Source organism: Ceratotherium simum, chromosome 17, assembly GCF_057802395.1.
Source record: "Ceratotherium simum simum isolate JZ-2026a chromosome 17, ASM5780239v1, whole genome shotgun sequence".
Taxonomy (NCBI): domain Eukaryota; kingdom Metazoa; phylum Chordata; class Mammalia; order Perissodactyla; family Rhinocerotidae; genus Ceratotherium; species Ceratotherium simum.
Window position 1 is genome coordinate 45370192 of NC_141916.1, and position 144179 is coordinate 45514370.

The 144179-nt window shown below is 37.8% G+C and overlaps 1 protein-coding gene across 1 annotated transcript; it reads left to right on the top strand.

Annotated features, from left to right (window-relative positions):
* The first annotated feature begins 9304 nt into the window (after window positions 1-9304).
* RERG (RAS like estrogen regulated growth inhibitor) lies at window positions 9305-116315 on the top strand. The gene is made up of 5 exons (XM_004435408.3): window positions 9305-9536; window positions 13018-13192; window positions 105458-105514; window positions 114151-114224; window positions 115777-116315. Exons 2-5 carry the CDS (start codon window positions 13132-13134, stop codon window positions 116182-116184), a joined length of 600 nt encoding a protein of 199 aa, XP_004435465.1. The 5' UTR covers window positions 9305-9536; window positions 13018-13131; the 3' UTR covers window positions 116185-116315.
* Window positions 116316-144179: the final 27864 nt, after the last annotated feature.

Below are 144179 nucleotides of genomic sequence, written 5' to 3' on the forward strand. Positions count from 1 at the left end.
CAAATAAGTCTAACATTCCCTTTATCTACCAACACTAACCCTAGATACCTCTCCAGATATAACTACGTTCATTCTTTTGCTTTATATACTTCATATATCTACTATAAAATCATATGTATTTGTGTGTGTATCCACATAGAAATTATGTTGGTTGATTTTTTTGCATAAATGATATCATATTTTATATATTGCACCTTATTTTTGTGTTAAAAATATTTTTATGTCAGTATTATACATGGATTTATTGCAGTTTTAAAAGATGATGGATAATATTTCTTATTTTAAAATGTATTCTTTAGATGGTTAAATAAGTAAGTTGTATTTGGTACATAATTCCTTCATACCATGACACAGTTGGAATTAGTGAGGCACGTACACAGTCGTGACATGAAAAGATCTCTAAAACAGGGAGACAAAGATCAATTTGTAGATTATAATTAAATACGTAAAATTTTTTAAAAATGCATGTTTTTGGGTATCTGTGTTCATGTTTGAATATATTAGAAAAGGTGGAGAATGTATCCTAAACTGTGAAAGTGGTTGGCTTTATGTAATTGTTGTCTTTAGGGTTTGGTGTTGGTGCGAGCCTTCATCTTTATTAATGTCTTATATTAGGTATTTTAGTCGGAATTTTGGAGATACTTAGCCAGGGATGGGTAACCAGGTGAAATATTAAACCAGAAATTATGGCGGGCCCCGTGGCTTAGTGGTTAAGTGCGGCGCTCCGCTGCTGGCAGCGCGGGTTCAGGTCCTGGGCGCGCACTGACGCACCGCTTCTCTGGCCATGCTGAGGCGGCGTCCCACATACAGCAGCTAGAAGGATGTGCAGCTATGACATACAGCTATCTACTGAGGCTTTGGGGGGAAAAATAAATAAATAAAAAGTGTTTTAAACCACAAATTACAGTGTATTTGTTTTATGTTTAATTTTCCACAGATTATACATATACTTTCTTGCATTCTATTAATTTTGTTCAACAATAACGAAAGTAAATTGAGTTGCCTCTCATTGCCAGGAACTGTGATAAAGCTGTGAAAAAATGGTGAATAAAATTGTAATATTTTTCACCTTCTACAGTTTTCTCTGAGTTAGCTGCTTATCTGAATCAGTTGATGGCTGTTGTTAAACTAGAATTTTTAGTGGCTGGTGAAACATTCTTATGCCTTCAACCCCTTCTCACCCACTTTCCTACTTCACTATTTTCTCATTTTAGTCCACAGCCATAATATCAACTGGATTCATAAAATTACCATTTCATTTAAGAATGGTTTCTTCTTTCAATCCTATATAGGAGACAGAACAGCTAGGAAAATGACCCTGGTGCATATGGTTTCTTAACCTTTTTTTAACCACAGATTATATGTCTGATTATTTCATCCTAGTTTGTGAATTTAAAAAAAATTTTCCAGTTCAGAATTGTTTTCATGTATCATTAAGGCAAAGTTAGAAAGTGAAACACCATGTGGACCTCCCTGTATAAATAAATTTAGCTTTTCACATTGACTCTGTGGTAGGCTGATTTTTATTATTAATGTGTTATTTCAGGTCCCATAAGTTGTCAGAACTTTGCAAATGTGTTTTTACTTTCCTTTTAGTTTATTAGGTAAAGATCATCTGATATCATCTGAGCAGTATTAACTTCCAATAAAATCTTTTACTATTCCTTTTGAATTTATTAACTTCAAGTCAAGCTTATATAACTATAGAGGTTGTTATATTGCATTCACTATGAATGTCTCGCTCACACACTACTGCCCACTCAGAAATCAGTAAACGCAAAAGCAATAAGAATTCAATAAGAATTCCAATTCTACTAAGACAATTTAATCTCCAGTGATCTGGAAAAATAGTTTAACTAGAGATGGACTCTTGAAAGCTAAATTTAGTTCAGGGATTATGGTTTAAAAATCTGCTCAATCAGAAAGTTGCTTTTGTAGCCAGATATGGGCATTCACTATCATCTCCCTTTCCTAATAAAAGGGGATGTAATTACAACAATCCTGTCCACCATAGCAGGGAGGGGGATTCAGGGTGAGAATCCCATGCAAAAGAGATACAGAATATTAGCCACAGCTTACTTTTCTCTAAACATGCTCATTCCTAATATTCTTGCCATCATGCTCAGAATAAAAACTGCTGAAGAATTGAGAATGGGAGAGAAGAATGGAGGGAATCAACCTTGGAAATCTTACCAAGACAGATGAACTGAACTGTATTATAAAAGTAGTGGAGCATAATGATTAACAACATGGGTTTTGGGTTGACTTTCTTGTATGTAATGGTATGAAATGAAACCTCATTGCAAAATTGCCCATTCTCTTTTATTAGTGTTTGCATGGCATATCTTTTTCCATTTTCTTACTCTCAGTTTACCCTGTCTTTATATTTAAGATGTGTTTTTAAGAAAAAACACATAGTTGCATCACTTTTAATCCAATCTGACAAATTTTGTCTTTTAACTGGAGTGTATAATACGTTTACATTTAATGTAATTACTGAGGTAGTTGGATTTAAGTCTATTGAAATCTCATTTGCTGTCAATTTGTACCATCTATTTGTTCCTTTTTTCTTCCTTTCCTGCCTCCTTTTCTATTAATGAAGTATTTTTATTTCATTTTATCTTCTCTATACTATATTTTTTGGTTCTTTTAGTGTTTTCCTAGAAATTGCAAAATGCATTATTAAATTATTAGTCTATCTTAAATTAGTAATTTTGCAATATCCCAAACTATGGAAGAAATTTATAACAGCCTAAGTTTATTTATACTCTCCCATCTGCTTGCCATTATCATATATTTTACTTCTAGGTATTATTTTATCCCCACAAGACATCTCAATGTTTGTGGTTTTTATTGGTCAATATTCATTTATTTTTACCTATATATTTACCCTATCTGAAGTTGCTGTTTACTATTTGAATTTTTTTACTTCCATCTGGAATCATTTTCCTTTTTTTTTTTTTTAAATTTTTCTGCTGGCAATGAACTCTCTAAAGTTTTGTTTGTCTGAGAATGATTTATTTCAGTAAATATATAATTCTAGTTTGATACTTTAAAGATGTCATTCCACTGTCTTATGTCTTCGTTAGTTTATGTTGAAAGGTTTCTGCTCATTCTTGTTGTTTTTTCCTTAAAAATAACCTGTCTTTTTTGTTTTCCTGGCTGCAGTTAATATTCTCCATACTTAGGTTTTCAGTAAGTCGACTGTGATGTGCCTGGGTGTAGTTTTCTTTTTATTTATGCTTGGGATTCATGGAGCTTCTTGAATGGGAGGATTACTATCTCTCATCAGATTTGTAAGATTTTCAACCATTATTTCTTCAGCTATTGCTTGTATCTCATTTTTTCTTTCCTCTCTTTCTAGAACTCCAATTACATGTGTGTTAGAACTTTTGACCATGTGCTTGCTACATTTCTCATATTCTGTTTTGGTTTTTCCATTTTTTTTCCTTCTGTGATTCATTTTAGATATTTTCTAATGGCATATCTTTGAATCCTCATCCTGTCTTCTGGTCTTTTCATCTGCTGTTAAACACATCGAATGAGTTCTTAATTTAAGGTATTATGTTGTATAGTTCTAAAGTTTTTTTGGACCATTTTTGTAGGCTCTTTTTCTCTGTTAAAATACACAAATGGATAAAAATATGATAAATACTTTATATTTTCATCTATTTTTGTCCATAATTTCCTTTATTGGCTTTAGCACCATAATCCTAGAAATTTTGAAGTCCTTGTCAACTTACTCCAATGTCTAAGTCATCTATTGGTCTACTTCTATTGACTTTTAACTCTTTATTATTGGTAATTTTTCATGCTTCTTGCCTATCTAGTAATTTTTATTGCATACATTATGAACTGAATGTTTACGCCCCTCCAAAATTCATATATTGAAACCCTAACCCCAATGTGATTGTATTTGGAGATAGGGCCTTTACTGAAGTAAGTAAAGTTAAATGAGGTCATAAGGGTGGGGCCCTGATCTGGTAGGATTAGTGTCTTTGTAAGAAGAGATACTAGAGAGCTCTCTTTATCTCTAGCAAGTACAAAGAAGAGGTCATAGGAGCACACAGTGAAATGACAGCCACCTACAAGCCAAGAGAAGAGGCCTCAGAATAAAACCTACTTTGCCAGAACCTTGATCTTGGAATTCCCAGCTTCTAAAACTGTGAGAAATAAATTTCTGTTGTTTAAGTTACCCAGTCTGTGGTATTTTGTTATGGCAGCCCAAGCAGACTAATACAGTATGCTTGACATTATAGATGATAGTTACAGAGGCTCTGGATTATGTTGTCTTTCTCAACAGTGTTGTGTTTTGTTTTGGCAGGCAGTTAATTTATTGGCGGATTAGCTTGGCCCTGTCAAGGCCTCATTTTATTCTCTGTTCAGGGGAGGAGGTGTATTTCAGGTTCTCTATTACTCCTAGACTATTGCCCTTATTCCTAAAGCCTGGTCCTCACTCCTAGAATATGGTCCTTTGGAGGTCTCAGCTAAATGTCCAGGATGTTCACAAAGCTCTCTGAACTCCAGCTAGGCTCCATTCCAGTGTCTTTCCGAGGACTCAGATCTCTGAAATCTCTAGCTTGCAGACCCCAGGCAGCTGCTCTTTTACTACGTTTCCCAGAGACACACCAGGCAATGTGCAACCCAGCAAATTGCCAAGTTCCCGGGGATATCTCTATGCAAATATCAAGTTCTTTCTCTATGGCTATCCTCTGCAACACTTAAACGTTCTGAACCCAGCTGCATTGGTAGCTTTGAACTCTAATCGTTCACTGTTGTCTAGGCTCCACTTTCATGGACCAGAGCTTTAAAATGCCCCCAAGGAGAAAACTTGGGTGAATGTGGGGCTACACCCAAGTTCACTCCCTCTGTCAGGGATTGCTGCTCTGCCTTGGTTGTTTTCCAGTGCGTCCAAACAGCTGCTTTGTATATTTGGTATATTTTGGTTAGCTTTTAGAGTTATTCCCAGTCAGAGGGAGAGTCCAACCATGGCCAAAATCAGACTTGCCTCTGCCTAATATCTAATTAAATAAATAATAAGAACAATAAAATACCCCCCCAAGTCAAAAAGTAATCATTAGCAGCCACACAACAGTGAAAGAGATATGATTTCTTGCCATAAAACTTCGAAATGAATCTTCTAAGGAAATAAAAGATCATAGTATAGACTGCTCTGCCTTCCAGAAGTAGTATTGGTGAGTCATCAAATCCTGAGTATTCTTTCTCACCAAATAATGAATATCTCCAAATATGGAGTAATAAGAACTGAGCAACTACTCTTATCCTTTTTTGACAGAGGAGGGAACAGAGTGAGTAGTTATAATGGAAATGGCTTAGGGCTCCAAGAATGAATGAGGGAAGCCATCTCAAGCCTGAGGGAAACTTTTCTTTGGAACGGTTTCTGATCCTGACTACCTGCACTAAACCCTGGTACAAGGTTTTTAATAAAACCTCAGGAGAAAAGCAGAGTGTGTGACCTTTAACAGAGGCTGCACAGAAACTCAGATGATCTCTCCTCTGCTTTACCTTCTCATCTCAAGATGGTAGAAAGAAATGAAATGCTCATCCTTCAAACCACTGCTCCATAGAGAAAACACACAGGTCTCAGATAAGGTAGGAACAGAGCCAAGTAGAATCCATTTATTATGTATCACAGAAAATATGATATCTGATTTAAAAAATAATCAATATGATAAGTACAAAAGTATGCTACACAGGAGATAAAGGAGAAAGGGATGATAGTAAGCAAAGGTAGGTTAATGACATAATAAATTAAAAACAAGGAAAGGAATAGATGAGTATTTTCAATTATACAATATGGCACCTAGAAGACCTTCTTGAAAATATTACTTAATGAAGAAATGCAGAGATTAATCAAAATAAAGAATCACTAATAGAAAAACCATGGTAAAATAAACAATTAAATGAATTTTTCCCATTTAAATATAGAATTAATTTTAAACCAATTGAGAATTAGAATTACAGAACAATTGCAAATATTATAACTCTGGATGATGGAAAAATAATACAAAAATAAAAATATAGGAGGAAGGAAGGAGAAGTGAGAGGCAGAATAAGAGAGCTAATTTCCTCCTTTTTAAATAGTAAGAAGTCAAATGATATTGGCGAAAACAAATATATGGTTAAATATAAACCATATCAATATGTAAATAACCATATAAATATAAATAAATATATGGTTAAACATAGTGAATTCAAATCTGAGTTTATGTAATGAATTTAAGTTTAGAGAAATCTATTGGATAAAATATCTCATGACGTGAATAAACATCTAAATTTCAGCTATCCTTTTTTTTTTTTTGTGAGGAAATCAGCCCAGAGCTAACATCCAATACCAATCCTCCTCTTTTTTGCTGAGGAAGATTGGCCCTGGGCTAACATCCGTGCCCATCTTCCTCTGCTTTATATGGGATGCCACCACAGCATGGCATGACAAGTGGTGCGTTGGTGTGCTCCTGGGATACGAACCTGCGAACCCTGGGCCACCGAAGCGGAGAGCGTGCACTTAACCACCATGCCACTGGCCTGGCCCCTAAAGTTCAGCCATATTTTAAAGTTCACTTTAATTTCTTTATCTTTTGCTTAAGTGTATTTTTAAATTAAAAATAGCATTTATTTATTTATTAAAAATAATATGATAGGACCTAGCATAGCCATATGCCATTTAACATATCCACTGATTCATCTATGTTCTACAACATCTGGAATAATGGTTCTGCTATCATAACAATGGTTATTTCTGGATAGTGTGATTTTGGAGTGATTTTCTACTTCTATGTATTTTTTTCCGCTACTTGAATTATTTATAATGAACATGATTAGCAACTACACACACACGCACACACACACAAAATTCCCTTTTTTAATGTGTTTGGGTTATACTGACTCTTCATCTACTAGTTTTGTGTTACAAGTTTTAGCTTAAGCCTGAAGCCAGGCTAAGAGACTGGAGTATGACAAGGCCTCTTCCCAGGAAAATTCCTGCCCAGCAGGAAATATTGTGTGGCCATAAGTGCAAAGTGTCCTCTGTCCTTCTTACTGATCCATGAAGTAGGAGGCATAGGGGAGACTGGATCCTTTTTGCTGCTCTTAGGACGAAGAAAACAATCCCATTGAATATAGGATACTTATTGAAGATCTGGAACAATGGGTATCAGACTCCAATATAGCTACTTCATCTCTCTTGGTATATAGCACGTCAAGAACTACAGGTGTTGGGCCGGCCCCGTTGCTTGGTGGTTGAGTGCTCGCGCTCTGCTGCTGGTGGTCCGGGTTCGGATCCCGGGCGCGCACCGACGCACTGCTTCTCCGGCCATGCTGAGGCCGCGTCCCACATGCAGCAACTGGAAGGATGTGCAGCTATGACATACAACTAACTACTGTGGCTTTGGGGGAAAAAAATAAAATAAATAAAAATCTTTAAAGAACTACAGGTGTGCATGCAAATGCTTCCCTAGTTGAGAGGGGAGTGCTGGCCTATATGGGCTAAGTAGGAAAATGGACAGAAACATGTTCCATAGACTAGATCCCAAATAACTGCGACAAAATGGGACTGGCTTGGAAGTGCGAATTTCAGCTCAAATCTCTGTAAATAGGAGATACATACATACACACACACATACATATATATATACATATATGTATAAATTCATAGATGTTTTTATTCAAACCTTCCATGAACATGGGATTTGCTAGGGAAAGAAGGTAACATGTGAGACCTGAACATCTTAATGCCACAAAATTCCATGTAATTGGATTTCTATAAAATTCCATAGGATCAACCTGGGCAATTCTTTCCACTTCCCAGGCTTCAAAGATTTCTTGTATGCTGAGACACTGAAATCTCTTTCCCAGGCCTCTTTCCTAAACTTCAGACCCATATGTTCAACTTCTTACTGGCTATTCTATCCCAAATTCAGCATGTAAAAAAATCAAATGTAACCTGTCACAACTTGTTCTTTCTCTTCATTAATTCGACAACTGGTTTTTTTAATACCCACTATGTGTCTGGCGTGGTGGCAGAGGCTGGCAATACAGAGATACATATGATATATCCCCACATTCAGGAATTTCAAATGTAATGGAGAAGACTGAGAAATAAAAATGAGTACAATGCAAACACGATGATAGATCAGGGTGCTATCTAACATAGAATCGAGTCATCTAATCCAGGTGTGTGCTGGAGGAGGAGATAACTTAGTGATCAGGAAAGTCATAGAGGATAAAATATTCGAGCTTTCTCAAAGAATTAGCATGACCACTGCACAGCTAGGCAGTTCCTACCTCTGCCGCACATCTAGCTACTCCACTTAGCCCGGCCCACAGCTGGTGCCTGCAGTGGCTCTCCTGGTCAGCTCTGGTCCTGGAAACTCCGACCCGGGTTACATCTCTTCCATCAAGGACACACTGCAGGTTGTTCACTCGGCCCTAGGCCCCTGTCTGCTCTAGACTGCAGTGGTTTTCTGAAGGCCACCTGGTATCTTGGTAAGAAGGCCAAGATTTTGAAGGAAAAGAAAGACAGCCTAGGTATTTCCTGCTCCTTTGATCAGAAGTGTCATAGTCTTTGGGAAATTTAACCTCTCTGAAACTCACCTCCTCATCTGTGAAAGGCTAATAATTATAATACAAGGGCTTACCTCAAGGGAGGGTGTACAGATCAAACGAGATGGGAGATGCAAGCAGATCTTGCACAGCACGAATGTTAATCATCTTTGTTAGGTTTTGAGGATGATGGAGTATGACTTCGATTCAAATATTTAAATGCCGATCTTGCAAGGAGAATGTGAAGCTTTTGGAACTCTCTCAAAAATCTAACCATAAATTTCAATTGAACCTAATATTTATGTCTCTCCTAGCATCTCTCTGCTTCCAGTCCGACCTGGATTTCATTCCAACCATTTACTAGCTTTGGACAAGTTATTTATTCTCTCTTTCAGTTTTCTCTTGGGTATCATGGGGACAATTAAACAGACCTCAAAGGGATGTTGTGAGGATCATTAGAAGTAAGGAATAAAAAACACAACGTAGTGATGCTTTTACACGCAAGGTTTTAACCAAGGAAAGAGGTCCTGCTGTGAGAACCTAGAGGCCGGGAACTGAGCAAGGGAAAAGGGAAGCCTGTCGCGGGTGCAGCACCGAGAAGGCGGATATTGCACGTTCTGCGGGCGGGGAGGCAACTTCGCTGGAGGAGCTGGCCCCCGGCCCCAGTAGGGGGCGCCGCAGCGCCGCACTGCAGCATCCTGGCCGCGGAGCGCAGCCGCCACGGCCGGGCTGAGCTCGCGTCCTGCCGCAGTCCCTCGGCCGCTAGTCGGAGCGAGCGGGAGCGAGGACGCCCCCGCCAGTCCGCCCCCACTTGCTGCGGGCGCTGCCGCTCCCACCCGCGATCGCAACCCAGCAACTCGGAAACGCAACCTGCACACTGGGCTGCGCAGCGTGGGAGGGCTTAGCGATCCTGAGGGACCGATTCCGAACTTGCAGGGGACCGCGGCTCTCAGGGGCCTGGAGAGTGTGAACAGGTGAGTGTCACGCACGTGCCCAGGTGGCTCTTTCGGGATGACTTCCTGCAGAGCCTTGCGAGCCCCTGAACGCTCGGCCTCTGGGTCAGTCCTCCTGGTCCCTGGGTCCTCCCAGGGCGGCTTTGGGGTTCGCTGAGAGGGAAGTGTGAGCGCCAGCGCCCGGAGCTTGACAGCGCCCTCGGAGCTGATACCGAGAATGCCCTTTTGACTTAGGATGCATTTGCTCTCTAGGTTGAGAGCAAGCGACCTGCAGTCCACAATGGGCTTGTTTGTTTACCATTCCGGGATACCTGTTGCTTTCAGAGCAACGCACAGCGAGGGGTCTTGCACCATTACCCTCGTCGCTGGGGGTGCTGCGTTGGGATAAGATGAGGGAGAATTCCTGGTAATGAGACAAGGAAAACTTGATTTCAGAGCTAGAGAAGGGGCGGCCCAAAGAGAATCTCATTCCCACGACCAGACTAGATTCTTTGCTTCCTAAACAGCTGCACTTTATTTTGATGAGACCGTAAATACAGAAGTTAGAAAAAATATTACCTTATAAAGATGCTTGCTTTTTTTCTTTCCCAAGAGGAAGATTGAAAGCATGGACCTTGATAAGTATAGTAAGGTTGGGGATGATTTATTATGAACGAAACTTTTCTTTAAATAAATAAAAAAATCAGGTTATTAGTGATCTAAATGTCATAGAATTAATTGATTGTAAACCCCTCGAAGGTAGCTGCTTTTGTTTCTATATGCTTAGCATAAGTGTGGAATGAATCCATGAATGCATTGATACTATCACAGGATCTGGAGGCTGCCTCCTCCTTTTCTTCTTCTTTCTAAGCTTTCTTTTAGTTCTCTTGTGTTTAGGGAAAAAAATCACTACACCTTCAATCTCTTAAATATTTAGGTGTGATTTTAGCTTTAGGAGCGATAGGAACTTGGAAATTTTTGTCCTAATAAAGCACTGTTCATATAAAAGTGAATGGCAGCTTCTAGATTCAGCCAGACTTCTTCACAACAACATTAAAAGAAATGTTTCCTTAGATCCATTTTATGGAAGGTCTCAGATTATGAATTACTTTGAACATCAGAAACTTGGCAACAGGTCACTTAATAAGACAATTTCCACGTCTATTTTTGTTTTCTGTCTTTGTCAAAAGTAACTTTTCACATTTTCATGTGAGAAATAAAATATTGAAGGATATATGTCAGTTTCGTGTCTTCCTTCAAGGGATTTTTCTAAATATAACATAAGATTGACAATAAGATACCGGCTGTATCTTTATTAGGTTATAAATAAAAAAATTAACCCACACAATTTCTCTTTCTTGTGTGAAATTCCTATGCCTCTGAGGCCATTCGGGAGTTACTGAAATATTTGACTTAGATGTTTTTTAAAAATCACGTTTGATAGCTACTTTCATGAAGCATAAATCAGATAGTAAATTACTTGGATTTTATGTGCGTGAGAATGAATAGTTTTGCATGAAATAACAAACTGTTGTTTATATAAGCTCCAGACACTTGCATGTTCTATGTTTCAAAGAAATGCTTGCCATTCTTATTTAGAATTTATATAGTTAATATATCTTGATATATTATGCTTCTGTGATGAAGCACTGAACCTTGAACACAGAGGCCTTTTCTTAATGAATGCATATAAAATGACAAATAAGGAAATCCTTTTCTCTTTAGCCAAATTATGGGACTGAACAAATGGCAGATGTTAAAGCTTCTGGCTTTTGTACTATTAATGATTACTAAGAAGTTTTTTCATTATTGGGGATGAAGCAAACAATAGCTAATGTTAATGCTGACCTTTTCATCCTTCAGAGGAAGCTCAGGCACTTGGGAAATCAGCAAATACAAAATTGGTTAGGTACAGGTTGATGGCTTAGATGCATAATGAAAAAAACAATTCCATGTTAATGTCTTTGTAGAAATACTTTTTCAGAAAGATTTTTACTTTCTTCTTTCACTTGAGAAGCTCTTTTTGAAAATTTGTGGATGACAAAACGCTGGGAGGAACAGTTTACAGGTTTAGATCACAGATCTGAGCTTCAAAAATATCTTTACAGACAGGAAAAATGGATGAAATGAAGACTGATGTGATTTAGTTTAACAAGGATAAAAGTGAAGTCTTGTATTTAGGTTTAAAACATTGTGGAAGTTCAGAATGGGAGAGTGTGCAGTTCATGTGAAAGATAAGAGCCTTAATATGAGCGGCTGTCCTGCAATACAACCACAGTGTCCAGATAAAGACTAGGGAACATATCATTGAACTTTTCCTGGGTTGATTTGTCAGATCACATCTCAAGTGGTGAATGCAATGGCTGCCATGTTTTTAGAGTGATTCAGATGGCAGGTGCCGGAGGAGAGAGCTGCATATGGTGAAGAGGGAAGGTGAGGGTCAAAAATCATGAACAAGAACATGCATCCCATGAAGAACAAAGGAAGGTGCTGAGCCTAGTTTTCTTAGAAAGTAGAGCCTAGGATGGGGCAAAGGTTCCTAACAGCTGCTAGGTTACCTGAAGGGTTCTGAGTGAAAGAAAAGAAAAAGTTGACTTAATGCCCCCCTTCCCCTGCTGTACCTGGAGGTGGTAAATTAAACATAGGATGGTTGTTGGATGGTTGTCTGATCATAAGGAAGGATTCCTGAGATGGTTGGAGGATTCCTCTGGTTAACCCTCAGGCTCCTTCCAACTTTACATTTCCATGGTACTAAAAACTAGATGTCATTCCTAAAACACCTACCTATATAAAATGTGCTTACATTGTATGTAATGTAATTTCCTAAGTGTTAGGACAATACCATAAACTAATTTACTTGAGGTTGTCATAGAAAAGGAAGCAGAAGTCAGGACATGGCATTTATCTTTTGTGTACCAGAGCATTGTGCCAAGAAAAGTATAAAAATATATAATCTAGATGTTATATATCAATTCCTGGAACGTGCGTATTTGTCACATGACTTGATCATGTGATCTAGTGTCAACTAAGATAAAATTTAACCTTGAAATGCAAATTTAATCATATTATAATAGAGTTAACTAATATGAATGTGTATTATTCAGCCCCAAAGAAAATAAAGAGTACCAAATGTGACTCTTTCTATCATGTGTGTTTGTATTTTGGATGTTTACAGACACATCGTAAATATATATATTCACATACTTCAAGTATTTGTTGTCAGTTACTGACAAAAAACAATGCCTTCATCAAAAAATTCTTTGAGGAAGTACTTTAGAAAATCCTCTTGTGTGTGAAAATGCATTTATTTTAGAACCAAACAGATCTAAGTTCAAGTCCTGGATCTATCATTTATTAGTTGAAGAGTTTACAGTAAATTACTATAGCTTTCTTGCAGGATTGTGCTGAAGGTCAAAATGGGAAATGTCGATTAAGAAATGTTGGCTGGCATGTAAGAGATGCTTAATAAATATTAATTCTTTTCTCCAGTCATTTATGAATTCCCAAATCTCTTTTGTTTAAGGATTGCAGACTCTTCCAAGATTTACAATGATATGGTGAATCCAAAGACTGGGACCAGAAAGATCTTCTCAGCTCTTTAGTTTGAACATCAGTGAATTGTCTACCAACACTCGGCATGGCTAAAAGTGCAGAGGTCAAACTGGCAATATTTGGGAGAGCAGGTGTGGGCAAGTCAGGTAAGTTTTTTGTTGTGGTTGTTGTAGTGTGTGTGTCTGTGTGTGTGCCTGTACGTGTATGTGTGTCTTTGTTGCTGCCTCCTGGGATTGGGCAAGAGGGTAGTTAGCATTTCTCATATTCTCATGTGTAGCTCTTTTAGATGAAGTCTCTTTCTCTTTACCTAGAACTTTCATTTTGCATAACTAAGTTTTATGTATTCTTTTCCTTATTTATGATAAAGTGGCTCTGCTGATAATACACAAGGCAATAGGTATATCATAGGTCTTGGTATTCTGAGAAACGATATTAAACAAACCTCCAAAGAAATCAGATTGTGGAAATCAAAAATGTATTTGCTCTTTTTTTTCTATATGAGATCCTGAGGGGCCAATTTTATATCTCATTCATCTTGATATTCTCAGCAACCCGCCCATTGTCAAGCATGTGTTGGGTGCTTAATAGAGGATTTTTGAATGAACATGTCTTTACAAGAAACAGAACTGCATTATTGCCCAACACTTCTACAATTGGGGAGCGATGGTGAGAACTTAGTGTGCATGACCTCAAGCAAGAAGCTATTGCCAGTACTTCTCAGGAGAATTTAAATGATCAAATTGTGACTTGCATAGGTATTTCAGAGGCTTTTTTATTCTACACCTGAGAAAAGGGTTGCAGACCTTTAAGATTAAGGGTGAAATGGTCGAAGTGAAAATGTATCTGATCCAATTTGAAAAATGTATCTTAGATTTTATAATTAAAGAATGCTACAGTAGATGTTGCTAAAATGTCAGGGCAACATGGTTTTCCAGATAATGTTGCTTTGATCGCTTGGTGGAGGAGAGACCTATACTTGACTTTGCACACTGAGCTTTGGCTTCTCAGGAAAGGACTCAAATAGATATTTAGTAGGTGTGTGTCTGTATAGGGAAACCCATTTAGATCATCCAATACAACACATAATCCACATAATCTTAAACACACACGGGCAGCTTTTAATTCTGTGACCACCTGCTCTTTCCTAATTTGCTCTCTAGTTTAATTTCAGCAGTAAATCTTCCCTATTCTAAGTCTTTCTCTCTTTTTTTTCTTTTAATTTTCTCAAGAGTGCTCTTTTTTGCTGTCACCTTTTTCTTCTCCTTGCTGCTTGTTCTTGCCTCTGGCAGAAACCAACCCTAAAGGCAGTTGGCAAGGCTAAGAAACTGCCAGCCTTCACAAGATTGAAGATGGTTAAACTCCTCCCCATTAATCTCCTCAGTGTTTCCTGATGGCGTGAGAACCTAATTTCCGTAGCTGATGGAAGGATCTGGAGAATGAGGAAACTGTTCCAGTGAGTGGAGGATGAAGGCAAGGGAGTGTGTGGGAAGGGCCGTGCTGCCAACAATAGCTCTGCTAAGTCCTTCGTGAGTGAAGGGTCTAGGCCTGGGGCTGGCTGTTTAATATTCATTCATTCAAAACTTACCATTGGCAATGAAGAAAGGGGATTTTTTAACTTTATGTCATTTACCAAAATAAACTCCCCGTGGTTTGAAAAGTTAAAACATAAAAATAAAAATTCAGTTGAGAAAACCGCTTAGCTGTATGTACATCCACCCCTTTCCCGTCTGTACTATCTCGGAGCAGGCTCTGTACCACCTCCTATCAAGGCTGATCCATCAGCCTGAGCTTAGACCCCAGTTCCCTTTGTCTTCCCCCAAATTGTTTGATTATTGTTTCAATTATTCCTCTCATTCTCTGTTGACAGTTTTCCCTTAAGCATTTCTTTGTCCACTGCTCTTTTTCTTTTCTCCAAGCTTATGATTGTGGGCTCTGCCCTCCCTATCTTAACTTTTTTTTTTTTTTAACTTCCCATTCATTGCTTAAAACATGGCAATTTTCCATTGCAATCATACTGCTGAAACTACTTTTGCTATCAATAACCAAGAAATAGAATGATCATTTCCCAGTTCGGGTCTTCTTCGAACTCTTTTTACCATTCAACACAGCCATTTATTCTTTCCTAAAGTTCCTTCCTTCCCAGGCTCCCACGACATCACACTTCTTGGCTTCCCTGCTATCTCTCCATTGCTCATAACCAGCTGCCTTCATGGGCTGCTTTTCGTCAGCCCACCTCTCAAAACCCAGGGCTCCCAGGGTTCTACACACCATCCTCTGTCCTCTCACTCCAGACACTCCCCGAGGAGTGATTCCTCACACCCAGGGCTGAAGATAATACCTGGGCGTGGAGTCTAAATTCTGTTGACCTTGGTTTTATGTTGTGTAAAATGCAGACGTTGATGTTTGTTAAGGTCCTTTCTGACTCTAAAATCTTATGATTTTTGATTAATGAATCCTCTTTGGACTGGTTTCTGTGTCCACCTGATATGCATTCTACCATTTATGTTTATTTTCATTTAGGTGAAAATGACAATGACAGACTACATACCTTTAAACAATCGCCTTTTTGTCTGTTGTCTATACATAGACAGTGTTTTCCTATTTCAACATTAGACTGTTTTCCTGAGACCTTGTAACCACACCTCACATTTAAAAAGTAGTACCGGTTTGGTTTATGCCTGGGAGACAATTCTGAGACCTTTTCCATTTTCAGTGGGAAACTGTTTTCCGTGAAAACGACCACAGAGTACTTCATATACACCAACTTTGAAACCAGACTGTAGCAATGTTGAATTCATGGTTATTCTAATTCTTTATTAATATGGATGTATGATGTCTCTGCCTAGTCATAATACCACGTATTCAACTTCTTATTCTACAGACTGTATCAGTTTTGAAGTAACTTTTGTTTTTTTAAGTCTGCAAGGAATTATAGCTGCTGGAATGTAATTGCAGCTTCTCACTTACTCATACGCTTCCCTAAAATGGGCAGGATCATCCCATGGGCTCAAGCTATCTGTTTCTTTCCAAACACCCAGCAGGGGAAGCATTCCTAAAGAAGCCAGCTTGAGATCTTGGAGTGGTGGAAATGGAGCATCTCTGATTTGACTTGGGTCTGTGTGAATTGCTTCACATGGAAGCAATTCAAGTCTTACCTGTCCCATTGACTTTCCACACACTCAATACCAAATTGGAATTTGGGGTAAATAAGACCATATTGTCGGTTTGCTAATAGAGAACAGTAGAGCCTGGAGCAGAGAGCCTGAGCTCTGGATTTGCGCTGTTAAGTTTGACTCCCAGTTCTACACTTTATTAGCTGTCTGAACTTGGCAACTTTAGCAAGTTACTTATCTTCTCAATTTCCTCAACTATAGAAAGGATATAACTGTGCCTATCTCAAAAAGTTGCTGTTAAGATTGAATGAGTTATTACCTGCAAGTTTTTTAGAACAGCCCCTGGCACATAGTAAGTGTGCAAGTATTAACTTATACTGTTATAATTTTTCAAGGTATGCTCATTTTAATTTGTAAGTTCTCTAGTGAAAACATACAATCAAAGATATATTTACATTCAAGTGGGTATTTTGATTTTCAGTAAAACTCAGAAAGCCTATAAGATAAAAATTCTATATCACTACTCAGCACACCCTAAACACACACACACACACTTTCTCTGTCTCTCTCTTTCTCTTAAATCCAAAGTCTGGTTAACGTCAATTACAGCCTGACCACTGATGATCATAGCAATACTTCTCATGGCTTATATCTGGGAAACCTTGGAAAAACATCCAGAAATATGTTAGTGTCATCAATAAATTAACACCCTTAAATTTGAACGTGCTTCTGGTATGTGGTAGATGACTTCCTAAGCCCAGGTAATAGATAGGCCCTCTATGTTTAAAACAGAATTTAACATTAACCAGAACTTTTTAGTTGACAGGTTGGCCCTAGAAATGTCAGCACAGGCAAAATTTAATAATGTGCTAATTACTAAGGAGCACTGATAAAACATTCGAGGGGTGTGTGTGCGTGCATGTGTGTGTATATATATATACATGTACGTATACATATACATATATATATATGGCAGTATTTATGTGGTATTTTAAATTCAGAGGATTTTTCTTCCTTCTGTCTAATTTTACCTTGCAGTTCTGTCTTCAAGTGAGCTTGCTTGCTGGCTTAGGGAGCTTGCTGGCTCAGCATGGTGAGCACTGTGGTGATACTGCAAAGCGCAGGGCCAGGATTTCCATCATCTCCTGCCCCAGCAGGGTAAACACTTACTGTCACTGGCTAATGGTAGAACGCTAATAACATGGCATGTAGGACATAAATTTCCTTACTTGTGTGAGTCAGCCTAATTTGATAGGCTCCAAGTAATTAAAGCAATAAGACCTGCCATAAAACCTAGAATGCACACCATATTTATTTAAATGCTTCCTGGATTCATATTATTCAAACTTGTAGTAAGTGTGGGAGGGGCTGAGAGAAAAACAACTGAAATTTTAAATTTAGTTTCTCAGTTGACATTGTCATTTTAGAATTGAAATATTGTGTGCCGTAGTTAAATGTATTTCTTGAAAGGGCTAGTCTCGAAGTTAATTGAGTAATGCTATCCTCTAATTCAAAAGCCAATTGATGCATTCATCCGTGAAGGCTTAAGTTCATAGACTCAGATTGCTGGGCAATAAATTGGGTGCCAAATACAAACAAGCTTGTGATATTTTTTCGCTTGGCACAAAGAGAAGTGATTTATTTTTTCTCCTTTTTCTTGTTCTTGTTTGCTCCCCCCCCCATTATAAAACGTTTTGAAAAGCTTTTTTCATTTTATTTTCCAATGAGACAGGGAAAATTCTGATTTTAAATGTGACCTTTCCATTAAGTACAAATACAACTTTAACATAGACATATACTTGATGGTTGGAGTATGTTTATGAGATCTCATATATATTAAATAAAAACAGCAGTATCAATAGCATCTTGGGTAGGTCCATTTCCTTATGCTGTAGAACTAACCTTTGTGTTTTAGAATTTTTTCTCTACTTTAGTAACTATCCACCAGTTTTTTCCATTCATCCATACTTAATATCGCAGTATGATGCTTCTTGAACATTGTTTTCAAAGTACTTCTAAAAGAAGAGGAGAACGATCTAGGGGATTTGGGGCATGTAAGCATCTCATTGCAATCATGTAATTATTTTTGCATGCTGTATTAATAATATAAAGTGTATGCAAAATTTAATATAAATCCGTAATATATCTATGTTGGTTTGAATACAAAAATGGCTTCCCCCCAAAATCAGTAACTAAAATGGACTCTTCAGGAAGATAGAGCAAGCTGATCTGTGGCTTCAATAGGCTTCACCTAGGCTTCAGGTCCAGTCTCAGGACCACCAGTATAGGAAAGAGCCTCAGCTGTGCACATCATTTGACTGTGGGCACTGACAATAGTCCTGTACCCCACTTTTTACCTACTTATGGTCTCAATCAGCTCCTCAAGTTCTTGGTCATTCTTGTTCTAAGATTATATGATCTTAATGGTAAATTTTCTTTAAAAATGTATCTAAGTAAGTAGAGGGACATATTGTGTTCCAGGTGGGTGCAGAACTTCCACTGTTCCCAGAAACAAGCATGTGTGTGTGTGTGTGTGTGTGTGTGTGTGTGAAAAAGCCTTTCGTAGGTGGTTGTTGATATTGAAGAATTACCAGAAATGAGGCCCGTTGGTTCCTTGTGTAGTTGGTGGTTAGAGGAATAGTTGTTCCTTAAAGGATTAGGCCAAAGGGAGGAAGATGGCATTGAGACAAGTTTGGTTGAGGCTAGAAAAATAGCTGTTCTGTGGTCATAAAATATGGTGATATGGTTACCTGTGGCTTTCAAACATTTCTACCTTCCTTTACCTGCAAAGATGGAAAAGCAAAAAGAGGCAAACAGCCTAGATGAGTTGATTTTCATTTATTTCTTCTACCCCAAGAGGAATAAAAGGGTGTTTTCAAATTGCAGTTGTATACCTATGGATATGTATAAAAGTCAGACCTCTGTGCAGGGCATAAGTCATGCTGACCTTTCTTGCATGCCTAGGCAGTAAGGCCAAGATGCGGAATGGTGCTTATGAGGGTTTAGAAAAAGAAAAGAAAATGAAAGAAAGATAAGGACAGAAACAATTAAAATCATCAAAATCAGTTGCTTGCTGGTGAGTAGCTAAACATTTTGCAGATTGACAATGACTGATTCTTATGCTTTTCTCTTAAGAAAAATATAATTAGGGAGGAAACCATACTGGAAAATAAAACAAAACAAAATCAAGAACTGTTTTTCAAAGCCGAAACAACGTATCTCTGTTCCTCCTTTTTTCTATTGGAATATATTGCTAAAAATTCAGTTGTCCTTTAGTTTTAACTGATCTAATTTATTCAGTGAAATATTTTCCTGTAGTTAATTATCAGTCATCAGTCGGTTCCATTTTGATCTTGATTTGTTTTCTTGGCAACTGACAAGGACTAACTTTGAGGGAAGGGAGTGAAGAAATTGTAAATCATCCTTATAATTCCCCTTTTTATTCCTGGTATTTCTCCAACTTATGGGTTTGGGGAAATCAGCCAAATTTTCAAGGTGGTACTAGCCTTGAAGCCAAAATTCCAGTGCAAACGCATCTCTGTTGCCACAGCTGCCTTGGAAAATTGATGTGGTTTCAGAAAAACAGCCATAATTTCTTCCATCCCATTAGAAATGAAAGTAGTTACATTATAAAGAAAAGGCAGTCTGAAACAGGTAATTTCAGCATGGAATCAGCAAATATGTTAAGCTCATATACATATATATGAGAAACATATAAGAGAGATCCTTACCTAGATCACCAGGTTCTTGGTGCCACAGTCAAGTCTAGAATCCCTGTTGATGACTCTATGCAAGGCTCTTGCAACTTTGCTACTAAATATTTTCTTTTTGTGTTAGTCTGTTCTTTTCCACATCCCTTCAAACATCTTATATGAGGAAATGAGATGATCGTTAGAATGTTTTAATATGAACCTTGTAAAACTAATTGAGTTTTGTATTTATAAAAAATTTCCAGTAAATAATAAATAACCAGTGCATGGCAAAGCTCTCTGGGAGTCCTGGGTGTGTTGTCAATCAATATAGCCAAGATTCTTAGCAACCTATATATATGGGAAAGTTCCCCGGTAATGCGCTATTCCATTTCTTACAGGTTTGGATCAAGTATAAAGCTTTGGATCATCTTCTGCTAAAGAATAAGTTTCTCATTGTTATCAAAAGAGATGTTGCACTATTCATGTCAATATGATCTAATAAAAAAAAGCACCCAATTGAACTAACTGAAAGATTGGGCTTTAAAATTCAGCTTCATCCCATCCATGTCTGTTTTTATTCATCTATCAAATGATACATTCATTAATTTTTTTTTTTTACAGTGATGCAGGTAGGATAGGCTTTGAAGGTACTTTGAAAAATTACAAGTGTGATACAAATATGGTCCTATGATGCTCTTATTATTGAAATCCATGCAGTTCTTCCCCTATGTTCTTTAACATTTGTGTTTGGAAAAGCAATATGGTGAGTTCTCTGGCTGTCAATCACTGGAGGCTGGAGGAACACACTCAGTCCAGCAGTTGGCTGTTAGTGGTCCTCCACTGAGTACACAATGGTACAGACTATCCAGAGGCTGTAGATTCTGTGCTGTAAGAATTTGCACTTTCAAATATATGAAATGAATAGACATTGAGTCAGAGTTTTTTTATGATCAGTGTGTAAGGGGGTCAAGAGCAGAGGAGAATTTAGGAAAATTATTTAGTCTTATACCTTATTGGAGAAGGAAGCATGGTATGTTATAGAATTCATTGATAATCAGATCTTATCCCTATTAAAAATTAATGCTTTAGGGCCAGCCCCATGGCTTAGTGGTTGAGTGCGTGCGCTCCGCTGCTGGCAGCCCGGGTTCGGTTCCCGGGTGCGCACCGACGCACCGCTTCTCCGGCCATGCTGAGGCCGCGTCCCGCGTACAGTAACTAGAAGGATGTGCATCTATGACATACAACTATCTACTGGGGCTTTGGGGGGAAGAAAATAAATAGATAAAATGAAAAAAAATTTAATGCTTTAAAATATTTAAATATTTTTGATAGAAAGATTTTTTAAATAATACCTAAGTATTTGTATCTATGTATTTCCCTATAACCTTAAAATATGTTTTTATTCATTCTTTCAGTTATTCCTTCAACAAGTAGCTGATGAGCACCGGCTCTGTTTTCTAGAATAGCTAGCCTGGTACCTTGCACATAGTGCAAGATTCATGTACATTCCAAAAGGCAGAACAGTAGCTATTTCTGCTCATCGTTATATCCCCAGAGCTTGACATAGTATTGACGCAGACTGGAACCTCAATAACATGAATAAATTTAGTTAGGCTATGTGGTCTATACATGCTTTATAGTTTTATTAAGGGCATATATTTTAAATGATCTCCTTCTTATAACCAAAGTAGTTTCCCTGCCTGCACTTGAATATCACTGGAGATGTTCTTCAGTGAGATATACCTGCGGTGATAGGAACTCAACATGACTGGAAGTAGACCGTTCCATCCTTGGACAACTGTATCAGTCACAGTCCTCCAGAGGAACAGAGCCAATAGGACACACACACACACACACACACACACACACACACACACATTTGTTTGTTCATTTTAAGGAATTGTCTTCCATGATTGTGGAGGCTGGCAAGGCTGAAATCTGTAGAGCAAGCTGGCAGGCTGGAAACTCAGGCAGGAGTTCATGTCGCAACCTTGACCAGAATTTCTTTCACTCCGGGAAACATCAGTTTTTGCACTAAAGGCTTTTCAGTAATTGGATGAGGTCCACCCACATTATTAAGGCTAATCTCCCTTACTTAAGGTCAACTGATTGTAGATGTTAACCCCATCTACAAAACACTTCCTCTGTAACCCCTACCTTAAGGTCTGGTTAAATAACTGGGTACTATAGCCCAGCCAAACTGACAGATACAACTCTCACAACAATGCTTCCTGTTCGTTACTTGACCTTCTTTGGAACCAAAGGCTGTTCATCAGCTTTGACTCATTGACTTTAAATTTAACCTCTTAGAGTTACAAAGAGCACTTAAATCCTCTTTCTTATGACAGCGCTTAACATATTTGAAGATAGCTAGCATGTCTTGACCCATGCCTGAGTTTTCTCTTCCATAGTCTAGTTACTCATAGTTCCTTCATTTACCCCACACGGATCATGGTCACAGTACCATCCTCACTGTTCCGCTCTGCCCACACACTACATAAGATGTGGGAGATTGATGCAGACATTGCAGACATGGGATGCGCAGGCCAGATCAGAGCACAACTGTGGGGTTGCTTCTAGGTACTTTGCTTCTGCTAAGGCTCCTAAGGTCACTGTTGTTCTCAGGTGACAGTGTTGGCTCCTGGGGAGTTTACTGCAAATGAAGTCTTTTTTTTTTTTTTAATATATATTGTTGCTGAGTCAAATCTTTCCAAACTATACCTGAGTGTGTGTGTGTTTAACCCAGGTGTAGAAGTTTATTTTCATCCTCTTAAATGCTGTTTTGCAAGATTTAATCTATTCCTCTGGCCTGTCAGGAGCCTTTTGGATCCAGCATATGTATCATTCCTCCCACTTTCTGTCATCTAGAAATATGTTGGTTTTGGAACATTGTAGGCCCTTGATGCTCTTATTGAATAACAGAATTTTCCACTTTGTTATTATTTAGCTTATTGAAATGACGAAGAATCCCAGTGAGTTTTTTGGGTAATTTACAGCTAGTAAAGAAGAACAAAGGTCTTTGGCTCTTGGTGTGGGGATGTTAACACCATATCACATTACTTCCATGTTCATTAAATAAGTTCTGTTTAGATTTGCCATAAAAAGGGTGATCTGGGAGGAAGCCTTACAGTTATAATCTATTGTTTACTATTTTATTTAACGTTTCTTGTTTCTGTCTCACATTCTTGTCTTAGGACATTGCTTGTCAAGGTACATTGCTATATAAAGTTACATAACAGTGATCAACTTTTATTTGTCCAAATATCCTGTACAAGAAGTCATTTTCCAGAGACTCATTCCAATATATGTTCACATACTTCTGTCCTATAATGGCTGAATTTTAGGAACTACTACTGCAAATCAGAGCTGAGTGAGGGAAATGGTTTCCTTTGTTGGGTTATAGTGACAATATCAAACATTAGCCTGCCTCAGAATCACATGGAGGGCTTGTTAAAATATGTTTCAGGACCCCCTCCCCAGATGTTCTGATTCAGTAGGCCTGTAGTAGGGTCAAAGAATTTGTATTTCTAACAGGTTCCCAGTTGATGCTGAGGCTGCTAGTCTGGGGACTGCATTTTGGGAACCACTGTGTTAAGTGTGCTGAGTATTCAATTTCCATTTGAAATAGGTATTTTCAGCTTTGAAAAAGCACATAACATTTTGTGAGCTGCATGTAATAAACAATGAGTTGCCAGGCACTATTATGAGGACTGGTGATACAGTGGTCAATAAGACAGACAAGCTGTCTGCCTTCATGAAGCTAACATTCCAGTGAGAGTAGTCTAATGAACCAAAAAGTACTCTATGGGGCAGAGCAAATGTGAGGCTTTTCTGTGGTGCCTTAAGACTAGAATTTTTCATTCACATCATAGTAGGGTAAATTTTGTTTAAAAAAAAAAAGTAGTGGGGGCCGGCCCCATGGTGTAGTGGTTAAGTTCACACACTTTGCTTTGGTGGCCCTGGTTTGAGGGTTCAGATCCCAGGTGGGGACCTGCACCACCCATCAGCCATGCTGTGGAGGCAACCCACATATAAAGTGGAGGAAGACTGGCACAGATGTTAGCTCAGGGCTGATCTTCCTCAAAAAAAAAAAAACAAAACAGTGTAAGCTTCAGCAACTGTGACATGCTGAGGTGACTTTTTGGTGATACTTTTTAAAATTTTTTTTGTTGTGAGGAAGATCAGCCCTGAGCTAACATCCATGCTAATCCTCCTCTTTTTGCTGAGAAAGACTAGCTCTGAGCTAACATCTATTGCCAATCCTCCTGCTTTTTTTTTCCCCCAAAGCCCCAGTAGATAGTTGTGTGTCATAGTTGCACATCCTTCTAGTTGCTGTATGTGGGACGCAGCCTCAGCATGGCCGGAGAAGCAGTGTGTCGGAGTGCGCCCGGGATCCGAACCCGGGCCTCCAGTAGCAGAGCGTGCGTACTTAACCACTAAGCCACGGGGCCGGCCCTGATGATACTTTTGAGATCATCAAAAGGTGATACTTTGAGCTGTTTGGCAATAGTGGGGGTGGGTTAAGGTAAATTGCTGTGTTAAGTGTCTGAGGGTTAAACACATACAGTCTATAACCATGGCACCAAATTTTCTAGTTAGAGAAGCTAAGCAGACCACAGAGGAATTAAACTCATAAGCTTGAGCTTATTAACACCATGGTCCATCAAGTTAAGGCTAATGTAGAACTAAATTAAGGTAAGATAGCTGTTCTTTCCCCCCATTTGGAAAAAATGATTTTAAATTGTTCTTTGACAGTGGCATTTATAAAACTTATGCAATGATTGTGTAGACAGAATAGTATTGAGAAAAGTTCATAAGTTTCCACTGTTTTGGGTAGAAAGATAGCATCTTTTTCTCAATGATGCATTTCCTGTTTTTTTTAAAAAAATATTTTAAAAAGTTCTCTTTTGTTTTATGCCATTGGGCAGTAATTTAAGAGGTGAAGCCAAAAATAAAAAAGTAAAGATAAAAAATTGTGAATATTTATCGTCTGAAAAGTATTTGACTTCTTTTTGCATTGAGAACCCCATAAATTACAACTGAACCTAGCAACTGAGCCAGCTTCCCAGTCATTTGGCAACACACGTTGAGTTAGAAGTTTTAAAGGAAGACTCAACCGCGCATAGTAGGATGAGTAATGGTTATCTGTTCCAATGCCTGGGACTATTTTTCCATTCAAATATTTTGTATCTTGAATCTATTTTTCCAGCAGTGTTCCTAAAGAGGTGAAATCAGGAGCACAGTAACTATACATTTAAATCCTTGAGTCACAAAGTTTAACCCATGATTTCTTATGTCTCCCATTTATCAATTTACAAATATTTATGAAATTCCTTCTGTGTCCCCAACTCTTCCACCCTCTCCATCCTCCCACCCATATGCCCAATAAAATGTCAATATTTGTGGGGGAAGGCCAGAGAACTATATGATTGTCCTTGTCTTCAGGGACCTCAGTGTTTTGTTGAGTATGTGTGACTTACAATTAGAAATCAGCTAGTGATAGTGTGTGTTCCAGAAGGATGATTGCTTTTTACAAATTCTTATCTTGAAATATTTTTAAAAAGTTGTCTGAGCTGCAAAAACAGTACAGAGAGTTCTGGTGTAGCCTTCGCCTAGCTTTCCCCAGTGCTAACGTCTTACATAACCACAACATATTATCAAAACCAGGAATTTGACATGGACACAGTGTCAATTGTATGTCACGGATACAGCTAAGCTATAGATCTTACAATGATTTTTGACTCAATTCAAACTCAAGGACCATTTGAAAAGACAGTTGGGGTAGGAAACAGAAGGAGAACCTTCAAGAAAGGATAGAGCTCATCATAAGTTTTCAAAAGGTGAAATCCGATAAGCTACTTATTATCAGAAATTTATATATGGAGGTATGTGTGCAATTTAGCATTTTAGCTCATATATAAGACAGTGTTCTGGCGGTTAAGTTAAGGCCATAAATGCCACAGGAATCAAAGAGAGGAAGAGAAATCAGTGGGAAATACTTGGGGAGGCCTTGAGGGATGCAGCGAGACTAAAATACTGTAAGTTCAGTGGGATTTTTATCTGAGGAGTGGAACAACTCTCTCTCTTATTTCTTATCTTTCAACATTATGATGCTTTCTTCATACCAATTCACATATGTCGTTAATGTTGGAATTAGAGGGGGAAAAAGGACAACCAAATGATAAAAGAACGAGATAGGAACTAAATGGTGGCTAGGAAGGGAGAAGAGCTTTGGGGATCTTGCTGATTCAGTCATAGGAAAGGCCTTTTAAAGCTTCCCAGGGCTAGCTCATCAGTCTGCATTTCTCTTCAGTGGGCTGAGCATGGGTTTGGATGGTCCAGCAGACCATTTATTAACTGTGTGCGTGGTCAGCTTACGTAACTTTGGTGCACCCCAGTTTCCTCTTTGATAAAATGCAGATGATAAGAACCATCTTATATTAGGGCTGTTGTGTATGAAAACCAAATGAGATATAATAATAATTAGCAATCATAATAATTAGCTAATGCTCAGAGCATTTACTATAAGCCAACCACTGTTATAGGACTTGACACATATGAACTCATATAATCATCACAACTACTCTATGAATTTGGCCCTATTATTATCCCTTCTTTATAGATGAGGAGCTTGAGGCCCAGAGGAGTAAGGAAGTAACTTGCCCAGGGTCTTACAGGTAGTGACTGGATGCTGGCAGAGGTAGGATTCAAACCCAGGCAGTTTGCCTCTGGTGTCTGCACTTTTATCTACAATACTCTGAACATTTCTAACGAAATGCCGTGCACAATTGTAGGTGCTCAACAGATGTTTTCTTCCCCTCTCTCTCTTGTCTTCTCTTCCTTGTTACTTAGGAACATTCATTTAGATTAGTCAATGTCTATGAAAAGTAGTCTACTTCACTTGAACTGTCACTAGAGAAAAATGAGGAACAGAACCGATGAAACTGTGATTAAACTCCTAAGAGATCTCATAGCCTTTGATTACATTTTTATTCAACACAGTTTTAAAATAATATTTCTATTACAAATTCTTCCTATGATTTCATGCTAAAACCTCTTATTTGGCTTTTGAGGCCTAGCAGTATGTGAAGATGTTAAGGGAGGAGGATGAAAATTGTAAAGAAAGAACTTAACATTTAATATGTGAAAAATGCGAAGTGTGTTAAATATCCTCAGTGGAAAGGGAGGATACATTCATAATTTGACCTGGAAGAGCCCCAAAAGCAAAACTCAGAAGCTTTTTAAAAACATGAAAGTCCTAACATGTCAACATTAAGGAAAATATATAGTCAAGTCAAAACTTTTAAATGATGGTATGTGTTAAAAGATATTGGCTTGCAGAGAGTTTCTTCATTATTTATCACAATACAAGGGTGTTTTTTCCTTCACTGAAATACAAGATGTTCTTGTGACCCAAATAGCTGCACGAATCAGGCTCCTACACAGGGCAAAATGCCAGAAGGCTTCAAACATTTTATGAGGGCAGATTGGAGCCCATCAGATAACTAGAGATCTTTTATCTGCTGTGAATAATTCATGATTAATTATTGCTGGAGACTTCTAGGTCAATAAATATTGTTAAAGACTATGATACTTCTTATAAATGCAAGGGACCACTATTATTGTTGATGATTGTTTTTGATTCCATAATTCATTATTCAAAATTACATTATGATGGTGCTATTTTGGATGAATAATTGACATAAACAGTCTTGATGGCAAAATGGAAGCTTTATGTATAGTTTTCTCAGGTCATTTTTTCAGATTCAGTAAAAAGGAGGTTTTGTTTAGCACAAATTAAGAAACCCCTCAAACTAACCATCATGAAAAACATGAACATTTGTAAATGTGTTTTATTTAAGGTGTCGTAAAACAAGACTAGTTATTATCTTTTATTTATGCAATGTAGCATTGCCATAGTTAGTAAGTAAACACTTTTATCTTACTTGGTCACCTACGGTGTATTCATTATAGTCTACCAAATACCTTTGTCTGTCTGCTCAGCCAAGTTTATTGTAAGTCCTGTGCACCTTGTGCCGAGTTCCAATATCATTCACGCTATGGATAGGTTTTATTTCTAACATGTTCTGGTTTGAATGACCCAAAATATACTATAGAGTAATTTTATTGCAGTGAAAGGGTTTCATTTTATTGAGGAAAAAATATGGAAACAAAAAGGAAGAAATTGCCAAGGAATATCAAGTTCGTTTTAATCTTGGAATGCTTTTTCTATAAAGGTGCATCATTAAAGGTAGAAACAAAACTGAATTCCTCAAACTCCATATTTTAAAGATACTGGACTAGCCATTAGGTTAAATTAGATAATTTTCAAATTTCCACTGTTATTTGATGAATGTATATATGTGAGTGTGTGTGTGTGTGTGTGTGTGTGTGTGTGTGTTGACTGAGTGCTACTCCAGAAAATCGGAACCAAAATCAACTATAAATAGTAGTGTTTTCTACATTTTAAACATATGGAAAATCTTGAGATACTAATGGGCTTAATGTTTAGTCTCATGTTTACCTTTTTTTCCCATATGTGACAAACACTAGTCTAGAATATAGCAATATAAGAGAAACATCTGACTAGCTCTACCCCAGGAGTAGAGAGTTGCAGTCAGAATGGGAAGATTGAAATGGCACAGAGTAGACATATGGGACATGCAGAAAAAAACAAAACACTCATGGTCATTTCAATAAAAAATGCCTCAGAATGCCATCACCAAAAGGAAACATTTGATAAAATATGTAAACTATAGAAACAACAACAATTGAATTATTTCAAAACTTTTGCATTGGAAAAAAGTTACCTTATGTTGCCACCAAGAGCCTCACTCATACGTGATTTATATGAGGTAGGTAATGAGATTTGGGACTTTTGAGCTGATGAGATTTAGATGAGATCTTGGACTTTGAGTAGATACTGTAATGGGTTGAGAATATTGAGGACTTTAGGATGCCATGAATATATTTGCAAGTGGAATTCCCTTTGAGGGTCAGAGAGAGGAATGTGATGGACAGAATAATGACCCCAAAGATGTCCATGTCCTAGTCTCCAGAACCTGTTTATATGTTTTCTTACATGGCAAAAGAGACTTTGCAGATGTGATTGAAGTTACAAAACTTGAAATGAGAGATTATTCTAGATTATCCAGATGAGCCCATCCTAATCACATGATTCCCTAATGTTGAAGAACCTTTCCAGGCTAAGGTCAGAGGCTGAGGTGAGGAGAGATGTGTCTAAGCAGGAATGGCTGTAGAGGTATAATGTTGCTGGCTTTGAGGATAGAGGAAGGGGACCATTAGCCAAGAATTGTGGATGGACTCTGGAAGGTGGAGGAGGCGGGGAAATGGATTCTCCCCTGGAGCCTCCAGAGACGCCCTGATGACCTGTGTTAGACTTCTAACCTGCAGAAGTGTAATATGGTAAATTTGTGTTGTTTTAGGACACTAAATTTGTGATAATTTTAATTCTTATGCATGAAAATTGAGTGTGGTTCTCAGAAACTTTGATTTCATACAGTAAGAGACTACTCTTCAGAGAATAAAGTCTCTGCATCTGTGCATACATTTGCCCCCTTACCCTGAAGTTCAAAACCGCCTATGAAAACTCAGGAGTGGAGTCCAAGTCAGAATTAGGGGAGATGAACTGGATGGGAATTACCAGTATCTTGAAGAATCATAGCTAGTGAAAGTTTAGGGGATCACACTGAGTGATCACTTGAGAGAGGTATAGCTTGAGTGGACTGGAGTCCTGTACCCCTCTTGGTAAAGAAGGCGGGGGGGTGCCTTTGAGAACTGTCCACATAGGAGAGAAGGCTACTAACAGTGGGTCAAACCATATGAATTTATCAATGGAAGCATCCTCACTAAGAGAGAAGGTGAGAAAATGGGGATCAAAGAAAATAGAACCAGAGGTTATGAACTAGAGAGCTGAGGCACCCGATGTGGAGTGGCCAGGCCAAGTGACCTCCTTGTGGACAAACATTTTGTGATCTTTAGGCATTTTTGGTTACTATGGGCCCTGGATGACCTGGCCGTTCTGAGGGCAGAGACCTAAAGGAAGCAAAGCTAGTGACACAGGATAAAAGATTCAGGCTCCTTGATAAAGGGAGTTCAGTATCTGAGTGAGGCTAAATTTAACAGCCTACCCTTCTCTCTCTCTGCCCTGCCTACCCCCATGCACACACATACTGAAGACAGGTGGGCTACAGACCTCTGTTCTGCCTCAATCTCTATAGTCAGGAATTTATAAGGTGCAGGGCTCACATTCCTAAAATGACTTAAATTAGCTTCTAGGTTTAAGAGTCCATAAACAGCAAATAATAAAAATAGTTTACTTCGTGTAACACCAGACACTTTACAAGTATTTTATTTATAATATTTCATTTAATAGCTTACCACAACACAGTGAATTAGATCTTGATATAATTTCTATCTTACAGATGAGGAAATTGAGCCTCAGAGGGGTTTAACAACTTGCCCAAAGCATAAACATAGTGGCAGAGCCAGAACTTGAACCCAGGGGTGCTGACTCTAAATGCTAGCTCTTTTCAGTTTCAGGCCCTGCTCAAACTGTTCCAATTGAGAATAGCCCAGTCTCAGCAATTCAGTAATATCAGTCGTGAGCCAGCCCTGATGGCCTAATGGTTAAAGTTTGGCGCTATCACCACTTTGGCAGCCCGGATTTGTTTCCTGGTCATGGAACCACACCACCTGTCTGTCAGTTGCCATGCTGTGGCAATAGCTCACATAGAAGAACTAGAAGGACTTACAACTAAGATATATAACCATGCACTGGGGCTTTGGGGAGGGAGGAAAAAAAAGTAATATCAGTCACAGAGTGCAAATCTCTCTCAATTGTTTCACATTTAACTATTTGTGATTTATGAGATTCTCATTGGTCTCCCAAAGAGGGTGCATTTTATGATCTCTGCTGATGATAATAATTTTACAGCCCAGTAGCCAGGCTTCTTGGATTCGAATCCTATCTCCACTGCTTCCTGGCTACTCTAAAATGTACGTTACAGAATGCAGGCATTTTTGTGTATTTTGATCAGTGCCATAGCCCCAGCACTGGAGACTAGGGTTTGACACATTGGAGTGCACCATAAATATTTGAGGAATAAAAGCCTGCCTCAGTTGTTATTGTAAGTGTTAAGTGGAATAATCCATGAACATACTTAGAACAGTGCCTGTCTGACAATTAGTAAATACTCAGGCAATGTTAGCAATTGTTATGATACATGAGATTGAATGCTTTGATCTGTGATTGAATAGGCCTGTGGTCCCTTGAGATGCCAGCGATGAGGAGGTTTGGTTCTTTGATGACTAGAACCTTCCTCCCTCATTCCTGGCCTTTCTCATTTCTCTTCTCTTTCTCACCTAAGACTGTTTTGTTTCAGTGGCAGCAATGAAGAAGGATTACACAGTATTTATAAAATATAAACTGTGCTCTGAATGCTTAAGAATAGCCTTTCCTCTCCAGTATAATTATGTATAAAATACCTGTCTCTGAATGAATTACTGACAGTAATTGGGGAATCTCCACTTCTAAAGGTCTTTAAAAACAATTTCTCATCCCAGAGAGGTGGTACGTGTTTTGTTTTTAGTGTAAACTAAATGCTCACCAATCATCAAAAGCTTTCCCTTCACTCGCGTTTACTTGAGTTGACTCTTAGTGTATTGTTGGTGCAAGGTGCACAGTCTTGGAAGCAGAGGGGACCTGATTGACCTTTACACCAGGGCTTTAAACTTGCACACAGTTGCTAAGATGAAGCTCAAGCTTGGGGTTGCATCTATTTGAGAAACACTTCCTCGGGGGAAAAGAATGATGAAGACAAGGTGTCATTTTCTAGCATGTTTCTGCCAGCCTTGTAACAAGCTGATAATGTTAATTATCTCTATCCAGGAAGCCAAGGTCATCTCTTTAGTCTGAAAAGCTATGCCTGGGTAGAACAAAATGTTCTTCTTTTTTCCACAAATAAATAAAATCTCTGCATCTACATCATTTTGCTGGGATGGGCGGCATGCTCATTCCCACATATCTCTATGCCTGGGCTGCTTTATCATTTGACTTAAGATGACACCTGTTCAACAAATCATTGACTAGAGATCACTCATGTGATCATGACTAAACTTATGGAGTTTGGTAAAGAAGGGGGTTGCCTTTGAGAACTGTCCACATAGGAGGGAAGGCTACTAACAGTAGGTCAAACCATATGGATTTATCAATGGAAGCATCCTCGCTAAGAAAGAAGATGGGAAAATGGGGATCAAAGAAAATAGAACCAGAGGTTGTGAGCTAAAGAGGACTGAGGCATCAGATGTGGAGTGGCCAGGCCAAGTGACCTTCTCGTGGGCAAAGCAGTTTGTGATCTTGAAGCATCTTTGTTTACTACAGGCCCTGGATGACCTGGGCCATCCAGGTCACTCATGTAAACTTGTGGAAGAATAGCCATCCCTTTTTCAGATTTTAAGTGTCCTGAAATAAGGAGGGAAATAGATAGTCAAAGGTCACACACTCTGCTTTGGGAGTGTTGCACGCATGTAGCCCATGGAGCATTATGGGTAGGTGGCTATGTCCTTTCCACTTGCTTGTCCATTCAGCGTGTAAGTATCTCAAGATACACAAAAAACCATCCAGCTGAGTGGCTCTTCACCTTAAGTTGTTCATACCTCCAATTGAAACCATGACTTGGGGACAGTAGCATAGGATGGAAACTGAAGTTATGAGCCTTTTGGGGAGAGGATGACATATCAATAGTGTGTTTATCATGAGTGATGCAGCTTCTAGGTATCTGCTAGCCTCAGTTTGGTGCCGTATGGCAGTAGACATTGATTTCCTCCCACCCTTCTGAGCTGATTTTCTTTTGACCTTGGTTCAATTTGAGACAAATAAATGCTGATGGATTTGGGTAATTAACTAAACCAACAGGTAAAAAACAAACAGACCTACAGCCAAGCTTACTGAGCATTAACAAGGTCAGTGAAGATTTTTCTTGGCATTCAGGGCAGTGCCACTTGTGTGTGAGGTGGGAAGGAGAGGTGAGCTGGTCCTATAGAGTTTGCACCTCATTCCGTTTCTGCCACCTTAGGCTCATTCTCAGTCATATTGGACCTTACCCAAAGCAACACTCCTGAACGCAGTGTGGGAATCTCCTCAATTCTGCCACCATCTCTAGGTGGCTAATTAGAATCTGTCCATGTCAGCTATTACTTTTTTATTAGCCATGACTATAATGATGTTCAGAAGGGCTTTACTCAAGTCACTTTGCAAGCATTAATTTGATAAGCTCTCTAGATTTCTGGGTAGTACATTAAACTTTTCCACAAAGTGTATGCTGGAAGATAACGTATGTAGATGTTTTAAAAGCAGAACAAAATCTCTCTCAATTTCTGATGGTTGTAAAGGAGTGAATCCTTGACATAAGTTACCACATGCCATCTGGCTACCTGGAAATTGGTCTTACAGAGAAAGTGGATGGTTGTGGAAATCATACCTGGAGAAGCATACACCACCATCAAGATTTTCTGTGGATTTCATCAAATTCTCAGCAGTCAGACCATCAACCCAGTATACTGCAGCAGCCAGAGGGTGAAAACTGGACATAGAAAGAGGTCCTGCTGTTGTTAACAGAATAGCTTTTAACCAATAAAGCAAAATAGAATTCCTTTCTTGGCAACTGCTAACTGCACATCATGTTAAGCATTCCTGGAAGAGATGGTCTCCAGGCTTTTAAACAACACCGAGACTATGTATACAGTGCATGAATTTGAGATAATGGAATGCTAGTAAAAAAGTAGAGCATTCCTAGTAGAGATTTCACTGAACACCAGCCCTTTTCAGAAAGTCAGGCTTCTTCTTTTTTTTCTTAATTAAAAACAGTCAGTCTAATAAAACCTATTTCAAAAGCCTAGGTTCTGAGGGGAGAACACATGTATTTTGGGAACTGGAGAGCAGCAGATAATATGTGAGAGAGTAGGAAGAGTGTTTCGAGAGATCAGTTTCTAGTGACTTCTGAATGATCATTTATTATCATACTTAAATGTCTTTTGCTTTCTCCCTTAACAGCAGGCCTGGAATGTGCTGCTGAAGAAAGTCAGTGTTTGGTATTTAGAGTTCAGCCTGGATCCTGTGAATGTGTGTCGTGCAAGCGTAGATGTCCTCCAGCTGCACACTCTCTCCTTTTCACCCTTCAGCGTATGATTTAGCATAATCCCCTGAATGTTCTCAAAACAGGGAAATAATCTTAAACCCTTGCACAGCGTTTGTGAGTCATTGTTTTGATCGTTCTTGTAAAGGTACTTACTTTTTATCCTGCTGGCAAAGTGAAATCTCAGATTCAAATCCTTTTTTGGGGGAGGCGTGGGAAAGTAGAGAATAAAAAGGAAGCAAGCCTCCTTATAGTATAATAATGACCTGAATCATTTGCCTACCACTGAAATTTGGGAACATGAGAATGCATGCAGGATACATAATAGCCAAGTGTTCTTAGGCAGATTTCTCTCATTTGCAATGATATTTATAATTTCTCTTACTTACAACATCTTTTCTATCCAAACCAGACACAGAGTCAAAATGCCAGGTGATCAGGATTGTCCCCCAGCTTAAGTTCAGCACTCTCTCTGCTATATTGTATTGTCATGTGTCCAGTATTATGTCATGGATGGACCCATATAGTTTTCTAAATCTGTCATTTTAAGTGTGTCTTTCTTTGAGGGAAACAGAAGAGAGGACTCCAGTGTGGGGAGTGTGGGAATGGGTGTAGAGTTAAGACTATCACAGTGTTCAGAGAGGCAGGTATAATTCTCCAATAAAAGGAACCAGAATTCCTTGGAGAAGTGGTTGAGTCCAGGGCTGGGGCAGGCAAGTGGGAGGTGAGCATGGAACACCTTGTGGCGCCAGAAAGTAGGGAAGTGCTGAAGAATAAGAGGATGGAAGCATGTCTACCAATCTGAAAGGGCTCCCTATGGCCAGAGTTGGAAGAATGTGAGCAAAATAAATAATGTAAATCAATAATTGTATTGATTATAACCCAAGGGATAAAATGGATATCCTTGAGTCCATACTGATGTAAATAAATAACTGAATAAATAAATAAAAGAGGAAGAAATGACAAGTATTTCTTATAGAACAATTCCAGTTAATAAATATAATGAATGAGGGAAACAGAACATCAGAACTTCGTAGTAATAAATGCTGCAGGCAACCATTGATGGAGTTAATGGGTAAAATGCGGGATATTTGAATAATCTCCAAGTATCTCTCCTAAAATAAACATTTATTAATTACAAAAGGAAAAATAGTAACTTTACAGCGAAGAAATCTGGCAGATGCCACCTTACCCAAGTACTAAAGTTTAGCATCCCTAGGAATAAAGCATATTGACGTGGTGATATAATGCACTGAGAAGGGCACATGACCTCTGAGGCATTCTTTCCATGATGCATAACCTCAGTCTAATCATGAATTAACGTCAGACAATCCCAAATTGAAGGACATTCTACAAAATAGCTGGCTAATACTCTTTAAAAGTGTTAAGGTTGAAAAAGATAAGGAAAGACTTAGGATCTGTCACAGATTGGAAGAGGCTAAGGAGACATGACAACCAAATACATCATGGGATTCAGGATTGTATCCTGGAAGAGGAAAAAAAAAGGACATGACTGGAAAAACAGGTGAAATCCAAATAAAATCTATAGTTTAGTTAATAGTATTGTACCATTTTTAATTTCTTAGTTTTGATCACTGCACTATGGTTATGTAAGATGTTAACGTTAGGTGAACGTGGATGAAGGGTATACGGAACTTTCTGCACTATTTCTACAACTCTTTGGTAAGTCTGAAATTATCTCAAAATAAAAAGTTACTGCCTAGGTAATAATTAGTTATCTCTGTATACTTTTCAGCACTGGAAAATGAATGAGTGTAAGGCATCTAGGACAGTGGCAAGATAGTTGCTTACAATAAAACTTGGCATTTGTTCGTTCAACAGCTACTCAGCAGCCACTAGGTTGAATCACTATGTTAGTCTCAGGGATTTAGCAGCTAACAAGCCAGACAAATCCTGACAAAGAAATAAGTACCAGGGAAAAGGAAGTACATGGTTCTATGGGAAAACACAGAAGCAACACTTAACTTAGGCTTAGGGAATCAGAGATCACAGAGCTGAAGATGAGTACGCATTAGCTAAGTCAGGCCTGGTTGGGCGGGGGAGGGTGGTTTGGGGGTGGAGGCGGGTATGTAGGGATCTATTTCAGGCATAAGAAACAGCATAGCAAGAGTGCAGAGAAGGGAAAACATGGAACTTTTGAAAAACAAAGAAATAGTTAAGTTGGCTGCATCATGGAGTTCAAGGGGAGCTAGAAAGGTAACATAAACCAGATCATGTTAAGAAGTTTGTAACTTAACCTACCTATGAGGGGCAGCTAGTAAAGATCTATAATCAGGGAGTGACATTATCCAATTTATATTTGAGAAAAATTACTCTGGCTTCCCTGAGAAGAATAGATTATACAGGCGGCTGGAGCAGAGGCAGAGGGGTAGGGAGACCAATTAGGAGGCTAATTGCAGTAGTCTCCAGCAAGGGATGGCGATGGCCTTGACACCACGGCGAGTGCTTTAAAGAGAAAGTGGACAGGTTTAAGAGGTTTCAGGAAGGTATACTCAACAAATGTAAATGCCTGGTTGTATGAAGGTGGTGAGGGAGAGAGAGGATTTACTGTGTCGAATGTTCAATTCCACATCTAAAATCTGTAAGTCATTTCTTAGTCTACATATAGATCCATGCTGTCATGTATGGCTGTGGTCTGTGACTCAAATACGATTGTCTGGGGATCTATGATGATGCTTATGTGGATGTGACAGATACACCCTAAGAGGACCCCTTCAATGAGTCATGTCCCTTCCCCTTGACTTCAGGCAGAAAATACAACTTGCTTCTAACCAATAGAAAATGGCCAGGGTGATGGAATGTCACTTCTGTGACTGTTACATTATATAAGACTCTGTCTTAGCAGACTGGAGCAAGGCCCTTGCTGGCCGTGAAGAAGTAATGTACCACGTGCGGAGAAGGCTACATGGCAAGGAATTATGGGTAACATATAGGAGCCGAGAGTGGCCTCTGGCTGACAACCAGCAAAAAAATGAACCTTAGTCCTACAACCACGAGGAATTAAATTCTACCAACAACCTGAAGAGGCATGGAAGTTGACCTTTCCCAAGTCAAGCCTCTGATGAGACCCCAGTTCCAACTGAGACCTTGATTGCAGCATAGTGAGACCCTGAGCAGCGTGGTGAGACTCCTGACCCGAGAAACTATAAGATAGTAAAGGGTGTTTTGAGCCATTTGGTTTGTGGCAATTTGTTATGCAGCCACAGTAAATGAATATGCTTGCTCCAGGTGTCTTTATTCCCCTTTTTGTATTTCCTCTCTTTAGCGCTGTCCATTATCAGCGTCTTAAACAAGGGATCTTTCTTCTTGCTTTTATCTAACCTTATGTTTTCAGCTATTTAACCTGGATGTTCAAAATATCAAAAACTCTCTTTGGCTCTAGTACCAGAACTGGGTTAACTTACAAATTAAGGAACATCTTATCACCTGTGAACAACCTTAGAACTATGATGTGTCCAATACCTGTTACCAATGACATTTGCTTTGAGGTATTGGAGCACCCCAAAGGTATTCCCACTGTTTAAACCCTGAGGACCCACTGTAGACCCAAGCTGGCCTCCTATGTCTTCCTATGTCCATTACCAGAGGCCCTGTGGACTTAAGGTGCTTTCAGGTTTTACTTAAGCTACCATCATGTGCTTTAATTCTTATAGTTCTTTGAACTCTTCTAATCTCATCTCTAAGCTGGACTCCATATAGTATACCCTCAACTCCTCCCTGTCTTACTACTACTGAGAAGGTAACGTTTTAAATTACTGCTAGGGAATGGATAGATGATTATAAAAATAGCATATTTGGGGATGTACAAAGTCTAAGGAATCATGCAGATTTCTTAATGTAAAGTTCCCTGGTTTGTATCTTTGCTGAAATAGGTGGTGAAATTTTTGCTGAAATTTCTGCCTTTTCCATGAATTTTTGAGGATGGGATTCACCACACTTTCTACTTCTTAGCCCCTACTTTTAGTGAAGGTCATGAAAATACTTCTCCTAGAAGCCCCTTCTTCCTAATGCTCTAGCTATAGAACCATTTTTTCAATCAATGTTTATTTACCACTTATTATATGCCAGCCATTGTCCATGGCTCTGGGAATATAGCAGTGAACAAAATAGTTAAAAACAATGGAATCTGCATTTTAAGGGGAAGAGATATAATAAGAACACAAATATTTACAATGCATATTATGTCAGATGATGCTAGCTGTAATGGAAAAAAAATAAAGATGGGAGTAGAAACAGAGTGTTGAGGGTTGCAATTTTAAACAGAGTGGTCAGAGAAGATTTCAATGAGAACACTGCATTTAAGCAAAGATCTGAAGTGAGGGAATGAGTCTTGTGGTCATCTGAATAAAGAGCATTCCAGGCAAAGGGAACAGCAAGTGCAAAGGTCCTCTATCTGCAAGGACACCGAAGAGGAAGGCCAGTCTAGTTGGAGAGGAGTGGAGTGCAGTGGAGTGGAGGAAAGGAAAGAGGTCAGAGAGATTCTTGCGGGTGGTGGAACCATATAAGTTCTTGGAGGTCACTGTAAAGACTTTGAGTCTTACTGGGATGAGATGAAAAGCAATTGGAAGATTTTAAGCAGAGGAGTGACATGATATGGCTTACATTTTAATAGTATTACTTTAATTTTTATGCTAGAAATACAATATGTTGTGCATTTGGGGAGTAGAGATTGAAAAAAGGGTAGGAACATAGACCAGTTGGGAAGCTATTTCAATAATTCAGGTAGGACAGTGCAAATATAGAACATTTCCATCATCACAGAAAGTTCTATTTGACTTATTGGGAAGAGGGACAATGTGGGATACCTTAGCTTCCTTTGGTGAATGATGTCAAGAGATCAAGGGATCTCTCTCCTTACTCTGAGAGAACATGGGGGTCTGGAGTGTTCTCTTAACTCCTACCAGTGGAGAATGGAAAGCTATGGAAGTGAGACTAGATTCCTCCTTCTCTCAAGTAGAACATTATTTCTCTCTAAAAATTATAATTTTGGCTAGTAAAGCCCTTTTAAGGAAGAGCAAATAAAATCTTATTATTGAGCACAAATTTTAATATGGTATTGGTATAAGCACATATTATGTACATCCATTATGTGCCAAATACAATTTAAATGTCATCTCATTTTTATTTTCACACTAAGTATGTAAAATATATTGTATCTCCATTTTTTTTGGTAAAGCCAAAGTTTAGAGAAGATAAATGATGTGCTCAGAGTAGGAGTTAGTGTTGGAGCAAGGACGGATCCCAAAGACCATTCCTTTTTTGTTCATACACTTTATACTGCTTCCTTTCTGGGCGTTTCTTCATGCATGGTGATCAAAGAAGAATGTTAATAGATTAGAAATCTTTGTATATGTGTTTGTGTAACTTCCTTAATATATCTGTAGAGACACTGTGACCTTCTCCAAGTAACAGTGGGTACCCAAGCTTGGATCTTTGAGCAGAGTGTGCTTTCTTATCCTTTGTCAAAAGCCTTTTCTATTAAAGCATGAAAGATAAACATCTCTTCACCAAGAAGGCATTAAAGCTGACCATGTAAGAGAAAGAAAACACTGGTGGGAATACATTAACATTGGATTGGGTGAGCGTGAGGGCCAGAAGTTATGGTCTTGACTTTGCCACTAATTAGCCTTGTGACCTTGGGCAAGTAAGTAATTCATCTCTCTGGGTATCTATTCCTCATCCTTAAAATAAGACTACTGCCTGTCTAAGAACCCATTCTATCTCTAGAACTCTATAACCCAGCCTGCTGTCCTCTCTTCTTATTTACTCTGGTGGGAGGAAATTTTCTAGGTCCTTGTATCTTCAGTATTTGTTTATTTCCTGATAACGCAGAGGAAAACAATATGTAGTCATATACAATTATAATACAGTCTTACTTCAATGTAATTCTCCTAATACAACTCAAAAAAAGGTCTCGGAGTGTTTAGTTTTGCTCTTAAAAATACCCAAATGATCAACAAGAAGCAGTAAATATGTAGGGCCTTAATTCACATTTGTGCCTAACATTGTCAAACTTAAGAGCTGTCAGTGTTATGGCTGGTCGCTGAAGTATGAGCAGATTAGTAATAGTGCTCAGACATAAAGAACTTCTGGCTGCCAATCAAATTATATTTAAATTTTGCATTTATATATTAATATTTGGCATTTGGTTGTGCTAAATACTGCATTTATTCCCAGGTACATTGTAAGCTTTGCTCTCCAAAAAGAGTAGTGTCTTTTACTTAAGATTCATCATTGTGCCTTAATCCTACTTGTTGACTTGATTGCTGGTTCTGCTACCTCCTTAAAGCTCAATCTTTATAAAGTCTATTCTTCCTCCCTTCCCACCTCCTCAAAAATTATGTTGGTCATAATTTCCAGTGTAGCCTGAGGTAGTGGAAAAGTGTTATCCATAGTTAAGAGACTTGAATAGTGAGAGATGAACTAGACAGTCTAATTATCTCTGTAGGAATCTTAATTGAAACCAAGCTATCCCCTGTGTTAATATTTTTTTTAATAGGAAGAAAAAGGAGAAAACAAACCAAGCACCCAAGTCCTCCTCCATTTCCTGCTTATTAACGAAGTTAACAGAGGCTTTTCCTGGGTATTATTCATTGACTGGGATCATTTTGTCTGTCCCCAGGGCCATCGACTTGTCCCAGCTGCTCCATTAATCTCTGGGAAATCCCCAGCGCTGAAACTGTCACTGTAGAATTAAATGCCTTGTTATTTTCTGCATGGTCCTGGACTTTGGCAGCTTATTTTCATTAATAGCAGAGCCTGTTCTTTATCACTTTTTCCATATGGCTGTGAAGAAGTAGCCTTCAAATCTTTCCTCCTTTTTATTTCTTCTTCTTCTGAATCAAGCAGTTTCCTCCTCCTCCTCCTTCGTGTCTCTTTCCTTCTCTTCTTCTTTTCTCCTCCTCCTTCCTCTCCCCGTCTTCTTTCTCATTTCTTTGACTCAAAGGCAGATTCTCTAAATAATGTATCAGATTGATACCAACTATTTTTTATTTTCCCTCTAACGTTTTCCTACTCAGAAGAAGGTTTAAAACTTTAAAATTAAATGTGCATTGCTTTTTAATTTTTTTCCCTACGAAGGTTAATTGTTGGCTTGAGCCCAGGGTCCAGCAAACATCCAGACAATATGGGTTATAAAAGCGGAACAGGAAAAAAATAAACAATTTCACTTTTTGATGTTGTCATCATGCTAGTAGTTTCTTAATTGTGGTCTCAAGGACCATACCCCAATAATACAGGAAGGTATTTTAAAATCATTATTTTTCCCCAGAAAGTCCAACCTCAAAATATTCCCTTAAGATACCCTAGTTTTGCTGAAAGTGATGCCATTGCTTGCACACAGTTTGGAGAAGTTTCTTCACACTAAATGAGGTGTCTTCCCCTAGGGGAAGGTAGTGGCACCCCAGGAGATCTAGGGGAGGCAGGGGTTCTAAGAGCAGATGGTCACTGAATTGAATTGCAATTGAAGTCCCTAAAGTGCTTCCCTACCCATTTTTGCATCCCTGTCCATTGATTCTCAGCCTTTGGGTGTGCATTAGAACGAGGTGGGGGAGCTTTAAAAATCTTGATGTCTAGGCGGTACCCAAGACCAAGGTGAGAGGGAATTTTTATGGCGAGAGAGCATTAATTTAGTAACTCCAAAGAAGAAATTGATGAGAAGTGGCTAAGAGTTCCCATTGGATGCCATGTTATCACAAGTATAAGTTTGGCAGCTGCCTAGCTATCTCATTTTCTCCTTTAAGGGAGGCAGTATAGTGGAGCAGGTAATGCTTGGGCTCTGGAGTCAGACCTAGATAAGAACTGGCACCAGTGCCTACAAACCTGGAGCAATGCTCTTGATCTCTCTGAGCCTCAGTTCTCTCATTTGTAAATGTAAATAATTATACCAAGTCTATACGTTTGCCATGAAGTTTAAATAAGAAAACACTTATAAAGCGTGCAATGTGTGGCACTTCCGAAGAACCCAATAAATTATTAAGGTGTTTTTCAGTATGATGACTCTGCTCCACACCTCACTTCTGTTCCATGCTCCCTCTTCTCCCGCAAACTAACAGTATATGGTCTATTATTCACAGTTCTCTTCATATCTCCATAATTTTGTACATGTTTTTCGTTCTAACCACAAGCTCTCCCCTTTGACGGTTTCTTTGGTAAAGTAATACTTATCCTTCAAGGCTTAGCTCGGTTTCTACCTGTGAAACTTAAGTTATAATCAGACTTAAGTAATCCTTTGGTGACTTTCCTCCTGCATTTTGTACCTACCTTGAAAAGGGCAAAAAGTATCATAATGGTTTGAAGTCCCATCTATCTTCCCACTAGATTCTAGTTATTAAGGGCAGGAACTAAATTCTTCTGTTTTGTGTCCCAGTGCCTCGCACAATACCTAGAACAGAGTAGGTGTTCCATAAATATCTTTCAAATGAATGAACAAATGGGTTCTTTTAATATCCTTTTCACAAAAAGAGTTACCCAGAACACTATCAGGAGTCAGAAAAGAGAGGCAGGCACTGAGAACTAGTCCTCCAAAGGTAGAGGTTACCTGCTGGTCAGAAAAAAGAAGCTTGGAAGATGAAAAGAGGGCGGTCAAGTGCCATTAGCCTCTCAAGAAGAAGTGTTTGGATTGTTTATTGAGGGTCCCAATTTAATTAATTAAACTGAATTGAATTGCAGAGTTCCTAAGGAGCTTTCATACCCACGTTGCTTCGTTGCTTCTCTTTTCCCCTGACTCTCAACCTGTGGGTGCATAGTGGAACTACCTGGGAGCTTTTAAAAAATCTTAGGCAACATCCTAGACCAAGCATCAGCATTTTTTAAAGCTTCCCTAGTGACTTCAGTGAGAAGCCAAGGTTGAGAGCCATTGCCCAGCACAGAACCTAGCTTAGTTCCGGCTCACGTTAGAGGCTCAAAGTCTGTTTTCTAATTGCATAACTGAACCTTTCACTCCTTACCCAACTCCCTCATCATAGCTGAGAATGAAGGCAAATAGCAGTGTTTTCCAAATACTGAATTAATCAGCCCTACAAGTCTTCAAAACAGACAGGAGCAACTAATTTGTAGCTTCGGGGAATGAGTCTTTGTTATTACTATTTTTTTGTAGGCTCATCTTTGCTGTCAAACTAATATATTATGTTCTTAGAGTGGTAAGACAACTCTAAAACTATTGTGGCAGAAAATGGTATTTCAGGGAGGAAAAGAGAGTGATGGGGCCTCTGTTTCTGCCAGTTGACCATTCAGGTATCTTGTCACTCTTACCAAAGCAAACATGATTCTCCCATGTAGACACTGGCTGTTCAGCATGTAAAGACAGCTAAGCATTCCCCAAAACTGTTGCTCTGAACTTAACTGCTGGTGTCAGTGTAGAATTGCACAGCATCATCTGGTAAATGAATGAATCCATGAGGATCAAGATAACCTTCCCTCCTAGAAGCAAGCGAGTATTTATTACACATTTGAAGATAGGAGGTGAAGCAAGTGAGGAGATGAGGAAGAGGACCATTTTTAACTAAGAGGACCATTTTTAACTCTGACTTGCCTCACCATTTTGGAAGTCAAGGAATACTTCCAACCAAATTTCAGAGCCTATGGGTTCATGTTGAAACATGCAATGCCAATATGCTGCTGATTGCTTCTGGAACACTTGCATGCCATAGAGAGAAACTTTTTTTTTTCTTTTTTGTGAGGAAGATCTGCCCCGAGCTAACATCTGCCAATCCTCCTCTTTTTGCTGAGGAAGACTGGCCCTGGGCTAACATCCATGCCCATCTCCCTCCACTTTATATGGGACGTCGCCACAGCATGGCTTGCCAAGTGGGGCGTCGGTGCGCGCCTGGGATCCGAACCGGCGAACCCCGGGCCGCCGCAGTGGAGCACGCGCACTTAACCGCTTGTGCCACCGGGCTGGCCCCCATAGAGAGAAATTTTTAAAAGCTCATCTTTCATCAGTATTTCTTGAGGGAGTGGAAAGGATGGTCCTTATAGATTGGCACAGATGAATATCATTAAATTGATTGACTTCTTATTGTTCAGAAGTGCATTACCATAGAAGAAGGAGTTTAACTCTTTAATCTTTACAGATGTTTAAGGTAGTACCTTGTATCTTGAGCGCCTAAGACCCACATATTATAAAGATGGATGATATTTGTATTAGTTTTCTGCTGCTGCATAACAAATTACCACACATTTAGTGACTTAACACAATACCTACTTATTATCTCACAATTTTCATGGGCCAGTGGCCTGGGATTGTCTTAGATGGGTCTCAGCTAGGGGTCTCAATCCAGGTGTCAGCTGGGGTGCATTGTCATCTAGAGACTAGGGAAAAATCTACTTCTAAGCTCATTTAGGATTTCGACAGAATTCATTTCTTTGCAGCTATATGCCTGAGGTCCCATTTTCTTGATGACTGTCAGCCAGGGACCTCTCTCAGCTCTAGAAGGTGCCCACAGGTCTTTGCCACATGGCCTTCTCACAACATGGCAGCTTACTTCTTCAAGGCCAGCAAGGGAATCCCTCTCATTCCAGCCTATGTCACATAACATAATCATGGGAGTGACATCTCATCACTTGGCCATATTCTATTAGTTAGAAGCCAGTTATAGGTTCCACACTTGAGAAGAGGTGTGAGGGAAGGGGTATACACAAGGTTGTGACAAATTGCTGTGATCCTAGGGTATGTGTTTGCCACAATATTCTAAATAGGCATTTTGCTAAAGTTGTTGATTTATTAGAACCAACTCAGTAAAGCTGGCATAAAAGAAAGAGCAATGGGATTAATATGCTCTGCAATTGTGTGGCTCCATGGCCTTAGACTAGTTACTTCAAATTTGAGACTCAGTTTATCTCCAGGAAAATAGGAACAACTAACGTCTACTATATAGAGTTGTAAATATAAAATTACACATGTATTTGAAAGTTCCTCTAAGTTGTTCAGTACATCTTAGTTTCCATTAACACTCTTGTTAATGGGAACTAATCTCTGTTCCAATAACAGAGATTATTCTAGTATGTCTGTGTCCTTTAAACCCAGGATCAAGTCGCCAAGATTAAATCCTTCTTCATTTAACTCAATGTCTAGAATTTTAGCAACTTATCTGGAAATGGTACTTTATAACTTATTTTCTATAGCAAATATGAACTCCTGTATGCAGGGTCAGCCTCCAGTTGAATCCTCTGGAGCCAGATTATATAGAGGGAAAAATAATCAAATAGAGGTACCTTAATTACTGTAGACTTTTTCCCTCCTTACGAAAAAGATGAAAGAGGCACATTTTTTAACATGAAGAGATAATGAAGTTCTTAGAATATCAAGCTGTATGTCACAGAACTTCATCCCAGTCCATACTGTTCCTTTGGGGAATGTCTTTGAGGTTTGGGTTGCCAAAGGACACTCTTTTAGGAATATCGACCATATCTCAGGAGCAAAGAAACTAAATGTTTTGTGTTCTATATTCTAGTTGTTGAAACATTGCAGAATTTGGGTTCAATTTATATGTATTCTGGCAATTGTGGCAGTCAACATAAGATCTAAGTGTTTTGTGGGAATGAAGATTATATAAACATAGCCATCAGAAAAAATCACCGTGGCATACATCCTTCCCTGAGACCTTGTCCACTTAGGAATGAAGTAAATATTGGGGGAATCACCTGGAGGCTATTTGTGCAGGGCTTAGTCTGTGTTTGACAAATTTCTAGAACTGCTTTTCTGTCACTTTCCATCACAGTGTTATATTAGGTTAAGGGAAAATAAAATTACATGTAAAACAGAGCGTCCTTCTTTATGCCTGTGCCCACTCTTTCTTGTGGTACTTCAAGTCATGCCATCTGAGAGAGACTTTGTAAGTACCTCAGTTCATATTCTGAAAGAACTCCTGAGGGTTGGCCCTCTTAAGAAGTAAGAAGTACAGGAAAATCCCTTAGTCGCCCCCAAACTGACTTGGTGGTGTGCATTTTTCACAATTCACCTCTGCTCTTATGACACCTCTTCTGTCATTATGATTTGCTGTCACTGGATGCTATTAAATTCATCAGTTCAAACACACTCTGTTCCCAGGTTTACAGCTTGTAATAATGATCTGGATCTCAGTGCATTCCTGATAAATTATGTCCGGATGATCACGTAGCATGCATGGGGAGGAGAGTTTATTGGATTAAAAAATTTCAGACGTCTGGTTTATTGTATCTATCTTCTGTAGAAAAAATTTTCGTAGATCATATTCCTTTTTTTTTTTTTCAAGAAGCAAGCCAGAGTTTAGAAAATCAAACATCCACTTGAGGATAAATAAGACCATGTTCTCTGGAAAAGTAGTCCTATATACAAAGGAGCATCTTTCCCTTTTGTTTGGACTTGGCCCATTTGAATTAACTACCTGCCACTACTGTACTAATATATTAATATTATTAAAAAATATAAAATGTAGAAATTTTTAAAAGATGAGATTAAAATTAATAGAAACAGAAGTTTGAATGTTTGCTTCCTGCATCCCTTTGGAGACTAGTGGTGTGGATGAGGAAATGGACTAAAAGGATTATGTTATCACTCATTTCTTCCCTTCCCCTTTGTGCTCACCATCATGTTCTGACTCAGGAGTGTCATTGGGTTTGACGTGTGTGTCTGTTGGTTGTAGGAGCTGGAGAGTGACAGCGGTGTAGAGTGGGTTTCCATAAATTCACTTCACACATTTTACTTTTAGAAAAGTTACTTGACTTCCTACAAAAATTTGATAGGAAACCAGAGGTATTAAGTGTTTGCTTACAGGCTCCTCGTTATACTCTTCATAGAAGATGAAGAGATACATAGCTCTGATAAAACTGGGCATTATTTCCAGCTGGGTTCATGGCAGGCTAACCCTAAAATGTGTGCGTTTAGGGTTAATCAGGATTGATTAGTGATGAGCCTGTGCTTTCCACACTAGTCATGGGTCTGTGTGAGAGCTGTGCTTTTTATGGATTTGGGATAAACTGGCATAAATAATTTCTCTAAAATAATATATGAAGGCCAGTTATTTCAAGAAAAGAAAATATCCTAGTAGCTTTCTAATTTTTTGACATCCCAGAATGAGAGATTGTAAAATAAACATGCTGTAGGGATAAAACTTTACATAACATCAGGGAAAATATTCTTCCTGTGTTAGAAATTGTACACCTGAGCTAGAAGTTTGGATCGAATACCATAATTTATGCCTTCATTGGTTTTCTTTCACTAAAAATTGAGATAGATGCCTACATTTTTTGGCTGCCAAAAAGAAAGACTTTTCTTTATCACTTTATATTTCAGAAAGATGATGTAAATCATTGAGTTACAAAAATAGTGTAGAATGAGTATAACATTACACGTTTAAATTTGTAAAGAAAATTATTTTTACTTAGCATTTACTTTTTAAAATTCTAAACTAAATTGACCAATCAATTTTAATACTCTAGCGCTTGATCCAGCTATTCCACTGTTGGGTATTTATCCAAAGAACTTGAAAACACCAATTTGCAAAGGTACATGCACCCCTGTGTTCATTGCAGCCTTATTCACGATAGCCAAGACTTGGAAGCAACCTAAGTGCCCATCAAGGGACGAATGGATAAAGAAGCTGTGGTATATATACACAATGGAATACTACTCAGCCATAAGAAACGACGAAATCCAGCCATTTGTGACAACATGGATGGACATTGAGGGTATAATGCAAAGTGAAATAAGTCAGAGGGAGAAGGTCAAATACCGTATGATTTCCTTCATTAAGTAGTAGATAATAACAACAATAAACAAACACATAGGGACAGAGATTGGATTGGTGGTTACCAGAGGGGAAGGGGGGAGGGAGGAGGGTGAAAGGGATAATTCGGTACATGTGTGTGGTGATGGGTTGTAATTAGTATTTTGGTGGTGAACATGATGTAGTCCATGCAGAAATAGAAGTACAATGATGTACACCTGAAATTTTTACAATGTTATAAACCAATGTTACTGCAATAAACAAAAAATTAAAAAAAAAAAAATAAAATAAAATAAAATTCTAAACTAAATTGACCAATCAATTTTAATACTCTAGCGCTTTTTTGATCACAGATTATGATATATTCTCCTGCCTGCCTCACCGGTTTATGTTAAAATTTAAATGATATCATGATTGAAAAGACATTTTCTAAGCCATTAAAGATGATATGATAGTAAATTATTATTATTGCATTCTGTATTATTACGTAATATTATATTATTATTACATTTCGAGTTATTGTTATTACATTCATTGCAATTTAGGTCTTCTATCCCACATGTCATCTTCCATTCTACTTTTTCATAATGTTTGGACAGGAATCTCCCATTAATACCTTCTTAATGAGATAATGTCTGCAAAATATTTTGAGGTCATCAGGAAGTGAAAGATCGTTATTGTTAAGTCAGAATGTAAAGATGAACAGTTTATATCACTTGATGTTGATATCATTCTAGAATCAACATGTATATGTAGCAAGCACATGTTTTCCAATTTAGCAATTGGCTCATCTTTCCTAGAATTACATGTATTTTTAATGGCTTTAGATGAAGAGAGAAGAAATAAGACATGTACTTTATGATGTGATCTTATATCTTTGAGTCAACATTGGATTATTTTTAACCTCTGAAACTCTTATTAGCCAACAGTTATCCTTTGGTCTCATTATTTTAAGACTTGGGAGGAATTACTTGGTGTGGGTGGATAATTCTTTTAGCAAGAAGCCAGGAGACCCTTTTTAAGCTTAATCTGCCAGTTGTTTTCTTCTTCTGAGATAAAATTATCTCATGAACTGTAATTCAATTTTTCAAAGCATAAAAGAGAAAATGGTTGAATTTCCAGATAGCTCCTGCCAGTGATCATAATGGCACTCTTCCAGAATTTACTCTATGAATAGCAAAGCCACTCGGCCATACCTTTGCAGTGACCTCACAGGGTATTTTCCTCCTGCCTGTCTGTGTGACATCACTTATCACCTTTTCTCCATTCTCTGCTCTCTCCTCACTGACGTCAGCTTAGCGGGCCATCTCAGCATGCTTTAGTCATTTCCTTTTTTCCTATATGGGATGGAGAGTAGGTTCACCCAGACATAATAATAAAATCCAACATTTATTGAGCTCTTCTGATCTTCCAGGAATTGTTCTAAACACTTTATGTATATTAATTAATTTCTTAACAACCCTATGAAATAGCTAACATTATCCCTGCTTACAGATGGAGAAATCAAGGAGAAGAGGTTAAGTAAGTGGCATGGCCAGGATTTGAAGCCTAGCAGCCCTGGCTGCCAACACCCTACACTGTGTCCTTACAATAACTCATTACTTACTCTTTAAGTCTTCAAAGCCAGGTTATTAGTAATCTTGATGAATGGGGTATCTGTGAACACAAACAAGGAAACAAACCTCAGGCCAGCTCTTGAATTGGATGTGGAATTTCATAAAAGTGTTCCAGCTTAATATTTCACATATTGTTTGCGTTATTAATATTTTTCAGGGTGAAGAAGACTAGCTTGCTGGCTGTTGGGTTCGCGGGTTAAATCCACATGACTCAGTCATTGTGGGACTTGCTTGGGGCCTCCACTGTCCTGGGAGGGTTGTGGGTTTTATTTGGACTGCGATGTATGCTGGTTCTAAATGAAACCAGAGTCTCAGATGCAGACGGTGAACCAAAAACAGATTTTCAAAGCTATTGATGTCTGTGTTCAGTTTCTTCCTGGCTAAAGGATGTTTCCCAAGGGGGAAAAAAAAAGTGGAAAAAATGAATGTCTGAATGCAATAGAATTGTCCCTATTAATCATTTGTACATGTTAGAAGAATTGAGACTGAGAACATGTGAAATATCTTTATAACTCCTGGCCTGCCTAACAACTAGAAGCAACCTGGCTGTGTGGTCTTATTCCTCAGTTTGGATAATAAAACTGGAAAATTCTGCTTTCCACTCACAAAGCTGGGAGCCCCTCCTTCTGCCCCTTGCCACATCAGAAGGAGAAGATACATCCCCAGGGAGTCAGGAGTGAGGCTTCTATCCTATGAGTGAGGCTGACAGATCCACCTCAGAGATTTCTTTATCAGTAGTGCAAGGGACGGATGAGGGTTCAGAATCCCTTAGTTCCTAGCAGACAGGAGGGCTCCACATCGTCCGTATTGACTTGAGCCAGCGTGAGTTCAGTCTTGAAGCCTGTACCTGCAGTTAGAGTGTGATGTGGATGATTTATTAGATTTGCCTCAAGGGCGTAGGTTTTGTATGTGAACATTCTTGGCCCCAGTCTTCAGAGCTACTGCTTGTAGGAAGCTTGGCTTTCGGGCCTGTGCAGAGACCAGGGCTCCTCCTAATGCCAGAGCCAGAGCCAGTAGCTCAGGCCTTTCCACTCAGGGCCCCAGCTCTCCTACCTCTTAACCCATGACAAGGAGGAGTAGTTTGAAGAAGGCTCCTGGGGGACTGAATGGCCCAGGGCAGGGGCCTCCAGGACCCACAGTGGATGTGTCTTGTGGATTCAATTCACATTGGAAATAGGGCTCCATCTTTATTTTTGGTTTTATAATTCAAACCTTTGTTCAATTCTTATGCCAGCCCTTTGCTGTAGACTTCCAAGGTCTCGATTGCTTGTGGAATAATATTCCTCTCTGTTTGAAAGGACAGTATTATATTATATTTCTTGACTTTCCAGTTTAGGAAAAGTTAAATTTCTAGCTAAGGAATACTGTTATCCTATCTTTTTTTCTTTCATTTTCTTCCACTGGAAACCTCCTAATATAGGTTCATATGCATGAATTTTATATCTCTTCTTCCTCTTTCTTCTCAAAACTACTAAACTCAACCTGCCTGCTTTTCATTACAACTTTGGCCTGGCCACTGACCCTGATGATCTGTGTCCAAGCTTGTGATGTGCTGTTCCATGTGCTTCATGTAAAGTCCAGACACAAACTTTTGAAGCTCCCGCTGTGCAGTGGATAAGCTGCAATAAAGCATGACTATAACTAGCGCTGCCCACACTATATCCCTCAGTGTCTCATTTTATTTTCTCTGTTGATTGGTAATTTTCTCCGTGAAAAGCAGTGAGTCACTCTGTTGTGGCTTTCAGGGATGGCAATTGGAATAAGAAAACCCGTAGGCATTTTCTCACACGTCTCTTAATGCCTTGATATTTTTGGATGTTATATGGCAGCAAGCAAATGTTTCCTAACAGTTTTTTGGCAAAAGATGCAACCTAATATGGAAGATAATGCATTCAGGAGAATGAGACAGATACCTCAAAATATTTTGGTGGAAATTCAGAAAATTTATACATTTAATTGCAGCACTGTGAGATAGAAGATTGCTTTCGAGCAGGTAGAGAACTCTCATCTGGACCTGAACAGTGATTGATGGCAGAGACCTTAATGCAGTTCTACAGTTCAATTTCGATAGATAAAAGCAGTGCCGAGTCCTCGCTTTCAGCCTTTCTCCAAACTGCGTTGGCTTTTGAGATCTTTTGTTCCAAATTGCCTTTGAGATTGCAAAGAGTTGTGGCCGATCACGTAAAGAGAAAATCACTGCTGTCTTTAGAAGTAATTGTATTAATTAAAGGACAATAGAGGGCTTTAACTTGGTCTCAGGATAGCTAAGAAGTGGCCACCCTCAGCATCCTCCCACATGCACACACATACATACATATTACTACCACCCACTCTTCTCCACCCCCTACATAAACACACATTCTCTTTTGCTCTCTCCCTTCCCTTCCCTTCTTTCTTTTACTTCTACATTTCTGATGTCCAAAGTCTTCATTTAACTGGGGCACGGGGAAGCAACTGTGTTTTAGGGAACACTTCAGCTAGAGAAAGTAATAAGTTATAATTTCAACACAAACTCTTAGTAATTAATTGAGAAAGTTTTACTAAACACACTCACCTTGTAACTGAGATAACAGAGTTGACCTGATGTTTAACAAAGCTATCACTCCAGAAAAGAAAACGGTTGTTTATTGATAGGGGGAACCTTTTCAGGAAAGCATATTTTTTTCACAGTCCTAGTGGGGTGCTCCCTTTATGGAATCTTCAAGTAAACTGGAGGAACTTGGAGATGCTGCTGTGCACATGTCCTGGAGGAATGTCATGGAGGTTTGTAGGAGTCAAACTTTCCTTTCAATGCAGTCATTTAATTTATGTTTCTGATTTGGTCCTCACAACAGGTTTCATTATCCATATTTTATAGATGAGGAAATTGAGGCTCAAATATAATAAGTAATTTGCATAAAGTCACACAGTTAGTTAGTAAGAGACGGACCTGGAACTCGAATCTAGGCCTCTTTGAATGCAAAGCACATTCTCTCCCCAAATAAAACAACAGTCTATAAAATTAGTCAAACAAACAGATAGGCTTTGTGTTGGGTTGCCTTTCTTGATACGGTGTTGATCATTTCTGATACTTTAATTTTGCAGAGTATAGATCAAGTCCATTCATTAGTGCCAAGGTCCCAGTCTTTATATTTTTACAGAGACCCAAAGAAATATGCAAAAGAAATATTGCAGAAAACCTAACGATGTCAGGTTAAGTGGAGTGGGAAATTAGCGTGTTTCAGTCAGAAGAATGGTTGAAATGAAGAAGAATATGGTTGGCCATTTCTAGAGAGCTTAGGGCTACTCTTGAATTTATTTCATTATAGAATCCGGTTCTTCTTAATACATTGTCAAAATGAGAGAATTGCAGGGTATTCCTCCTTTATACCATTTAGCTTTCCCCTTTCCTACTCCACTTCAGCAGTAAAAACATGAAATCTGTTCCTTCAGTCATCCAGGAAAGGATTTCAACCTATTTTGGAAAAAAGCTAAAAAGGGCAGATCTGAGGATTATAGCATTTAAATGTCTAAATGGATGCTTCAAACTCCCTTTGTTCTATCTGCTCTGTGCTTCTGGTTAATACCACAAACACTAAAGTGTAACATCCTGCTTATAAGTAGCAAAAATAATTTAATAAATGATACAAGTTGAAAAGAAAGAGATGGAATCAGAGAGATCACAAATTTAGTCTCTCATTTTGTCTCTTACTTCTTCATTCTTCATGTCCTTCATAGGCTCTATATTTCCAAATATTTTTTTGGTCTTTGCTCTAGAGTTTTATGTGTAGCCTAGGTGTTTATAAGATAGAAGGTTGATAACAAATGTTTCTTTAAGCTGACAGCTTAGATATCTTCAATTCTAAAATATACTGTGATCATTTTTGCTGCCTTTCATCTTCAAACATGGAGCCATTGAACTTATTAGAAAGAAATATTCTTTGAGGTATTCTGTTAAGCAGTGTTATGAATTTCAGAAAAAACTCATAAATAAGTTACTAAATTATAGAGGGAGAATTTTTCTATATAAGTTTTAAAGTTTTTAAGAAATTGGAAGTTACTATACCAAGATATATTCTTAAGTTTACTTGAAAGTAAACAAAGAATTATGCACACCTTAATATCATTTAGATATAGAAAAATTGAGTGAGAACATTTTCAATAAAATCGGAAGTTTTCATATATTAAGATAACATGTTAATAAGATGTCGGAAAGGTTTAGCGGCCAAATAAATTTGTTTACCCTTTCTGTATTCTTGGTATTTAAGGGGTGTGTTTGTGTGTGTGTATGTGTGTGTGGTTAGTTAACGGGAGTGAGTTCTTTTATTGAAAGATCAAATATTAGAAAGGTGCTCTAAGGAATGCATTTCCCAATGGAAGAAGAAATCTTACATTATTCTAGCTTTTTAAAAAATATTAATATATCTTTAAAGAATAACAAAATAAAATAGCACATAAAATTTTGTGTGCACTGGTATTTTAAATTAGATCCTTATAACCATGAAAAAGATAGATGGACTTTTTTTTCCTTTTCATTGTTTCTAAAGTATTTGCAGATGTCATAGCCAGAAGTTGGAAAGATGTTTTTCAGCAGACTAGCCTTCTGGCCATTTAAAAATTCCAATGTACCCAAGTACCTGACCTCCAATAGAGAAAAACTAATCTTTTCAGCATTTATTTTTACAGTTTTCATTATCCAGTGTCCTACTTCAAGCTGATATGAATCTGTGTAGGTTCACATACTCAATTAGGTGTGTACATTGATAAACAACAGCAATGTAAACATAATACCTATTAAAGGGGAGAAGGAAAAGCCCTCCTATGTTCTGCAAAGGTCTCATCACATAGGACTATTGTGTTCTATTCTGGGTACCAGTGGTAAGAAAGGCACAACCAAAATAGAGGGAAAGAAAGGAGGGTCACTTAGGAGATTGAATCTTTTTTATAATATGAGGAATTATGTGATATGAAGAAGAGGCTGAAAAAAAGTAGGAAAATTTAGACTTCTGCCACATATCATAAGTTCATGAATGTTCAACTAAAATATGCAATCATCTAAATAAATTAGATGAACATAAAGATGAAAGGTCATTTATAATAAATGAAAAGTTTCAATCACATTCCATTTCCCTTTAAGAATAAATAATGGTAGAAGACTTCTGGAATGGCAAAATGAGGACCTCTGTAAATTCACTCCTCCATAAAAGCAATGAAAATACTGGCAAAATCATCAAAATCAACTTTTTAGATTTCTGGAAATTAAAGTTTTGTAACAATCTGAAAAGAGTTTATTCAGGAAAAAACTGCTGAATCTCATTAAGAACTATAGGGTTTGTGGCATTTTCACTTGATCTACTATTATCACTCTTTTCCCAGCTCTGCAGTAGCCTTGAAAACCAGCAGCCTCACAACCATGGTAGCTGTGAAAAATGGCAGCCTTGCAATCACTGGAGGGGCGGGCAGATCAGGTGTGAAGCTCCACAAAAAGTTCTACCCGCAGAGCATTGTCACTATTTAACTTATCTCACAGCCTCTGGAAAAGCCCATGTAGGGTGTTGTTATTTGATCTGACTCAGAACACCTGCTGGAGGAAAGCCCTATCCACAGGGCATTTGTCAAAAAAAATTAGGGGTGATTGTTTAATATCACAGATAAACAATAACCTGACCAGAAACTTAAAAGGAAGATAAGGGAAATGTGATGTCCATAGAGAGTTTTGAAAAACTCTAACATATTCTCAGGAATCTATAAGGCTGTATTTATGTACAAGGCTGTATGCAAGCCCAGGAAAGACTTGAAAGGGCCCCAACCTCTCATCTTTGGCTGATCTTGAAGCTCTGTGCAAGCAGAAAATGAAGTCTAAGGCAGAGTTGTAGCCTGCCTGAGCATTGAAATCATGCCCCAACACACACACAAAGTCTGACAGCAAAGGTTGGAAGACTTTTTTTCAAGATATTTAAAGAAATCTCTGACCAATCATTAGCTGACTAATAAGTTAATGAACAGAGACTTCAGCAGTTACACACTACCGAGAATACAATCTTTACAGGATTGGTTGAGGAAAGTTACAAAGCAAACAGCAGCAGCAGTAACAGTAAGAAAATAATAACAACAACAAACTTGGTTGGGAAAGGGTGTTCTAATTCTAGAGTTTCCACATTATGTTATTTAAAATGTCCAGTTTTCAACAAAAAATTATGAGACGCATAAAGGAATAAGAAAGTATCATCCATACACAGGAAAAAAAGAAGTCAATAGAAACTGTCCTTGAGGGATCCCAGATCATGGATTTGCTAAACAAAGATGATTTTAAACCAGCTTTTAAAAACATGTTCAAAGAACTAAATGAAAATATTAGAATTAAAGGAAAAGAATTAAAGAAGTATGACAATGATATCTCACCAAATAGAGACTATCAATAAAGAGATAGACATTATAAATAAAGAACCAAATAGAAATTCTGGTTTTAAAGTTATAAGAACTAAAATGAAAAATTCACTAGCAGGTTCCAACAGCAGATTTTAGCTGGCAGAAGAAACAATCAGTGAACTTGAACAGAGAACAATTGAGATTATCCAGTGTAAGGAATGGAAAGGAAAAAGAAAGAAGAAAAATAAACAGAGCCTTAGAGACCTGTGGGACACCATTAAGAATACTAATATACATATAATGAGAATCTCAGAGTAGAAGAGATAAAGAAGCAGAAAGTTTATTTAAAGAAATAATAGCCCAAGTAGGATAAACTTAAGGAGATCCACACCTATACATATCATAGCCAAACTTTCAAAAGACAACGACAAGAGAGAATCTTGAAAGCAGCAAGAGAAAAATTATCCATCATATATAATGACTCCTCAATAAGAGTAACGACTGACTTTTCCTCAGAAACCAGGGAGGCCAGAAGGCAGTGGGAAGACCACCAAAGTGTTGAAAGAAAAAGACTGTCAACTGAGAATTCAAAATTCAGCAAAACTATGCTTCAAAAATGAAGGAGAAGTGAAGACACTCTCCAAAAAACAGCAGCTGAGAAAATTTGTCTCTAACATATCTGTCTTACCAAACATACTAAAGGAAATACTTCAGGCAGAGTTGAAAAGACACAAGGCAGTACTTGACTCTACATGTAGAAATAAAGAGCATCAGTAAAGGTAACTGAATAGATAAATATAAAAGGCAATATAAAAGTATTTTTTTTAATAAAAGGCATCCAGATTTGTAAGGAAGAAGTAAAACAATCTCTATTTCCATATGCATGATCATGTATATAGAAAATCCTAAGGAATTCACTAAAAAACTATTAGAAATAATAAATAAGTTCATCAAGGTATCAGAATACAAAATTAATTTACAAAAATCTATTATATTTCTATACACTAAGAATTAACAATTCAAAAATGAAATAAAACAATTGCATTTATAACAGCATAAAAAGAATAAAATGCTTAGTTATAAATTTCACAAAATAAGTGCCACACTGTACACTGAACACTGCAAAACATTGATGAAAGAAATTAAAGAATACTGAAGTAAGTGGAAATTCAACCCATATCCATATATTGGAAGAATTACTTTTGCTAAGATGGCAAGATGGCAGTTCTCCCCAAATTGTTCTACAGATTCAGTGAAATTTCTATTAAAGTTTAATCTGGCATTTTTGCTGAAATTCATAAGTTGATCCTAAAATTCATATGCAAATTCAGTGGATCCAGAATAGCTAAACAATCTTAATAAAGAAGAACAAGGTTGGAGACTCATATCCTCTGGTTTCAAAACTTACTACAAAGCTACAATAGTCAAGACAGTGGGCTACTAGCATAAGCATAGAAATATAGATCAATGGAATTAGAATTTACAGGCCAAACATAAACTCAGATTGATGACCAGTCAATTTTTGACAGAAGTACCAAGACAATTCAATGGAGAAAGAATAGTCTTTCCAACGAATGGTTCTGGGACAACTGAGTATCTACATGTAAAAGAATGTAGTTGGACCTCTACCACACACCATATAAAAATTTAACTCAAAGTGGATCATAAATCTAAATATAAGAGCTAAAACTTATAAACTCTTAGAAGAAAAAAGAAAAACTAGGAGTATTTGTGACTTTGCATTAAGCAATAGTGTGATAGATATGACAGGTAACACAAGCGACAGAAGAAAAAATAGATAAATTTGACTTCATCAAAATTAAAAACTATCTGAGTCAGCCCTGATGGCCTAGCGGTTCAAGTTCAGCGCTCTCACCACTTCAGTGGCCTGGGTTCATTTCCCAGTCGTGAAACCACACCACCTGTCTGTCAGTTGCCATGCTGTGGCAGTGGCTCACATAGAAGAACTAGAAGGACTTACAACTAGGATATACAACCATGCACTGGGTCTTTGGGGAGGGAAAAAAAAAGAAGAAGATTAGCGACAGCTGTAAAAAAAACAAATTAAAAGCTTTTTGTGCATCAAAAGACATTATCAAGAAAGTGAAGAACAACTCACAAAATGTCAGAAAGTACATTCAAATCAAATATCTGATAAGAGACTGGTATTCAGAATTCATAAAGAAAATTTACACTAAATAATAAAAATATGAATAACCCAGTTTTAAAAATGGACAAAGGATTTGAATGGACATTTCTCCACAGAAGATATACAATGAAGAATAAGCACATAAAGAGATGCTCAACATCATTAGAGAAATGCAAATCAAAACCCCAATGAGATATCACTTCATACCCGCTAGGATGGCTATAATGAAAAACACAGACAATGATAAATGTTGACAAAGAGGTAGAAAAATTGAGACTTAAACAATACTGAGGGGCCGGCCCCATGGCATAGTGGTTAAGTGCGCCCGCTCCACTGCGGCAGCCCAGGGTTCAGATCCCGGGTGCGCACCGACGCACTGCTTGTCAAGCCATGCTGTGGCAGCATCCCATATAAAGTGGAGGAAGATGGGCAGGATGTTAGCCCAGGGCCAATCTTCCTCAGCAAAAAGAGGAGGATTGGTATGGATGTTAGCTCAGGGCTGATCTTCCTCACACACACAAAAAAAACACAAAAAACCAATACTGATAGGAATGTAAAATGATGTAGCCATTTTGGGAAAAAATGGTGGTTCCTCAAAATGTTAAACATAGAATTAACTATATGACCAAGCAATTCTCTTTCTAGATATGTATAGAAAGAAAAGAATGTAATAGAAAGAGAAGTTATATCTTCACAGAATCTTGTACATGGATATTTATAGCAGCATTGTTCATAATAGCCCCTAACTGAAAACAACCCAAATGTCCATAAACTGGTAAATGTATAAACAAAATGGTATATCCACATAATGGAATATTTTCAGCAATAAAAAGGAATGAGTACTCATATATGCTATAACATGGATGAACCTTGAAAACATTATGTTAAGTGAAAGAAGCCAGTCAGAAAAGATCACATATTGCCTGATGAAATTTCCACAGTAGGCAAATCTATAGATACAGAAAGATTAATGGTTGCCTAGGGCTGAAGGTGGGTTTGGTGGGATGAAGAGTAACTGCTAATGGGTATGGGGTTTCTTTTTGGGTGATTAAAATATTCTAAAATTAGACCATGTTTATGCTTGTACAACTCTGTGAATGCACTAAAAAACATTGTATACTTTAGACGGGTGAATTTTGTGGTATGTTAATTATATCTCTTGAATAAAGCTGTTTTTAAAAAGCTATTATGTAGCTGAAAAAAGAATACACAAAAAATATATAAGGTCTTATACATGTTAAAATACTTCATGAAAAATGGGGAACTACACATCATAATTTTATTAATTATTAGAATAATTTTTATTATTAGTGTGTTTAACCAATAACCCCTATTATTTTATGTAGGTTGCACTCTTAGAATGTGTTACTGTTCTTTTCCGTGGAAGTACATCATTTACAAAATACTCATTTGTATGACCTCAAGGAAACTGAATAATTTGATTTTATTGAAACGTTAAGACCTTTTCAGGTTAATCTAAAACTCATTTCAAAATAATTCAATAATAGTACAAAATACAAGACAGAACAATTGCTTTGTAAGTATATATATTAGATATTTACTTAAACTCGTCATTTCTAAACACATTCTCACTAAAGTGTGCTTTCACTGTGTTCCTGCTCCACTGAGAACCGTTCAATGCTCCCTTCTCCCCTAGGCTTCTCTGCTGGCCATGCTGGATCTCCCCCAGTCTAACTCCAATCCACAGGCCAGCTGCTGTTCTTATGTAAACCCTGTAAATCATTCAGATTATTTGGTCTCTAAACTCACTTGACATTCATTCATCATTTATTCCATTAGTCTTTCAATTAAAATATTTGTTCAATGTCTACTATGTATCATAAGTACTATAAGCTCAAGGTCTTGGTATGTGGGGAGAAGTCAGAAGACCACAAGGTAGAGTAAAAATTAACGGTATTAATCAATTCATACATATGCAGCAAGAAGGCCAAACACCAGCTCCAATCACCAGCTCTCATGACAGCTTCCTAAACAGGTGGATGCACACATCCCAAAGCAAGACAGTGGCATCGCGTTGCAGTGATCCTCATAAGCCAGAGAGACCGGAAATTCATCATTCAGGTTACTGCAGTGATAAACCCAATAAATATATCAATTAAAGTCTCTGTGTTGGTAAATCAAAGAGACTAATAACCTATGAATATAGCTGAAATTTTCTGAAGCTTCCTTAAATTGTTTGCAGAGCTTTATGCTCCTAGTCAGTTAGGAAGAAAGAAAAAGTAATTTCTACTTCCCCTGGGTGTTAGGAAAGCGATTTAGATTTTTAAAAAGTGGTTGTTTAGAATCATTTTCTCTTTGGGGAGCTAAGTAGTTAGGAGCCAGAGTGTATGGGAAAGCTATGGGATCTTCAGTAAGAGCTGGAAATGTCATCTTGACCCAGAGTGCCTTAACACTGCAGAATTCTGCAGGCTTCCTTATAATGTGGCTGCCCATCGTATGTTCTACAAAGTGTGTTCATTCAGAACAAAGGTCTGTGACTAAAAGTTGAACTAGAGTCCTGCCTTCAGACCAATATATTGTACTCAACAATTGGAAGCCATGGGCCCCTGCATGTCTGTAAAATGCCCTTGATAGCAAAGATCCTGAAGACTGCAATTCCAGAAAACATGCCTTAAAAAAATTGTGAATATTTCTTTTTTAAAATAGACTTTATTTTTTAAGAGCAGTTTTAGTTTCACAGCTAAGTTGAGTGGATAGTACAGAGTTCCCATATAAACTCCTGCCCCCCCACAGCCTCCTCAGCTGTTAACAAATGAGTGGTATATTTGTTACAATCGATGAACCTACAGTGACACATCATTGTCACCTAAGACCGTAGTTTACATTAGAGTTCACTTTTTTAATATTTATTTTTAAATAATTTATAGCATTAATTTTATTTAACTAAAGTTATATTTTTATGTTAAAGTGGTCCTAAGCCTTATCATTAGAGTAATTGAATTCAGTTATGAATGCCATTTGTATATATCTATTGCTCACTTACTTTAAATTTGGTGAGATTTACAACAGTTAAAAATACAAAACACTGCAAGCTGGGCCTTAACATCTGGTCTCCCCAGAATTCCTGCATTGTAGATCCTGATGCACGCATGCGCACGCGCGCGCGCACACACACACACACACACACATTTAAGTGGATGATGCGTTGATGTGTCTTTGTTTCATTGCTTATGTGGTGTCTGGCTACTGTTGATGTTCCCCACCTCCTACTATCCATAAGAGGTGTGAGTTAATCATTAAAAGGGAAAGTTTAGTACGGGCCAGGAATTAGTGTCACATGAATGCCTGGCTAGAAACTCATAAAAATAAAATTCTATACACATTTGAGAAGGAGCCCTTTATAGCTAGAAGGAACACTGCAGATCTGTCTTGACAGGCTGGTTCTTACAGAACCTGTCTTGAGGTGAAACCATGTAAACCTCACCTCTTCAATCGTGTAGATTTAAGTTTGGGGTTATGGCTCATTTCACTGGCACACCAGAGGTAACTCCCATTCCCTTCTTTTATTTCCCTGCCTTGGGATCCCTATGATTTGCAAATCAAATCAAACCCTTTATTCCCCCAAGTCATTAAAATATATTATTCACATATGAAGAAGAAAGTTTTAGTGTATCAGCGCGGAACACACCCTTTGGTTGGTTGTCTGTCTGTCCATCTGAATGTCCTTCTGTCATCCATCTGTCTATGTATCTATCTATGTATCTATCTATCTATCTATGTATCTATCTATCCATCCATCCATCCATCCATCCATCCATCCATCCATCCATCCATCCATCCATCCATCCATCCATCTATCTATCTATCTATCTATCTATCTATCTATCTATCTATCTATCTATCTATCTATGTATCTAATCTATCTACCTACCTACCTGTCTGTCTGTCGGTCTATTTATTTAAATTTGGTTTCCAGGAAGAGAAGCTTCTTAGAGATGGAAAGACCATGGACTTTTTGAGAGGACTGGGTTCTGCCCCTTACTATGTACTTGAGAAGATCATAAGAATCTGCGTCTTTGTTTCCTCATCCATAAATTGGGGGAAATAATATTAACTGTACAGAGTGTTAAAGGTTGAGATCATGTATTTGTCAGTGACTTTATTACCTATACTACAGAGAGAAGTGTTAGTTAGCATTATCGTGGAGGTGAGTGGGTGTAGAGCCATCATCATCAGTCTCCAGGTGGCAGCCAGCAGTGCATATTTGAGAAATCGCTCACTGGGAGCGGGACCACAGCCTGTGAAGGCAGAGCAGGGTGAACTAACAATCCATCACTGAGAAGACACTGTGCCCGTAACATGACACCAAGAAGGAGACCTTGCTGTTGTCAAAGCTTAACAGTTTCCAAAGCTCTCTCACTCATGTTATCTCATTCCAATTTTGATCATCAAAACATCCCTCTGAGGTAGTCCAGGCACAGATTATTGGCCCCGTTTTACAATAGAAAAAGTATGGGTAGTCAAGGGCTTCCTGGAGGTTCTGGAACCAGTGAGCAGTAAAACTGGAGGGAGGCTGAGTCCATCCGTAGCGTTGGAACAGGACGCTCTCACTGCCGGGTTGCTTGGTTGCTAACAAGGCAAGTAGAGTGAGTGAGGGCAGAGGCTGGACCCTGCTTACACATCACTTCTGGTTTACAGTGGAAGACTGAAGCTATGGGGGACGCATTCACATCATTAATATTGAACATGAAAACAGCACATAAATCTCAGGAAAATGTAATCTTTTTAGGAAAGTATGGAATTGTCCACGTTTCTGTGATGATGGAATGTCCTATTAAAGTAGAGCCTTGGAGCTGAGTGTGACAACAGAAAGGCTAAGAACTTAATTGGTTAATTAGATGAGAAGCAATCATAAGTCAGACTTATAAAGAAGGGAAAAACTGAGGTCTGAAACTGACCTTACTTCTCTAAGGGCACAATTTCTAATTACTATTCAACTTGCAAAGGACAAATTGTAAATTTGTGCTGTCAATCTGAAAGCCCTTTGACTTGATTTGGGCAAAGAACCAATTAAAGCTTTATTCACTTTTATAGCCAGAGGGGGAAAAAAGATTAAACAAACAAACAAAAAGATACCAGATGATTTTGTGTCTTTATAAAAATGTTAAAAAGAAAAGTCTGTCAAAAAAGAATATTTGTTTGGATGTAATTTATATAACAAGATGATCTATTTTTATTTTTTTATTTTTTTATTATTTTTTTTTATTTTTTTTTTTCTAGTAGCATTAGAATTTTTTTTTTTTTATTGCAGTAACATTGGTTTATAACATTGCAAAAATTTCAGGTGTACATCATTGTACTTCCATTCCCGCATGGACTACATCATGTTCACCACCAAAATACCAACCACAACCCATCACCACACACATGTACCGAATTATCCCCTTCACCCTCCACCCTCCCCCCTTCCCCTCTGGTAACCACCAATCCAATCTCTGTCCCTATGTGTTTGTTTATTGTTGTTATTATCTACTACTTAATGAAGGAAATCATACGGTATTTGGCCTTCTCCCTCTGACTTATTTCACTTTGCATTATACCCTCAATGTCCATCCATGTTGTCACAAATGGCTGGATTTCGTCGTTTCTTATGGCTGAGTAGTATTCCATTGTGTATATATACCACAGCTTCTTTATCCATTCGTCCAAAGAAGATATACAGATGGCCAACAGACACATGAAAAGATGTTCAAAATCACTAACTATCAGGGAAATGCAAATCAAAACTACAATGAGATATCACCTCACGCCTGTCAGAATGGCTATAATTAACAAGACAGGAAACAACATGTGTTGGAGAGGATGTGGAGAGAAGGGAACTCTCATACACTGCTGGTGGGAGTGCAAACTGGTGCAGCCACTATGGAAAACAGTATGGAGATTCCTCAAAAAATCAAGGATAGAACTACCATATGATCCAGCTATTCCACTGTTGGGTATTTATCCAAAGAACTTGAAAACACCCATTTGCAAAGGTACATGCACCCCTGTGTTCATTGCAGCCTTATTCACAATAGCCAAGACTTGGAAGCAACCTAAGTGCTCATCAAGGGACGAATGGATATTTTTAAAGTTTGCATTCATTACCCGCCTTTTTAAAAGCGCCTTTTTCCTATTCCAGCTTCCATCAGAATGGACTCACAAGACTGTTTGTTTTTGAGGCTCATTTAAAGGGTTATTTTAGATGCCAGCATACTTACAATGACTCCTCCAGAACAGTGATTCTCAAGGTGTGGTCCTCAGAACACCAGCATCACATCATCTTGGAAATGCAAGTTCTCAGGCCCAACCCCAGACCTACCAAATCAAAAACTCTGGACTTGGGTCCAGGAATCTCTGTGTTATGAGCTCTCCTGGTAATTCTGATGATTTTGAACTTTGAAAACGACTGCTCTGGAAGAGTCAGGCATTGACACGGGGGTGGGGTGGGGTTCTTCCAATGCAGAACCTAAATCCTCTCTGATTTCACTATGGAACAAACAGGGCGGGCCAGTCTAGAGGCTAGACTCCCCCCAGGACAACCCAGCAGAGAGCTGCATTCAATCCAAGGTGGATCTAGTCTCTGAGGAATTCTGGTGTGCCTGGGCCTCCAGGTAGGCTCAGTTGGGAAAGCCACGTCAGGCTAACCCTCAGCAATCTCACCAGGTAAGAAAATGTATCCACTGCATTTGGCAAGGGGTATCCAAGTCTGGCATATGCATTGTCTCCTTAGTAAGACTTGCCTTACTTGCAAGACATTATATTTTCATTAGTGTTTTGACCTTAGATGGTGAGAGAGAGCATGAACACATAGGATAGTAGAATCTTAGGCTCAAGAGGGTTCTTAAAAGCCATCTAGTCCAGCCCTTTGTTAGGCAGTATAGTAGTTAATTACAACATTCTGAATCATAATAGTAATAATAACAATAATACTTGCAAGGTACTGTCCCTTTTATAATTTCATATATGTTAACATAACGTGATTTTCAAAAAACATATATTAGGGACTGTGAGTATCATCATCATCATGATAGGAAGACTGAAGCTCAAAGAGGCTGAGTGACTTTTCCAGAGTCCCAAAGTGAAATGGGAGAGTTAAGACTGAAATTCACATTTTCCCATCCTCTTTGCATTGCATCTCCATAAGATTAAGGGATTACATTAAAGTGGACAGGTTGTATGAATATGATGTTTTGTTTCTAAAAATTCTTGCAAGCCCATGAGAGTGGATATTCATTTTCAGTATTTTTCAGGCGATAAGAAACACTGGGATCACTAGCTTTGTCTCCACTCCTCTGCCCTTGGCAGCCACTTTCCCTCATTGCCTCCCCATACATCCTTGCCCAGGCAGACAGACAGAGGTTGACAACAATAGAAATGTCCTTGGAATTCTTGACCAAATTAGAAATGATGGGTTCTCATGGAACTAAGTCCTTCTTTACCCTCTGCATACAGAAATGAGTGTTTTGAATTATCTCCAGTAGTGATAATGATTCTACACCACCTACATATCCTCTCCCAGTTCTCCTGTAACTAGTGACCTACACCTAGGAGATGATCAGGGGAGCTCATTATAGTCATGGAGCAGACTGGGGTGCAGGCATCTCCTTGCCTTTGTCCATCTTCTATCTCTAAAAGATTGAGAGGGAGGGATAGAGAGGATAAAGTTCTAAGATTAGCAAACTGCAGAGTAATACTGGGTGGTTGCAGTGACTGGGTTAGGTCATCCTTGAGAGCAGAGTTAACTTCCAGGGAATCTAAAAACTTACTCTGCTGGGAGTGTTACAGTTATCATTATTATTTTTTAACCTTCTTGGATCTCCCTGGTACCAACCCCAGGGCACCACGACCCCAGTTTAAAAAAACATTCTGCTCAGGAGAGCCTGCCTAGCACATCGCATAGGTTGTTTTTTTTTAAGCCTCTTCAGTCCCTGCATGCTGCAAATGGAGGTAACGTGTGCATGGTAACTCTTACCACCACCCATGACAACAAAGTCCTTTGCCCAAGAGCAGACAGTGCATGAAATGAGAGAGCCCAGAATCCCACATCATCCATTCTGTGAGGTCCCTTAGGGAAGCACAGAGTGTATATTTTCTGAAAGTACAGTTTATTATGTTGTTTGAAAATGTTACTCTGAGCAACAGATGTTATTTTTGGAGCCCGAGCAACTTTATTTTAGTGAAAAAAGCATTGGCAGAAGTTAAAAGATTGTTGGCTAGAAAGTGGTTGGTAGATGGGGTTCCAATCTAATGTCTGTAGTTGGGCTGTGACAGTTTACATGAAGAGGCAGAGGTCCACAATTTGCAGTCTTCTAGTGGCCGCCTAATGTGACTAATGCCCCACTGCGACTAATGCCACCAGGACTCAGCAGGGAGGCAAGGAGCCTTCCCTTCACCTTCAGCTTTCAAGTGCCTTGGGGAGAAGGAAAATGGTCGAGCAGCTGATTGTGTCCTCAGAATCCTTTGGGGTTTTGGTACACTTCGTTCCTCCTCTTTATTTAGCTTGGAGTCTGCTCTAGAGGAGCAGTTTGAAGCATTGAAGAGAGAGAGCAATCCTCAGTGCCAAGAGGATTATTTACAATTTGCTCTTACATTTAAATTTTCAGAGTGGCATTCTGGCTTAATGAAGAGAGCACTTCAATGGAAAACTTCAATAACACGGTTTGGGATTCTCTCCAGGGGCAAAAGGTCAAGTTTCCAAAGGAAATTTAGTTTTGATTCTATCTTATTCTCATACACCTTTGACTATTTCATGCTAATTAACATCTCTCATGGGCGGCAAATTACTGAAGGAAAGATAGAGAAGGAAAACTCAATTAGAGTGCTTTACAGACCAGGGGCAATCGGTACTACTTTCCGACCACGGGAGGAAACTAAACAGTGGTTCTGTTGCTCCCAAGGCTGATAGCCTCTGGATGAAGTCATGGTGCCACACAGACAATTCTGCTGTTGACCATATCGAGGTGGTCCAATCTGGTGTGGGGACACAGAGCCTGGGGACATTCACTGGTAGTGTTGGAATACATCCCATGGGTGGCTGCATCAAGGTGCCAGATGATCAATCCGTTTTGGATCAGTATCCTGGTCCAAATTTGAGGCTTCAGGCTGTGCTCATGTCCCTTGGAAGTGAGAATTCTTAAGAGCTGCTTAGGCTGTCAGGGTCTCAGAAAAATACAGCAGGTTCAGAGTAGACTCTTTTGACCAGCTGGAGGTTAGCTTTATGACTGCCCAGACACTTTTGTTGTTTAAGGAAACTCTGAACTTTGGCAAGTAGGCAATGAGTTTGGAGCTTACTTCAGAAACACTAGAGAGGAGGAAGGGCAAATCCAGACCTCATGGTAATGGAGGCCCTAGTGGAAAACTTGCTTCAGTCAGGATTGCCTCAGAGATCGATGGAAGAGGGTCTGCTGGGGTCAGACTTCATTAGCTGTGCCGTGTGCTGGTCAACTACCTGAGTAATTTCAGATTAATTTCCCCCCTTTTCCCGCTCCTATCTGTTTCAAATGGAACTACATTTCTTAGGCTCCCTTGTCCTTTGCCTTCCTAGTATGTTTGGCCAATGTGAGGGAGTGGCAGATTAGAGGGTGGGAAGGAGGCAAAACCACAATATTTCTCTCTTTCTCTCTCTGCTTTTTGTTGTGTCTCCTGCAGTAACTACATTTACTCTAGAGTTCTAATTACCTCAAAAAAGCCCATCCCTCCATGGTCCCATCTCCCACAATGCAGTCTCCACTGACTCCAGATCCTTCTGGAAGGCTCCAGAGGCTAGGCCCTGGTTATCCACTTCCTCCTGTTGTCCCATCAGCTTTAATCCTGGTTATAGCTTTCTGCCATTGCCTCCCCATCTCTTAACTGGCTTCTCAGTTCTTCCATCATTTTGGATAACAATTTACCTCTATTAAATGCCCTCTGTTTGAAAGACCTAGAGCGGTTTCTGTTTTCCTGCTGTACCCTATAATAACACTCCTACTGAGCAGATCTGGAATTGCATCAGAGACCATCTGACTATTAAATTACTTCCTTTCCCCTATTCCAGATTTGTGTCCTATCCTCTGCTGGAAACATTTTCCCTTTCTAGCTTAATTCTTCACATCGATTTTGAGTTTTAGTTCTTTTGAGTCACCGTACATTTTGTCTCAAATCTGTATATTTGTCTTAAAATTAACTCATACAATTTGAAATATAATCTAGGAAAAATGGCTCTATGAGTCACAAAATGAAATTATAAATGTTAATTCTTATCCCTTCCACTTCCCTCCAGCCCAAGTCATCCCCCTTTCCTAGTATGTTATTCCTTTCTCATGTGTGTGTAATGCTTCCAGCATTTTGGCTTACAGCAAAAGGAAGGTGCTCATGATCTCCACCTATATCTCTCACATTTCAACAAAAGGCAAAAATGCCATGTCACCATGAAGCTAGGGATTGTCATTAACACAGCCAGAGGCTCAAGAGAAAACGGTACTGGTATTGCTTCAGCAAAGTTAGTCAAAATTCTTAGCAAAAATTTAGGCTTAACATGAATAGCTCTCTATAAAGCTACTACTAATGGTACAAATTTAAATTGTTCCCAATGCAAATGTATATGATAGGATTCCAAAGTCTGCACTACACTGTAAGGAGCTGGGTTCCATTCTTCACTGTGCCAGTACTTAGCTGTGGACCAGATGCAACACTTTTCTTTCTGGGTTCATTTTCACATTTGCAAAATAAAAGAGTTGGACTACATAATCTCTAAGGCCCAGAAATATAAAGTTATAACTGTACAGTAAATTTGCTTGTGTTTATTCTTAGTCTTAATGCTTTATTTTCCCTGCTTGAGAACAAAAAAGATCCTCACGAGCATAGAAGGAAAAGCCTTTCCCTGCTCTCTTTTCCCACTGCAATACTAACTGGATGCCTAATTATCCCTTTGCTCCGGAAGCAGTTGGCTCTAAGAATTGGAGAAATGACTCGTGGGGTTTTTGATTCTGGATTTTCATTTGTGTAGTTAATACTCATAAACCTAAGCTCTCTCTCCCAGCTCTCTTAGCTGGAGGATGAATTTGGTGTATCGGAAGACTTGCTTTCTTGATTTTTTTTCTTTGTTATGATTGGCCCACCCCATGCTTTTTCCCGGTGGCAGTGCTGCATTAGGGCTCTGTATGGCCCTTGGTCTACTTTGGGCATAATCAAAGTAGGCAGCCATTTCAACGAGATTTGGGTTCTTCTGCCCTCAAACATTCCTCTTCCCATTTCCCCACCCTTCTCATATGTAAGGATCCTGAAAGCTTCATGAGAGACTCGTTTTTAAGTGAGGATCTCATTTTTCAAGTCTCAGCTTAGACAACAAGTCCTCAGGAAAGCTTTTCATTTCTACCCCTAGTCTGGGTTAAAGTATGTTTCTACAATGCGCTCCACTTTCCTTACTGAAGAGTACAGATACTGGAGCCAGACTGGGTTTAAATTCTATCTCTGCTGTGTAGTAACTGTGAAAGTTACTTAAGCCTCACAAGACTTAATTTTTTAAATTGTGAAATGGGAATAAAAACAGTATATATGTCCATGTTTTGGGGGGTGGATTTTTCACATAAAACACTTCACACAATACCTGGCAATTAGTAAGTGCTGAACAATATGGTTTGTTATTATTATGATTGTTAATGATATTATTGATTGTTTAATTATTTGTCTCCACTACCAGACTGTAACTACATGAGAGCTGAGACTGTGTGTCTCTTGTGCGTGGTTAGAGTCCAAACTCCTAACATAGGGCCTGATACAGAATTGGTGCTTGGAAAATGTCTATTGAATGAATGAATGAATCTCTAAAATCTCTTCCTAAAATGCATGTCCTTCTAGGAGAATTAACTGAGTACACCAGCCATTCACACTGAGTGAAGGGAATCTGGCTAGTTCCTGAACAGGCAAAATATAAATGGGAAGAAGGTGGAAGGGAGGTCCAGAGCATATGGAGAGCAAATCTGTGCACTGTATAAGGGGCTTTCAGTAACTAGCTTACTCCTGAGATAGGAGAGTGCTTAAAGGGAAGATGAATGAGCTCCAAGGAAAACACTTTCATCAACTCTGAGGTTTTCCTTAGGCTAGTCCATACATGGAGGTTTTGCTGTGTGATGCAGTGGCATACTTTATTTATACCAGATTGACCTGAACATTCAGTGATGCCTCTGCTTGTAAGAAGCATTAGTCCCTAAGGCTTTAATGCTTGTGGAGCATCTTGAGGTGTATTTTTCCACCTCAGTTCTTAAATTTCCATCTCTACTATGCTGCCATCCATGTGATGGGGAAAAATAAATTCTTAATTTCCAGCACACAATGTAATGTCTTCAAATGTCTTTGCACAAAGTGTGATCATAATTAATAGAACTCTTTGTCAAGTGCAAAGTATTTTATTGTGTAGATTCTCTTTTGATTATTATAGTACACTGTAGTCTAGATAAGGTGCATATTATTATCATCCCTGTTTTAGAGATGATGTGATTGCAATTAAGAGGTTAAATAATGTGTCTAAGGTTATACTCTAAATTCTGCATACCTTCCACTGTATGATTCTTTTATGTTTCCATTATGGATGGAACTCTTACAAAAGTTTCCAGAATATGGGCTTTAAAAAGCCATGTTTTGGTGGCATCTGCACTTCTCTTGCATCTGCTTCGATCCCTGCGTCCTCCTTCTAGCTCTTGAGGTGGTCTGGGCCAGACGGGGTTACTGTGCTGCCCAACGAGGGTCGCAGTGCTTCATACTGAGGATTGGTGAAATCAACACAATCTAACACTACTTTTTTCAGGACAAGAATAGAATTTAAAACAAAAATGACATAAATGTGCTACTCTATATACAGAACTCTGCAAATAAAAACTGTTTAACTACAGAGAAAGTATATCAGCCATTATAATGAAACATATTTGCAGTTTTATACAAAGAAAAATTTGTCATAGATACTAAGCGGTTATGGTCATTTTTCTATTTTCCAAAATTTAAGATAATCTCTGATATTCTTTTCTTTCTTGTGTGAATTATGGAATATCACAATTTTCCCCCATTGTCTTAGATCACAATCCACTAAGGCTCGCCTTTTCCATTATAAGAAGGATAAACTTGGTTAGAATTTTTTCTTGTTTGTTTTAGGTCTGATTTATTCTTGTATAAATAAATATAAAGAAGTATCTGAAATTAATAACTGACATAAACAAAACTAAAAATCCTGAAAAGCCAAATACAAACTTAGAAATACATATAGTTAAATCAATCATTATTCTCCTTCCTGTAAAAGTAAAATGAATCATCTTTATGTGAGAAATAAAGATTTATTTCTGTACTAGCAAGGCAGCAAGTTATGCAAAAGTGGGAAGTAGTGTCATAGTTGTGCTCAACAAATAATGGGAACCTGTCAAATGGACACAGGAGTAAGTTGGAGATGGTTTTCACTGGCCAATTCTGAGACAAAATAAATAATGATAGTCATGGATTACAACCCATTGAATAAAATAAGAATATATGAGTACATGTTGATATAAACAATAACTTACAGTACAATACCATGAATAAGTGCAAAAAGAATGACGGATGTCGAAAACTACTATTTGGGAACCATCATAGTACTAATTGATTCAGGCAAGAGTCATCAGTGGATGCTGAAACTAATCGGTAAAAGTTTGATGAGGATCAGGATATTTACATAGTGTCAGAGTCCCTCCCACAAGTTATTTATTAATTACAAATGGAAAAATAACAACTTTGCAGTGGAGAAACCTGAAAAATGCCACCTTCATCAAGTGAATAAAGTTAACCTCACCAATGATGGGACATACCAACAACCTGTGCCTTCCGTTATGATTTATGGAGAAGGACACAGTATCACTTTCATGACATTTCTGCCCTAAAATGCATAAGCTGAATCTAATCATGAGGAAATATTGGACAAGCCCGACTGAGGGATGTTTTAGTCTGTCCCTCTCAAAAACTGTATACTCTTCAAGATGCCTTGTACTCTTCAAAAATGTCAAAGTCTTGAAATATTTTTTTAAAAAAGGACTGAGGAGGGCCGGCCCCGTGGCTTAGCAGTTAAGTGCGTGCGCTCCGCTGCCGGCGGCCCGGGTTCGGATCCCGGGCGCCCAGGGACACACAGCTTCTCTGGCCATGCTGAGGCCGCGTCCCACATACAGCAACTAGAAGGATGTGCAGCTATGACATACAACTATCTACTGGGGCTTTGGGGGAAAAAAAATAAATAAAATTATTAAAAAAAAAAAAGACTGAGGAAATATTCCAATTTAAAAGAGAATAAGGAGCTATAACAACTAAATGCAGTGTTTGCTCCTGGATTAGATCCTGGACCAGGAAAGGAAAGTAACTATAAAGGGCATTATGGGGACAATTGAAGCAATTTGATTATGGACTGTGCATTAGGTAATATTATTGTATCAATGTTAAATTTTCTGATATTGATAATTGTATGTTGTTATATTATAAAATATCTTTATTACTAAGTATACATATTGAAATATTTAGAGGTAAGGATGCACAATGTCTCCAACTTGCTGGCTAATGGAGAAAAATGTGAAGATAGATGATAGATAGACAGACAGATAGATAGATATTTTTATACATATATATATAGAGAGAGACAGAGAAGAGAGTGAATGATAAAACAAATGAAGCAAAATGTAAACAATGGGTGGATCAGGGTGAAAAGTATATGAGAGTTATTTATTCTATTTTCATAGCTTTTTTTCTAAGTTTGAAAATACATTCCAAAAAAGTGACAAGAAAATATGGAAAGCAAAATTTCCCCATCAGTGGATGCAATCATTGTATTTCACTGAGATGAGAAAGTAAACCCCATGTCCTGAAATAAGCAGCCAAAGCCCTCATTTCCTAGTCATCAGCTATCTTTACGTCTCCGTGTGTTTCGAGGTTAGAATTCTGTTTTATTTTGTTTGTTTTGTTTTTATTTTTTGCACCTTTAGGTATAAGGTGGGAACCAAAAAGAATAAAAATGAGACACTCCTGGTACGTTTAGCCCTACCACTTTAGGGACAGGAAGCAGTTTATCAGTATTAGCCCCATATTGGCATGAAACAGGAATATGGTTGTTTCCCAAGAATGGCCATAAATTACACCCTTCAAGTGAGTTCCAACTGGTGGGAATTCATATGAAAAATTACTTGTTAGTTCTCAAGTTTCTTGCGCGTCCCTCATGACATTTTGGCAAAGCAAAACTGGGGGTGGCTGGATTGTAAAATATTTCGCAAAATTACGAAATATTTTAGGGCTGATACCAGACCTACACTCTTATCTGCTGACTACAAATAGTTTTAAGCTATTCTGGTATGCCCTGAGCATCTGCCTTATATGCAGTCTAAGTGGCCTCTTCTATTTTCTCTTGCCTTCTTGAACTGAAGAGACTTAGAGTCCAGAAAGAAAAACAGAACCCATCCACGAAAGGGAAGAATCTAGAGCTGGTCCAAGAAAGGAAGCTGAAAGAGAAGACAGGCTGAGAGATATCTGACAGATGTGTAGCCGGTCTTCACCTTCTCATTTCACAGCAGACAAGGGATACTTTACAACAATCACTGGTTTAGCATTGTATCGTGCATTATCTCCTTTAGTCCCTTCATATTTCTGAGGTGGGCATTATTTTTATCTCCGTTTGGAAGCTCAGATAACTAAAGTGTAGAGGGGTAAAAGGACTTGCCAAATGTGAGTGGCAGAGTTGAAATTTGAGTGAAATGCTGCCTGACTTCAGAGTCTCATTAAGCTTTAACTCTCCTTTTTATTAACTGTATTAATCACCCCACTCTGTTTTTTTTTCCTGAGGATTCATGGTGCAGTGATAATGCCATCCACTCTTGCATAATTTGTTGCATATCCTGGTTTAGAAAGAAAATACCAACAACTATTGTAGGTTTTTCAAACCCAGCAATTTTATTAACAAGCATTCCTCTGATCTACAGGCCAATAGTATTGGATACAATGTTACCTCTTGGCAAATTGTAAGATTTTGAAGTGACCTCTGAATCACCAGAGAGATAGAGATTAACACTTTTTTGAAGTGGGTGATTATAATACTATTACTTAAAAACTGATGTGTATTTGTGGTAAACTTCTGTATTAGGATGGGGAAACTTCTATGGCAGACTTCTTAACCTGAAGTCCAGACCCACCAAGCAGTCCACGGTAGATTTCAGATGATCTGTGAACTTGGATGAGAATACCTTTCATCTTCATTTTCACTAACCTTTAAATTTCATTTAAGTGAAATTTAGCACTGCCTTCCATTATGAGTATAGATACAAATCACAGTGCTGCTAGCAATATTTGTGACTTTGTCACCAATAGAAATCACAGATAGTTTCAATCATATCAGTTGTTGCTGATATTTTAAAATGTCATTTATACTCATAATTAACTTGAAATTATGTAATTATGAGATAATTATTAAACTCGTGACTAAATCCTATTTAAAATGTTAACAAAGAAGCATGTAATTGCTATATCACAAATTTGATTTTTAAAATATTTTTCTAACTGTATGTCAATATTTTTAAAAATCTTAATAGTGGTATTTCAACTTAGTTGGTTTTATTTGTAATTATATGTTTTTTATATTGTATATTTTAAAATATTATTCTTAGAATTGGTTTACAGGCTATGCCAAAATGGTCCACAGCACAACAAGGGTTAAGAATTCTGCTCTGTAGCATATACTCCACCATAGCGTTAGTGGAGAATACCCTGGCTTAACAACTGGCTGTTTTAAGGGTCCACTGGAGTATTGTAGTGACTCCAAGAATGGGGAAAGGCTCTAAATGCTAGAACAAGATAATTGTTAGGTACCACCAAGCATGTCCTACCCGGTGCTTCCCAGTCAGAAGAGAGAAAGCAACCCTCCCCCACCTGCAGCCCCAACCCCTTCCAGGTCCCAGTTATTCTGCCCAACCCCACTGTTTGTTCTTTTTCCTACTCAATCTTAATGAAAGCAGCTCTTCTGGCAACAACTCCAGGGTGACCTCAGGGCTCTGGGGAGTTGGGCCTGTGTTAGCAGGCCACTGGGGTGGATTGGAGCCAAGACTTTTGTGATTCTCTCCACCCTCATTTTCTTGTGAAAACACAGCCCTGGAGGACTATGCTGGAGGGTTGATCAACTTAGCTATGTATATGCTTTTCTGGAAACTTAAGTTGTCCTTTTATGTATCATTTTCTCTAATTTCATTTTCTTTTAATCCTTTATTTTCCAACAGACAGATTCTGGTCACACCTACACAGGTAGCACCAGGTGTGTGCATATTTTTCTGATAGTTAAATGCATCATAGACACTTACTGGAAAATGAAAGATGAAAAACTTAGTGGTGTTAGATTACTTTATATATTCTTATTCTATGCCTACTTTTTTCCTTTATTTATTTATTTATTATTTTTTGTGTGTGTGAGGAAGATCAGCCCTGAGCTAACATCCATGCTAATCCTCCTCTTTTTGCTGAGGAAGACCAGCTCTGAGCTAACATCTATTGCCAATCCTCCTCCTTTTTTTTTCCCCCAAAGCCCCAGTAGATAGTTGTATGTCATAGTTGCACATCCTTCTAGTTGCTGTATGTGGGACGCGGCCTCAGCATGGCCGGAGAAGCAGTGTGTCGGTGCGCGCCGGGGATCCAAACCTGGGCCACCAGTAGCGGAGCGCGCGCACTTAACCTCTAAGCCACAGGGCTGGCCCTCCTTTATTTTTAATTGCTTGCTTTATATTCTTCACCTAGCTTTCCTTGTTTGATATTTTTTTCTATTTTTTTTTTTGCAGTCCGAATATCTCTTAGCTGAGTTTCTCATCATAACTGAGGATTTTATACATATGCTACTCAGTTTCTTTTCCAAGTCTCTTTGTGGAGCAAGGATCAAGACAGTGTGGTGTCAGTGTCTAAATGCCCAAGCACATGTAACTTACATTTCAAAAACTGGAAATGTGTGATACTATAATCTCGTTTAAATTAGCTTCTCTAAAGCTGCATCAAATATCAGGACAGGCTCATTCTGAAGTTTAATATATTTTAAAAATTGTAATTATAAAAATTCCGTTTGCGTGATAGTTTTTAAGTCTTCATCTTACCTAAATAATGCACAGAGGTAAGGTTTACAAACATGATTGCTGAGTGGGACTGAGGCAAGTTTAACTGACATCGACTGCCCTGTTGGTCAGGGGACCAATGAGCTGCCACGTAATGGAAGCACCAGGAGACTTGCTATGTTCTTTGGCCATCAATGGATGCACGTGGTCACTTCTTGTAATTCCAGTGTTTTTTACATTCTGCAAAATTCTCTTTAATCAGACTACTTCAGCTATTCGGCCAAATTTTCCTGGAAGAAAATGAAATACAATCAATGCTTGATTCTTGTCTGATTATTGGGGCCACTGTTTCCTTCATGAGGAGCAATAATCAGAATAGAATTTGTTTGGTCTCAGATGCAATATGTGAGTTTTTACAACAGATTTGACCTTGCTTTGGTCTGGCAAATTTTAAAAGAGACTTGCCTTATGTGGATGGCACTGTGAGATGGTGCAGAACCGGATCACGTGGTTGACTCTAAGAGCAATCTGGACACAACTTCGGTGCTCCGTTGATTGCCAGGGAGACTCAGTGAGCAAGTGGGTCTGTCAAATGGCACACCAAAAGACAGAGCTTAGGAATACATATCTGTATTTGTTTCCTGGGCCTGCCATAACCCAGTACCACAAACTGGGTGGCTCAAACAACACAAATTTATTATCTGACAGTTTTGGAGACGAGAAGTCTGAAATCAAGGTGTCAGCAGCACAGTTGGTTCCTTCTGAGGGCTGTGAGGGAGAATCTGTTCCAGACCTCTCTCCTAGCTTCTGGTAGTCTCAGGCATTCCTTAGCTTATAGATAGTGTTCTGCCTGTGTCTTCACATTATCTTCCCTCTGTAAATGTCTGTCTCTGTGTCCGAATTTCCCCTTTTTAAATGAATGCAGTCACATTGGATTAGGACCTACCCTAATGACCTCTGCCTGACTTGATCATCTGCAAAGACCCTATTTCCAAGAAAGGTCACATTCAAAGGCACGGGGGCTTAGGACTTCAACATCAATTCAATCCATAACAATATCTATCTTGAAAAATCACCAGAAAGGATAATTTGTAACTATTAGGAAAATTTATGTGAATCACATAATTTGCCTCCAGTGGATTTATTTATTCTAGATATCTTATTTAGATGATAGGATGCCAAAAGTAATGCACAGTGAATGTTCTTTTTCTATAAATTATAAATGCTATTCAATTATTCTTACATTTTCCAGGGACTGTGGTTCTCCATTATTTCCTCATAGACCTTGTTGGCATTTTTCTGAATTTCATTGCTTCCTCTTTGTTTATAAACACTAGACTCTCCCTTTTTTATGCTGGATAAGCAAATGCCTAAAGATTGGGGGGAAAGGATCCCTTTTATCAGCAAAGCACATGTCTGGGGCTCTATTATTTGGGAAATTTAATTTAGTTTCATTTGTTTCAAACATTCAAAGTTTATTCCACTGGTTCCTATTTATCAATATCTGGAACATTATCCTTTACAGTGTTAGCTGTGTTCTCTTAAAGTACCAGACAATTCTAATCAAATTTAAAATTAAGTACCCATGACAACTCCGCCCATTCTTCCTTTCAAGGAAACTTAAAGAAACCTTAGATGACACTAGGGCTCTGTGGAATGGCTGGAAAAGCACTGACCCAGAAAATAAATGTGTAACAAATCACATTTTTTCCATTACTTAAGGGAAATTGTGGTGTTAATTTGTTTCTTAATCTCTGTGCTAAGTGTAAATACGTGACTCACCCAAACTACCTCATTCTCAGACCATAAATATTAGGAGTGATGACTTATAAGGAGATCATGTTGATGTGTGGTGAGTCAACACTTGTCTGCACATATTAATTTAACAAGAAAATAGCATTTTCCTAAGTAGCATAAAATAAGAAACAGTAGAGAATATTCAATATATGTAAAAAGCAGTGTTATTTTTGAAGAAAAGTTATTATGACAAAATAATCTCTTTTTTTTTTCAAATAATAATGTAATTGTATTAGGCTTTAATACCTAAGAACATGTGTGCTAGATCCAGTTGCAATAAAAAATGTTGATTAAATTTCAAATACTCTGAAAATTAACTTATAAAAAATATGTTTGGTCATAGCAAATTTCTATTCCTAGGACATGGAAAACCACAGGGAGGTGTTTCAGCTGGATTGGTTTCCTCAATTCAAATTATCAGTGTTCAACTTGACTCCTAGGGCCTGCTACATGACTTGAATATTCAGTGGCACAAATGGATGATGCCATGTGTTCTCTGTTCTTAGAGCAAACTCCTCTTATGTCCAGAATCAGGCAGGACAAGGTGAGAACCTCAGTTTCCAAGAGGTGGCTTGCTTCAGAGTCTACTCTGTTAGGGAAAAAAAAGAAACACCCACTGTGGATAACAGCTTCAGAAAATGTGAAAATCTCTCCTGTTACAGTAGATGGGACAGAAATATCACTTGGTCTCTAAAGCAAGTGAATTGGTGCATTTAAAAGTTTCCCAGAAATATTAAATGAAAGGCATTAGTTTTCCTTAGTAGTGAAATTTCTACTTCTATGACTTTGCTGACGCTGATTTCTGCTTTCTTCCTGCCTCCTCTAGTCTCACATCCTTCCGTGCCTTCCTCAGATGGCTTTCCAAAATGACTGTGGCCAGTAGTCCTCATCACTGAACAATAGTATTTAGCAGTGCAAAACAAAACAACATAGACCTTCTGTATTTTATAGTTTCCGGATTATTCCATGTGCCTCGTAGTTTTTTGAGAAGCTGTTTGTCTCCAACCTGCAGGCAAGAAGGAGGTCTTGTAGTTAATTTATACCATCATGGTGACAGGCTCTGTACTTAACACATGGGAAACACTTAATATTTATTGTAAAATAACATTTTTACAATCACATGGTTACAGCGATTTAAGAGAGTCATAACAGTAAGGGTAACCATAGTCCATTGATCCCTTCACAAGGAGGAAAAACCTCACCTGATTTATCCAAGAAAAGCAAGCATAATAAAAATGGAATTCTGTTGACCTAATCACATTGGCTTTCTCTGCTTAGAATTGGGGGGTGAGAGGAGTGTTCCACTTTTCCTGAGAAAGTTTTGTATATACTGGTAGTGCCCTCTGGTGGATGGTGACAATTCTCTTGCACCACTCAATTCCTGGACATTCCACTTCACCTGAAGGATTTGTACCTTTTGCTACCATTTAGTACTTTTTTCCCCATCTCGGCATTAATAGGATTTTCTTTCAAAGTGACTTGGGATGCTACAGTCTACAACAAATGTCACTGGTGTGTGGTTTGTAAGAAATATCTAAGGTGAATTCAACTGAAGTGAATATCAGTTTTTACCACTGCCCTTTGAAGTCATTCAGTTGCCAATGAGGGTACAATTTAACTGTTGTGTGCAAATACTTGGCTTGGGTGTATTTATGTAAATGGTTCAAAGCTGTGGATTGTGTGTCTGGCAAGTGGCTTCCAAGAAACAAAGGAGAAATAAGCATGTTTTCCATTTAAAAGACATGTGGTTCTTATTGCCTTACTGAAATTGGTTTTTGTTTTCACTTCATTTTATTTTTAGTTTTCCACGGTGAAATAGTTTGTTCATTATAGAAAATGTTGAAAATACAGAGGAAAAAAATTCACCCATAGTTTCACCAAAGCCAAGACTGATTTTAGATATAGCCTACCAAGGTAGATTGTTTCTCTGGAGTTTATCATAAGGGAGCGGGCTCTAATGGACTAAGGGTGAACATGTCATTAACCTTCCACACAGCTGTTTTCCCTGTTTATAAAGTGCAACAATAATATTGCATTTATGTACTTTCATTTTCTGTGTCAGATTAAGTGTGGTAAATGCATAATAATAATAGCAGCCATTTGTTTAACACAGAATTTCAAAGCCTGACCCCACAGTTGCCATTTGCCTCCTGGAGAATGGCAATTCAGCCCACACTCAATTCTTCCCTATAACCTCCTATATCTCTGCCAGGATTTGTTCTTGTAATAGTAATAGCTACCATTTATTAGGTCCTTATTACACAAGATAATGCAGTGGTTAAGTATGCAGCCTGATTGAAGTTTAATTCTGGCTTTTTCCCCGATGGCTGTGTGATCTTGGATGAGTAATTTAAAGTCTGTGCTGCAGCTTCGTCATTTCACAAATAAAAGCCCTTCCCCATAGGATTTAGGAAAAAATTAAGTCCCTGGAACAGAGCTGGGTACGTGGGAAGCACTCTATAAATGTTAGCTGTTATTATTAATATATTACGATGACATATTAGACATTATACTAAGTTCTTTATATTCATTGTGCTATTTAACCCTCCTATGAGTTATTAACCATCCTATGAGGATTTAACAATCCTGTGAGTTAGGTATTCTCATTCCTGTTTCAGATAAGGAAAATGAAACAGAGAACATCAGTAACTTGTCCAAGTCACATGGCAAGTTACCCCATAGAACCTAAATCCTAGCCCAGATCTGACTGTCTATAAAGTTTGAGCTCACTACCTTCTTTCAGACATGGTAGGTTAACTGTTAGTTTGTTTCTTTAATTTTTATTGAAGTATAAGACACATATAGAAAAGTGCACAGGTCATGTTTAAAGCCGTAAAATTTTCACAAATGAAAAGTACCTAAGAAATCAGCAACACAACTTTACCAGACCCTCAAAAGTCCCCCGTGCCTGCATCCAGTCACTAAGGCCTCCAGTGGTAATCACTAAGTTCACTTCCAGCGCATAGATTGATTTGCCTGTTTTTGAACTTGATATACACAGAAGTATACAAAGTCTGACTTTAACTTAGTTGTGTTTTCAAGATTTATCCAAGTTGTTCATTCATCTTTGTTACTGTGCAGTGTTTGATTGACATATCACAATGTATCCATTTGACTCTTGGACATTTGGGAGGCTTCCAGTTTGAGACTGTTATGAATATTGCTGCTGTGATAATACTTGTATGTGACTTTTGGTGTACATATGGATGCCTTTCCATTGGGTAAACCCGTAGGAGTGGAATTGCTGGGTCATAGGATAAGTGTATTTTTAGCTTTAGTATTTATTGCCATGTAATGTTCCAAAATAGTTGTACCAGTTTGTACTCCATAGAGAGTTAACTTTTAACCTATAAAAGAGAATTAGAGGCCATTTTTTATTTTTAAAACACCTTAGAACAAAAGACATAGTTTGATCTCAATAATTTTTGGATTTTAAAAATAAAATCAGTTAATAATTATTTGCTCCTGTGAAGCACTTGAGTTTAAATTTACTTATACAATAGAAATGACTCATTTTTAACATAGTTAAATACCATAATATGAATGAAATATCAATAAATTTAAATTTAAAAGGATAAAATCAAGAGTAAGCAAGGATGTGGTATTTATGGCAAAGTAGTTCATGAACAGCATAGATAGTTTGCTTGCTGTGTGCTTGGAAGTGTATTATATAGTCATCATTATATAGTGATCCATGAACTGTGTGTGTCCACACGGAACAAGCTGTTCAATATCAGGGATCTTGTCATTATCACTTAGGAAGATTGTAGAAAGAAAAGGTCCACATTAGAAAGTCTTAATGGTTTTCAAATTCTTAGTAGCAAATCTATTGCTCAAAAGAAATCTTATTCTGATGTGCAAAATGTTAGAGGAGCTGCTGTAGTAGAAGCAAAATGAGAAACCTTGGATCTCCCCCTGCTCTGCCTGCTCCTGGCAGGCCCCAAGGATTTTCACAGATCCAAGGAGCACAGGATGCAATGAGTGCCTACATCCTGGGTAATAAAATGCACTCAGCTCGTGTCAGCTCACTCAGTTGGGAGCAACTCTCAGGAACGATGTGTCAAGAAGGAAAGATTCTAGGGCCATGGTGAGAGCACTGATGAAAAGTATGCCATGATCAATTAGTAATGTCTGTCACAGGCACAAAAGGGGATAGTGAGGGTCTATAGGCTGACTTTAGGTATCATTTTATGTACACGTGCTTTCTTTTAAGTATTTTATTTTCTGTTTCTCCAATCCAGTATCAGAGTGACTGGCATGTTGGCCCAATCAAGCAGATGGCTAATTTTTCAGTCCAGATAGGCTAATTACTGACAGAGGAATCATCCAGGTACATACATCTTTCTGCATTTGTGCAGTCGATATTTTGGGATAAATTACTAAAAGTGGAATTCCCCCCTTAAAGTTAAATCTTACAAACTCTTCTATAGAGTAGCACTCTGCTCCTGCAATATGTAACAGGTCACATTCTGTGGTGTACTATTATTAGTGAACATCTGTCTCCCCATCGGAACTGCAAAGCCCTGAAGGATGGTTCTGTCTTGTGCTTCTATATTTCATCCCCCTCCCCGACAAACAGAGCCTAGCATGGTATTTTCTGTTTTTTTTGTTTGTTTGTTTTTTTCGTGAGGAAGATCAGCCCTGAGCTAACATCCATGCTAATCATCCTCTTTTTGCTGAGGAAGACTGGCTCTGAGCTAACATCTATTGCCAATCCTCCTCCTTTTTTTTTTCTTCCCCAAAGCCCCAGTAGACAGTTGTACGTCATAGTTGCACATCCTTCTAGTTGCTGCATGTGGGACGCGGCCTCAGCATGGCCGGACAAGCTGTGCGTCGGTGCGTGCCCGGGATCCAAACCCGGGCCGCCAGTAGTGGAGCGCACGCACTTAACGGCTAAGCCACGGGGCCGGCCCTAGCATGGTGTTTTCTTTTTCCATAGTAGGTATGGATACATATTTGTTGCTTTAAATATAATTATACATACATTTTAACATTTCTTTAAATGCTAAGCATAAAGTATCAAAATTCAGCTTACATAAGGGAAGCCTGAGATGCAGTAATCAAATAACAGGTGAAAATTTTCTTGATTTTAGGGAAGAATAAATAAACACAGCCCTGTTTTTCTCAGTCACTATCAGAGACATCACTAACGGTGAAAGGACTGCTAATGAATTTAACGGAACCAGTGTCCAAAAGATTGATGTTCATGTAGAGACAAAATTTACTACTAAATAGACACATTAATATTGGAGCTGGAATATATGAGTATAAAAAAAAAATCTCTAAATGCCTATGGAATGGGTAGTTTTAATAAAAGTGACCTTTTCTAATTCACTTCATGTTTTCTCAGTGCTTCTGCCCTTGATATCAATGGCTGATTTATCAAGTCATCTCACATAAAGTTTATTCCTTAATAATGAATTAAAATAATTTAAAAATTAAAATAATTGATAAAATAATTAAAGTTGCTTGTGCTGACATGTACAGAAACACTTTTCCAGGGTCTTTAAGTTTGATTCTTGCAGGACTCAACTCCACATTCTTTTAGAAACAGGAGGCTCACTAGAGCAGACCAGGACTGGCATTCTCCTTCATTTGCTGTTTGTCTTTTAGGTCTTTTTTTTTTTCATATCTACATTCTTTATTCACTTCTTGTTTTATTCTAATTAGCATTTCCAATGGTCCTTCTGAAAATCCCCTAAAGTCCCCACGAAGGCCTAGCCTTCTGGATGTCTTCATTACCTACAATTCACTTACAATTTGTCTTCATTGCACCCGTAGCCTTGTTCTGGAAACTTCTCCCCCTGGCTTTTTCCTCAGTTCACATTATCTAAGAATGTGTTGTACTCACTCCCTGGGCTGTCAGCCTGCTTTTACCTTTTGCACTGTTTTCTTGGATCTGACTAACCACTCTCTCTGTAAGTGGAGATCCCAGATCCAGACACTCCTTCATGTTATTCTGAGGGAATCTGATGTAGTTTACATGTATGTTTGACATGTTTCGTGTGCACCTATTCCTTTTCTCCGTCAAGACTCTTAGATGTCCAATTCCTGAGATATATTTTTGATCCTATAGAAATGGTAGAAAGATTGGCCCCAATTTTATAAACATACATTTTCTCAAGAAGAAAACAATTCAGTGGTCTCTGTTTTTTTGTTCAGCATCTTAATACATGTGTTTTTCACAATCTACCTTCTAATGCATTCAGATCTTGTCTTCGGTTAATCATTCTGGGGAAATATTTTGTTTGATGTTGAAATGTTCCTAAATAGTTCAACACATTTTGATAGAGGTGATCTGGGTCGGTGGTCATAATTTCAGAAGCAGGTTCTACATGTACGTGTATTTCAAAACAAAGTTTCAGTTTCCGCCATCTTTTGTCAGTACAAGAGGATTATAATTTATGCCCTCACTATTCTGAAAAATAAATATGTCTGAATAATTACGGTTATAAAATGATTGCACTTTTCCTCCATCTTTATTCAGATTATTTCAGCCTGAATTAACTAAAGACCGTTCCCCCAAATATCCATCTCATTTGGCTTGTAAAGACACAGTGTTAGCTAAAGAATGGTACAAAATGCATTTTTTGCTTAGAGCAAATTTTACAATACGAATAGTATTCATTTTCAGACCCAGATTTTAATCTTTTTGATTTATAATATTAATTTAAGTTCACATAATTCTGTAAACCAAAGCCAGAGAGTCTTTCTGATCACCAGTATAATTATTACTTTCATCCAATGTTTACCAGAGGATAGTGAATTCATTTTGTTAAGATGAGATCTGGCATGAACCTTTATTCCAGGCTTAAATGAAGCAAACATAGCGTTTTTTTTTTTTTTGTTTTTTTTTTTAGGTTTCACTAAATTAGATTTACAAGCAAGGCACAATTAAAAGCTTTAGAATGCCAAGGAAAAGGCAGATTTGAGGGAGTTGTAGACTTTTCTTTTAAGTATATTTGGCTAACACCCAAATAGAAATAAAACTGAAAGAGGGGATGTTAATGTGATCTTTCTAAGTTGATTTGCTTCAAGCTAATCTGCATGCTTTTGAACTGCTTGCCAATCCACCAAAGAGGCCAAATCACTAAAGGTAAACAGGATTTGGGAGGCTACCTGATCAGGAATTCAAGGATTAGCCTTCACTCTGCTCTAGACTTGCTGCTGTCAATCTAAATGGGTCCCATCCTCTGTGCCTCAAAGTGCTTCCATTGACACACACATGGTTCCAATGCAAATCAGAAGAGCAATATTGTATGTTACACAATGGTACAGTAGATAGAACAGCCTGACCTTTCAAGTGGGCAGACCTAGATTTGATTTCTGATAAAGGGGCATAACTAGCTGTGTGAGAGATAGGTAAATGACTCAAGCCACTTAAACCTCACCTAGGAAAAGAAAATAAAAATACCTACTTTACCTTGCAAAGATATTGTATGGGAAGTATACATAGGGTGACCATGTAATTTACCAACTAAACCAAAAGCACTTTTGAGAGTGAAAGGGGCATTATTAAAAATTACGCCATGACAATAGCAGTGAGATAAGGCTATCCCAGACAAACCAGGAATATAACATAATATAGTTACTGTATATTCTATATTAAATATAAAAATATAGTATAAAATATATATAATATTTACCATAATACAAGGAGCCTGGTACATTGCAGCACCTGGTGTCAGTTTCTTTACCCTTTATTCTGGAACATTTAGAGTTTATAAAACACTTTTACATATATTATGGCATTTGCTAATCACAACAGCCTTTTGAAGTACGTTTACTTGTCCTCATTTTACAAATAAGGGCACCGGAGCTCAGAGAGCATAACTACCTTGCTTGAGATTCTTAGGAAAGTAAGAGCTGGGATTCAAACCTAGTTTTTGTCATTCCAAGCACAGTGGATTGTCTTTTTCCTGTACCACAACTTCTCCCAAAGAGCTTGTAAACACATTTTCTATGCACTCATGTAACTGGTGTAAATTTCTCTAACATAACCTAATTTCAATCTCAAGTCTCATTCTGTGTCCTGACATGAAACTTAAAATAGTCAATTTTATGTGAGTTTAGTCCAAAACTTCATATTTTTCTTAGTGGACTTATGGTCAGTTCAGCCACTATATGGCTTTGCTGCCATCTCTCTACTCACTGGTGTGAGATATAACATATGCAGGCTTACCCTGAGCATTAGAAGTTCTTCACCATTTGTCCCTGCGGGCGTCTGCTGGCATTGGTATTCAGGCACAGCCTTCCTTCTGTGCTGCCATCCACTGATGAACTTGAGCGCATCGGTCGTTGAAATCCCCTTGTCAGACTATAGGACATGCTCAGGTCCACTGGCTTTTGATGACACACCTGTGGCACTTTCTGAGCCATGAAGCAAGCTTTTGGATGTGCCCTGGGTCCTGTTTGGACAGTTTCTCTGTGACCTTCTTTGAGATCCATCTGCCTGGTCATCCTGTGAGCTGCCCCTATTGTTCCTCTTTAGCCAAAGGGGATTTGGTGAGGGCTCTCAGGGCCAAGACAGGCTATGGAGGAGAGGTCCCCCCTTGTTCTAAACCCTCTAAACCCAACTAGAGATACTCCTGCTGCTTGCTTCTTCTCCAACCTCACCTCACTGGCACAGCCTAACAGGGAGAGAATATAGGTCCACATCAAAATTTCTCTCACTTGCCTTTCTATCTGACTGTTCTCTCTTTTCCTAGTCTAGAAAGAGTGTTTATCGCAGGCATCTGAGGATGGGGGTGTTTAGGAGATGGGGGTAGACAGGGGTTCTGGCTAATTGTTAATGCCAAATCTTGGCCTCTGGAATCTAATTGTTAATGTGAAAATCTTGGCCTCTGGAATGCTAAAATCTAGGAATAAATATCTGGTTTCTCTTTGTATTTGTGCTCTGGCTTACCTTCTCTTGAGGGAGTGGAGGTCAAGGTCTAGTTTAAAAGGGAAAAGAAAATGGGGAAAAATCTAAGACATTTCCTGCTAGAAAAAAAACACTTAAGTAAATGCTTTACCACATTATCCCCCACTCTCATTTTAAAACTTTCTGTCATTTTGTTCTAGTCTTTTTTCTATAGCATTGCACATGTGAATTATATTTGGTACACTACTAAATAGTAGCTGAATATATTGTTAAATTTGTGTGATCCACAATGGTATGTTCAAACAAAATGATGACTGATAAATGTTTAAAATGAGTACAAGGCCATGAATTGTTATGTGATACAGAATCATTTGATAATAGCTTAAAAGCCTAGATTTACTTCTCGATTTCCTCTCCTGCATATTCTCTTGAGCCCACTCTGGTCAAGCTGTAATCCATACCACGCCATCGCCAGTGATTTCACACAGCTAAATCCAGTTCTCAGTCCTCCTCTTACTTATTTGCAACATTTGAAACAATTGAAATCGATCCCTCCTCCATAAAAAACTTTCTTTGCATAGCTTCCAGGATTCTAAACTCTCTTGGTTTTCCTCCTACTTCACTTTCCCAGTCACCTTCACTGATTTTCACCTCATCAATCCAACTGCTAAAGGTTAGAGGTGCCCCAGAGTTCAGGGTGCTCCTATATATTTACTGTCTTCAGGTGACCTCATCCAGTGTTGTGTCTTTAAATACCATCTTTATACTGACATATTTACCAATTTGCATCTCCAGCCTGGATTTCTGCCCTCAAGTCCACACTCTTGCATCCCACTGCCTCTTAAAACCTCCATTGCATGTCTAAAGGATATCACGAACTTGTCTTGTCCAAAACTGACTCCTGATCTTTCCTCTAAAATTTTCCCCACCCACAGTCTTTCCTCATCTCACGAAACTTCATCTGTCCAGTTTCTTAGGCTATAAACCTTGGAATCATCCTTCACTCCTCTTTTCCTCTCACATTACACAGCCAGTCCAAAAGCAAATCTATTCCCACCACGTCCACTGCTCCTCCCTGGTCCAGGCTGCCGTGATCCCAGTTATCACGATAACCTCCTCACTGCTCTCCTTACTTCTTCCCTTGCCTGACCCCTCATAGTCTATTACCTACAGAGCAATCAGATCACATAGCTTCTTTTCTCATAACAGTCTGATGTTTCTCTGCCTCAAATCAACATTCTTACACTCACCTACTGGCTCTGCATGACCTCCTCCCTGCCCTTCACTTCACTTCACTCCTCTCCTTCCACTCTTTGTTCTTTCTACCCTAGTCACATTGGCTGCCTCCTGTTGCTTACACATGCCAAGTGCATTTCTGCCTCAGGGCCTTTGCGATTACTCTTCCTTCTGCCTGGAACATTCTTTCCCCAGATATTTAGATGGCTCATTCCATTACCCACTTTGGGTCTCTGTCAAGATGGCATCTTATGAGTGAAGCCTTCCTTGATCACTCTTTTTAAAAGAGTACCCAATTCCAACCCCTCCACTCCTCTTTCTTTTCTCTGCTTTACTTTTGTCCATAGCACTTATCACCATATAACACACTATTTATTTATTTGTATTTTACTTAATATCTGTCTTCCTGTCCTGGAATCTGAGGACCATAAAGCTTGAGGGATGAGACTTTGGCCTGTTTCTTCATCTCTCTAGGTCCTAAAGGAACCTGGCACATTGTAGTTGCTTAATAAATATTAAATGAATGAATGAACAAACAAACTCAGGGGCAGTCTTGTTACTCAGCAACCAGTTCAGTGCCATGCACATGTTATTAGTAACGATTTGTTGCATGCATGAATGAAATGGGTTAAACCTATGAGCATTTGTCTTGAACTCGAAAACTCACAGGGAAAAAAAAATTATATATCTTTTCTATAGTTTTTGTCTTCGTTCTGAGATTTTCTATGGAAGGAACCATTAATTACTGTTGCATTATTCTTTAGTGGGCTTAAGCACATTGTGGTAGATATATATAGGGTAATTGCATTTGGTAATAGTTACCAACATGACCTACCACTTTAATATACCATCCCCCCAGAGCCCCCAGCAAAGCTTTAGACAGCATATACTAAAGAAGATCATTGAGCCAAATCTGTTGGATTTGAAACTAGGGTTCTGTGAGGTTCTATTCTGTCTGTATCCAGATGTACTCCCCACTATGGTGCAGATTGTTTTTCTACCCCACACCATGAAGAATGGGTTTGGAACAGCTAGAAGAGAGTTGGTTAAGTTGTGTGCTTTTGCCAATGTATGCATCAAGATTTGTGCCAATTATTTCAAAGTGAAAACATAACAGATGACAATAAAGTTTCAGAAAGTGTATACAAAAATATGCCAGTGTATTTTTTAGGCAATTGAACTTTAATGAAAGGGACTGGTATTACATTTCTTATTTCGTCTCTCCCATCCTCCTTCTCTTCTCTCCCCCTTGAGACTCAAAATATTGTTATTATCCAGAGAAAATGCTAGAAAAAACAAAATATAAAAGAGACCACTTGATCAATCACCAGCAAATAATCCATAATTGACGCTCAAATCACGCCATCTGAGCCGTATCAGCCATACATTCATATTAGGATCATGTATATAATAAATAAATGAACATGACAATGATTTGGTAAGCTTTTGAAATTAATTTATTTCAGAACAAAGGGAGCAAACCAAATGAAGTACAGTGAAATCTTCTTATAAAATGCTCTAGTGAGCTATATGGAAACGTTGTTCTGTGTCCATAAATTTCTAGCTGTTAGATCTTGGTTTTGTCTGACAATTTACTTTTAGAGAAATTGCTGGCAAGAGAATATGTTTACATCATTTGTGTCAAAAAGAAAGTAAGATTAGCAAAGTGGATCTGAAGTGTAACTTTCTAATTTGAATAAAGCAGTGGCTCTGAGATAATAAAGGCTAAACAATAACACATGTAAGTTTATGAGTGTATGAAAAAATTTTGACACATTTTTATTGGTTAACAGAGGATAATAAAGAGTTTGTGACTATGTATACATATATATATATATATATACCAACTATATATTCATGTACAATCTGTAAAGTTTGTGAATGAGTAACTTGAAAAAGTTAGAAATAAACTAAATAGGAATAATGGTGAAATTTAAATATTTGTAAGTTGAGTTCTGTTTCCAGCCCTGTGGTGCCAATGTAGGTCAGTGAAATCTGTCTTTGCATTCCACACTTAAAAAGTGCTAGAGTAGGGCCGGCCCCATGGCTTAGCAGTTAAGTGCGCGTGCTCCGCTACTGGCAGCCCGGGTTCGGATCCCGGGCACGCACCGATGCACCGCTTGTCCAGCCATGCTGAGGCCGTGTCCCACATACAGCAACTAGAAGGATGTGCAGCTATGACATACAACTATCTACTGGGGCTTTGGTGAAAAAAAAGGAGGAGGATTGGCAATAGATGTTAGCTCAGAGCCGGTCTTCCTCAGCAAAAAGAGGAGGATTAGCACAGATGTTAGCTCAGGGCTGATCTTCCTCACACACACACAAAAAGCTAGAATATATATAACACACGGCTGAGCTGAAAGAAGAGTGAGAGAAGATTGAGGAGGCAGAAAAAACAACAGGGTGAGAGAGCTCTGGAACCTACTTATCCTGTACAAAAGCTGGACAACCTTCCAATTTCAGCCCTGAGATGTAAGGAGCTTCTAAATCATCGCTCCTGTGCTTACAACCAGAAAAGAGCTGAACAAACTGAATCATTACTTTTCTTGGACCAATGAAAAAATGGAAGTTTCTGCGCAATCCACTATATCCTGAAATCTGGAGAGAGGCACAAGAACACAGAAAATCATAGCCAAAATTAGCTTACCTGGACAGGAGCTAATGGAACTATGAACTGATCTCTAGTTGGAAAAGTAGACAACATGCAAGAATAGATGGGTAATGTAAGCAGAGAGATGGAAACTTGATGAAAGAATCAAAAGGATATGCTAGAAATCAAAAACATTGTAAGAAAAATGAAGAATGCTTTTGATGGGCTCATCAGTAGACTGGACACAGCTGAGGAAAGAATAAGTAAGCTTGAAAATATGTCAATAGAAACTTCCCAAACTGAAATGTAAAGGGAAAAAGAGAGAAAAATAAAAACACAGACTATCCAAGAATTGTAGGATGATTCTAAAAGGTATAAAATACACATAGTTGGAATACCATAATGAAAAGAAAGAGAATGGAGCAGAAGAAATATTTGAGATAATAGTGACTAAGAATATTCCAAAACTAATGACAGACACCAAAACCATAGTTCCAAAGAGCTCAGAGAACACTAAGAAGATTAATACCAAAAAATCTACTGGGCATATCATATTTAAACTGCAAAAAAACAGACAAAGAGAATATCTTGAAAGAAGCTGGGGGTGGAGTGTGGTCATTTTACCCACACAGGGGCAAGTATAAGAATTATACAGTGGACTTCTCATCAGAAACCAAGCAAGAAGAGAGTGTAGTGAAATATTTAAAGTGTTGAAAGAAAAAATCACCAACCTAGAATTTTATATCAAGTGAAATTATCCTTCAAAAAAGATTTTCTCAGACAAAGAAAAACTGACAGAATTCATCACTAGCAGAGCTGCCCTGCTAGAAATGTTCAAAGAAGTTCTTCCTGAAGAAAAAAAATGAGACGGGTCAGAAACTCAGATTTACATAAAAAAAGTAAAAGCATTAGAGAAGGAATAAATGAAGGTAAAATACATTTTTTTATGTTGCTTATTCTTAACTGATCTAATAGATAACTATTGTTTAAAGTAATAATATTAACCATGTAGTGGGTGATTATGGCACATGGATAAGTGAAATGAATGACAGTAATGTTATAAAAGATGTAAGAGAGGAATTGAGAATATCCTGTTATAAAGTAACTTGCACTAGCTGTGAAGCAGTATAGTATTATTTTAAAGGGGACTTAGTTGTAAATTTATATTGCAAACTCTAGAACAGCCACTAAATTCTTCTTAAAAAGAAATATAATTGATATGCTAAGAGAGGAGCAAAAATAGAATCATATAAAATGCTCAGTCAAATCCAGAGAACCCAGAGAAAGAGAGAAGGAGAAAAAAGAAACAATAATTGCAACAAATAGAAAATGATTAGAAACATGTTAGATATTAATTCAACTATACCAATAATCACTTTAAAGGTGAATGATCTCCACACACCAATTAAAAGAGATTGTCAGAGTGGATTAAAAAAACAAAACCAATCATATGTTGTCTACAAAAAAAACCCCAACAACTTTAAAGACACAGGTTAAAAGTAATATTAGCAAACCAAATCCAACAATGTATAGAAATAATTATATACCACAACCAAGTGGTATTTATCCCAAGTATGCAAGACTAAGTCAACATTCAAAAATCAATTAATATATTCATTCTATCACATGAACAAGCAAGAGAAGAAAAATCACATGATCATAATAATAGATGCAAAAAAAAGCATTTGACAAAATCCAACACCCATTCATGATGAAAACTCTAGGCAAAATAGGAATAGAGAGGAACTTCCTCAACTTGATAAAGAACATCAACAAAAACCCTATAGCTAACATTATAATCAATGTGAGAAACTAGAAGTTTCCCTGCTAAGATCAGGAACAAGAAAAGGATGACCCTTTCACCACTCCTTTTCAACATTGCACTGGATGTCCTACGTCATGCAATAAGACGAGAAAAGAAAATAGAAGGTGTACAGAACAGAAAGAAATAGATAGAACTGTCTGTTCACAACGACATCATCATCTATGTAGAAAATCCAAAAGAATAGACAAAAAATCTTCTGGATCTAATAAATGATTACAGCAAAGTTACAGGATACAAGGTTAGTATACAAAAGTCAATTGCTTTCCTATGTACCAGCAATGAACAAGTAGGATTCAAGACTAAAAGCACAATAGCATTTTTATTAGCACCTGAAAATGAAATACTTCGGTATAAATCTAACAAAATATGTATAAGATGTATATAAGGAAAACTACAAAACTGATAAAATAAATCAAAGAGCTAAATAAATTCCATGTTCATGGATAGGAAGACTCAATATTGTCAAGATGACAGTTCTTCCCAACTTGATCTGTAGATTCAACGCAACCCCAATCAAAATTTCAGCAAGTTATTTTGTGGCTATAGAGAAACTGATCCTAAAGTTTACATGGAGGGGCAAAAGACCCAGAATAGCCAATACAACATTGAAATAGAAGAACAAAGTTGGAGGACTGAAGTACTTGACTTCAAGATTTACTATAAGCTACAGTAATCAAGACAGTGTGGTATTGGCAAAAGAATAGACAGATCAGTGGAACAGCATAAAGAGACCCAAAATAGACCCACATAAATAATGTCAACTATTTTTGACAAAGGAGCAAAGGCAATACAATGGAGCAAAGAGAGTCTTTTCAACAAGTGGTGCTGAAACAACTGGACATCCACGTGCAAAAAAATGAATCTAGATATAGACCTTATACCCTTTATGAAAATTAAGTCAAAATAGATCATAGACCGAAATATAAAACATAAAACTATAAAACTCCCAGAAGATAACATAGGAGAAAATCTAGGTGATCTTGCGGATGACAATGACTTTTTATATACAACACCAAAGGCAGGATCCAAGAAAGAAATAATTGATAAACTGAACTTCTTCAAAATTAAAAACTTCTTATCTACAAAAGACACTGGTTAAGAGTGTGAGAAGACAAGCCATAAACTAGGAGAAAATATTAGCAAAAGACATTTTGATAAAGGACTATTATCCAGAGTATACAAAAAACAGTTAAAACTCAAAAATGAGAAAACAAACAACCCAGTTTAAAATTGGGCAAAAGATCTGAACAGATACTTCAGCAAAGAAGATATATAGATGCCAAATAAGTATGTAAAAAGATGCTACACCTCATATGTCATTACAGAATTAAAAATGAAAACAACAATGAGATACCATTACACATCTATTAGAATGGCCAAAATCAAAACAGTGACAACACAAAATGCTGGCAAGAGTGTGGAGCAGCAGGAACTCTCATTCATTGCTTGTGGGAATGAAAAATTGTATAGCCACTTTGGAAGACAGTTGATGGTTTCTTACGAAACTAAACATACTCTTACAATACAACCCAGCAATCACACTCCTTGGTATTTTCCCATATGACTTGAAAAGTTATGTCAATACAAAAACCTTCACATGAATGTTTATAGCAGCTTTACTAATAATTGCCAAAACTTAGAAGCAACCAAGATGTCCTTAAGTAGCTGAATGGATAAATAAACTGTGGCATATCTGGACGATGGAATATTGTTCAGTGCTAAAAAGAAATGATCCATAAATCCATGGAAAGACATGGTAGAACCTTAAATATTACTAAGTAAAAAACATCATCTGAGAAGGCTACATAATATGTGTATGATTTCAACTATAATGACATTCTGGAAAAAGGCAAAACTGTGGAAACAGTAAAAAGATTAGTTGTTGCCAAGAGTTATGAGGGAGGGAAGGATAAATAGGCAGAACACCTAAAACTACTCTAAAAAATAAAGTCTATTTTTAAAAAATGGGCAAAATATCTGAACAGACATCTCACCAAAGAAGAGATAAGGATGGCAAATAATCATATGAATAGAATCCCAACATCATTTTGTCATGAGATAATTGAAAGAAAACAACAATGAGATAACAATACACACCTATTAGAATAGCAAAAAATCCCCCCCCCCAAATCAAAACTAATTGACGATACTAAATGCTGACACGAATTCAGAGCCACAGAAACTCTCATTTGTTACTGGTGGAAATGTAAAATGGTGCAGCCACTTTGGAAAAACAGTTTGGCAGTTTCTTTTAAAGCTAAACGTGATCTTACCATAATCCAGCAATTGTGCTCCTAAATATTTACCCAATCAACCTGATAACTTACATCTACATAAATACCTTCCTGCAAATGTTTGTAGCTAAAACATAATTGCCAAAAACTGAAAGCATCCAAAATGTTCTTCAACTGGTGGCTGGAAAAACAAACTGTGGTATATCCATACAATGGAATGTTCATCAATAAATAGAAATAAGCTCTCAAGCCAAGACATAACATGGAAGAAACTTAAATGCATACTGCTAAATGAAAGAAGTCAGGTTGAAAAGGCCACATACTGTAGAATTCCAATTTGACTTGACACATTTACTAGCGGATGGGAGTGAATGAGCAGCCATTCTGTCTTTGTGCTTTTTTCTCCTTTGGTAGTACTGGAATGGCTCCTTAATTAGTCCTCCTGTCTCCAGCCTTACCTGCACCCCCTCAGTTCGTCTTGACACTGAAACAGCAGTAACCTTTATAAAACAAATAAATGATCATGTCATTTTTGTGTTTATAATACTTTAATGGCTTATCATCTTAAGCATAATTAGAAACTTCCCAGCTTGGCTTATAAGCTCTTCATAATGTGGGTAATTTTCCAGCCCAATATCCCACAATTCCTCTCACAGTCTTACTTTGCCAGGCTCTGGTTCTCCATACACACTGTGATCTTTTAAGTCTCCATTTTTTTTTAATGTAAAAAATGGCTATAAAGATAGCAGTGCAGTGATGATAGGGCTGCAAATGGAAATGCTCTAGTGCTAGAGGTAACCCTCCTGGACTAGAGTCATAGCCAAAGCCTATTAAATCTATATGTGCCCAGATAGGCAGGCAGTGAAATGAATGGAGCAGGGTAACGTGTAAGATCCTTGGTTCTTAAAAAAGAAGGCATTCAATGGGGTTATACAAGATATCCCTCTGCTTCCCTGGGATGCTTCTCTGAATCACTTTTATGCCCTGACAAAGTCCAAATGTTTCCAGTTGCCAATTTCTTTTATGTGCTCTAGTAATATAAGCACAGGAAAAACCTTCAGACATTAACACCATATGTATTTCCTCTCCCAGAAAAAGCATAAAAAACAAAAATCTGAATTTTATACTCAAATTCCCTTGAAAATTTAGAAAAATACTTAATATAATACAGATAATTCTATTTAAATATGATGCCTTGGTATGAAATACTATTTTTAATAATAACAAATTGTAAATTATTCAATTAAAAACTCTGGTTTGGGAAATTTAGTAATTTATTTCTTAAGCATCACTCTTATACAATGAATAATAATTTCCAGTTTGTAGAGAACTGGTTTGAATTCTTAGGCACAGAATCCATAGCTTTTGATTTTTTAATCTGCAAAATACAAATGAAAAGACAAAATCAAATCAGCTGATAACCATATTCCAAGTTTAATTCTTCTTATCTCTACTTTCAATTTAAATTCAGAAATAATTTATTGTTATTCGGTAATACAAATTAATTTTTTAATCTAACCTCTATTCCCTATCAAACATGTTAGGAAATATAAGTCGTGGTTGTGCCATCTTTCCCATTCTCATTTGTCATCCTAAAATCCGGTTGTCAGTATCAAATTAACCCTTACTTTACCAGTTTTCAGGACTTGGAATGTGCTGAAGCTAGACTCCCAGTCTAGGTTTTCAGAGACAAAAGTGTTTCCCTAAATATTTCTTGGAGATTACACCATTTATCCTTAAGAAATTCCTTATGCAGAGAACTGACATGAATAAATGTGACTCTTTCTCAGAGTGATCTTTTTGTCAGAATGCAGGACAAGTCAAAATTTTCAGGCCTAAACAAACACAATAATTTAAAAGCAATTCTTAGACCTCCATCTGGAAATAATTTACTTCTCATTTTAACTTCTGGCATTATAAAACATTCACTTTTATATTGCATTAATTTTAAATTTCCATTAAATTGCTCAATTTCTATGTTTTTACTGGGCTTAAGGGTTTTTTATGTCAATTTATTTTGACTTTCACAGGGAATAGAGCAAGGGGGGAGGTGAAGTAAGGTGTGGGGGATAGGGCTGCTTCAGAAACTACAGCTGTATAAAATTTTTGTCCCCTGGCTAGATCTGTTAACTTTTTTAGTTCAGCTACAAATTTTGAGGAGTTGATTTGGGGGAGAACACAGGAAGCAAGAAAGGTCACTATGAGATAAGGCTGACTATAGAGTTCTATGCTAAGTATTTTTCTCTTACTTTAAACTGTCTACATGAGACAATTTAATCACATCTATTGCGTTTACCAATCACCAGAAAGTGTCGCTCTGGCGATGATTATTCCCTCCAGCTTCAGGCTGTGGTGTCAGCTGCCTATGGGGCGCTGCTTAGTAGTGCCTAGGACATGATAGACATTCAATAAAATTATTTTGAATGTATAATAGATGGGTGGATGCGTAGAAGGATAGAGCATGGTGGATAGATGAATAGATGGTAATTCTCCATGTGGATATTTTTATTAATGTCTCATGGTCAACATGTTCAAGTCCAACCTCACTTGTTCTTAACTCATTTCCCCATTATATTCTGCCTCAGAGAATAATCCTACCCCCAGACCATATATGGACTAATCCCTCTCCCTCACTCTCTACATCTAATCAATGAACAATTTCTATAGGTAACCAGATCAAATTGAGCCATCCCCCTACTTAGCACTTCTGTGTGCCTATAGACTTCAGAGTAAAATCCATGCTCCTCAATGTGACTTATAAGCCCCTTCTTAGTATAGGCTCTGAAGAATCTCACAACCTACACCCCCACATAGTTCCACCCACATACCACTCAGCCTACCCTGAACTACATGTGATTTCTAACAGAGCCAGGATCTCCCATGTGTAGGCCTTTGAACAGGATGCTCTTTGCTTGGAATACTCTTCCTAATTTAGTGAGCCTCAGCTCATCCAAGACTCAGTTCACAGTTTACCTCTAATAGGAAATCATTTCTAGTATCTTGCTAGGGAATCCTCTTAGTCATGCTTTATGGTGCCTAGCACAGTGCTCAATAAATATTTATTGATTAAATGAATGTGTGTGACACTCATTTATGTAGGGAGGAGAGAAAGATTTAATGAGCAAGTGAAATGGATAAGCATTTGAAAATTATTAAATTTAGATATCACTAAATCTATCTGAAATCTGATTTCTGTGCACACACCTTTGCTCTGAGCCCCTCTCCTTAAGATCTGACAATTCGAATCACACAATTTGCTGGGGTTTTTTTTTAACATCTCAGTTTCAGTCCAGCGTATTTCCATTCCCTTTCAGTCCAGCTCCCTAGTTCAGAAAGGGCTTTTAACCCTCTTCGACTAGGAGTCCTGAGATTCCAAACTGGCACATTCTTGGTCTCAGCCATCAGTGACAGATGTTAAGCCAAAACTTTATCCTGGACCCCACATGGCCTGCTAGACCAGGGCTCAGTGCTGAGATCTCCATAGTTCACTCTTTGATTTGAGGCACAATGGCCCATGCTTCTTGGAGGATGCTAGGGTAGTCATAAAAGGAGAGGACATGGAAGAAAATGAACTTGGGGTTGGTGGTTGAGGAAAGACCCAGGAATAAGGTATCAAGGACCGGAAGAGTTAGACCTAGAGGATGGGGGAATGGGGAAATTTGATTTGGAGGCTTGATTTGACAGGAGGATGATAGAAGTCCATGTGAGAGAGGGAAGATGACACTGAACTTCCTCTTATATTTTAGGTAAACCCTCTGGTTTGCTGTTTCTAAGATGAAATAGAAGAAGCCATAAGATTGACACTTTATACATATTTCTCTGATTTTGTCTATTACATTTTCTCTTCCAGAAAACACAAGTTTTTCTCCCTCTGAGGCAATAACATCAGTTAGACTCACCTCAATCTGGCCTTCCTTCTTTTACCCAGGCATCATAACAGGACTTAAATGAGAAGATATTCTAAATTACCCGTTTACCTTTTTATTTTTCCTGGAACATGCAAAAGTGCAAACTCTCAACTCCTTAAGAATAGGAACTGTATCTTATTTTCTTTGCTGTCTTCCTCATTGCCTAAATGGTTTCTATTTATTTATTTTTCCTAATGGACATTCTATTTTTTGTTGCTTAAAGAATGAACTTGTTAATGACTGAAGAAACTAGTGAAGAAACAGTTGCTTATCGCATACTACTTTATATCTGTATCATTATATACTTGTTTTCCTCCTTGGCTGCATCCTTAAGGACCTTTTCAAGAAAAAACCAAAAAATCTTATTTATATCAAAGTTTCCTTCTTGCTTCTTGAAATTCATATTCTCTTTCTGTGTTGCCATGTTTTCTGGTTATGGATATTCCCTCCACTAAGGATGAAGAAGTCTAGTCATGAACAAATATGCACTTTTCAAAGCATGCCTCTCTGTATGATGTATGCTCATATGGAAAACAATTTCAACCATTCAGAATTAAATCATATCCATAGAAATATTAAAATATAGTGGTAAGTGTTAAATATTGGAAGAAGCATGAGTTTTAAAGTAAAAACACCTGGATTCAATCTCAGTTCTGTCACCTAACTGCTCTGTAAAATAGATAAGTTTATTTACTTTTCAGTTCAGGTTTCTTATGTGTAAAATAAGAACAGTAATTCCTATTTTTAAGAGTGTTTATGAGAAATAAGTCAGCTTGAGGTCAGTATTCAGTACAAACTCCTCTTTTAATATTTAGCTTCCCAGAAGTCCCATTAGTGTTTTTATTTAAAACATAACTAAAACCTACCTAATGGTATTTTCTACAAGTATATACACTTTAACCAACAGCTAATATGATTAATAAATGGATACTTAGTTACACGAAATTAATTTATTCATCAATAAACTATCTCCACAAATCTAGTGTAGAATTCCCTCCATATCTGTCAGTATGCTCATTTTTACTTCTCTGACGCTTTTTGACCACTGAAGGACTGGAGTTAAACGTAGGGCTGATAGTACTATAAGGTCTGGGACAGTGGTTTCGCTCTGGCCTAAGAGAAGAGGCCTGGGGGGGCCTGCTCTTCTCAGTCAATCAGGTTTGCAATGTGGGTTGACCAGTTGGCTTTTCAGTGGACATCTGGACTAGGCATTGAACCTGAGAGAGGTGGTGATACATACTCAGTGGAAGTTTCACTTTAAAGAGCATGTTTTTCAAATAATCAAAACAGACTAGAGTACAGACCTGAGTACAATAGTAATATGGAAGCCAAATAATTTATCCAAATTTTAATTGTTTCCTCATTCATTTCTCAAATATTTATTTAGCACATAGCATGTATCAGGCAGCACGCCAGCCACTGGAGATAAAGATGACCAAGGCCTAATCTCGGACCTCAGATCATTCACAATTTGTAGAACATACGGGAATAAAAATGAACATTTACAAGACAGTTGTACATGTTCTTTAACAGAGAAGAAACAAAAGACAATTTCAAGTCACATAGAGAGTGGTCAATGGTTTGGGAAGGCCGGAGAAGACTTTGAAGAGGAGGTGGTGCTTCTCTAGTTACCGCAGGTAGAAATACCATCTGGTGAATGGTGAATATGAGTCTATTGCATTGTAAATTTGTCTTTCTTTTCCTCTTTCTTTGATTTTCTCTGGGTTAGTTCCATCTTACTTAATATGCTGACTAGTTTTTAGCTTATTTGGACTTGCAAGAGTACAAAGTTAAAAAAGAAATTAGCCTGGGGGCTGGCCTGGTGGTGTAGTGGTTAAATTTGCATGCTCCACTTCGGTGGCCCGGGGTTTGCAGGTTCAGATCCCAGGCATGGACCTATAAACCATTTATCAAGCCATGCTGTGGCAGGCTTCCCACATATAAAGTAGAGGAAGATGGGCACAGATGTTAGCCCAGGGCCAATCTTCCTCAGCAAAATAGAGAAGAATTGACAACAGATGTTAGCTCGGGGCTAATCTTCCTCACCAAAAAAAAAAAAAGAAAAAAGAAATCAGCCTGAAAATATTTATGGATCACCCAAATAAGAATTGTCTCTTCATTATATCTAAAATAATTGTAATAAACCCTGAAAGAGACCCTAAAGAAACGTACAAGCAACTACATTAACATGATGAAGCACAATTGGGTCATGAGGATGATTACCTTGTGTATGTGTCAGTACATGGATTCCTGAATGAAAGGAATAGTGTCAGTACTCCACACTGAGGCAATAAAAGAAGCTCATGAGTGCTCAGAAGCATTTGTCTAGAAAGTCACTTTTTTCGAGAGACATTTCAGGCTTTATTTTCACCAAGCCTTCAATTCTTTTCTTTTGTAACAAAAGCAGTGTTGGGTAACTAGACAATATGTTTTCTTCAAAATGGACTGTAATCAATAAAATATGTCAAACCTTAAAACTTCTGGAAAAACAAGACCTTATATCAGACTCCTAATGGAAGTAAAGATTTTCAGTACCACCATTTTACTTCAAAAGAAACCTTTACTCAGGATAGTTGAGATAAAGAAGACAGAGTATTCAAAAGAAAATTAGATCAATTTTATAGTAACCATTTTAATAAGGATCAGAAAATAGCCATTATGAGACATTTCAGATTATATATTTATATAATTTTTTTTTTGTGAGGAAGATTGGCCCTGAGCTAACATCTGTGCCAATCTTCCTCTATTTTGTATGTGGGATGCCGCCACAGCATGGCTTGATGAGCAGTGTGTGGATCTGTGCCCAGGATTTGAACCCATGAACCCCAGGCTGCCGAAATGGAGTGTGCGAACTGAACCACTATGCCACCAGGCCGGCCCCTTATAAAACCTTTTAAGAAGAAGCTATAGAAATATAGCATGGGGGGCCGACCCCATGGCTTGGCGGTTGGGCGTGCGCCCGGGTTCAGATCCTGGGCACGCACCGACGCACTGCTTGTCTGGCCATGCTGAGGCGGCGTCCCACATACAGCAACTGGGAGGATGTGCAACTATGACGTACAACTATCTACTGAGGCTTTGGGGAAAACAAGGAGGAGGATTGGCAATAGATGTTAGCTCAGAGCTGGTCTTCCTCAGCAAAAAGAGGAGGATTAGCATGATATTAGCTCAGGGCTGATCTTCCTCACAAAAAAAAAAAAGAAAAAAATATAGCATGGTTCTCTTGTGAATTCTCTTGGGTTCGTTTTACTGCTTATTCTCTCAATGCCTGGCTATGATTTAACTATTAACAAGAGCGAGCTGTGACATGGATTGATATATCTTTTTCTATTTCTATATCTATTCAGCAAGTATTTTTTTAGTCTACTCTGTGCCAGACACTGTTCCAGACACTAGAAAACAGTGATGGACAAAACAAATTCCATGCACTCGTGGAATATACATTCTAAAGAAGGAATCAAATAAAATAATAATAATAATAAATAAGCATTTCAGTTGTTTTTATTGTTACTATTATTAGTGGTGTTAGTAGTAGTAGTAGAAGATGATTTATGGAATGCACGACTGGGAGGGTGGCAGGCAATGACCTCCTCTCCTACTGCAGCCACTCTTGCTCATTCTCCTTTAGCCACACTGGCCTGCTTAATGTTTCTTGTGCATATCAAGCACACATTTCCTACTTTAGGGCCTTTGCACTGACTGTTCCTTCTTTTTGGAACACTATTTCTTCCAGATATCTTCCCTCATCTCTTTCTTATATCACCTTCTCAATGAGGATTATCCCGATCACCCAGTCTTAAATAACAGCTCTCACATCCTCATCTCCCAATGCTAACTCCCTCTTACCTTGCTCTGCATCTTTTATCCCATAGCACTTGTCATCTCGAACATACTATGTAATTTATTTATTATTTTTATTTTTATCTGTCTCCTCCTAGTAGAATATAAAAGCTCTGTAAGGTCAGAGATATTTGTCTGAATTGTTTACTGCATTATTCCAAACACTTAGAACACAACCTGGCACAGAGTAGGCACACAGTAAATATTTATTCAATGAGATGAGGTCAGATGAGAGAATTTGGGGAAAATAAGTGACACGAGATGGTTTACTTTTTAGCAGAATCACTGGCTGCTGTGTAGAGAGTAGTTTAAGAGGGTTCTGGAGGTGCAGATGAAGTAGAGACAGCGCTGAGGAAGTGATTACATTGTCATTAACAGGTGAAACCATGTGACGAGAGTGACAGTAATGGAGTAGGTGAGAAGTGGTAAGATATATCACACATGAAAATTATATCCCATTATAAAATTATAATAAAATGTGGGGCTAAATAATACTGGTGAAGTTTTATAATTACCTCAGTAAACAGTGAATGTCACCTAAGCATCTCAGACATGATTTAAATAACAACAGAGCCTTTAACAGATATCATTTGTACAGATGTAAAATTATTTTCATTCTTTAGACTAATAATTTTAAATTAAAATATTATTGAAAACTTAAAAATATAGAAAATGCATTTGTCTTTTCCATGAATAATCTGTGAGAGAGATGAAAACGCATCTTCAAAGGATGAACAGATGACATGTCAATTTTTTAAAGTAGTTTTTGATTTTTTTACTGCATTTGAAAGATTGAATTTTTTAAAAAATGTGTGATTCTATTGTTAAAATAACCATCAAATAATGATGTGTGTCTCTTAAAAAAGAATATTGAAATTGTTTAGATTGATTTCATTGATTAAGCCCAGCAACACTGCCCTGTTGGAGGGAGGCTGGCTGAAACTGAGCCAGTAACCTAGAAGTCAGCAGGCTCATCAACAACAAACATGGTATCTCAAAGGGGCACAGGAATCATGTCTATAGTAATAGAACCCCTTCCTTAGAATCGAACCCCAGAGCTAATTTACTCCAATATTAGACAAAATTCTAACAAGCTTGTTAATATAGGTTATCAGTCTTTGGAATAATAAAAGTAACAAAGTAGATATTCAGATGGGTATTAGAGATAGTCTCAATGACTGTGGCAAAAACAGAAAGCCATGGTATTTGAGGGAAGAAAAAATTATTTATGTGTGTGTATGAATACATATATTCAAAAACTAAAAATATTCAAAAGCCCTGGCACTCTAGAGCTGTTTTGCCTTAACTACTCTACAGCTTCTAACTGCACAGGGTACTAATCAAGGTTCTTCATTAAGATCCAGACATTTAAAAATGATTCAGTTGTGTTTAGTGTACAGGGTTTTGAAAGGCAATGGAGTGTCTAATACATTTTAGAAAGATTTCTTTGAGAAATGATTAAAGTTTAAATGGTCTTGGAATTGGGGTACTTCAAACATTACTTATGTAGCAAATTTTGTTAATTTTAATAGCTCATTGCTTGAAGATGCCAGATAAATGAATTTTTCTAGGTTGTAACCTTTAGAGTTAAAACTACATATTCTAACAGAAGATGAAATTCTTCGAATACTGCCGGCAATTAGGTTTACTAACACTTCTATGTTAAAAACAGAAAAATATCTGTTTACTACTTCATACATGCAAAAAAAAAAAAAAAGACAGTCTCAGGAGAATGAACAGTGACAGACTCTCAAAATTGCAGATAAAACCACAAGTACGCTCACTGTGGGAAGTATTATAGGGTCAGTGGCCTTGCTACTTTAGGCACTGCAAATATTTTGGCTCAAATCCAGCCTCACACTCTGTAATTAGAAAAAACATTGCTACTTTCAGTCTCCAGCCAAGCCACATATGCTTGTGGTCTGTTTTATGAGGTTCTTGTTGCAATTTGCACTGAGATCTCTCATATAAGACACTGTGGTTGGTAGGGGGTGTATACCTCCTTTGATCTTAACAGAGGCAATAGACAAAGGAGATGATGACAGTAACTTGCAACAAACAAGTCATTTCTTCAAGCAGTATCTTTAGACTACTACCTCCCTGGCATTTCAGTAAAAATAAAAATACCCTAATAATAGATATCTTTAAACTGTAACATATGGTAGACATTGATTCTTTAGTTAGGGTCAGTGGGTTCTCAAGAAGACTATCAATGGTATTCAGAGGGCTCGTGAGCCTGCTGAAATTATATGCCAAACTGTGTGTATATACATTCTTCCAGGGAAGGGATCCAAAGCTTTTATTCCATTTTTAAAGTGTCTGTGACACTACACTCCAAAAAGTATTTTTTTTAAAAGATTAAAAACCACTGTTTTCAACTATAATACAAGTATAAGAAAATGGTCAGTATGTCTCCACCAGTGTGAAGGACAATAGAGTCCACATCCCTCAGTGCTTGTCTTTCTCCGACCCATCTTCTAGTTGAATATTATCCAGATGGCTGACGCCTTAAATTCAGTTTAGGACAGTGGATAAATTCCAGGCTTTGGAAACAGACTTCTTGGATTCAAATCCTTGACTTAGCCACTAATTAGCTAGGTGAGCTCAGTTAAATTAGTTACCGTCTCAAAGCCTCAGTTTCCTTATCTGAAAAATGGGACCAATCCTAGTATCCACCCCTTGGGGATGAAGTGAGGGTTGAGGAGATCCTGCACGTGAAGTGCTTAACACAGTTCCAGGTCATGACCCTGACCGTAAGTGTTTCATGAACATTACTTTTGATGAGCTTTAATGAATCACTAATAAAATCCTTAATTTTAAATATTTTTATAATACAAATTTCCAGCTAGTAATCTATAAAAATTATCATATTTTTAATTCACCTTTATCAATCATTATCAATATTCAAATTTTAGAGACCTGTATTGTGACACTTTATGTCTGAATTCATTGTTTTGCTAAAAATGTTATATGTGAGCATTTTCACATTGTGATATTGTTTGTTTGTTTTTAACCCTGTGACTAAAGGAACAAATCTAAACTATTGATTAATACACAAATTCATTAAAACCTTACACCAGTTCTTAGGCCACAATATGAAATTGAGAAAGTATTTGAATAAACATAAGTAAATGTAATGGGTTTATATGCCAAGAAATATAAAACACATATAGTTGTCTGGGCTATTTCTCTTTCCTTACCAGGATAAGAACTATAAGAAAATTAATAAATTTTTTTGAAATGTTGCTCTTTTCTCCACAGCTCTTGTAGTGAGATTTCTGACCAAACGGTTCATCTGGGAATATGATCCCACTCTCGGTAGGTCAACTTTTATTTCCTTCTCCTCTCTAATCAAGTTTATGACCCAAAAGAGAGAATGACACTTTCTCTTGCAACATTTTTAAGCATCTTCCAGCTATTTTGAAAGTGCTTTATCAAATCATGCAAAGAAGCCCTCTGAGAAGCTAGACATGTGTTGCATGCTGTCTGTGCTTAGAACCATGCAATTTTAATGCATAAATGAGAAACTCAGGTCAAACCGGAGACACGAAGGAAGTGGGTACAATATGATGCCCTTCCATCAGGAAACACAGGATCATTCTAATGAGGGAACGAGGATACAGTGGACATGGCTAATTTGGTGTGGGAGACAATGGCATGCTGAGGAGAGTATAACAGTAAAATAAAACTTGTGAATACTGATTTTGGAAAAATATATAGATAATCTATGTTTTTCCCCCTCTTCTCTGCAATGAATCTGATTTAAGCCTATTTAAAAAATAAAAAAGAAGCAAAAGTTGACATCTGTTGATCTTGAAAATGGCAATAATGTTGATGTATGAAGCGTTCATCACATGTATTTTTCATAGTCTGTAACAGAGTACTTATTAGAAATCTATGTAGTTATCAACTTCAAAACAACACTGAAAATCCGAGGGTTCTAAATTAAGCTTCAGATTTTACTCTGAACTAAGCCTGTGAGTTCTTGTTTGTTATGCTTCAGGACCCCAGTTGGTTTTGTAAAGGGCAACAACTTTGAAATCCAGACGAAGAGGGAAAGACATACATCATTTCATTACCAGGCACAGGGTGCCCCAGGCTGAGCAGGCCTTATTCAGAATGGTGAAATGGGCAAGGATTATTCCTGGGTTTGTTTGTTTATTTGTTTCTTGATTATCACTCCAAGGTTAGATATATTGAGTTTAAAAGGGAGCTTTCTTTCCCCTGTGCTTCCTTTCATTGCTTTTACTTATTCGCTCAACAAATATGTGTTAAATGCCTCCTATGTGTCAGATTATTCTAGGTGCTGAGGATAAATCAATAGGCAGAAAGAGAAAGGCTCTGCTTTTTTTGAGCTTATGTCTAGTAAAGAGAGAAGAGTCAACAAATAAATATATGTCAAATATATGTCATCAGTTCTATGAAGGAAAACTGAACAGGGAAGGGGATAGAGAGTGATCTTATAGTTTATTTATTTAATCTATCTAGAATTTATTTTAGTGAGAAGTACAAGGTGAAGACCCAACATTTTTTCCAAAAAGTTGACCATTTGAACTCCTATTATTTATCAAATAGTCGCCCCCTTTCTCCACTACTTCCAGTGCTGCCTTTTTATGTATTGGATCATTTACACTAAGATGCAGTTCTAGAGTTGAGGTCATACCCAACACCAGTACCACACTCTTTTGGTAATTGTATGCTTTTTAGAACATGTTGATACCCAGCAGAGAAAGTCTTCCTTCTTTACTTTTTTACAAAATTATCTTGGCTACTGTCTCCAGTTTATTCTTCCTGGTCCATTTTAAAAACTCTATCATAACATGACATGATTTTGATTGGAATTGCATTAAAACTATAAATTACTTTGAGAAGATTCACATCATTATGATGGAGTCTTTTAATCTAAGACAATAGCATGTCTGGTCATTTATTAATCTTTACTTCTCTTTTTGCTTTTAAATAAATTATTTTCAACATCAGTAATTTTAGCATGTTTTTCATATAGCTGCAATCTAATCTTAAAATGATATATTTGGATCTAAAAATGCACTTGGTTTAAAAAAAAATCATTCATCATCTATTGTTTGTCCCATATAAGTAAATGCTTATTCTTCTCTTACATTTTTATTACTTATTTAACCTTTACAAAGATTATAGTTCCTGAGAATCTTAATGATTTATTACAGTTCAGTAGAAAAATACTAATTTTATTTAGTTATACTATTACATCTCAACAAAAGATGAAGCTTATAAAAAATGATCTCATAAAGTTTTTTAACTCTCTCTGAATGTGTTCCAGTAGCTAATGTTACTATTTTTAATTAGTCTCAGGTGAACCATTTTCCCTTTTGTTTTTATTCATTCTGAAAAGCAACTGCTATTAATAGAGATCTGCCTACATCAGTTATCTGTAATGCAGGCTTCCTTCACTAAGAATAATGAAACTTTACTGAGTGACCTTGCACTGTACTGTTCAAAGAGTACTGCAGCTGCTAAGCAACAAGAGCATTGACCAGACTCCAGGAGTATCAGACAGATGACTCACTCCCAAGTGAGGGCTTCATTAACTCACCCTGGAAACTGGATTTGTGCATGCGAGTGTGTATGTCTGTGCGTGTGTGCTGGAAGTCTCTAATGTTCTAGCCTAGACGAGTTCCCAATCCATTTCATCTAAGAGCAGTCAGCATTTCCTGGGCTTAACTTCGTACTATCATAGAGTTTCAAATCCACCACCCGAAGGGAAAGCTACATTAAAAAACCAAGTGGAACATTTGCAAAAAACAGTCTTTAATTCTGAATTCAGTGCCTTCCTTAGAATACATGGGACAGTTTTTTCAACCTGTAACAGAATTATTCCTCCATGAGAAGTTGAAGACCGTGAACACCATTCAACATATTAGCAAAGCTGGAATATTTATTGCTCTGAAATAGTTCTGTGAAGGAAATGCTTGCTACTATAGTAGCAAGTGAATTCCAAACTCTTAGATTTCAGGACCCAATGTTTTGGTTTCGTTTTTGGTTTGGGGAGTTTTTTTGGTGTTCTTTTTTTCTTATGGAGAGGGACCATCGTAGGAGTTCCGATTAGGGATGTAAGCAAAGGGCAGAAGGTGAGGGAGAACTAAACATTTTATAAGAGAAGAAAATATTTTTAACATCTAAGTGTTTGGAAGGATATAATCTAAGAAAAAAGTTCAATCCTTTACATTGAACAATTTTAGTTTTCCTTAAGTTTTTCTCATTTCACTGTGGACCAGTGAAATCTCTGTCAGAAGCCAGAGCTGGTCTATGAACAGCATTTGAAAACCATCACTGAAGCCTATAAGATTTGGGACTTGGACCACCTACCAGGAAAACCCTCTGATGGTGATGGCAACGATGCTCTGGATAGAGAACAAGATCCATGTTCTGATTAGATTCAAAAAAAGAACTGAACCTCTACCTCCGAAAGTCATATTTCTTTCTGAAAATGCTGTTTATGGCAGAGAATATAGACAAAAGCTTAGATCGTGTGCAGTTGCGTGTGTGTGCTTGTGTGTTGGGGGCATTTGGAGAGAAAAAGAGAAACTACATTTCAGCACCTTCCACTACTACTGCTACATAGGAGGCACCCTGCGCTGTGGTTGAATGGAGTATGGTGTCTCTATCTGGTCACACAGGAGTGAGGGTAGGAAATGGGAGACATATTGGACCCACTGGTGCTTTGATTTTGTAATTGGTTCTTCCTGCCTGCTTTACAGTTCCCTCTGTTTGGAAAGGCTCATACAAAGAGAGAGACACACCCAGAACAAATTCTCTCAACTGGACACTAAAGCAGAAGTGCTTAGCCGACTCATAGAACTATTTAACGTCGACATAGCAAGGAACTTTGAGATCGTCATTTGACAAATAAGGAAACAAGTCCAACAAAGTAAATTTATCCAAGATTACGAGGATAGTTTGTGGTTAGACCAGCAGTAGAAGTCAAGTCAGTACAATTTCCATTCTAGCATAAATCAGCATTACTAACTGCTGTTGTTACTGTACAGGTCAAACGTCCATATTAATGTGTTGAAATATGCAAATAAAGCTAAATTAGTAAAAGGATTAACTATATACAACATCCCCTTGAGCATCAACTTCTCTTAGAGTAACAAAATATACTTCGATTTATAAAAATGTTACTGAATGCATGTTTAAATCGCACATCTCTCATATACAGTGAAATTCAGATATAATTTTTTTTGTTTGTTTCTGAGGAAGATTCTCCCTGAGCTAACATCTATTGCCAATCTTCCTCTTATAGCTTGAGGAAGATTTGCCCTGAGCTAACATCTATGCCAATCTTCCTCTGCTTTGTACGTGGGTTGTCGCCACAGTGTGGTCGCCAACAAGTGGTGTAGGTTCGCGCCCAGGAACCGAACCTGGATGCTATTTGGTTCTTTTAGAAGCATCTCTCTCTCTTTTTTTTTCTTTTTTTCTTTTTCCTCAGCATGGCTTGATGAGTGGTATGTAGGTCCACGCCCAGGATCCGAACTGGTGAACCCTGGGCCGCCAAAGTGAAGCGCAAAAACTTAACTGCTACATCACCAGGCCGGCCCCTAGAAGCATCTCTTAAACAATCATCCCCCTACCTTAAAAAAACAAGACTCAAATGATCATTTTCTGTTAGTATGAACAAAATGAAAAATACGTCCACCCTCTAAGCACATACACATTTTCTCTTATGTTTTAAAATTAATAGTACAGTTTAATTCCAAAGAGTACTGGGCCGTCCCCATGGCTTGGCAGTTAATTGCACACGCTTTGCTACTGGCGGCCTGGTTCGGATCCCAGGCGTGCACCGATGCACCACTTCTCCGGCCATGCTGAGGCCACGTCCCACAGATAGCAACTAGAAAGATGTGCAACTATGACATACAACTGTCTACTGGGGCTTTGGGGGCAAAAATAAAAGGAGGAGGATTGGCAATGGATGTTAGCTCAGAGCCGGTCTTCTTCAGCACAAAGAGGAGGATTAGCATGGATGTTAGCTCAAGGCTGATCTTCCTCACAAAAAAAATAAATAAATTCCAAAGAGTACTTAAATACATTTTTTAGAATTATCTTTAGAAAGGCTAGCACATGGATGCACAACATTTTGCCTCTATAGGCAATACTTCCACTGTCTCACATGTAGTCTGGGTTCCTCATGAGAAAGACAGAAGAGCCTTAAAGAAAAAACGCTAGAAATGGCGTGAAACCAGTCCACAGCTTTGAAGAAATCACCACTGCCACCCGCTGCTATGTCTGTGGCAGACATTCCCTCATTTCCTGCATTTTATCATTCTCATTTCAGTTAACAAACAGCCAAAGAAGCACACAGCTTCATACAATTTTCATTATATTCTATTTCCCCCCCTACTGTGGCCGTCTGTGGTTGAAATACATATCCTATTTATTATGGAAGCAATAGAGAAAAATGTCGCTGTCTGTCAGACAACTTTTGGTGCAAAGGGATGGAATAGAGCCCAGAACTCTGTTTTCCAGGCTCCAGGGCTGATGGCAGTCCTTTCAAAAGAGAAGGAGTACAAAGGCCACTACAGAACAGTGGAGGGAGAGACAAAAAGGGCATGGATCCTAGCATGTGTGCTGCCGTCTGGGCCTCTCCTCCTCAAGCTGGAGCACTGAAGATGAAAAAGGAAGTTGAGATAACACTCATAGAGTGTTATCTTATCTAAGTAGTTGCTGTAAATGTTATTTTAGAGCTTTAAATCATACGAAACAATAATCTCCTGTTTAACATAAAAAAGTAGAGGGATGGAATGTTCTAGAATTGAGAATCATTGCATACACCACATATGGATTACATATTCTAGGAGAATGACAATAATGTAAAATACACTTATTAAAATATATTGAACATAATCTCGTTTTTAAATTTTTTTTCAGAAAATACTTCAACAATGTGCCATGCTTGTGGCAATGATCATTACACACGGCTGATGACAGGTAGAAGGCTAGGTTCTGCTACTTAGTTAAGCCTCCTTTCTGCAGTTTGTATTTTGAGTAGGAGATTATATTTACAGTGAAGTAACGTAAAACTGTGGTCAAAAAAGAACTGTAAAATAGTTGATGAGATGAAGAAATGAAAATCAGAAACATGAGATAGACAGAAAAAATAAGTAAAAGCACTGGCTTACTGGCTACTCTGATGGGAGAAAAACTTCTAGGGTTATTAGGTCGGTCAGTCAGTTGGTTGGTTGGTTGGTTGGTGATTTGGGTAGTTTAGGTGTAAAGAGTTGAGTCAATCATACTGCTCTATCCATGGCACCATGGCATGTGCATGTGAAGCCTTTATATTATTTATATTATTATTTTATATTATTTCACTTTATTTTTCCTGCATCCCTATTCTGACACTATTGCCTTCCTCTTTTCCTTAGGGATATAATCTCATATGTTTGATACTTAGCAGAGTGGTTAAAATTCCTAAACAGGCTTCCTGAGTTCCAGTCTCAGCTCTACCACTTACCACTTAACCTGTGTGACCTTTGGCAAGTTATTAAATGTTGTTGTGCCTCAGTTTCCTCATGTAAAATGAAGCTAATAGTAATACATACTACATGAGATATTTGTGAGGATTAAATGAGTTAATATGAGGAAAGCAGTTAGAACAATTATTCAAATGGTAAGCAGTATGTGCTAGCTATTATATATTTTTTCAAAAAATATTTTTTCTGTGCATGCATGTATTTTAAATTCATAGAAATTTTATCATTCTGTAGAGGTAATCATATGATTTTTTTTTTCTTTAGTCCTTTAATGTGTTAAATTGCATTGATAGATTTTAAACATTCTTTGTATTCCTGAAATAAACTCTATTTGACCCTGATGTACTTATTACACTGTTGGATTCAATTGGATAATATTTTATTTAGAATTTTTGAATCTATGTTTAAGAATGAAATGAGCCTACAATTTTCTTTTCTTTTTTCTCTTATTACTTGTATAATACTTCTTACAAGAATCAGCATAATGCCCCATAAAAGGGATTGTGTAGCTATCCTTTTTCTGTTTTCTAGAACAACTTGTTTAATCGAAATCTCCCATAAAGCCAACTGGTTGCAGTTGCTTTTGATGGTTAGGAGAGAGCTACAATTAGCATTTAAGTTTGTTTACTGACTATTGATCAAGTGAAGTGTTCTATTTCTCAGTGCACCAATCTGTGCATTTTTTCATCCCAGAATTTATCAGGGGTTGAAATTTGTTGGTATATAGTTCATAAGATTATTTTATTTTTATTTCGTCAGAATGTGTAGTTATTTTCTTTTGTTTGATCACACCTTCTCTCTTAAATTACTGGTCAGTATTGCCAAATTTTTACCTCTCCCCCCACCCCACCTCTTTTTCTTAAATCTTTTCAAGTACTATGCTTTGGTGTTGTTAACCTTATCTAATTTTTTTCTGCTGTTTTCGCTTTTACTTCTTTCCTCATTTCTTCTTGAATTTCCTCTTCTAATTTGTTGAGTTGAATACTTAGCTCACTTTTTTCTATTCTTTCTTTTCGTTTTCCAGAATAAGAAAAGTACATTAGCTCACTCAAACCTTTCTCTGGTCTCTTCCACCACCTCCGCTCTGATATAATTGTACCATCTAGCATTGTAGTTCTGGATTGCTTTTGATATAGTTCTATTGCTTTGTTTTACTCCATTGGGATCTTGAATTCAGTTCTGCTGGTGAGAAGTCCAATGTCAGTCTGAGTCATGTCCTTTTGTAGATTATGTGCCTTTTTTCTCTAAATCCTTTTAATTTTTCCTCTTTGTCATTGATATCCTTAAATTTTGCCGTAATGGGTTAAGATATGGGACTATTTTCCCTCCTGTGTCCTGTTAGTCCTTCAGATCTGAAGTTTTTCAATGCTTCTTATCATGGGAAATTCTGTCATTACAACCTCAAATATTTTCATCCCTGTATGTATTCTATTCTCACTTTAAGGCTCATTTTATAAGAGCTAATAACATGTCTATTTCTATTATCCATATCTCTTATATTTTACTTTTACATTTTCCTTCTTCTTATCATTTAATGGTACTCTCTGGGAGAGTTCCTCAACCTGACCTTCATCAGCTCAATCATTTATTGAGTTCTTTATTTCAGTTGTTCTCGTTTTCATATAGAGCAGCATCAACCTCTGGTTTCCATTTTGTGTGGAGGGGTACACTCAGAGCCATGCAGTGTTCCTGCACCTGCTAACTTCTGCTCACAACAGCAGACCTTAGGGTCTACTCTGATATTAACCTGCCAGCCTCCAGCTGGTACTGAGCTGCTGTCACTTTTCTACCTTGAAGAGGTGAAATGAACAAGAGAACTCTGCTTTGTTCCATCTCTCCTCCATGCTGTCCAGCCCTCCTCTACTTTGGGTGACTGTTCCTCACAACCCCCAAACTGAGGTCTGACCACCTTCTACTGCCCCAAGGGTTTCTCATAGCTTCACCTGATCATTTATCACATGGATGGCCAACCACCTCCCTCTGTTTCTTATGTTTCCAGGGTTGAGGTCTGGAAAGAAATGAGTAGCTCCTGCTTATAAATCACCTTCTCAGGAAAAGGAATTAACAGGGATTTCCAGAAAGTGGATTTTTAGGAATATAAAGGTAGAATGCATTTTGTGGGAACCACTTTCTCATTTTCAGATGTGGAAGCCTCATTTTAAAAGGAAGAGAGCGTCAGGAAGCTGGCCTCATAAGAGAATAAAATAAGCAGAGGCAAAGAGACTCTCCCATACTATATCGTAACGTCTGTGGCTCTCATATTAGAAGCTGTTACTTCCGCGAGCTCTAAGAGATGGCACCTTCTTGCACATCCATCCTCTCCTTCCTAGGATGCACATTCCCTTATGCTATAAAAACGGACGTACTCCTGTGACTAATTTGTAATTTTAAGGATCAAATTAAATTATGCAGTTATTTACCTTCTTTTTTTGCTCATTCCCTCAGAATCAACCTACCGACACCAAGCAACCATCGATGATGAAGTTGTCACCATGGAGATACTAGATACTGCTGGTCAGGTGAATAAGGAGTTCAGCTAAAATATTGTCTGGATCAAATAAAAATGAGACATGCATAATATGAACATAATTAATTTCCTACAATTAATGTGCCTGAAGACTTTTTTCTTAAATTATCTAGTTATTTTATATATTAACAGATTTGCAACAGCCTGTGTCTGCATCCCTATCTAAATAACCCAGTACTTCAAGGGAGTTTTGAAAATACCATAACATTCACATGATATCATCTAGAATAGTATTGCCTGCCTATATTTTTTGGAATCACAAGATATTAATAGGTTTTTTCATGGCTGAATGTGTTTTGAAATGCTCTGATAAACAGGTATGTTTACTGGAGAACTTCTCAGAACCTTTAATATGCTTATTTATACAGTGAATCTTTAAGGGATTTAGTATATGTTGTATTTCAAACTTCTATGACCTCAGAATCTTTTCTCAGAATATTTCATTGTAGGAATCTCTCCTATCATATTCTTTCCAAACCTCACCACATCTTATTGAAAATTTGAGCCACATTATTGAACAATGACATCTTATTTAAAAAAGAAATTAATATAAATTTGCTTTGAGGTCAGTCAGTTCTGAGATTACAAACAGGTGCATGGATAGGTTTAGTTCCCAAGGATAGGAATGACCACTGGAAATGATAGTTAGGAAGCTGAAGGATTGTCTGACGCGTTTCGGTGACCTGTGACCCCAAGACGACTTGAATTAAAGTATTTAATCCAAGAAATATTCTTACAATTAGTTATACACTTTGCCTTCTCACCATCACTTCCTTCCTATACATGCTGTCACCTTCCACCCAGCACTGATTCTAAGAGAGGCAGTAGGGCAGTACATGCCTGTAGAAGTCATTCGAACCTGTGAAGGCAATGCATTTTTGAATCACACATGTTACCTTCCTAGGAAGGAGTGATCACTTCCTTCAAGAATCACTTCAAATGAGTTTCTGTCATTATTGGGACTGCATAATATTTGGGGGAGTACTGGGATAGGGAAAAAAAGCCCAAACCCCTGATTTTGAGTTTGACTCTCTTTACAATTTTTCACTGTTTTTCTACCCCTGGTGGGTAATTGTCTATAATTTAAAAAGAGAGGAGATTAAAGCAAAAAACAAAACCATTTCGTTAAACCATGCCTGTAATTCTGATGTCTAAAGGGTGGGGTAAGGGCGACTTATCTATTACCTATTCACCAATTCTTTAATTGTGATGAAAAGTCTCGGAGGCCATGTGCTCAACTAAGATGATAATTTCTTTAAAGTTCTTGTAATTACAGATTTAATGATGTGGCAAGAAAAAAATTAGAAGCAGAAAGTAAAGTCTGTTCAGTTAGAACATTTTTAGTTCCCTGAAATATCTTGCTATGAGTAATGCTTCTATTCCAAACTGATTGAGAAGGTAAGCTTGTATAGGTAGACTATCAAGAAATTTTAATGACACCGAATATAAGGAATGGTAATTAAGGGGTCACCATCAGTATTAGCAGCATCTATACATCGTGATTACTTCCAGGACTCCAACTGCTGTCTTTTCCTTGCCAACAGGAAGACACCATTCAGAGGGAAGGACACATGCGATGGGGAGAAGGCTTTGTGCTGGTGTATGACATTACTGACCGAGGAAGTTTTGAGGAAGTACTGCCACTTAAGAACATCCTGGACGAGATCAAAAAGCCCAAGAATGTGACTCTCATCTTGGTTGGAAACAAGGCTGACTTGGACCACTCCAGACAGGTTAGTACAGAAGAAGGCGAGAAGCTGGCCACAGAATTGGCGTGTGCCTTTTATGAGTGTTCTGCCTGCACCGGCGAAGGGAACATCACCGAGATATTCTACGAGCTGTGTCGAGAGGTGCGTCGCCGGAGGATGGTCCAGGGCAAGACGAGGCGACGCAGCTCCACCACGCATGTCAAGCAAGCCATTAACAAGATGCTCACCAAAATCAGTAGTTAGGCAGCTTTCTCCTTGCGAAGGCCCACTGAGATGGGCCGGGTAATTGGAAACACTCTCTTGCCACAACACCCCCCTTTTTTTACTTCCAAAAATAAAACAAAATATTCAATTTCTGTTCTGACTCGGGGAAATGTCTGGGCTTCCCATTATTCCCAGCCTCTCGTATGTTGAGAAGTTATAGTGTGTTTTATACAGTGTCAATGCTGACAATTTCTCCCTTTCCTGCTTAAATAGCATACACTCTGTTGCAGTTTGAACATGTAATCACTAGAGATTCTGAAATGGTTGGGTTCATATTAAGCTATTTTTAGGCATCTTCACCTTACTTAAATAGGTTAAAGTCTTTTCAAAGGCATTTTTAAATTCTATTCCTTGTCAAAGACTGCAAATGATCATCTTAAAAGTCGAAGGTAATAGAAAATACCTTATAAACCCAGGAGGAGTAACTGAGATATTGGAGCAGGGCTTAGAGCCCTAGGGCTTATGTGAAGTGAAGGTTTTCAGAATTATCTTAAATCATCTAGTTTTCCTTTAACCCTATTTCGTTCTTAAATTCAAACATGTTCTCACAAAGTTTTCCATTGTCATAGAGAGTTCCATTTCTTTTTGAGTGGGTTCTCTCAATGATCTATTGAGCATTGTACCCTAATTCTTCTTTTGTGGCTCCAACAAGATTTAATTATAACAGAGGCAGCAGGACCCGTCAATTCAGATCCTGCTAGGCCATTTCTCACCAAGCCTATGGTGATGTAAAGACATTAGGAAGCTTTTCACCAAACCCTGACATTATTGAATGATAATAGAGGATTTAGAATTAGAGATGTCTGATTCATTTCTCTCTCTGCTTATCATCTTAGCAGAAAGACGACAGTCCAAAAAACAGGAAAATTAAGAATGCAGCTTAACTACCCTTCCATTGAGGAGCTAAGGCTCTATTCTGGGCACAGTAAGAAAAAAATAGCAACAATGTGATTCATTGTTGGCTACATGACTTCTAATATTTTGGATAAATTAATTCACTTAGGAGAATTTGGAAGAGAATGAATGATTAAAGTTCACCTTTCTTGAATAAATGTGTATAAAACAGATTCTTATATTGTGAAAGTACAGTCTATAACTGATAAAACTTTGTGATTTTTTTCCCTATTAGCCCCCATATATCAAGATTTGGGCACTTTATTTTAGAAGAGAATATATATCTTTTTACATATGTGTGTATTTATAAATGCATAGATATATGTATAAAAATTTGGAAGGGTTGGAGGCTTTAATTCACCAATGCATTTGGACAACTTGGTGTAACTGACTATTTTATGTGAATATAATAAAAAGCATAATTTTCACATTCTGTCACATTCAGGCAATCTTTCTTGTGATACTGTGAACAGTTTGTAATTAGGAGAGACTTGTGACAATCAAAATGTAGCATTGATGAATCAGTCCTTGTTCATAATAATAGCTACTATTTTGGAATAATTAGGTACTATTTTAGGTACTTTATGTATCATCTCATCAAATATTCACAATAACCCTATGCAAGAGATAGTACTATGACACAATTATAGGGATGAAGACATTGAACCACAAGGAAAAACAAGTTTGCACAGCTATTTAGTGGATAGAGTCAGGATTTGAACTCAGAGAGTCAGAAAGTCAGACTCTAAAGCCCGTACTGTGATCCACGATAGTATATTAGCAGAGTGAGATACGGCTCCTGTTCTTGAACTGTGGGGATGAAGACACGGGAACCAGAAAATTTAGGGAAAACTTCTTCCTTTATGCTTTCATTCATTCATTAACAAATATTTATATATAAGTTGGACATATAACTTGACACAAGTTAGTCCATTTGATGGTGTCCGTGCTAAACCTGGAAGAATATATACAAGCTATCCAGGAAAGAAAGATGGTTAAAATATTCTAGGGCAAAAGGAATAGCATGGAACCAAAACATGGAGACATGAAAGGTGATGGTTAGTGTAGTAATTAAAAGCAGTTTAGAGAACTACAGGTGTCATTCTTCAGGGAAAAAAAGGAAGGGGTAGCAGAGGGAAGGAATTAAAAGAAAGAAAAAGAATAATGGGGTAGAAAATAAGAAAAAATGTCAAAAATTCATATAACTGCAAGTTTAGGTAACTACATAATATTAAGGGACCAAGTAGGTAAACTTAGTTGTGATTCATTTTTAGTCATGTCCATTTAGACAGCGTAGGGAAAATGAAAGTAGAGTAAAATTATTTTTAAAATGTTGCCATCTTCTAGAATCACACTCTCTTTCATTCTTTCATATCTATACTTGGAGATGAAGCTCAGCCAGTTCCTATTAAGAGCAACCTCCTAAGGAGACATAGTGAAATACTTGGGCACCATCTTGGGTCAAACACTACGGAAGTGAAATTCACAGTCACCAACACCAGCAACTTCCCTTGACATATGCATACAAATCCAGACCTGTTAAAAAATCATAGAACCACTGGCATAAGTCCCAACTGGTAATTACAGAACATTAGATTGCACAAATATAAATTAGTTATTCCTCTAATGCCCCAGGCTTCTCCACAAATGAAGGTTATAAACAGGTTGGTTTTTAAAGTAGTACTTTAATGATGGAAACCTGTGTATTCTTGAATAATGACGGGTTGTTATCACCACACTAGCACTACCAACATTTGCTGTTTGTAGTTGCTTTTCTTTTCTTTTTAAGATTCTAAAGACTTTATTATTTCTAAATACTGTGTTTGTACTCGTAGCCTCACAGCACTGAGGGAAGGAAGCCATAATTCAGGACCTTTCTTTTAAATAGCATATGTAATACTTACATATACATAGATAAACACAACATTTTCGGTTCTTAGTATCAACCAAGCTTTCTTATTAAAACAGCCTATGCCCACTTTGAGGATAATAAGAAAGTAACCAGTTCATTGGGCCAAATTTAATCAGAGTAAAGTTGAATTCAATTGTCCTGAACTAATAACTTGTTGGAAGATTCTGAGAAAAAGAAATGATATCAAAATCTATTCTCTATGGGTTTGAAATACTACATTTAGCAAATTCTGTATTCTCATAGATATGTGAATCTATTTTTGGACTGTCCTGTTCCATTGGTCTGTTTGTCTATTCATGCTCCAGAATCATGGTATTTTCAAAATTGAGCCGGGTAATATGTTATAATAGCTCCTATAATAACATGGTTTCTTTTCTTTTTGAGAGAACATTTGCTGTTTATTTTCACAAAAATTTTATGTCCACCTTGCAGTACCATATAGTAACAGTGGTAAACTTGCTTCTCTGTGACTGAAACAATGATACTCACCATGGTGATCAAAATTAAAAATACATTTTTTGGTTTGGGTATTACTGTGCTCTGGTACTATATAATTATCTAGTCTAAAAATGGAATTAGAAGGAAGATTTGCTGTTTATGCTTGGAACCCAGTGCCCATTTTTTCCCCAGCTTTATTGAGATATAATTTATGTATAACATTCTGTAAGTTTAAGGTGTACAACAAGATGATTTGGTACATGTATGCTGCAAAATGATTACCACAGTTAGGTTTAACAGATCCATCACCTCACATAATTACGTTTTCTTTTTTGTGGTGAGAATATTTAAGATTTACTCTCTTAGCAACTTTCAAGTGTATAATACGGTATTGTTAACTATAGTCACCATGCTGAATATTAGATCGTCAGAACTTATTCATCTTATAACTGGAAGTTTGTACACTCCCCATGTCCCCCACTCCCTACCCCTGGCAACCACCGTTCTACAGTTTGTTTCCATGAGTTTGGCTTTTTTTTAGATTCACATATGAGTGAGATCGTATAACACTTGTCTTTCTCTATCTAATATTTCACTTAGCCTAGTACCCTCCAAGTCCACCCATGTTGTCACAAATGGCAGGATTTCCTTCTTTTTTTCCAGCTGGATAATATTCAATTGTGTGTGTGTGAGTGTGTGTGTGTGTGTGTGTGTGTGTGTGTGTATATATATATATCACATTTTCTTTATCCATTCATCCATCAATGGAACCTTAGGTTGTTTCTATGTCTTGGCTATTGTGAATAACGTTGCAATGAACATGGGGGTGCAGATGTCTCTTCTAGTTAGTGATTTCATTTTTTTCGGATATATACCCAGAAGTGGGATTGCTGGATCATATGGTAGTTCTATTTTTAATTTATTGAGGAAGATCCATACTGTTTTCCATAGTGGTTTTACTTATTTTCATTCCCGCCAACAGTGCATTAGAGTTTTCTTTTTTTCTCCACATCTTCACCAACACATGTTATCTCTTGTCTTTTTGATAATAGCCATTCTCACAGGTGTGAGGTGATATCTCATTTTGGCTTTTATTTATATTTCCCTGATGATTAGTGATGCTGAACATCTTTTCCTGTACCTGTTGGCCATTTGTACGTCTTCTTTAGAAAATGTCTATTTAGGTCCTTTGTCCACTTTTTAATTGGATTATTTGTTTTTTGACATTGAGTTATATGAGTTCCTTATATATTTTGGATGTTAACCCCTTATCAGACATATGGTTTGCAAATATTTTATCCTATTCCATAGGTTGTTGCATCATTCTGTTGTTTCTTTTGCTGTGCAGAAGCTTTTTAGTTTGATGTAGTTCTACTTGTTTATTTTTGCTTTTGTTGCTTGTACTTTTGGTGGCATACCCAAAAATTTGTTGCCAAGATCAATGTCAAGGAGCTTTTCCCTATGTTTTCTTCAAGGAGTTTAGTGGTTTCAGATCTTACATTTAAGTCTTTAATCTATTTCAAGTTAATTTTATGAGTGGTGTAAGACAGGGGTCCAGTTTCATTTTTTTGCATGTAATATCCAGTTTTCCCAACACCATTTATTGAAAAGACTGTCTTTTCCCCAAGGAGGATTCTTGGCTCCCTTGTCAAATATTAGTTGTCCATATATGCATGGTTTATTTCTGCTCTGTATTCTATTCCATTAGTCTATGTGTCTGTGTTTATGCCCATACTACGCTGTTTTGATGACTATAGCTTTGTAATATAGTTTGAAATCAGTAAATGTGATGCCTCCAACTTTGTTCTTCTTTCTCAAGATTTCTTTGGCTATTTGGGGTCTTTTTGGTTCCATACAAATTTTAGGAAATTTTTTTCTATCTTTCTGAAAAATGCTATTGGAATTTTGGTAGAGATTGCATTAAATCTATAAATGGCTTTGGATAGTATGGTCATTTTAACAATATTAATTCTTCCAATCCATAAACATGGGATATCTTTCCATTTATTTGTGTCTTCAATTTCTTTCATCAATGTCATAGTTTTCAGTGTATAGCTCTTTCACCTTCTTGGTTAAATTTATTCTTAAGTATTTTATTGTTTTTGATAAGATTATAAATGTGATTATTTTCTTTGTCTTTCAGATATTTCATTGTTAGTGTATAAAACACAGCTAATTTTTGTATATTGATTTTGTATCCTGCAACTTTACTAAATTACTTTGTTAGTCCTACCAGTTTTTTGGTGGTGTCTTTAGGATTTTCTATACATATATAAAATCATATTATCTGCAAACAGAGATAATTGTACTTCTTCCTTTCCAATTTGGATGGCTTTATTTATTTTTCTTGCCTAATTGCTCTGATTATGACTTCTGTACTATGTTGAATAGGAATAGTGAGTGGGAACTCTTGTTTTGTTTCTGATTTTAGAGGAAAAGCTTTCAGCTTTTTACTGTTGAGTATGTTGTTAGCTATGGGTTTGTCATAAAGGGCCTTTATTATGTTGAGGTATGTTCCTTCTCTACCCAATTTGTTGAAATTTATCATGAATTTATCATGAAAGGATGTTGGATTTTGTCAAATGCTTTTTCTGTACTTTTTGAGAGAGTCATATGATTTTTATCCTTCATTGGTTGTTCAGGAGTATGTTGTTTAATTTCCATGTATTTGTGAATTTTTTACTTTTCCTCCTGTTAGTGATTTCTAGTTTAATACCATTTTGGTCATAAAAGGTACCAGATATGATTTCAATCTCCTTAAATTTATTAAGGCTTGCTTTGTGGCCCAACCTATGATCTATCTTGGAGAATGTTCTGTATGTGCTTGAGAAGAATGCATATTCAGGTGCTTGTTGGATGGAATATTCTGTCTAACAAACTAATTTTTCTTAGTTCCATTGGGTCCATAGTGTCTTTCAGGTCTGCTGTTTCTTTATCAGTTTTCTGTCTGAGTGATCTATCCAATGTGGAAAGTGGGGTATTGAAGTCCCTTGCTGTTATTGTATTGCTGTTTCTCGCTTCAGTTTCGTTAATATTTGCTTTAAATATTTAGGTGTTCCAATGTTGGGTGCATATATATTTACAATTGTTATATCCTCTTGATGAATTGACCCCTTTATTACTATATAATTACCTTCTTTGTCTCTTGTGACTGATTTTGACTGAAAGTCTATTTTATCTGATATAAGTATAGGCACTCTTGCTCTCTTTGAGCTACCATTTGCATGAAATATCTTTTTCCACTCTCACTTTCAACCTATGTGTGTCCTTTTTAAAGCTAAAATGAATCTCTTGTAGACAGCATATGGTTGGGTCTTAGGTTTTTATCCATTTAGCCACTTTGTGTCTTTTGATATGAAAATTTAGTCCATTTACACTTTAAGGACTTATTATTGCCATTAATTGTTTTCTGTTTTTTTTTTTTAGTTCCTTTTTACCTTTTCTCCTCTCTTACAGTCTTCCTTTGTGATGGTTTTTTTTTTTTGGTAGTGGTATGCTTTAATTCCTTCCTCTTTATCTTTCGTGTATCTGCTTTAGGTTTTTGTTTTGTGGTTACCATGAGGCTTACATAAAACATCCTATAGATATAAGTCTATCTCAAGCTGAGAAAAACTTACCTTTAATCTCATAGAAAAACCACTTTTTTAGTTCTCCTCCCTCTACTTTTTCTGCTACTGATGTCATTTTAAATCTTTTTATATTATGCATCTATAACAAATTATTGTAGCTATAGTTACTTTTAGTATTATTGTTTTTTACCTTTTATACTAGAAATAAATGGTGTGGTATGATTTGCATACCACCATTACAGTATTATGGTATTCTGAATTTGACTATATATTTTAATACTTTTATATGTTTTCATGTTGTTATTTCACATCCTTTCATTTCAACTTGAAAAACTCTCTTTAGCACTTCTTATAAGGCAGATCTAGAAGTGAGGAACTCCCTTAGCTTTTGTTTGTCTGGGAATGTATTTATCTTGCCTTCATTTCTGAAGAACAGTTTTGCTGGGTATAGTATTCTAGGTTGTCAATGTTTTTTCTTTCAGAACTTTGAATATATCATCCCACTCCCTCCTGGCCTTCAAGGTTTCTGCAGAGAAATCTGCTGATAGCCTTATTGTGGTTCCCTTGTGTGTGATGAGTCATTTTTCTCTTGCTGCTTTTAAAATTCTCTGTCTTTGACTTTTAAATTTTTGATTACAATATGTCTTGGAGTAATTTTCTTTGGGTTGATCTTGCTTAGAGTCCTTCGAGTTTCCTGTGCCTGTATGTATCTATCTCTCTCAAGATTTGGGAAGTTTTCAGCTGTTATTTCTTTAAATAATCTTTCTGACACTTTGTCTATTTTTTCTCCTTCTGGGACTCCCATGACGTGGATGTTCATTTGCTTTATGAAGGCCCATAATTCTTGTAGGCTTTCCTCACTCTTTTTCATTCTGCTTTCTTTTTGTTTCTCCAACTGCCTAATTTCAAATGATCGGTGTTTGAGTTTGGTGATTGTTTCTTCTGCATGATCAAGTCTGTTGTTGAAGCTCTATTTTGAATTTCTCAGTTCTGTCATTGTATTCTTCAGTTCCAGGACTTCTGTTTTGTTCATTTTTGTGATTGCTATTTCTTTGTTAAACTTCTCATTTTGTTCATGCATTGTTTTCCTGTTTTGTTTAGTTGTCTATCTATGTTCTCTAGCAATTCATTCAGTTTCTTTTTTTTTTTTTTTTGGTGAGGATGATTAGCCCTGAGCTATCATCTGATGCCAATCCTCCTCTTTTTGCTGAGGAATATTGGTCCTGGGCTAACATCTGTGCCCATCTTCCTCTACTTTATATGGGCCACTGCCACAGCATGGCTTGACAAGCAGTGCGTCGGTGCACGCCCAGGATCCAAACCCATGAACCCCAGGCCGCTGAAGCGGAGCGCGTGCACTTAACCACTATGCCACCAGGCCGGCCACTCATTCAGTTTCTTTAAGATAATTAGTTTGAATTCTTTGTCAGTCATATTGTAGATCTCCATTTATTTGGGGTCTGTTACTTGGACTTTATTAGTTTCCTTTGGTGGTGTTATATTTACCTGATTCTTTGTGACTCCTAAAGACTTGCATTTGGTGTCTACGCACTTGAAGGATCAAAAACCTCTTTTAGTCTTTACAAACTGACTTTGGCAGTTAAAGACCTCCTGTATGTTCCCAAGGCTGATGGAATTACCTCTGGAATCCAGTCATATGAGGTTGGAGCTGGTTACTAGGCTGTTGCTAGGTCTGCAGTGGGGTCTACAGTTGGCAGGCTTGTTAACAGGGGCTTGGGTGGGTGTGGTTCCTGTCTGGTCCCTGGATGGATGGGACTACCTCCAGTACCTTGTTCAGTAGTGTGGCACTGGGACAAGTGTCCACTTCAGGGCCCACAGTTGGGTCCTCAGATGGTGGGCCTATTATCAGGTGCATGGAGGGTGTGCTCCCACCAGTTTTCTGGGAGGGCTGCCTCCTGGCCACTGGTTGCATCCCTGAGTGGGTAGGACTGGCCCTGAACCATGACTGAGAAGGGCTGGAACTGAACTCCAGGGATATTTCAGGTTCCACAGCCAACATTGATGTTTGCAGACCTGGCTCTGAAGGCATACATGGTCCTGCCAGATCCCTGGGTGGGCTGGACTGGTCCTTGACTATGGCTGGAGGAGTTAGAGCCAAGTATTGGCCCTTTCAGGATCTACTAAGGTGGAGACATAAGTGTTTCCTGCCTGGTCCCTGTGCTAACAGGACTGCTCATGACTGTAGCTCAGAGGGGCTGGAACCATGGATTGGGCCCTTTTAGGATCTCTAGGAGCACAGACGAGTGTCTCCCATTGGTTCCCTAGGCCAGCAGAACTGCTCATGGGTTGTGGCTAGAAAGGGCTGGAGCCAAGTATAAAGCCCTTTTGGGATTTCCAGGAGTGAAGACAGAGTGTCTCCTACTGAGAACCTGGGCTGGCAGGTCTGCTGGCAGATAGTGGCTATGATGGGGTTAGAGCCAAGTATAGGGCCCTTTAGAATCTCCATGGGCACAGCTGTCTCCTGCTGGGTCCCTGTGCCAGCAGGACTGTTCCTGGACTGTGGTTGAGAGGTGCTGGAGCCAAGTATAGGGCCCTTGCAGAATCTCTGGGTTGCAGCTAGGAGTGTCTCTTACTGGGACCATGGACCCTCAGGACTGCTGGCAGACTGTGGTTGTGAGGGGGCTGGACCCAAGTATAGGGCCCCTTCAGGATCTCTGGGGGCACATAAGAGAATTTATCCTGCCTGGTCCCTGTGCCAGCAGGCCTGCTCACTATGATGCAGCTAGAAGGGAGCTGATGCCTGGTATAGGGGCCTTTCAGGATCTCCAGGGGCACAAATGGGAGTTGTCTCTTGCAGGGTCCCTGTGTCAGCAAGACAGTTTATGGACTCTAGCTGGGATGGGCTGGAGCAGTTACAGGGCCTTTCAGAATCTACAATCTGACTGAGTTTGGCAGGCTAACCTCCAGGGGCTCCCAGAACACATCCAAGAGGGCTAGAGCCATTTCACAGACCATTTTAGGGTCCATAGCTGGTGCCGAGGTCTATATGCCTATTACCCAATGCACAGGTAGGTGTGACTCCTCCTGGGTCCTTTAGCATATGGTGCTGGTGACAGACCCAAAACCAAAAGGGGCTGTAGCTGAGTTTCCATGGGTATGGAGCTGTTTCCATGTCTGTAGCCAGGACCACAATTGGCAAGTCAGCTACCTGGTTGTGAGTCTGCCTCCTGAAAATGGTTCTCCTTGGTCTTAGACTGCACTGTAGTTTTACAATCTCTTACTTGGCTCCCAAAGCTCCCACAAAGGTACTTATGTCCATAAATAAATGCCAAATTATTATCGTTGAGGGGAGGATATTGCGAGGGATATCTTATTTGGCCATCTTGCTAACACAACTCCTAAACAAGATAATATTACTAGATTTTTGGAAGCTGAGATTAATTTTCATGAATGTCCATGAAGCAAGATTCACTTTGCTTCAGTAAGGATAGAGTTTTGTTTTCACTGTTGAAAGTGTATCATTCATCTGACCATGATGGAGTAATAGAGACCAGATTTACTCTTACATATTAAACAACAGAAACAACCAGATAAAATATATAAAACAATGATTATCAGACATTGAACAACAAGCAGTATGGTACTTTGACCCTGAGGGAAGGGAAAGAAATGAGGCTAAACCCTATAAGTGTGCCATCTTATTGCCAAATGGCAGGTTCCAGGAAGCAGTATATACCCAAACGGAGCTTAGCAGTTTCTCTGAGTTGAGGAGACAAAAACTCGTTTGGGGAAGCCAAGTTGATAAGAATCTGTGAGATAGAATGCCTGGAAGAAGGGCGCTTCACAGAGAGAAAGCTCTAGAGATCTTCAAAAGGATTCCCTTTAGTCTTTGTCTGAGTATGGATCTTTGCATGGCAAGAGAAAATTACTCAAAGTTGGAGAAAAAAGCACGGAAATCAATAGGCTAAAAATTTGGGGTAACATAAATAGGGCTGGAAAGAGTTTGATTTTTGTTTATTGCAGTAACATTGGTTTATAACATTGTAAAAATTTCAGGTGTACATCATTGTACTTCTATTTCTGCATGGACTACATCATGTTCACCACCAAAATACTAATTACAACCCATCACCACACACATGTACCGAATTATCCCTTTCACCCTCCTCCCTCCCCCCTTCCCCTCTGGTAACCACCAATCCAATCTCTGTCCCTATGTGTTTGTTTATTGTTGTTATTATCTACTACTTAATGAAGGAAATCATACGGTATTTGACCTTCTCCCTCTGACTTATTTCACTTTGCATTATACCCTCAATGTCCATCCATGTTGTCACAAATGGCTGGATTTCGTCGTTTCTTATGGCTGAGTAGTATTCCATTGTGTATATATACCACAGCTTCTTTATCCATTCGTCCCTTGATGGGCACTTAGGTTGCTTCCAAGTCTTGGCTATCGTGAATAAGGCTGCAATGAACACAGGGGTGCATGTACCTTTGCAAATTGGTGTTTTCAAGTTCTTTGGATAAATACCCAACAGTGGAATAGCTGGATCATATGGTAGTTCTATCGTTGATTTTTTGAGGAATCTCCATACTGTTTTCCATAGTGGCTGCACCAGTTTGCACTCCCACCAGCAGTGTATGAGAGTTCCCTTCTCTCCACAACCTCTCCAACACATGTTGTTTCCTGTCTTGTTAATTATAGCCATTCTGACGGGCGTGAGGTGATATCTCATTGTAGTTTTGATTTGCATTTCCTGATAGTTAGTGATTTTGAACATCTTTTCATGTGTCTGTTGGCCATCTGTATATCTTCTTTGGAGAAATGTCTGTTCAGGTCTTTTGCCCATTTTTTAATTGGGTTGGTAGTTTTTGTTGTTGAGATGCATGAGTTCTTTATATATTTTGGAGATTAAGCCCTTATCAGATGTATGGTTTGCAAATATCTTCTCCCAATTGTTAGGTTGTCTTTTCGTTTTGTTGATGGTTTCCTTTGCTGTGCAGAAGCTTTTAGTTTGATGTAGTCCCATTTGTTTATTTTTCTATTGTTTCTCTTGCCTGGTCAGATGTGGTGTTTGAAAAGATGTTGCTAAGACTGATGTGGAAGAGCGTACTGCCTATGTTTTCTTCTAGAAGTTTCACAGTTTCAGGTCTTACATTCAAGTCTTTAATCCATTTGGAGTTAATTTTTGTGTATGGTGTAAGGTAAGGGTCTACTTTCATTTTTTTGCATGTGGCTATCCAGTTTTCCCAACACCATTTGTTGAAGCGACTTTCTTTTCCCCATTGTATGTTCTTGGCTCCTTTGTCGAAGATTAGCTGTCCATAGATGTGTGGGTTTATTTCTGGGCTTTCGATTCTATTCCATAGATCTGTGTGTCTGTTTTTGTGCCAGTACCATGCTGTTTTGGTTACTATAGCTTTGTAGTATATTTTGAAATCAGAGAGTGTGATACCTCCAGCTTTGTTCTTTTTTCTCAGGATTCCTTTAGCTATTCGGGGTCTTTTGTTGTTCCATATAAATTTTAGGATTCTTTGTTCTATTTCTGTGAAAAATGTTGTTGGAACTTTGATAGGGATTGCATTGAATCTATAGATGGCTTTAGGAAGTATGGACATCTTAACTATGTTAATTCTTCCAATCCAAGAGCACGGAATATCTTTCCATTTCTTTGTGTCCTCTTCAATTTCTTTCAGCAATGTTTTATAGTTTTCGGTGTACAGATCTTTCACCTCTTTGGTTAAGTTTATTCCTAGGTATTTTATTCTTTTTGTTGCAATTGTAAATGGGATGGTATTCTTAATTTCTCTTTCTGCTACTTCGTTGTTAGTGTACAGAAATGCAACTGATTTTTGTATGTTGATTTTGTATCCTGCAACTTTACCATAGTCGTTTATTACTTCTAAAAGTTTTCTGGTGGATTCTTTAGGGTTTTCTATATATAAAATCATGTCATCTGCAAATAGTGACAGTTTCACTTCTTCCTTTCCAATTTGGATCCCTTTTATTTCTTTCTCTTGCCTGATTGCTCTGGCTAGGACTTCCAATACTATGTTAAATAGGAGTGGTGACAGTGGGCATCCTTGTCTGGTTCCTGTTCTTAGAGGGATAGCTTTCAGTTTTTCACCATTGAGGATGATATTAGCTGTGGGTTTCTCATATATGGTCTTTATTATGTTGAGGTACTTTCCTTCTATACCCATTTTATTCAGAGTTTTTATCATAAATGGATGCTGTATCTTGTCAAATGCTTTCTCTGCATCTATTGAGATGATCATGTGATTTTTATTCTTCATTTTATTAATGTGGTGTATCACGTTGATTGATTTGCGAATGTTAAACCATCCCTGCATACCTGGAATAAATCCCACTTGATCATGGTGTATAATCTTTTTAACGTATTGTTGTATGCGATTTGCTAGTATTTTGTTGAGGATTTTCGCATCGATGTTCATCAGTGATATTGGCCTGTAATTTTCTTTTTTTTGTGTTGTCCTTGTCTGGTTTTGGTATCAGGGTAATTTCAGCTTCGTAGAATGAGTTAGGGAGCTTCCCCCTGTCCTCAATTTTTTGGAAGAGTTTGAGAAGGATAGGTATTAAGTCTTCTTTGAATGTTTGGTAGAATTCACCAGGGAAGCCATCTGGTCCTGGACTTTTATTTTTGGGGAGGTTTTTGATTACTGTTTCGATCTCCTTACTGGTGATTGGTCTATTCAAATTCTCTACTTCTTCTTGATCCAGTTTTGGAAGGTTGTATGATTCTAAGAATTTATCCATTTCTTCCAGATTGTCGAATTGGTTGGCATATAGTTTTTCATAGTATTCTCTTATAATCTTTTGTATTTCTGAGGTGTCTGTTGTAACCTCTCCTCTTTCATTTCTGATTTTACTTATTTGTGCCTTCTCTCTTTTTTTCTTGGTGAGTCTAGCTAAAGGTTTGTCAATTTTGTTTATCTTTTCAAAGAACCAGCTCTTGGTTTTATTAATTTTTCTATTGTTTTTGGCCTCTATTTCATTTATTTCTGCTCAGATTTTTATGATTTCCCTTCTTCTACTGATTTTGGGCTTTGTTTGCTCTTCTTTTTCCAGTTCCTTTAGGTGCATTGTTCGATTGTTTATTTGAGATTTTTCTTGTTTGTTGAGATAGGCCTGTATTGCTATAAACTTCCCTCTTAGAACCGCTTTTGCTGTATCCCATAAATTCTGGCATGTCGTATTTTCATTTTCATTTGTCTCCAGGTATTTTTTGATTTCTTCTTTGATTTCTTCGTTAACCCAATCGTTGTTCAGTAGCATTTTGTTTAATCTCCATGTATTTGTGGCTTTTCTGATTTTCTTCCTATAGTTGATTTCTAGTTTCATACCGTTGTGGTCAGAAAAGATGGTTGGTATTATTTCAATCTTCTTAAATTTATGGAGACTTGTTTTGTGGCCTAATATGTGATCAATCCTGGAGAATGTTCCATGTGCATTTGAAAAGAACGTGTATTCTTCGGTTTTTGGATGGAATGCTCTGTATATATCTACTAGGTCCATCTGTTCTAGTGTGTCGTTTAAGGCCAATGTTTCCTTATTGATCTTCTGTTTGGATGATCTATCCGTTGGTGTAAGTGGAGTGTTAAAGTCCCCTACTATTATTGTGTTACTGTCTATGTCTGTTTTTATGTCTGTTAATAATTGCTTTATATATTTAGGTGCACCTACATTGGGTGCATAGATATTTACAAGTGTTATATCCTCTTGTTGGATTGTTCCCTTGATCATTATGTAATGCCCTTCTTTGTCTCGTTTTACAGTTTTTGTTTTAAAGTCTATTTTGTCTGATATGAGTACTGCTACCCCTGCTTTCTTTTCATGGCCATTTGCGTGGAGTATCTTTTTCCATCCCTTCACTTTCAGTTTGTGAGTGTCTTTAGGTCTGAAGTGTGTCTCTTGTATGCAGCATATATATGGGTCTTGTTTTTTTATCCAGTCAGCCACCCTATGCCTTTTAATTGGAGCATTTAGTCCATTGACGTTTAAAGTAGCTATTGATAAGTATGTACTTACTGCCTTTTTTTACTTTTTTTTTTTTTTCCCTCAGTGTTTTAGTAGTCCTTCTCTGTTCCTTACTTCTTCTATACAGAATTGATGGTCACTTTAGTTTGACCTCTGTCTGAAAGCTGTACTCTTTAACTACCCTCCTCCCTCCTTTTATGTTTTTGATATCATATCCAACTTCTTTTTTGTGCATTTGTATCCATTACGTTCTAATCGTGGAAATAGATAATTTTTCCTATTTGTGGTCTTCTCTTTTCCCCTTAAATCAGTCCCTTTAACATTTCTTGTAACACTGGTTTCTTGGTGACAAACTTCTTTAATTTTTGCTTGTCTGGGAAATTTTTGATCTCTCCTTCCATTTTGAACGATAACCTTGCTGGGTAGAGTATTCTTGGCTGTAAGTTTTTTCCTTTTAGCACTTTAAATATATCGTGCCATTCTCTTCTAGCCTGTAAGGTTTCTGCTGAGAAGTCAGCTGATAGCCTTATGGGGTTTCCTTTGTATGTAACTTGACATTCTCTTGTGGCTTTTAGGATTCTCTCTTTATCTTTAATTCTGGACATTTTGATTATGATGTGTCTTGGTGTGGGCCTCTTTGGGTTTATCTTGTTTGGGGCTCTCTGTGCCTCCTGTACCTGGGTGTCTGTTTCCTTCCTTAGGTTAGGGAAGTTTTCATCTATTATTTCTTGAAATAGATTCTCTGCCCCCTTGTCTCGCTCTTCTCCTTCCGGGACACCTATAACACGGATGTTAGTGCGCTTGATGTTGTCCCAGAGGTCCCTTAGACTGTCCTCACTCTTTTTAATTCTTTTCTCTTTTACCTGTTCACCTTGGGTAATTTCTTCTAGTCTTTCTTCCAGCTCACAGATCCGTTCTTCTGTATCCTCTACTCTGCTTTTGAGTCCCTCTAATGAATTTTTCATTTCCAGTATTGTATTCTTCATTTCTGATTGGTTCTTTTTATATCTTCCATTTCTTTGTTGACATTCTCACTGAGTTCATCTATTCTTCTCCCCAGATCAGTTAGCATCCTTAACACTCTTAGTTTGAACTCTCTGTCGGGTAGGTTGCTCATTTCTGTTTCACTTAGTTCCTTTTCTGGGGTTTTGTCCTGTTCCCTTACTTGGAATGTATTCTTTTGCCTCCTCATTTTGCCTCTTTCCCTGTGCTTGTGTCTATGTATTAGGTAGGTCAGCTACGTCTCCTGCTCTTGGATAGGTGACCTTATGTAAGTGATGGCTTAGGAGGCTTCCAGTGTGCTTCCCTCAGTTCTCAATGTTCCAGGGGTGGCCCCTATGTGGGCTACGTGTGTGCTTCTATTGTGGCCTGTTAGCTCTCCCTATAGGCGCCCAGGGAGGCTGAGTTATGCTCCTGGCCAGCTGTTGTAATGCTCAGCTGCTTGTAGTTGTTGTGGGCCCTTCAGTCTCTTTATCAGGTGTGAGGAGCCCCAGCACAGTTGGCTGCAAGTTCTAATACCACATTTGTGTTGCAGTATTTCTTTTAAGTGAGTAGGCCCCCAGCGTGGCAGGTTGTTAGGCTCAGGGCCTTAGAATTGCTGTAAACCTCTAGCCTATTAGGTCTCTTGTCAGCTCTCTGAGGATTGCAGCTGGGTGGGGCTGGCCTCAGGCACGGAAGCACCCAATTGTTTCAGGCTTTGGAAGGTGGGGCAAACCTCCTATGTGGGTCTTTGAGAAGCACAAGTCTTCTGCAGCTGACAAGCCCTGCCGCCCACAGGTCCACACACACAGTCAACACAGTCCTGCCCGTGTGGCGCCCCGACCTCCCCAAGCGGACCCAGTCTCTCCACGGCGGGAGCCCCACACACTCCGCCACCACCCCACACTCTCCACCCGCTCCTTGTGCACACCCTGCCCCGCTCAAGTCAGCTCAGTTGCCACGCTGCAGAAAATCCAGTCACCAATCTATGCAGGCCCACACGTTGCCTGAGGGTTTGTTGTTAGGTGGGGCCAGTCTCTAGGGTGGGCTGCCTGCCCTGGGTGAGCTGGATTAAATCGGTGCTCTAGCGGGTGGAGCAGACCCTGGGCTAGCAGGTCTCAGGGAAAACTCCAATGGCGTCTGTGTCAGCACGCTCACACCAGGCCACAACAATGGCCGCCGCCAATGTCCCAGTCCCTGGAGAGGTCTCACCCCTCACCGAGATGCACTCAGGGCCTATTAGGTGAGTCTCTTGTCACCAAAGCAGTGTGCACCTTTCTTTCTGGTGATTTTAGGATGCTTTCTGGAACGGGTGAGTTTGTCTGCGGGCCCATTAGGAGCTAGTTTTAGTTTCTTTGTGAGCCGGGTTTTCTGTGGATGCTACTCAATGCTTTAGTAGCAGCAAAGTCAGATATTATGCCGCTGGTCTCGATTGTGCTGGGTCCACACAATGCGCACAGGGGGGGGGCCCCCGGCTCAGGGCCCCGCGCCTCCAGGGAGGCTGCGTACCTGTGAGCTGCTCCCGGCGGCCGTGAAGCTGGCGGCTTGTGAAGGCGGCGTTTTTCCTCTCCGGAAGGGAGTCTCTGCCTCTTCCACCCCAGTTAGGATTGTCCGTTGTTGCAGGAGTTCCTCTTATCCAGTTTTCAGCTCTGTCTCAGGGGTGATTTTTCCACGAGTAGTTGTAAATTGGCTGTGTCCACGGGAGGAGGTGAGTTCAGAGTCTGCCTACGCCGCCATCTTGACTCCCTCTCCCGGGCTGGAAAGAGTTTGTATTCCCACCAGCCAGAGTGGAAAGACTTTGTAATACACAGGGCATCAGGTAATACGCAGGACCTCAAAAGGACATTGTGGTAGTTGTGAGTGTAAACTAGCCTGACACGAGACTGCTAACTGTCTGCCTACCAAAGCTTAAAAGCAAGTCTGAAATTTTTTAAACGGAGTCCAGGTAACTTGATTTTGTGCTAGAAAAATACCCAACACACTATACAAAGGTATACAACAAAATTCGGCACCCAACAAGTTAAAAGTTACAATGTCTAACATCCAGTTGAAAATTACCATGAATGCTAAGAAATAGGAAAATATGACCCATAAATAGAAGAAAAATCAATAGAAACAGACTAAAAAATGACAAATGATAGCATTAATAAACAAAGAACATAAGACAGCTATTATAAATGTACTTCATACGCTCAAGAAGGCAGAGAAAGACATGAACATAATGAGGACAGATAGGAAAGACATAAACAAGGCCCAAATGTAACTTCTAGAGATGGAAAATACAGTATCTGAAATAACAAGACACTGAGTAGTATTAACATCAGACTAGAACCTAAAGAAATGACCAGTGAACTTGATGACATAGCACTAGAAATGATCCAAATGAAGGAAAGAGAGGGAAAAAGACTAAAAAGACCAAAGTGAACAAAGAGTCAATGACCTCTGAGTCAAAATCAAACAATCTAACATATATATAATTGGATTCCCAGAAATAAAGGAGAGGAATGGTGGGACAGAAAAACTATTAGAACAAATAGAAGCCGATTTTTTTCCAAATTATAAACCAACAGCTCCGAGAAACACAATAGACCTTAAGAAATAACAAGCAGAGAAAACAACACCAAGGAATGGGAAAATCTTCCTGAAAAGCAATGATAAAGAGAAAATTGCAAAAGCAGCCAAGTGTGGGGAGGATAGAAACACATGTGTACAGTGGAATGAAGACAAGAATGATAAAGGTAATTATATTATTTAAGGGTAGGCTGTGATAAGTTGAACGTGTATATTATAAATTGTAGAACAAGCACTAAAAATTTAAAAAAAAGAGAGATGCAGCTAATAAGTCAATATAAAATGGAATCATAAGTAATACTGAACCTAAAAGAAAGCAGGAAAAGAAGAAATAAATGAAGAACCAGTGAGATAAATAGAAAACAAAGATCAAGAGTGTAGCTTTAAACTTAATCATGTCTATAACTACATTAATTGTAAATGGTCTAAACACTCCAATTAAAAAGCGAGATTTTCTGATTGGATAAAGCAAGAGCCATCTATATGCTGTCTATAAGAAATCCACATAAAAAATAAAGATACAGATAGGTTAAAAATAAAACAATGTGAAATATATACCATGCAAACACTAATAAAAGAAAGTTAGAGGGGCTACATTAATACCAGACAAGGCTGATTTCAGAGCAAGGAAATTAACAGGAATAAAGAGAGTCAATTCATTAAGATAAAGGGGTCAATTCAAGAGGACATAACACTTCTAAACGTGTATGTACCTAATAATAGAGCCTCAAAATACACAAATAAAAAAATGATACAAATGAAAGAAGAAATAGAGAAATATATAACTATGGTTGGATATTTCAATTCTTCTTCTTCAGTAAGTAACAGAACAAATAGACAAAAAATCAGTAAGGATATGGAAGATGAAAACAATACTATCAACCAACTTGACCTAATTGATATTTACAAAACACTCCACCTAACAAAATCAGAATACACATTCTTTTCTAGTATACACAGAACATTCGTCAAGCTAGAGCACGTTGGGCCATAATATAAGCTTTAGTAAATTTAAAAGAATTTACATTATACAGAATGTTCTCTGACTTTAACAGAATTAAAGTACAAATCATTAACAAAGATAATTCAGAAAAAGCCAAACATTTGAAAATTAAACATTGTACTTCTAAGTAATCCATAGATCAAAGGAGAAATCAAATAACAGTTTAGAAAATGTTTTGAATAGAATAAAAATGGAAACATCAAAATTTGGGGATACAGCTAAAGCAGTGCTTAAAGAAAAATTGATTGCACTAACCTCTTATATTAGAGAAGGAAAAAAGTCCAAAATCAACATTATTTTGATACCAGCATTACTCTGATAACAAACCCTGAAAAGTAATATTACAAGAAAAGGAAGCTATAGACCAATATCACCATGAACACAGAAACAAAAATCCTGAATGAAATTTTAGCAAATCAAAACCACATATATGTACACATATACAATGACCAAAAGGGATTTATACCAGTAATTGCAAGTTTGGTTTAATACTCAAAAATCAATTAATACAATTCACAGTTTTAGCAAAATAAGATACAACATTATAATATTCCCAGTGGAGTCACAAAAATAACTTTATAAAAATTCAATACCAATTCATGATTTAAAAAACCAGAAAGTCTCTGAGCAAACCAAGAATAAAGGAGAACTTTCTCATTCTGAAAAAGCATACCTTCAAAATTTCTAAAGCTAACATCATACTTAATGTTGAAAGACTGAAAGCTTGCCCCCTAAGAGAGGGAACAAGGCAAGGATGTTTGCTCTCATCACTTCTATTCAACATTATACTGGAGTTTCCAGACAGTGCAATAAGGTAAGAGAATGGAGAAGTGAATTGTTCTTATTTGCAAATGACATGATTATCCGTGTAGAAAGTCCTAAGGAATCTACAAAAAAAAAAAAAAGCTACTAGAACCAATAAATGAATTTAGCAAGGTCGGAGGATATAAAGATAGTATACAAACTTCAATTGCATTTCTACATACTATCAAAGCAAAATTGGAAAATGATTTTTAAATCCACTTACAATAGTATCAATAAACATGAAATATTTAGGACTAAATGTCACAAAATATGAGTGAGACCTGTATTCTGAAAACTATAAAACATTACTGAGAGAAATTAAAGAAGATCTAAATAAATGGAGAGATATACCATGTCTTTGAGTTGGAAGACTCAATATTGTTAAGATGTTAGTTCTCCCCAATTTGATTTATCGATTCAATGAAATCTCAATCAAAATTCTGGCAGGCTATTTTGTAAAATTGACAAGCTGATGCTAAAACTGACATTGAAATGCAAAAGGACCTAGAATAGCCAAAATAATAGGCCCCAAAAAATAATTTTTGAAAAGAAGGGAAATATTAAAAAACTTACACTCCCTGATTTTAAATACTTATGTTAAAGCTACACTAATCAATAGTAGTAGTTAGTGTAAGGACAGACATATAGATCTATGGAACAGAATAGAAAAAACAGAAGTAGAACCACACTTATATAGTTGATTGATTTTTAACAAAAGTACCAAGACAATCCAATGGGAAAAGAATATTCTTTTCAACAAATAATGAGAAACAATTGGATATCCATCTGAAAAATAAATAAATAAACATCAACCTATATTTCATATCATATACAAAAATTAATTCTAAATAAGAGCTAAAACTATAAAACCTCCAAAAGAAAACATAGGAGAAAACCTTCGTGACTTTGAGTTAGGCAAGGATCTCTTAGCTATAATACAAAAAGCACAAATAGGGGCTGGCTGGGTGGCTTAGTGGTTAAGTTCACGCACTCAGCTTCTGGCGGCCTGGGGTTCGCAGGCCCGGATCCCCGGTGAATCTCCACATAAAGTGGAGGAAGATGGACACGGATATTAGCTCAGGGCCAATATTCCTCAGCAAAAAAGAGGAAGATTGGCAACAGGTGTTAGCTCAGGGCTAGTCTCACACACACACAAAGCACAAATAAAAGCAAAATTAAACATTTTTCATCTTAAAAGACTAAGAAAATACAACAGCAAGCCAGACTGGGAGAAAAATATGCGGAAAATATATCTCAACAAGAATATATATCCAGAACATTTAAAGAACTCTTAGAACTCAATAACAACAACTAATCTGGGTAAAATATTGGGCAAAAGTTTTGAATAGAGAAATTCACCAAAGATATACAAATGGAAACTAATTACATGAAAAGATGGTCAGCATTAGACATTAGAGAAATGCAAATTAAAACCACAATGTATTATCAGTACACACCTAGTAGAATGGCTAAAATTCAAAAAGACTGACAATGTTGGTGAGGATGTCTACAGCCTGGAACTCTCATACATTGCCAGTGAGAATGCAGAATGGTACACACATTTTGGAAAACAATCTGGCAGTTAATTATAAAGTTAAACACATATTTAACATACATCTCAGCAATCCTGTTCCTAAGTATGTCCCAAGACAAATGGAAATCTATGTCCACATAAAGACCTTTCTGCTAACGTTTATAGTTGCCAAAAACGGGCAGCAACTCAACTTTCCATCAATGGATGAATGAATAAACAAATTATGGTATATCTACACCATAAAATACTAATAAACAATAAAAAAGGCAAACTACTACGTTATTCTCAAAGCATTATACTAAGTAAAAGAAGCCAGGCACAAGTTATCACATATGATAAGATTCCATCTATACAAAATTCTAGAAAAGGAAAAAGACAGTAAAAGAAGATCTATGGTCACCAGAGTCTGAACGTAGCAAGTGGGAATAGATAACAGAGAGGCTTAAGGGAAATTTCTAGGGTGATGGAAATATCATACATCATGATTGTTGTGGTAGTCATATGACTACATACATTTTCTAAAACTTATCAATTTGTAACTTAAAATTGGTTTATTTATTATATATGTATATATATTTCAAAAATGCTTATTAGAAAAGGAAACATATCTTTCATTTGGGCATTCAGCAAGGAGAGTAAGTCAAAGACAGCCTTCCTGAAATCTGTTTAAAACAAATGTTTAATATTGCAGAATATAATTTGCATCTGTTCCACTCTTAATAAAGTATCGATATTTTATTTTAAAATAATAATTTCATTTAAATTCTCCATGTTCCTATAGCATTTCAGGATTTCTGGCCTGAAGTACCCCCAGTCAATAGAGACCAATTGCAAGGGAATGTGTCATTCTATTCTCTTGTGAATCCAAAAACAAGTTGTTTTTCCCTAGGAACCATGAATGAGTGTTTGGATTGTTGAGTTTGGGACTGTGTATATGTCTGTCTAATCTTTGCATGTTTTATGAGAAAAGAAAATAATTTGGTTTTTTCTATGAAGAGTATTTTTAAGAATAAAAACCTCACTGTTTAGAAATGTACAGAAGTGCTTGATGATGCCTTCTTGAGGTTCCTTTATGGCTTTATGAGATCCTATAAACATTTTCACAAAAACTTTCACTCTATCATCATCTCTATCTTCTCACTGTTTTGGGAAGCACTGGGCTTATTGAGAAAAGCCAGGTAGGGCATTGAAACAAATACAAGATATTTATTGCTTCTATCCCCTTAGCTTCTGAGTCAATCTATATACCGGCAGTGTTTAACTACAATTTATTGTCCTAATATTTGCTTGTAAATTGGCTTTTTGGAATGCTGAATGCAATTTCTCTGGAAAACAAAGTTATAAATCATATTTAGTTTCCCCAGCTAGTCTACAGCATCCTATTTAACCCATAACATTGCACTTTTCTAAGTGAGGAATGCATTAAACATAACATTTCAAAAAGGACAAATACCTTTTCATTATCTTTTCATCTCTTCCACACATTCTGGTGTCCCCCTGTCCCTTGAACTTTTCACTATACATCTTCTTTGGGGAGTGGGGCAAATTAGGAAGTTTTTTAAAAGGATGATTGATAACACAAACACATCAAAGGGGTGATATTCAAATAGCCTAGATAAGTGAAAGGAAATATTTTATGTAGAATAGGGGAAGGATTTTTTAGAAAAGAAGCATGAATATACAGAAGCAAGTACAATTTATAGGAGATGAGCACCTATCGACTGTCTATAAACACACAATAGACAAAAGGAACTTGGTGATTATCTAATCTGCCAGCATTTCCCAAAATAACGTTCTTGAGTCTATAGACTGCTACTAGCTGTCACTTTAAAAAGAAAAAAAAAAAGAGGATTCTGTTTTAAATGAATTTGGAAAACAGTATGTTAATAAAAGAAAAGCAGGTTTCATTACAGCATGACTATGTTAAGCTTTCATTATGCTAACGAATGTTGTGGATCAGAAGTCACCTAAACTCAACTAAACTTGGCGATGGTGATGCACCTCATGGGACTAGTGTTCTGTGAACCACACTTTAGGAAATAATGTTCTCATCTTATCTTCAAAGAATCCCTTCTACATCATCAAGGCTTTCCATCGGTAATGGAATGTTCTCTGCTCTTCAGGAGGGTTCCTTTGTAGAAGGTTCTGTCCCTTTAGAGTAGGGCTGCCCAATAAAAATGTAATGTGAGCCACATGTGGAAGTTAACATTTTCTATTTTAAATTTATGAGATGATTATTAATTGCCTAAATTTAAATTAAAAAGTTTACATTTAAAGTAAAGAAGAAATACATGGAATTCATTTTAATACATTTTATTTAACTCAGTATATCCAATATATTATCATTGCAACATACAATCAATATAAAATTATTAATCCATGAGATATTTCACAATTTTTTGTACTACGTCTTTGGAATCCACTGTGTGCTTTATATTTACAGCACATCTCAATTTGGACCAATCATATTTTAAGAGTTCCATAGCCACATGTGGCTAGTGGCTACTGTATTGGATGGTGCAGCTTTAGAATATTTTAACATCTACTGAATCTTAATCCTCCTTTATTCTGACCAAATCCTGTCACAAAAAAATTGAAATTAGAATCCTAAAATTTTAAACATGAATGTGCTCTTAAGAAATCATATAATGCAATCCCCTTCATTCTACAGCAAAGTAATGAAATAGTGATGGGATTAGAAGGCAGATCTCTTGATGGCTAGGTTACGGTCTCCTGACCCCTGATATATTATACTATTTTAAATTGGAAACATTAGGGTTTGAATTTATAAAAAGAATTGCTGGCTTTACCTTAAAAAACAATCACCACAGAATTCCCCTTAAAAATTGTCCAACTCCAGAAAATTTAACATGTGATTTTTTAAAATAAAAATTCAATTTACAAACACATTTTCCAGACTTCATCTACCACATAAAGTAATGCCACTTGTTCATTTTCAGTGCCAACCTAAAAACAGGGCATATTTTGTAGATTAAAGAACAATTTTTGTCTGTGGCTACATTTTGATTGTATGAAGTACTTCAGTCAGCAGTACAAATATAAAATAAACTCAGCTGCCACAGCCAACTTAGTATATGTTAGTCCTTCTCCATTTCTCTCAGGAGAAGGGGCATTCAGCTTCCATTTATCTGCTCAGCTTTTGTCCCTAAGTCAAATTATATCACTTACAGCTTGAATTTTAAAATTCACGTTGCTAACTTTTCTAGCCAACTCATTCTACTAGACCTTGGGGAAAGATAGGAATATGAAAAAATTAAAACATTTACTAGGCAAAATGAGACTTAATTATCTATGCAACATTTATCAAACTATTTTTCTATGGAAAATTGAGACATTTCACATCCATTTGACTTTCTGTAAAAAGTGGGTCTTTAGTTTGCTAGCTTAGTTTTATTACTCTAATTTCCTAGTGAATAGTAAATATGATGCACCCAAGTCCCCCAGTGTATGAAATGAAAGCTTTTATGGGAGAAAAGGAAAACAATCAAAGGATATGTGAGAGCAAAGCATTCCAAGCACTATCCATCCAGGTCCTCGGGGACAACGACAAAAAACAAACAAACGAGATATGCTGCTGGGGTTATCTGCCCAGTTGAAATTAATCAACAGTGAATCAACATCCTGTCTCCAGCTACCAACTGGGCTAGAAACAATCCATTAAAATCTCAACTCAGAGTGGGGAACAGAAATTATGCTGGACAAATGTGTAATGCTGATAAATGATCTGATCATGACCATAAAACATGATGAACAATTAAAGCATATTGGAACTCTTCTCACCAACTGTAATTACTGGGCACCTGCCAACAAACCATATTGCTATATGTGAATTCTGCTTAGACTAAAACTAAGCTACACTCTGGACTGCCAACCTGCCAGATGTTACTTCCATATTGCAAATCATGTCCTTCCTAAAGAGTCAAGGGTAAATCATGGAGGAACAAAATCTGAACCTGTAAGTAAATAGTCCTTTCTCCTGGGACCATTTGGTCAAAACGTTTTGTGAGCACACTAGTAGCGAAGCATCAGATCCCATCTCTACACAGCTTGGGGGGACTGTAGAAATCCCTGGGCTATCCCAACACAGCTGAGCACTCTATTCCCTATGAAAACGTTTCTCAAAATATGGCCCATGGAGCACTTTTAATAGAGTCATCTGGGAAGCTTGTTTAAAATTTAAATCCAGGACCCACTCCAGACCTAGGGAACCAGAATATATGGGAGCAGAGCCCAGAAATTTGCATTTTAACCAACTCCCTAAGTGGTGATTGTGTACATCAATGTACACAATGTACAATGACAACCTTTTCTATAGGGCCAAAGAGACAGAAGAAGAATCTTAAATATATCAAGTATCTATTTTCTAAAGAATCCATGAATTTTGTGGGGTGGGGGAAGTATCTCTATATTGTTACCTTTTTCTGTTACCCTGTGAAATGATATGCCATATCTTCGCATGACTGTGCAGGAGCCAGAGTTCCTCAGTGGTCTTAGAGTGATAAGAGCTTTGACAAAAGCACCTGGGTAATTTGTATAGCTCCTGGAGATAGGATGAAACTGAGTTTCTAATGAAGCTTCTCACCTCCAACTTTATAATAATACTTGTTTGAATTAACTAAAATGGTATAAAGAACTCAGGCCATCATCATGCACCTGAATACCACAGTCTCTGTAATCATCTTGTTGTTTTGTACCCAGGACAGATATTGCCTTGAAAGAGCCTTGGTTTCAACTTATCAGGTTCCTTTAATGGGCAGTCCTCACTTAAATTGAGCAGAAATGCATCTAAGGCATGGGGAAAAGGAGAGAGATATATCAATTTCTGATGCCTCCAAGACAGCTTCCCAAGAGGGCAGTTTCTCCCAGCAGTCTGTAGATACCTAAACTGCTAAACAATCTTAGTGACATCAGAACAAGGATATGGACTTCTGTGATTTACCCTGCAGAGAGAAAAAAGAAGCACTCCAGAGTTTGCAAGGAGGTATGAGGCTGAATCCTACCCAGAGAGGATGATGATTTGTGCTATTGCCTAAAGTTATCAAGGGAAGAGTGAAAATTGTTTAACCCAGGTGTTGGGAAAGACATGGGGAAGTCATTACAAAGGTTATCTGAAGCTTTTTCCATTTCAAACATTCAGATTATTCTGCATCCTTGGAGGGATCTTGGATCTAGGCACCAATGACTCAAAAGTCGTAAAATCTAGAAAGTGTTGACCATTTGGAAGGAGGCTTAGACTTAATACTTTTAGTATGCGATAACACAAAGCAAACTTACAATCACTTTATTGGAAGTACAGAGGGGCAATAAACCTGAAAATTTGTAGCAAGAAAAGAATAGCATATAGAAATTAATCAAAATATCCATTATTCTAAAGCTTACTTTAAAAATCAATAACATTATGTTTACTCCATGTTAAATTTGATTTTTGTGAACTTAATACTTGTAAGTGTATTTGACAATCTAGTCTTGTTTTCAACACACAAGGTCCCTGCCCTCTTCTGGGGCAAGAGGGGATTTTTCTATCATGGGAATTTTCAGAAACTTGAACTTAATGGCTCAAGAGGGAATACAATATATTTTACTTTCTCCCTTCACTACAGAGTCCTCCAAATAAATACTGCCTCTTTAACAAACTCCTTTCTGTGGCACATAAGAAATATGTGACCTGTATTAGTACATTTCCAGTCATAGTTGACAGAAACTATGTGATCTGGCTTAAGCATGATTGCGAAGGTCAGGGATAAGGGCTTCAGGCATGGATGGATTTAGGGAATTAAAGCACAATAGGATTCTGTCTGTCTTCATTCTCTGTTCACAAAACAGAAAACAACAACAACAACAACAGAAAACCTAGCTACTTGTCAGCCCAGGGGAAAGGAAGAATTTTGGGTGATATTTTCTGCTGGAAAAAAACCCACAGACCTTGATTGTCCTGATGTGGGTATTAGACTCATCCTTAAACCATTCACTGTGTTCAGTAGGTTGGTGCCACCAACTTCTCTGGCTGGAGGAAAGATCAGCTCCACCTAGATAACTGATTTCCCTATCAGAAAGAATGGTTCTAGTTCTAGGAGAATGGCGATCTAGCACTGGGTATTTTTTTGTTTCTAAACCATTGAAGTAAATACAATAGAACTCCATGTGAAACTACCAGTGTGCTGGTGGCTGTGTTTCTCTTTGCTGCTATCACCCAAGGGTAAAGGGGATCATTTCTGGCTAAAGAGTGTAGCCTGGCCTGGCATTTTCCTCTCATTACAGCTGTTACCAGGTGGTAGGTCAGGACTCTC

Coding starts and splice junctions, on each gene's coding strand:
- RERG (XM_004435408.3), top strand. CDS start 13,132: ATGGCTAAAAGTGCAGAGGTCAAACTGGCAATATTTGGGAGAGCAGGT. Junction 13,193..105,457: donor AGCAGGTGTGGGCAAGTCAG/GTAAGTTTTTTG, acceptor TTTTCTCCACAG/CTCTTGTAGTGAGATTTCTG. Junction 105,515..114,150: donor GGAATATGATCCCACTCTCG/GTAGGTCAACTT, acceptor TCATTCCCTCAG/AATCAACCTACCGACACCAA.